The following is a 138,859-nucleotide window of genomic DNA, read 5'->3' on the forward strand; positions in this document are numbered from 1 at the left end:
GTACATTAGAGTCTCCAGTTTGCGAAATCGAGGCCTCACAGATCCTCAATTGGCAGCTTCATTAAATAGTACCCACAAAACACCAGTGTCTACGTCTACAGTGAAGAGGCGACTCTGGGATGCTGGCCTTCAGGGCAGAGTGGCAAAGAAAAAGCCATATCTGGCTAATAAAAGAAAAAGATTAATATGGGCAAAGGAACACAGACATTGGACAGAGGAAGATTGGAAAAAAGTGTTATGGACAGATGAATCAAAGTTTGAGGTGTTTGGATCACACAGACGAACATTTGTGAGACGCAGAACAACTGAAAAGATGCTGGAAGAGTGCCTGACACCATCTGTCAAACATGTTGGAGGTAATGTGATGGTCTGGGGTTGCTTTGGTGCTGGTAAAGTGGGAGATTTGAACAAGGTAAAAGGGATTTTGAATAAGGAAGGCTATCACTCCATTTTGCAACACCATGTCATACCCTGTGGACAGCGCTTGATTGGAGCCAATTTCATCCTGCAACAGGACAATGACCCAAAGCACACCTCCAAATTATGCACAAACTATTTAGAGAAGAAGCAGGCAGCTGGTATTTTATCAGTAATGGAGTGGCCAGCGCAGTCACCAGATCTCAACCCCATTGTAAGGAATGCCACCTGATCTTCCCTAATCAGCCTCACCTGCCTCCCATCACCACGCCCCCTTCAGTCTTACTTAAGCACTTCACCAGCACGTCTCAGTCGCGAAGTATTGTTGACTCATGCCACATACCAAGCGTTTCTCTCTCCTGTTTGATCTCCCGTGTTCTGACCCTTGTTCGCTCCCTAGACTTCGTCTCCTGCCTAGCCCTTCTGTGCCTCCCGGATTCTGCTCTCCCGTTACGACCCTGGACCGTCCCGACCACCCCAAGAGAACGTTACCACTGCTAAGCGTTATGCTAGCGATTTATTGGGCATTCTCCATGTATGTGAATTATGTAAATAAAAGCGACCTACTTCCGCATTTGGATTCTTCTCCGCCTGGTCAATTCGTAACACCCATTGAGCTGTTCTGGGAGCAGCTTGACCGTATGGTACGAAAAAAGTGCCCATTAACCCAATCAAACTTGTGGGAGCGGCTTCTGGAAGCATGGATTGAAATTTCTCCAGATTACCTCAGCAACAGCTAGAATTATAATAATAATAAAAGTATGAGATTTCAGGGAAAACACAAATTTGTCTAGGTGACCCCAAACTTTTGAACGGTAGTGTATATGGGAAGAGTACTGTTAAGACAAGAATCATGTAGTCTATTAGCCCGATGAAGGACAGATATACATGTATTTGCTGAGTGATTATTTCTTTTAAACAGTTAATAGAGGAAGAAGAAGGAAATGGAAGAATCATCATTATCATCACAAGGTAAAAGGTGGAGGACCATGGAAGAGCCATCAGAGTGTCAGTTAAACACCTCATACACACATGAATGAAACACAGCCTGTGTGTTGAATAATATTCTCCATCAATTTATAGATAATTCTGGTTTAGTGGCAATATGATCAGAATAAAAATGCAGTTCTGACTACAGAATGGAGTGATTTACACTGAGCTCCATGTTGTCAGTGTAAACCATGTAAATCAGATCAGGAGATTAAAGTCTGAGGTGGTGGTGCTGAATCCTGGAGAATGAAGAAAGACACATATGATGATAAAATTGAACTTGGATCATGAGTCAAAAAATGTTCCTTTTCATTCTCTGTTGTCTAAATTTCTAACAGTTCTGGGATATTTAAGAACACTGTGTGAAATATACATAGATAAAAATATATAATTATAGTAGAATAATTCAATAGTCCTTTATGTTTCCTTTCTAATCAGTCACACGTGACTCCAGCAGCCTCCTGTCTGAGGATCAGTTCATGTGTTCTGTCTGTCTGGATGTGTTCACTGATCCAGTCACCACTCCATGTGGACACAACTTCTGTAAGACCTGCCTTACACAATACTGGGACAACAGTCCAAACTGTATATGTCCACTATGTAAAGAGAAATTTACCAAGAGACCTGAACTCAAGATTAATACAACACTGAGAGAGGTTGTGGATCACTTCATGAAGAAAAAAAGTCTTGATAAACCTGATGTTTTTTGTGACACCTGCACTGGAGTGAAGTTGAAGGCTGTAAAATCCTGTCTGCACTGTGGTCTGACATTTTGTAAGTCTCATCTAGAGCCCCATAATAATGTTCCAAAACTTAAGAAACACAAACTAATAAACCCTGTGGAGAATGTGAATGACTACATATGTCAGAAACATGACAAACCCCTGGAGCTGTTCTGTAGAGAAGACGAGATGTGTGTGTGTCAGTTCTGCACTGAGACAGACCACAAGACACACAACACTGTTACCATAGAGGAGGAGAGTGGAGAGAAAAGGGTGAGAAACTAACACTGGATAAAATCAATATTAAACACAACACATGTATACAAAAGAAATATAAAAAACAGAGCACCATTAAAATATAAAACAAATATTCTTTGTTTGCCTCCCCGTCTACAGATACAGCTAAGGAAGACACAGTTAAAGGTCCAGCAGATGATCCAAGAGAGACTGACGAAGATGGAAGAGATCAAACACTCAGTAGAGCTCCGAAAGGTGTGATCAACCACCTACTTCATATCTATTACAAACACATGTTTTTAAGAACTATGAAAACTGAAACTAAGTTTCACATGAGTTTTGTTTGATTGATTAACCCTGGTGCTGGCCTACAAAGCAAAGAATGGTCCAGCTCCTCCTTACTTGATGGCCATGGTAAAACCCAGATGCATACCTAGAGCCCTCCGCGCCTCAAGTATGTCTCGTCTTGACCCTCCATCATCCAGGACACATGGGAGACAAGCATCCAGACTTTTCTCTGTCCTGGCTCCAAGGTGGTGGAATGAACTTCCCTTGTGTGTCCGAACATCGGAGTCACTTGCTGTCTTCAGACGCCGACTGAAGACCCACCTCTTTCAAGTGCACTTTGCATAATTATGCTTTGTCTATTGTACTTTATCGTCTCTTTCCTCAGGTATTGTGCATAATTGGGTTATAGGAATTGTTTACTGTCTTTTTCCTCAGGGGATGTGTATATTCAGGTATAATTGTTAGGTATCATTTGACTTTCGTCTAGTGGTTTTTCCAGCTTAGAGTACCTTGTGTTCAGGACTATCTATTCTACCTTGGAGATTCCAAGCAACTACATAGCACTTTTGTAAGTCGCTCTGGATAAGAGCGTCTGCTAAATGCCATAAATGTAAATGTAAATGTAAATGATTAAAGCTTCTTTTCATAAAATGTCTTCTTCCATCAGAAAAGCACAGAGAGAGAGATTGCAGACAGCATTGAGGTCTTCACTGCTCTGATGCGCTCCATTGAGAGAAGCCAGGCTGAGCTGCTTCAGGTGATGGAGGAGAAGCAGAAAGCAGCAGAGAGGCAGGCTGAAGGACTCATTAAAGACCTGGAGCAGGAGATCACTGAACTAAAGAGGAGAGACAGTGAGCTGGAGCAGCTCTCCCACACTGAGGACCACATCCACCTCCTACAGGTCAGTGTTCCTCTCTCTGCCCAGAGACAACACAGCACATCACAGGACAACCCTCCCCATGCTGAGGGGTTTCTCCTCTCTCCTGCTGTACTGTAGATCTACCCAACCATGAACAGCCCTCCACACACCAAGAACTGGACTGACATCAGTATCGACACTGATGTGAATGTGGAGACTGTAAGGAAAGTTCTTTCTCAGCTTCAGAAGATTCTGAATATGAAACTCAGTGAAACCCTGCATACTAAGTTGAAACAAAAAGGTGAGAAGCGTTCCTATTAAATATATTTTTCCAGGCACTAGTCTCTAACACAAGAAATCTGTGGCCAACAGATATAATGCAATGTGAATGTAGCTTGTACAGTATTACAAGCCATATTATTCACTCCTGATTTTTGGTCTAGATTAAATATAATTCTATAAGTGACATATGAAAATATGAAAAAATATGAAAGTCATATGAAAAAGTTTGGGCACCCCTATTAATCTTAATCATTTTTACTTATCAAAATTTTTGGTTTTTGCAACAGCTATTTCAGTTTGATATATCTAATAACTGATAGACACTGTAATATTTCAGGATTGAAATTAGGTTTATTGTACTAACAGAAAATGTGCAATATGCATTAAAACAAAATTTGACAGATGCAAAAGTATGGATATGTATGATTTGAATACTCATTTTTACTGACTTACTGAAGCACTAAATTGGTTTAGTAACCTCATCAAGACCTGCAGCATCATCTTGCTGCAGACGGTGTCACTGTGCATCGGTCAACAATACAGCGCACTTTGCACAAGGAGAAGCTGTATGGGAGAGTGATGCGAAATAAGCTGGAGGTTTGCAAAAGCACATTTGGACAAGCCAGTTTTATTTTGGAAGAAGGTCCTGTGGACTGATGAAACAAAGATTAAGTTGTTTGGTCATACATAAAGGTGTTATGCATGACGGCAAAAAAACAGCATTCCAAAAAAACACTTGCTACCCACTGTAACATTTGGTGGAGGTTCCATCATGCTTTGGGGCTGTGTGGTCAATGCCGGCACCGGGAATCTTGTTAAAGTTGAGGGTCACATGAATTCCACTCAGTATCAGCAGATTCTTGAGAATAATGTTCAAGAATCAGTGATGAAGTTGAAGTTACGCCGGGGATGGATATATCAGCAAGACATTGATCTAAAACACCGTTCCAAATCTACTCAGGCATTCATGTAGAGGAAAAATTACAATGTTCTGAAATGGCCATCCCAGTCCCCAGACCCGAATATCATTGAACATCTGTGGGATGATTTGAAGCGGGCTGTCCATGCTCTGCGACCATCAAACTTAACTGAACTGGAATTGTTTTGTAAAGAGGAATGGTCAAAAATACCTTCATCCAGTATCCTGGAACTCATTAACACCTACAGGAAGCTGTTATTTTTGCAAAAGGAGGATCTACTAAATATTAATGTCACTTTTCTGTTGAGGTGCCCATACTTTTGCACCTGTCAAATTTTGTTTTAATGCATATTGCACATTTTATGTTAGTACAGTAAACCTCATTTCAATCCTGAAATATTACAGTGTCTATCAGTTATTAGATATATCAAACTGAAATGGCTGTTGCAAAAACCCAAATTTTGATAACTAAAAATGATTAAGATTAATAGGGGTGCCCAAACTTTTTCATATGACTGTATGATCTGTCTCCTGAAATTACAAGAATGTGCACGTCACCTGTATCACCAGCAACAAACATCATATTTGTGCAAAGCCTCATACTATAAAACAGGCTAATTAGATATGCTGATAGCTCATCACAATTTACCCTGGAGGTCAGGAACCAGTTAGTCATCTGTACATGATCAGGTTGAGAAGGTAAACACAGATTCTGCTCCTGCTAGTGTCAGACATACTGTGGTCACGGCTGTTCCTCTCCTCCATTGTCGCTTTAATTTTATTTCAGTCTCTTTCAAGTTGCATGAATTGCTTATGAATACGATTACAGACCATATCTCATTTGAAGTGACTCAAATCTCATTTGAACAGATTAGATTTATGTCTCTATACTCCCTCCACTTACTCCCTGTGAATATAACCTAATAGGTTATATAGAATTACAAAATAGTGAAAACAGTATTATTCAAAATTATTAACACTCTTCCTAAAATTCAGTCAGCACAGAATTGAAGAGGAGTCAACGGTGTGCAGGTACAGTGTGATTTCAAATTTTTTTTTCTTTAATTTTATAAATAATACAGATTATCCTAACATTACTGAAACTCATGTAACCATATACTGTAAATCTGTATTATAAATGTGTGACGGGCAGGGTGAGCGAAATAAAATGGAAGCGATCACGCCAAGTCTCAGGGAAAATTAATGGTTTAATAGAGAATGTGCGCAAACAAAAAACCCGTAACATGATCCAAATTAAGGATATAATAACCAGCGGTCACCTGGTACAAAGACAAGACATATATAGACAAACAAACGACCCTCAGGTGAGACGGATCACGGGCTCCGCCCACCTGAGGGACCGCCCACAACAACAGGACAGCTGCGGCTGTATACGAAGGCGACCAGTAGGGGGCCCGCCGTACCGTGACAAATGTTTGCTTCAGTATATTTATTTACATTTACAGCATTTGGCAGAGACTCTTATCCAGAATGACTTCTATTTATCAAGTAGTAATAAATATTAAAAAAAATAAGAAAACAGTGGCACCAGAAGTGGAGAAAATCTACTTCAACTGACAGTAAATTAAGTAGTTAAATAGCAGATTACTTGGTTTTAAAATGACCTATGTTAGATTACAAGTTACTTTATTAGTTTCATTCAGTAGCTGCTGACAACGACAAAGTGACAGTCAGGTTTGCCAATACTTTACTAGAAGTAACTCACTACATAACGTTTTACTGACATCACTGGAAATAGGAATGGAGTCCTGGGTCAGTGAATAAATGATAAATTCCACGATTCACCTATAATGTGTTCTTCCTTTAACAATGATGAAATCATGTTGTTAATTAACCAATGACACCTGTAAACGAAGCAGTCTGAGTGTGATTCTTCAATATTACCTCTTTAAAATGAATCACTACTTTCAAAGAGGATATACTCATAATACTCAGTGCATATTTTGGTCTTCTACAAACCCTGTTATATATTTTATATCAGTAGGATATACTGTATAATGTGGTTGTTATTATGTAGTTCATGATTATGTACATTTAACATACTGTATGTTTCTCTAAGTGGATGTGACTCTGGATCCTGATACAGCTCATCCCAAACTCATCCTGTCTGATGATGGAAAACAAGTGACACATGGAGACACAAAACAGAATCTCCCTGACAACCCAAAGAGATTTGATAAGTTTGCCATTGTCCTGGGAAAGGAGGGGTTCTCATCAGGGAGATTTTACTATGAGGTTCAGGTCAAGGGGAAGAGTGAGTGGGATGTAGGAGTGGCCAGAGAGTCTGTTAACAGGAAGGGGAAGTTAATACTAAAACCTTACGATGGATGCTGGGCTGTGATTCTGAGGAATGAGAATGATTATAGAGCTTGTGCTGGTCCTGATATCCCCCTCACCCTGAGAGAGAAGCTCCAGACAGTGGGGGTGTTTGTGGATTATGAGGAGGGTCTGGTCTCCTTTTATGATGTGGAAGCCAGGTCTCATATCTACTCTTACACTGGTCAGTCCTTCACTGAGAAACTCTACCCTTACTTCAGTCCTTGTACCAATGATGGAGGTAAAAACTCAGCTCCATTGATCATCTCCCGTTTATTTAAGGCTAAATGAATGTTTGCAATCTATTACAAAAAAATTACAATAATAAACTTTTTCTTCTGGTTCTAATCATGAAACTCATGACAGAAGAGTAATTTTAATCTGAAATTGTACAGGGGACACACTCTTCTATTTTTAACATGTATAACTAAATGGACATGGGTGTCCTTACCTTATTCTTGTCATAAATAGAATATAATTTAATAGTCTTTATTGTTGCTGAAGAAACCATGTTAAAAACAGTGTTACAGCAGTGAAATTGGATAAAAATAAAAATATAAACGCTGTGCTGTCCGCTCTAAACACGTCATGTCCCGCTAGCGCAATGCAAGCATCAGGTGTGTTTTTTTCCAGCCAAGACTCCGTGAATATGAGTGCACAATAATCCAATTCGTGGGTGGTGCTCTTCAGTCATAGTTCGTCCATTTTGTTATAAAGCAACCGTATAGACTACAAATAGACTTGGAATGGATGGTTTAAATGGCTTAGCTTTTAGCTTAGCCACTATCCCTCCTCTCTTTCCCTTCTTTTGTTTTCTATCATGCCGCTGTATGCGTCATTTCAGTGGTGGAAGAGTGATGCTGGTTCCTTCCGGAAAGCTTCGTATCTCTGGTGGGATAAAGTTCCAGAAATTGTCATTTGGGTGGTAAATGATGTTGTATGCAGCAGCTAGCAGATGTGTTCTACTATACTGTCGCCCCGAAGTTAGAAAAAAAAGTAAACAAAGAAGAAAAAAAGTGAAATAACTGCCGTTTGAGGAGCTTCGAGCCGCAGCAGTTACCTGTGCCGCCGTCTTGATAATTACAATAATAATCTAAATAATAATTAAAGTTAACTAATGTTGCATTTTTGTTGCACAGAATTAAATTTTAATCATATGGTCCGGTCATGACACATTTGACCTCACAAGTTTACATCAAACATATCAGCCATCTTCTCTGTACAGACAACAGAGTTTAAGGGTCACCAAAGGTCAAGAACTGTAAACCTCTTGAATCAACTTTAATCTTTCTCTTTTAGTTTGATGCCACACTGTGTAAAATGAGACACATACACAAATAGTGACTGTTATGATGTGGAACTTGCACTTTAATTCTCAATGATCACACTTTGTTTTATTTGTTTATTTTTGCAGACTGTGTTAATAAAGAACAATATAGAAAAGATCAAATCTGAGTCAGTCTGTCTTGATCGATCTGTGTGTCTCACTGTCTTTCTGTCCATCCATCCATCAATAGACAAACACAGGCTGACTGGTATGCTGACCCATATTACCACTATTAATGACTTATCTGGTCAACACAGAAAAACACAAGATCATGACATCACATTTTACTTCTGGCACCAAACGTTTCCATCAGAATGTTGAAAACGGAACCTGAACTCATCTGACCTGGATGTGGTTTTATACTCCTCTGTGCTCCACCGTAAGATGGAGAGTGAGTAATGGTAAAGGAGAGTGAGTCATGGTAAAGGAGAGTGAGTCATGGTAAAGGAGAGTGAGTAATGGTAAAGGAGAGTGAGTAATGGTAAAGGAGAGTAAGTTATGGTAAATGAAAGCTCACCTCACATTACAATAATGGCAGTGTAATAAGTAATTGGTAATTGGTGGTGTTCATGTTATAAGGCAACTGCAGTAATGTATTTTATTAATCATGGCCCACGTAGAGTACATCATGTTACTTTTAATTTACAAATATTAGACTGAAAGCAGGACTGTGTTTCACTGTGTAATTCAAAGAGAATCTTTTATTACCATGTTCACTTCTAGCTGGTCATTCAAACATTTATAATAGGCTACATGAATCAACTTTTGGTTATCAAAATCAAACTTTGTTAATTATGAGATTCAAGTGAAGTGGGTGAATGCTAAGTAAAACACTCACCTGGTGCTGATACATAGGTACAGAGACACACAAACAGGGTCAGTGAGACAGTATCATAATACTGCAGCGTAGTTCTCTCGGTTACATTGGCGACACCCATTCAGTGCCATATGTAACGGTTAGGGCGCAGCCTTAGCTGGTGGCCACCAGAGGGAGGCAACGAGTCAGCAAACAATCAGGAGCTCGTTAGCCTGATTCCCCTCAAGTGGATCAACTCCTAATAATCAGCTTCCAAAGGCTTGGAGTACCGGACCTTGCAAGTTTGTTATGGTCTCCCTGTTTCGTCAGACGTCTTGTTTGGACGTGACGGGGAGGTTTTGTCTTAAGTTCGAGTCCTTGTTCAGTTGCTTCCTCCCTCCACCTAGTGAGAAAAACCTAGGAAGCAGCTTGCAAGGGTTCACAATCCCCGTTTACCTCGACCGTCGTGACCCCACAGCCCCGTTACACTTTGATAATTTTTGTTTTATACATTTCATAGTTTCTGCACACTTTGTTTTACTTTGTGTAAACTAGAACGTTTATTCCTTGTCAGCACAAAGCAGGGGCGGACTGGGGAGGAAAATTGGCCCGGGAGTTCCTGACAGACTGGCCCACTATATGTAAAAAATAAAGGGAACACTTCGTGTTCAGATAGGACGCAACACTGATTGTGAATCAATTTCAACTGCTCTTGTGCAAATGGAACAGACAACAGGTATATATATATATATATATATATATATATATATATATATATATATATATATATATATATATATATATACATATATATATATGTGTGTGTGTGTGTGTGTGTGTGTGTGTGTGTGTGTGTGTGTGTGTGTGTGTGTGTGTGTATACTGTATATGAATCTATGCATGGCACGTAGTGTATATGACTGCGTTTATTGTCATATGGACAATATTAATTCCAGCAATAATATGATTACAAAGCAACATAGTGGCTTTTAAATAGTCCATCATAAGACCACCAAACAAGTTGTTTTACACAAAGTGCATCCTAAAGAACAACCTACAACTCTAACGTGGGTATTTCTTCCTCTTACCTATTTGTGGTGGTTAGTTTTAATCTAAGAATTTCAATAGCTTTAAAAAAAACAGTGCGCAGTTCTCTGGAACCTTTAAGACCGCCACTTGCGTCCGTGTTAACCGTGTTAAGGACATTTTGTACATGGTGCCTTAGACGTTGCAGAGGCGACAGCAGTACATTTAAAATAACATGTTATCTACAATTTAAACTGCTGTATGTTTTCATAGTCCGGCCTGGATTTTCTGGGACAAGTAGTTTTTTTCTGATCTCCGCTGCATACCGTCAGCCCGCCCAGTCCGCGGCCCGGTCCAACTCGTTCATGTGTTTACAGGATCAGTCCGCGGCCGCGCTGAGCAGGTTAGTCTGACTGGAGCGGGGGAGGTAATAACACCGTTTAACAGCAGCGTGACTACGGGCCGGGGCCGCAATGGGGCAGTGGCTCCTCCACGGGCTGAGTTAGACCAGCGGCCCGGCGGCCCACCGGCCCACTAACCCATCGGCCCACCGGGGAAATCCCCGGTAGCAATGTATGCCAGTCCGCCCCTGGCACAAAGAACAAAAGAACAGTGAAGTGACCTCATGCGAAGTGAAAGTAAAACTGAACCATTTAGAAACTTAACATTGAAGCAACAACATTACAGGACATGAAGTAGCTGTAAGAAGACGAGAAACGGGACGTTACAGCATTCTAAAAATCAGTAAAGAGGAAAGTAAAGGTAAGTAGTTCTACACCGTGTTGTAGCTCATCATTCAGATGTTTTCTGGCGGAGTGAACTACAGGTGTAATAAGACCAAAGAATATCATGGATATTATTAGAAGGGAACCGTGTAGACAGCTGAAATACTGATGACACTGATCGGAGTTTCCTGAAAACTGTCAATTTCCGCAAATAACGAACAAGCTAACGAATGACGTGCGAAAATGTCTGAATTCTGCCATATATGTTGCCATATGATCTGCGTGATCCGCAATGTACCGACTAAGATTACAGTTCAGTACTCCCTTCAACCAAGAACTGAAGAGTACTATAGCAAGCGAAAACTGATCCATCGATTTCACGTTGTCAAATATACAATAGCTATTGTCTACACAATAGTTAAGGTTTGAAAAACAATATTACCAATTCGAAATCGGAGTTGCTGAGCAAAATTTTCTACGTTAATACAAGTTACAAATCCATTAAAACCAACAACCTGCGAAGGAAAGAAGAGCTTTTGTTACACGCGCTCGCAGACAAAAGTAAAAATGAGGAAGAATTAACAATGGCAATCACATTTATGTTTGTTGATCTTTATTACAAAGTTTTATAGGTAGCTACAACTGGTTTTCCAGTCTAATGATAAATATCATCTCAGGAGTTCTGGTGCATTTTAATTACATATGGGACATTGCAGAATTAGAGGACATTTGCCGTCCCTCCTCTTGATATTTAAAATATTTAAATCCAAAATAAATTTGTTCACAGAACCTGCCAATTAAACTATCGTAAAGCAAAATATAATAATTCGCTGGAAAAGGTTGGCAGAATTTTAATTACATGTATCTAATGTATCTCTTAATCATAATTTTTGATTCTAACATTTTCGAGTATTTATTGTGCCGTAAATTTGAGTCCCTCAATGTGCACGCAACCTTGATACCAAAACCATTGTTGTTGATGAAGGGTCAATATATTATGTTAAATTGCAAACAGGACATAGGCCCTATAATCCAACTATTTGAAAAAAGGTGAGTGTCCTTTTTAAGTAGGAGGAAGGACAGGTACAGGTCATCACTGCTGATTGTGATGTGCTTACGGGAGCTGCCTCGTGGAAACCCCCTAGTGGCGGTAGATGGACTAACCCTGGAGCTAGCCCTGACAAAAATAGCTACATTTCACAATTAAGCTTTGCTTATAAGATAAATGCTATAGTAGCACCCATTCGTAACACTGTTGCTTTATTAAGGTAACATGGTTATTATCATAGTTAACTGGGTATGTTTGGTTAAATTATAAAAATGAATTTATTTGTATAATTTACCTATTTTAAATAAATTGGCAGTATTGACATATTTCTTGGTTAAACTGTTGTGATTGTTTGCAATAGATAGGCCTAATATGAGAATTTCTAATGGATTTCTACTGAGATCTGGCGTTCCAGTGTTACTGAGAAGCCGCTGCTCTGCTGTGCCAGATGTGATGCTGATGAGAACAGGAGACAGGAGGACCTACAACAACAGAGAAAAGTGGAGGAAAGATATAGAAACAGGGAAGAAAAGGCAGAATGATCTAAAGAGCAGCGTGCCAAGAGGAAGAAGTAGAGAGACTCCTCATAAGGAGTAAAAACACCTCTCAACGTGGGATCTCAAGATCAGAGGGGAAGTTAGGGTGCAGTTTAGTGTAAGCACATTGTGAGGTCATTTTGAATGAAATAATCCTTAGAACAACTTAATGATATGCACAAGGTATTTGAGCATATATTTCAAAGTAGATGTCACAGGGGAGACACCCACTCTCTTGTGCACACAACCCAGCCACGCCCACATCTCAGCCACGCCCACATCTCCACCACACCTACACCCCAACCACACCCATACTCAGCCACTCCCTCGTTCACAGTCTCCCACCTACTGACACTCCCCACACACCTGAAGATGGAAACGACACACTGCGCAATTGCTACACCAGTTCCACTTCGTTTAAGAGCTTTGTGCATGTGCATGTTTGCACACTAAGAGACTAATTCAGTGTGTGAGTCTAATGTTCTCAACTTGACTGTGGTAAAGATAGTTAATATGTTCCACTGCCACCCTCACCCACTGCTTCTGACATAATGACGCCTCTGGCGTTACAGTAGGTACTGGAATTATTCAAGAAACTGTATGTCCCTGTAAAATTTCTGATCATTTAGGCATTGAAATTTTGTCAAATACATATTATTAGTCTTACCTGAAATCATACGACCTTTCAGTGTAAAATGACTTACAGTGTAAACTGAATCACAAAGGATTTACTGAAAAATATTTTAAAATATACATTTTGCAAATATACATCTGTTTTGTATTTGTAACAGGGTGGTGTAAGTACATGCACATAGCAAATTAAACATATGAAGGGGACAAAGTACCATTGATGCTTGAGCTTAACAAATCGTATTTCTTAAATATTCAACATAACAAATAGAATATATTTTTAAAGAATATGCCAAAATGTCCTTTAATTATGTCCCATATAAGTATTTGATAAAATATATATGGGAAGAGTACTGTTAAGACAAGAAGCATGTAGTCCTATTAGCCCAGTGTAGGACAGATATACATGTATTTGCTGAGTGTTGATTTCTTTTAAACAGTTAACAGAGGAAGAAGGAAATGGAAGAAGCATCATCACAAGGTAAAAGGGGGAGGAGCATGAAAGAACCATCAGAGTGTCAGTTACACACCTCATACACACATGAATGAAACACAGCCTGTGTGTTGAAGAATATTCTCCATCAATTTATAGCTTACCTGGTTTAGTGGCAATATGATCAGAATAAAAATGCAGTACTGACTACAGAATGGAGTGATTTACACTCTGAGCTCCATGTTGTCAGTGTTAACCATGTTAAGATTCAGATCAGGAGATTAAAGTCTGAGATGCTAAATCCTGGAGAATGAAGGAAGACACATGAGGATAAAATTGAACTTGGATCATGAGTCAAAATGTTCCTTTTCATTCTCTGTTGTCTAAATTTCTAACAGTTCTGGGGTATTTAAGAACAATGTGTGAAATATACATAGATAAAAATATATAATTATAGTAGAATAATTCAATAGTCCTTTATGTTTCCTTTCTAATCAGTCACACGTGACTCCAGCAGCCTCCTGTCTGAGGAGCGGTTCATGTGTTCTGTCTGTCTGGATGAGTTCACTGATCCAGTCACCACTCCATGTGGACACAACTTCTGTAAGACCTGCCTCACACAATACTGGGACAACAGTCCACACTGTATATGTCCACTATGCAAAGAGAAATTTACCAAGAGACCTGAACTCAAGATTAATACAACACTGAGAGAGGTTGTGGATCACTTCATGAAGAAAAAAGGTCTTGATAAACCTGATGTTTTTTGTGACGCCTGCACTGGAGTGAAGTTGAAGGCTGTAAAATCCTGTCTGCACTGTGGTCTGACATTTTGTAAGTCTCATCTAGAGCCCCATAATAATGTTCCAAAACTTAAGAAACACAAACTAATAAACCCTGTGGAGAATGTGGATGACTACATATGTCAGAAACATGAGAGACCCCTGGAGCTGTTCTGTAGAGAAGACGAGATGTGTGTGTGTCAGTTCTGCACTGAGACAGACCACAAGACACACAACACTGTTACCATAGAGGAGGAGAGTGGAGAGAAAAGGGTGAGAAACTAACACTGGATAACATCAACATTAAACACGTATATAAAAGAAATATAAAAAACAGAGCACCATTAAAATATAAAACAAACATTCTTTGTTTTCCTCCCCGTCTACAGACACAGCTGAGGAAGACACAGTCAGAGGTCCAGCAGATGATCCAAGAGAGACTGAAGAAGATGGAAGAGATCAAACACTCAGTAGAGCTCAGAAAGGTGTGAACTACCACCTACTTCATGTCTATTACAAACACATGTTGTTTTTAAGACCTATGAAAACTGAAACTAAATTTCACATTAGCTTTGATTGATTAAAGCTTCTCTTTAATCAAAATTTCTTCTTCCATTAGAAAAGCACAGAGAGAGAGATTGCAGACAGCATTGAGGTCTTCACTGCTCTGGTGCGCTCCATTGAGAGAAGCCAGGCTGAGCTGCTTCAGGTGATGGAGGAGAAGCAGAAAGCAGCAGAGAGGCAGGCTGAAGGACTCATTAAAGACCTGGAGCAGGAGATCACTGAACTAAAGAGGAGAGACAGTGAGCTGGAGCAGCTCTCCCACACTGAGGACCACATCCACCTCCTACAGGTCAGTGTTCCTCTCTCTGCTCAGAGACAACACAGCACATCACAGGACAACCCTCCCCATGCTGAGGGGTTTCTCCTCTCTCCTGCTGTACTGTAGATCTACCCAACCATGAACAGCCCTCCACACACCAAGAACTGGACTGACATCAGTATTGACACTGATGTGAATGTGGAGACTGTGAGGAAAGTTCTCTCTCAGCTTCAGAAGACTCTGAATACAAAACTCAGCGAAACACTGAATACTAAGTTGAAACAAGCAGGTGAAAAGCTTCCCTATAAAAAATATTTTCCAGGTACTCTAACAAGCAATGTTGGGAACGTTACTTAAAAAAAAGTAATTAGTTATAGTTACTCACTACTTGTTCAAAAAAGTAACTGAGTTAGTAACTGAATTACTCTATAATAACAGTAACTCGTTACCAGGGAAAGTAACCATTTGCGTTACAGGTAAAAAGAAAGGTTATATGCCAATGAATAAGGATTTTTTTGAAAAAGCAGTTTTCACAGTCAGTTGAAATGAGTAGATCAGAAAGGTGTTTAACTTTTGATATTTATTGTACATCAACCAGTGCAGGATAAAATCCTTTAAAATCCCAAATCTTTGTGTAAAAAAATAAAATAAAAAAAGCAAAAGTAAACAGTTACACTATATAAAGTGCATTTACATCTATCAAATTAAATTAAATTCTCTCAACCTGAGACAACTGGTTTGTTCACAACAGAAGTAAACTTAAACAATAAAACCTCTATTCTTAAATAAATCAAATACCCAGTCTGGTAGACATTCAGGAACTTCAAGTATTTTCTTAAATAATGTTTATATCGCCTTGAAAATGCTAAATTTTCTTCGGCTTGCACCTGACGTCATTTCGGTCTCTTCTCCGTTTGTGTCGTGTCACTGGCGTGCTTCGGCGCGCGTGTAAAAACACTGGCTCTGATTGGCTACCATAACGCTGCCTTAGTCAACCGCTTACTGACTTGTTAAGTTAAACAGGTGTTACACCGAGAACTGTGACCTATCGAGATATGTTACTCCTCACTAGCCTGGGCAGCGGTCCGCTCGGATTACTGTTAGTATATCAATATATAGTAACGCACCGCTTTTAATGACCAGTAACGTAAACGGCGTTGTAACGAGAGGAAAAGTAACTAATTATATTATCCCGTTACTGACAAAATGACGCCGTTACCTAACGCCGTTATTTTTAACGGCGTTATTCGCAACACTGCTAACAAGAAATCTGTGGCCAATAGCTATAATGAAATATAAGCTACATTCACATTATAAATCTCATTGTTCACTACTGACGTTTTTTTTTTCAAATCAGATTTGACTATGTTGCTTGTTCATATTCATACTTGTAATCTGCATCTATCTGTCTCCTGAAACTTCATGAATGTGCACAAGTCACCTGCATCACCAGCAACAAACATCATATTTGTGTAAAGCCTTGTAGTATAAAAACAGTGTCAGGAACAGCACATGATACCCGTGTGATGCGGTTCACCTGTCGCTCATCGCCCCTCCCCTTTGCTACTATTTAAGCTTCCTCCTCTCTCTTCCGGGTTGCGAAGTATTGTTGCCATGCCACATACCAAGCGTTTTCTCAGTGTTACTGCTCTCCCGTGTACCGACCTCTGCTCTCCTCCGAGACCTCGTCCCCTGCCTAGTCCCTTTGTACCTCCTGGCTTCTGTCTCATCGGCGTGACCCTGGACTGTCCTGACTACGATCACATCACTCCTGCACTACACCCCCTGAACAGAGTTACTCGCCTGTTTGATCACTCCGTAATTGCTATTTCAATAAAAGCGGCTATTATCCGCACTTGGATCCTTGTCTGCCTGATCAGTACGTTACATAATACTTCGCCTTATACAACGGATCCAGCGGATGTACCTGCACTCCTGGCTCAGCAAGGACATACCATCGCCGTACTCCAAGGAGAGGTTCGACAGCTTATCGTGGCTATGAACGTCCAGGCCATCCAGTCAGTTCAATATCAGGCTGCTGTAGCCGCCGCTCCGCCCGTCTTTCCTCCCTGTATTCCTGTAGCAGTACCGGAGCGGTATGACGGCTCTCCGGAACGTTGTCAGAACTTTTTAATGCAATGCTCCTTGTACTTCGAGCATCACCCTGCCCAGTTCCCTACCGAGAAGCACAGGATAGACTTCGTATTGACGCATCTCACTGGAGAGGCCGGTGCCTGGGGAACCGCCCTGTGGAACAGCAAAGACCAGTCTCTCGACTCTGAGGAGCAGTTCTCTGCGTTGTTCAAGTCGGTGTTCGACCACCCGGCAGCAGGTAGAGACGTGGGCACCCTGTTGTGCGAAATTCGTCAAGAGCAACGTAGCGCAGCGGATTACGCTCGAGAGTTCCGTACCCTGGCTGCCGGTAGCGGGTGGAGCGAACCAGCCCTAAAAACCGTGTTCCGTAAAGGATTAAGACAGGACTTACAAGTAGAGCTCGCCTGTCGCAGTGAAGAGCAGTCGCTGTCGGACTTCATTCAAACAGCTGTGAACGTCAACAAGCTGTTACTCGCCCACCGTCAGACGTCTTGTGGGAATCCACCCTCCTTCGCGTCGTATCGACAAGTCCTGCCATTGCCTAACACCCCAGGAGAGGGTTCGGAGCCTATGCAATTAGGCAGGACCCCGCTGTCCTCGCACGAAAGGTCTCGGCGTCTTCAGGAGAACCTCTGCCTGTACTGCGGTGAGAGCGGCCACTTCCGTGTTCGTTGCCCAGTTCGCCCAGCTCGCGCTGGAGAGGAGAGCCCCACCAGCAGACACATAAGCAACCCCGTTTTCTGCTTAGATCGTCACAATCAACTGAATGTGCCTGTGCAAGTCATCTGGGGTGGCATGTCCACTCACCTGTCAGCACTCGTAGACTCCGGGGCTGCAGGAAATATCCTAGATGTTGACATGGCCCGCCGATTACGTATTCCCACTACGTCAGTCAGTCCTCCCTTACGAGTTAACGCGCTGAATGGCCAACCTATAGGTGAGGGATTGATTACCCAGTGTACGGTGCCTATCACACTCCAGATAGGTCTGTTTCATACCGAGACTGTTCAGTTCCTGCTCCTGCCGTCGCCCCGTGATCCTGTAGTTCTCGGCTTTCCCTGGCTGTCTCTACATAACCCGGGTATCTCCTGGAAAACTAGAGAAATCGCGAAATGGGGTTCTCACTGCTTCAAGCATTGCATATACTTACCTCTCCGGTCTTCGTCCATAGAAAGCCCCGATTCCCCTCTCGAAACTGCCGTTCCTGCTCAGTACCGGAATTACGCAGACGTCTTCTGTAAAGAAAGCGCAAGTCACCTGCCACCACACAGACCGGGGGACTGTGCTATTGATCTGCTGCCCGGCTCCCCACTCCCGCGCAAAACGAAACCATACGCTTTGTCCCGTCCTGAAGATTCGGCAATGGAAAAGTATATAGACGAGGCCCTTCAGAAGGGGTTTATCCGTCCCTCTACATCACCCGTAGCTGCAGGGTTCTTCTTTGTAGAGAAGAAGGATGGAGGGCTGCGTCCCTGTATAGACTATCGCTCCTTAAACGCTGTCACCTCCAAGTTCGTGTACCCCCTTCCGTTCATCTCTGCATCGCAAGAACGCCTCAGGGAGGCGCGTGTGTTCACCAAGTTGGACTTGCGGAGTGCATATAACCTGATTCGCATTCGTGAGGGGGACGAATGGAAAACTGCGTTTGTGACTGCCCGAGGCCACTACGAGTATCTCGTCATGCCGTATGGGCTTGCCAATAGCCCGTCTGTCTTCCAGGCTTTCATGGATGACATATTCCGTGACTTGATAGGGAAGTTTGTCATAGTTTACATAGACGACATCCTAATATATTCCACCTCCGTCGCGGACCATGTCCGACATGTCACTGCAGTGCTAGCCCGTCTACGGCAGCATCGCCTCTACGCCAAAGCGGAGAAATGCGAGTTTCATCGGACTTCCGTGACCTTCCTCGGTTGCACTCTATCCCCTGGGCAGATCTCCATGAACCTGGACAAGGTGTCGGCTGTCACGCAATGGCCTGTGCCTCGGACGAGAAAGGAACTACAGCGTTTCATCGGGTTTGCCAACTTCTATCGCCGCTTCATCAGGGGTTTTGGTTCGCTGGCCACTCCGCTCACCAACCTCCTTCGGGGTGGGCGGCATCTGCGGCTGGACTGGACACCCGAGGCTGATCGGGCGTTTTCGTTGCTTAAGGGGGCGTTCACCTCGGCGCCTATTCTGCATCTCCCTGATCCCCAAGTCCCTTTTGTGGTGGAGGTCGATGCCTCGGCGGTGGGTGTGGGAGCTATTCTCTCCCAACGCCAAGGAAACCCCCCTAAGTTGGTCCCTTGTGCCTTCTACTCCAAGAAACTACAACCGGCCGAACAAAACTACGACGTTGGTAACCGAGAACTTCTAGCGATAAAACTCGCTTTAGAGCAGTGGAGACACTGGTTAGAGGGGGCTGAACATCCGTTTGTCATCTACACAGACCATAAAAATCTGGAATACCTGAAGGAAGCCAAACGACTGAATCCCCGACAAGCCAGATGGGCATTGTTCTTCTCCCGGTTTCGATTCTCCGTTTCCTACCGGCCTGGTTCAAAGAACACTAAAGCAGATGCCCTGTCACGTATACATGAAAAGGATCCCACGGACAAAATACCGGAGTATGTACTGCCTCGCACCTGTTTCCTGGCTGCTGTTCGTTGGAACCTGCAAGGCGAATTGGAAAACGCTCTACACAGTGATCCCAGCCCTGACGACTGCCCAGAAGGAAAGCAGTATGTTCCTGTGTCGCTGAGAGGGCGCTTCCTACAGCTTGCACACGATACCGCAGGTACTGGTCACCCCGGAATCACACGCACTACACATCTCCTGTCACGGCGGTATTGGTGGGCGTCCCTGAAAGACGACGTGCGGGACTATATATTGGCGTGTAGCGTATGCGCTAAGAGTCGCACTCCTCGAACACTCCCTGTAGGGAAACTGTTACCGCTCTCGATTCCACGCCGTCCCTGGTCACACATAGCGATGGACTTTATCACTGACCTGCCCAAGTCCGAGGGGAATACAGTCGTTTTAGTCGTAGTTGACAGATTCTCAAAAATGTGTCGCTTGATTCCCTTTCCAGGGCTGCCCACTGCCATGGAAACAGCCCAAGCCGTTTTTACGTTCGTTTTCCGCGTCTTCGGGTTACCAGAAGATATTGTCTCAGATCGCGGAGTCCAATTCACCTCACAGTTGTGGAGACAGTTCTGCAAATTACTCGGGGTCGTAGTGAGCCTTACCTCCGGGTATCACCCTCAGTCTAACGGAGAAGTGGAAAGAGTGAATCAGGAAATAGGGGGATTCCTAAGGCGATACTGTGTCTCTCAATCCAGCTGGAGCAAGTACTTACCCTGGGCTGAATATGCCCGTAATTCACTTATGCATTCTTCCACCAAGATGACCCCATTCCAATGTGTATATGGCTATCAACCTGCTTTCTTTCCGTGGGACAATACGCCATCAGACGTCCCGGCGTTGGACGACTGGTTCAAGAACAGCGCGCGAACATGGGAGCGGGCCCACGTACACCTACGCCGTGCCTTGCATACTCGGAGGCTCCATGCTGACCGTCGCCGCCTGCCCACTCTGGTCTACCACCCAGGTCAGAGAGTGTGGTAGTCCACCCGTAACCTGAACCTGCGACAGAATTGTAAGAAGCTCAGCTCGAAGTACATCGGGCCCTTCAAGGTCCTGAGTTGAGTCAATGCAGTGTCCTATAAATTGCAGCTCCCTCCTCAGTATCGCATACATCCTGTCTTTCATGTTTCACTGCTTAAGCCTGTGTTTTACAGCCCCATGTCTGCTGCCACGCCGCTCGCCAAGCCACCAGAGCCGCTGGAGCTCGACGGTCGCCCTGCCTACCTCATTCAGGACATCCTGGAGTCCCGTCGACGTCGGGGTGGGCTTCAGTATCTCATTGAGTGGGAGGGCTATGGTCCCGAGGAACGGGCGTGGGTCCCCGCGCGGGATGTGCTAGACCCTCCTCTCATCGCTGAATTCCACGCTGCTCATCCTAACTTCCCTGCTCCCAGGCGTCGTGGCCGGCCCCCGTCTAACCGATCTGTTGCGGCTGGAGCCGCTCGTCAGAGGGGGGGTACTGTCAGGAACAGCACATGATACCCGTGTGATGCGGTTCACCTGTCGCTCATCGCCCCTCCCCTTTGCTACTATTTAAGCTTCCTCCTCTCTCTTCCGGGTTGCGAAGTATTGTTGCCATGCCACATACCAAGCGTTTTCTCAGTGTTACTGCTCTCCCGTGTACCGACCTCTGCTCTCCTCCGAGACCTCGTCCCCTGCCTAGTCCCTTTGTACCTCCTGGCTTCTGTCTCATCGGCGTGACCCTGGACTGTCCTGACTACGATCACATCACTCCTGCACTACACCCCCTGAACAGAGTTACTCGCCTGTTTGATCACTCCGTAATTGCTATTTCAATAAAAGCGGCTATTATCCGCACTTGGATCCTTGTCTGCCTGATCAGTACGTTACAAACAGGCTAATTGGACATTCTAATAGTTCATGTATACATCATAATTTGCTCTGGAGACCAACAACCAGTTAGTCAGCTGTACATGGTCACTTCAAGAAGGTAAATACAGCTAGCTTCTGCTAGTTTCACAGATACTGTGGTCACGGCTGTTACTCTCCCGCATTATTGTACTGATTTCATTTCATTCTCATTCAAGTCGCACAGCCACAAATCAGATCACATTTAGAAGTGATTCAAATCTCATTTGAAAAGATCAGATTTATGTGTCTACATTGCCTGACAAATCTAATTTGTGTCACAGTAATGAAAAAATCACTTTAGGTTTGTTAATGTGCACATAGCATATTCATATAGAATTACAGAATATTGAAAATGTTTCAGTCCATGCTATAAAATCATTTCTTTAAAAAAATTCTTCCTAAAATTCAGTTGGCACAGAATTGAAGAGGAGTCAACAGTATGCAGGTACAGTGTGATTTCTATTTTTCTCTTTTCATTTGAATAATCTATATTATACAGATTATCCTAACACTACTGCAACTCATACAACCATATACATTTGTATTAATTATGGTTGACTGTAAAGGACACAGAGTTGTTGGATTAGTTAATCTGCTCTATAGTTTGCTACCAATCCTGCTTGTCAGTTTTATGCACCCAGAGATTTTCACCAACCTTAACTTCTCTTGTCTGTGTGACGCGGGGACAGAGGTAGCAGGAGGCAGAGGTTGTAAGCAAAAGGCTTGATTATCCATGGTTAGAATAACTGAAACCCACTTAGGCCACTTGGCAGAACAAACACAAAGGAATACTCAAAATGATGAAACGTAGAAGAGAGTCCACAGGTGAACAGCGGTCCCAGTACAGAGCAGGCTATCCCACGTAGCGAGGCGAAGGTGCAGGTTGATTGTGCAGCACTGGACAGCGCGACCTGTGGGGTTTTATGAGACCCAAACCTAATCAGTTACAGGTGTTAGTATTCGGATGATTGTGATGAAGGGAGTGTCCCGGAATTAGAGGGTGTGCGCTGTATTGAAGTGGGCCTGCGTGATTGTGAAGGAGTGAATGTGCCCGCCCGCTGCGGAGCAAGGAGGCAGAGACAAACGCTGAGGAGAGCGAGATTTATGGGGGAATTCCATAATCGAAGTCATACAAACAGGCAGGGATCATAACGGGAGAGCCATCCAAGTGGGACAAATACAGGGGCATGACTAACAGGTAGAACGCAGACTACAAGGCAGGGAAACAAGAACTGAGTGGAACACAATGGAGATGGAAAACACCAAAACAGCGATGAACCATTAAACCGAATCGAACCACAATCGAACAACAATCCACAATAGAACAAACCATGAGAGAACAAATAACCGACAAGGGGCTAGGGAAACACAGGGACTATACAGTTGTGATCAAATTTATTCAACCCCCACTGAAATAAAGTGTTTTGGCCAGTTTGACATTGATTTTGATCATTTCAGTCATCTTATTTACAATTATATCAAAGAGGCACTTATAAATTAGACAAACATAACATAATATTTATGATGGAATAACCACAAATGTCTTTACTGTGCTCACATCATTATCAGTTTTATTCAACCCCCTAGTGACATTATTTTTTAGTACTTAGTACAACATCCTTTTCCAGTTATGACAGCTTTCAAGCGTGAAGCATAGCTTGACACAAGTGTCTTGCAGCGACCTATGGGTATCTTAGCCCATTCTTCATGGGCAAAAGCCTCCAGTTCAGTCACATTCTTAGGCTTGCGCACTGCAACTGCCTTCTTTAGGTCCCACCAGAGGTTCTCAATTGGATTTAAGTCTGGTGATTGCGATGGCCACTCTAGAATGTTCCAGCCTTTCATGTTCAACCATGCTCTAGTGGACTTGGATGTGTGCTTCGGATCATTGTCCTGTTGGAAGGTCCAACGTCTCCCAAGCCGCAGGTTTGTGACTGACTCCATCACATTTTCCTCCAAGATCTCCTGGTACTGAAGGGAATTCATGGTACCCTGCACACGTTGAAGCTTTCCTGTACCATTAGAAGCAAAACAGCCCCAAAGCATAATTGACCCCCCGCCATGCTTCACAGTAGGCAAGGTGTTCTTTTGTTCATAAGCCTGGTTCTTCCTTCTCCAAACATAGCGCTGGTCCATTGTCCCAAACAGTTCTAATTTAGTTTCATCTGACCACAGTACACTGTCCCAAAACCTTTGTGGCTTGTCCACATGACTTTTGGCATACTGCAGTCGACTTTTCTTGTTCTTTGGAGTCAGCAAGGGGGTGCGTCTGGGCGTTCTGGCATGGAGGTCTTCGTTATGCAGTGCGCGCCTTATTGTCTGAGCTGAAACTTCAGTGCCCACATCTGACAGGTCTTTTTTCAGTTCCTTAGCAGTCACGCAGGGATTTTTCTCCACATTACGCTTCAGGTAGCGCACAGCAGTCGCGGTCAGGATCTTCTTTCTGCCACGACCAGGTAACGTTTCCACTGTGCCCTTTAACTTGAACTTGCGAATGATACTTCCGATAGTGTCTCTTGGAATATTTAACAACTTCGCAATATTTTTATATCCATTGCCATTCTTGTGAAGAGCAATAACCTCTTCTCTTGTCTTCTGGGACCATTCTCTTGCCTTCATCATGCTTGGAAACACACCAGTAGATGTCTAGAAGGAGCTGAGTATCACAGTCCTTTTAAATCTGCCTAATTGGTGCTTATCATGCTTGATTGCTGCTCGTTGACATCCACAGATGTTTTCAATACCTGATGGAAAACACTGGAATGAACCTCTGTTCTTAGGAGTGGTAGTCGTAAAGGGGTTGAATAATTGTGTCAATGAAGAAATCACAAAAAGGCCATTTAATACTTTATGACAAAAAAAATTGATGCTATCTTAGTTGCATTTAGTTCTTTAACAAGTCCTTGTAAGATTTCATTATGAACACAATTACAAATGTGCACTGAATTCCATAAAACCCTTCGCAGCATTGGGGGTTGAATAAATTTGATCACAACTGTATATGGAACTAACAAGACACAGGTGATCACACTGACAACACGGGCGTGGTAGACAGACGGAAACCAGGGCAACAGACAAGCAGGGCGGGACTAACGGGCAAGGAACAACACAGACACGTGGAACAGGGACACCGGAGAGACAGCTAAGAGAGGGGGGCGTAGCCCTACGTGACAATATACAGCAGGGGTCAGCAACCTTTGAGACATGGAGTGCCATCTTTAACATGTCTAGTCAATGAGTGTGCCACTATCAAGAAATAAAATAATTGGAGCGGGGGGGTAGCGAGTTTAAATTGTTGGGGGAGGGGGTGTTAAATGGACACAAATTAAGTATTCTACGCGTGCCATAGGTTGCCGACCCCTGATATACTGTGTGTGTGTGTGTGTGTGTGTGTGTGTGTGTGTGTGTATGTATATATATAACAATAAAAGTGGCACCAGAAGTGGGGAAATTCAACATACAACTGACTGTTAAATGTATGAAAGCATATTACATAGAGCTGAATAGCAGATACCTCAACACCCATCACTGTAGGTGAATGATTAGATTTATGAAATAGGGACGGAGACCTGGATCAGTGAATAAATGATCATTGCCAGGATTCACTTACGATGTGTTGTTTCTTTAACTGAAATAGCACCTGTAAATGATGCAATCTGTGAGTGATAGTTAAACATTCCTTCTTTAAAATTTATCTCTATTTTCGGATACACTCATAATAAAGTGTTTACTCAGCGAATATTTTGGTCTTCTACAAACCCTGTTATATATTCTGCTATATGCTAGTGCCCAATGGAGGAAGGTTTCCTGTTTGAGTCTTGGTCCTCCCGAGGTTTCTTCCTAATCCCCACCACCATAGGGAGTTTTTCCTTGCCACTGTCACCTCTGGCTTGCTCATTAGGGATCTGGACCCATACGATTGTAAAGCTGCTTTGTGACAATGTGTTGTAAAAAGCGCTATATAAATAAATTTGACTGACTGATATATTTTTATCAAAGTAGTTAATCAGTAGGATCTACTAGATAATGGGGTGTTATGTAGTTTATTATTATGTACATTTAACATTCTGTATGTTTCTCTCAGTGGATGTGACTCTGGATCCTGATACAGCTCATCCCAAACTCATACTGTCTGATGATGGAAAACAAGTGACACATGGAGACACAAAACGGAATCTCCCTGACAACCCAAAGAGATTTCATGATTGTGCCATTGTCCTGGGAAAGGAGGGGTTCTCATCAGGGAGATTTTACTATGAGGTTCAGGTCAAGGGGAAGATTGAGTGGGATGTAGGAGTGGCCAGAGAGTCTGTTAACAGGAAGGGCAAGATTACACTGAATCCTCAGAATGGATTCTGGACTGTGATTCTGAGGAAGGAGAATCAATATGAGGCTTGTGCTGGTCCCCCTGTCCCCCTCACCCTGAGAGAGAAGCCCCAGACAGTGGGGGTGTTTGTGGATTATGAGGAGGGTCTGGTCTTCTTTTATGATGTGGAGGCCAGGTCTCATATCTACGCTTACACTGGTCAGTCCTTCACTGAGAAACTCTACCCTTATTTCAGCCCAAGTCTAAATTATGCGGGTAAAAACTCAGTTCCATTGATCATCTCCTGTATATTTAAGACTGAATTGCTCTGAATTTGCCCTCCTAAATCTATGAAAATACAATAATTAAAAAAAACTTTTTCCTTCCCTTTTTAGTGGCAAAGAGTATTGTCATCTGAAATGGTATTTGTTTTTAAAAATAAACCAGCACAAATTAAATGTGTAAATGTAGTGGGAAAGGACTATTCACAGTTCCTCTTGCAGTCTCACCTTTGACTGACCCCAACAACATCCTACTTAGATGACCTATTATCACTTCCAAAACCCGCACACTGGGCCCTCAGGACTGAGGAAACCCTTCTTATCAGACTCACCAGGGCCTTGGTATGAGGAATTATGGCTTCCACCCATACCAAGGGTCCCAGTATATGGCCTTTGTGGTTTAGCTTGGTGTATTTCTAACCATAAAGCATTGCCTTTGGAACTCGTAAACAGATCTATATCCAAGAATGCCAAAACTGACCATGATTCTTATAACCTAATATTCCAAGTGTAATGCTTTGCGCCTTGCAGAGCTTGGAGTTGGACACAAACACTGAGGAGAGCGAGATTTATTAAAGGGAATTCCATATTTGAGAATGTTACAGGAGGCATGGGTCATAACGGGTAGGTAGTCCGAACGAGAAAGATAAACAGACATGATAACACAAGAACAAAACAAGGAACTAAGGGCAGGAACTAAGCGAGCAAACTCACCAAACGACCACAAAAGTTACAAGGGCATGAATGAACAAAATACTAAGAGCACAAGGATTGCAAACTGATCAATGACACAAAGCAACCGATGCCAGACTAGGGGAACATAGGGACTATAAATACACAGAACTAACAAGACACAGGTGGAGACACTGATGACACGGGTGTGGCAGACACAAGGAAACCAACAGACAAAAGAATACAGAATCATCAGATCATAAAAATAAAGAATACAGGATCATCAGATCATAAAAATAAAGAATACAGGATCATCAGATCATGGAGCCCAGAAGTATTCAGTGTCTGGAACATAACTAGCTAATCATACAGTAATCTGTACTTGTAGCAAACTACGTAGCTAACTAGCTCAGTGATCATCAGCTCTGACCTTAATGATCAGCCTTCCCGGAGAGTTCAGTACCAACCCACGCTTGTTGCAGATCATTTTTTGCAGTGTTCAGATTTGCAGTTATGTTGAGTATGAGATAGATTAGGTTAATATTAATGACTTAATGCTGTTTACCATGTTTGCAGTATTAGCAAAACAGTGCGCGTAAAATAAATGTACCATTGTTTGGTGTACCATCATTGACGGAGATTGATTAAGGTACATTTCCCTGTATCAAGAAAGGTTTTTAAAGCGTTTTTGATGTCCCCCACCCACTTCTGATCCCTGCAAATCCACAAGTCAGTTTTACAACATGTCCACCGAGATATACTGTATTTTGCAAAAGTCGGGGCGGACAGATTTGAAGTTCTTGTACATTTTCTGTGAGTAAATTTTTAACATTCATGCTCTCACATCTACAACTTCTCACATCAAAAATGCAAGTGCAACTTTGTTGTACAAGTTCAAGTTCTCAGATTTAAAATACAAGTACAAATTTTGTTTTACAAGTTCTCAAATCAGGTCCTGTAACCTCGCAAGTTTTGCAACATTTTTACCTCCATAATATTCCTCCAATTTAATTTGCTATATTCATCGTAGCTTTTGTACTATTTAACATTGGTTTAAATGGTCTGCAGGAGTTCTCCGTTTCATAGCTACCTTCAGTTGGTCTGTTTCTTCCTCTGATTCTGTTAATAACTTGTTAACTCGCTGTACCTCTCAAGTTTTTGACCTTATACTGGACATTCTATGCATTATAATACTAAATGATTGATATCTGTAATCAATAAAATTTGCATTTGTTCACTAAGCTAATCACTGTGGAAAATATATTTTAACCAACGGTATTAGGCCACTGCACAGACTGAATTTCACCTTCAGGTAATGAGACTGATATAACATTATTTCACCTGTTCCCGTTATCAAAAACATATCTCCCTGAATGTTCAGGGTGATGCCACTTATAATTATTCATAATAGTCAGTATTGCTACATAAACATCAACAAGGAAAAGAGGGAGTGAGACACCAGACCAGAAATAGAGAATCTCCATGTCACGCCCAGCTCCACCCCCCCTCTTGTCAATCTTTCTTTTGGTCCCTCGAAGGTCTGTTCAGCTTTTCCCTAGCACACCTGTGTCAATCTTAAGGCCCGCAGGCCAAATGTGGTCCACCACATTATTTTATGTGGCCCACGAAAGCTTAAAAAACCTAATTGTCCAAAAAAAAAAAATCAAATACGTGCAGTGACCAAAAACTACATTTCCCACAATTATATTACCCACAAAGTGATGGCAACTCAACACTGCAGTGTTTCCATATCAGTCCGGGTCCGTACACTAGAAACAATCCAACCGAGCAGAAGTATTGGCGGGCAAATCCAAAAGGGAAAACGGAGAATAGCTAAACCAGGTCAAACCAGATAATCAGAATAGAATAATAACGCTAGGTATGCTTTCAGGAATGTCGGCAATACTTCAAAACAAGGGTTGTATAGGGAGGTCTTATATTGGAAATAGCTAATGGGCGACAGGTGTCTAATAATCCGGGGAGGCAGATCTCTGCCATTGTGGTCGGGCATGCTGGGAAGTCGAGTTCCTGGAGTTGGAGGCCGTGACACAAAGTAAATGTGATATTTTGATGTTATTTTTCTTTATTCACTTGGACAGTTTGATCATTGATTGATGGAGTAATGTGGGATTCATAACCTAACAAATTAAAAGGATTTATGTTTAATAACAACAAGCAAACATATTTTTACATCTATGCAAATATATGTAATATTTGTAACTTGAATACGTAATAAATTCAGAGTTATTTAACATTAAGTAGTAGTTACATTTATAAGTGGGCAATGATTACATTGATGTGGCCCACGGTGAAAATGAGTTTGACACCCCTGCCCTAGCACTTCCTTGTTTGTTTCCCCATGTGGTAGTGTTTTTCCATGCCTGTCTACCAATCTGTATCTTTGCCCTCTGATTATCTGTTCTACCTGTACCTAGTCTATTTCCCTAGTTAGTTTGTGTATTTAAACCCTGTCCTTTTTCTTGTTCAGTGTGTCGTGGAAATTTCCTAATAAATGGATGAGGACTCAGACGTGGTTAAATGATTAATTTATTACAAAAATATAAATATATATAAATTGGACCAAGACAGATACAAGACAGACACAGACATGAGAGTCTCATTCAAGCATGACAACTCTGAAGGCAGGGGGGCGCTCCCCCTGCTTATATACGATCTTAAACACATTTCAGCAGTTCTAACAGCAGGTTATCTTTAGCACAGCATGTTCCAAAACATAGGCGTCCAGCAGGCTACTTTGTCTCACATGTGTGTATCTCCTAATATGGACTTCCCTAGAGTTAGCGGAAGAGTTAGCGGTTGAACACAGAGAAAGCTAAATGACCCAAGACTAGTAGCCTAGTGACTACCAGTTAACAGAGTGCTCTTACCCTCAGCACTCTCCCTGACCTGGGTCACAGTATAGCACACATGCACAATATGAACTAAACATGGTTACACTGAATCACACTACTTCATTATTGTAGTCCTTCTGTTTAGCCAGAATGGACATGTACTAAATCATAAAGTTCATAATGATCTCTTATAATAACTAAACATGATCTAATCAATGATAATTAGTCAATAATCAATAATTTCTCTCACAAGTGCAAGTTATTGTATTTGTCTTTTTAGGAATCTGAACTCTGTGGATCCCTGTCTTTATATTGCTTCTGGTTATTCCCTGCTGGTTCTGTAAATTATGTTTCCATATTATTTATCCCCATCCTTCTGTTCATTTTCCTTTGCTAGTCTTTTCAGTTCTGTATGTTAATATGGTAGTGATGGGCATGTGAAGCCTCATGAAGCACTGAGGTTTTGTATGTATTTTAGAACTATTTAATCTGGTGAAATGAGTGACAACCAGGAACACACTGGTTGTAATCCCAGAATAGCCTGGTGACAAATTGAGAGACAGTTAGCAGCTTGGAAAGACAGCAACTGGGGCGGCAGGGTCAGATCAAGTGGCGACAGGCCTGTAATTTGACAGTTTGGAAGCAGTTTGATGATGTCTGTAAGATGCATAAAGCGTTCACAAGAGGAGATGTAGAGCAACAACTGCAGATGACAACAATTATCATTGTTGTCTTGCCAAAGAGAGGTTTGGCATGGAGGAGGAGAGGCCTGCTCAGACAGCATACACTATGAACCAGAGGGCATATAGATCCATAAGATCTGGCAGAAGTTGAAGTCCCTCAAGAGGCAGCATATGGAGGCCAGCAAGGAGCAGTGCCCCATTCTGGCAGAGCGGGATATCTTGAGGAAGAGACTGATAACTGCGCAGAACAGAAGGACACCGAAGGTATAGGAAAGTGAGGGCCAGGAAGCATGCTTTGTTTATAGCTGATCAGTTTGGTTTCACCAAGCCACTTCTAGGACAGAAGCGAGATGGCAAACTGGTCAGCCTGAAGGAGGAATTAGATTGACACATTCAAAACATGTACAGTGACCCCAACAGGGAGGAGAAGCTGGGCCTGTGTAACATCCTTATAGACTCACCCCCTCCCACAAGGGACTTTGACAACAAGAAACCACTTCTGAAGGAAATCCAGGAGATTGTGAGCCTGGTGACAAATTGAGAGACAGTTAGCAGCTTGGAAAGACAGCAACTGGGGCGGCAGGGTCAGATCAAGTGGCGACAGGCCTGTAATTTGACAGTTTGGAAGCAGTTTGATGATGTCTGTAAGATGCATAAAGCGTTCACAAGAGGAGATGTAGAGCAACAACTGCAGATGACAACAATTATCATTGTTGTCTTGCCAAAGAGAGGTTTGGCATGGAGGAGGAGAGGCCTGCTCAGACAGCATACACTATGAACCAGAGGGCATATAGATCCATAAGATCTGGCAGAAGTTGAAGTCCCTCAAGAGGCAGCATATGGAGGCCAGCAAGGAGCAGTGCCCCATTCTGGCAGAGCGGGATATCTTGAGGAAGAGACTGATAACTGCGCAGAACAGAAGGACACCGAAGGTATAGGAAAGTGAGGGCCAGGAAGCATGCTTCGTTTATAGCTGATCAGTTTGGTTTCACCAAGCCACTTCTAGGACAGAAGCGAGATGGCAAACTGGTCAGCCTGAAGGAGGAATTAGATTGACACATTCAAAACATGTACAGTGACCCCAACAGGGAGGAGAAGCTGGGCCTGTGTAACATCCTTATAGACTCACCCCCTCCCACAAGGGACTTTGACAACAAGAAACCACTTCTGAAGGAAATCCAGGAGATTGTGAGGAAGGTAGGGTCCCTTACAAGGTTTATAAGAACTGCCCATAAGAACAGTCACCAATCAGGGCCTTTGTGGATGACCTGACGGCCATTACAGAGTCTGTACCAGGAAGCAGATGGATCCTGAAAGGCCTGGAAAGACTTATTCAGTGGGCTTCAAACCAGGCAATTCCAGATCTCTGGTGGAGAAGAGGTGAAAGGTCTCTGACTGGTTCCATTTTAACATAGAAGGGCTACAGATCCCAACCATCTCTCAGAAGTCAATGAAGAGCTTTGGGAAGGTGTTCGACATTGTCAGGTCCTGCACTCCGCTATCTCACCACCAGAGGTCCACCTCCCCAGAATTCTAGACAGCTCAGCTGTTTTTCATCAGAATGATTGACATGTATACTTAAACCCACCTAGCCCTCATGCACACTGCAAAGTATTGCCATTCCTTCTGTGTTTGCATACTGAGTGTATATTCTGATTGTTTCTAGTGTATGATCTCTGCTTTGTTCCACCGACCTTGCCTTTGCCTAGCCCTTCTGTTAACTCTGTACTGTTTTGGATATTCAGATTTTGAACTCTGCTATTGTATTACTACGTTTTTTTCTGGATTTGCCCTCCTTTATTAAAACTTGCCCATGGATCCAAATCAACCTCGTGATTCTGCCTCGTTACAGAATACTTCACCCACTATGGATCCAGCAGGTTTGTTTACACTCCTGGAGGCCGTTCAATCTCAGGGCAGGATGTTGGGTGGTCACGACCAACTCCTCCACCAACTGAGCATAACAATAGAGGCAGTGACTCAGGCCATTCAAGGACTAACCGTGCCTGCTGCTCCCACTCCCGCACCAGAACGGTACCGACCCCATGGCACAGACCTATGCTGTTTTTGAAAAGTATTTTAAAGAGGTGTTTGAAGAGAGTTCGATCATTCTTGTACAGCAGAGGACCCGGGGTAGTAACTGTTGTAGTTAAATAAAGGAAGTTCTTCGGCTTCCGAACATTCCCTGAAATTTTGTACTCTTTTGGCTGCCACGGGTTGGGACGAAAAGGCCCTACTTACCATCTACCGTAGGAGTTTGAACGACTCAGTGAAATCAAAATTGCAGTGTAAGGATGACTATCTCTCCCTCGGAGAGTTGATTCGCTTGTCATTTAAGCTGGATAACCTCATTCGATCCCGAAGGAATACCAAGAGGTCAGTTCGTCCAACACCTGTCCCCACGACTTCCCCATCTTAACCAGAGCCCATGGAAATAGGACACGCACGTCTAACACCAGTGGAACGACAACGTCGTATCCGGGAGAATCTCTGTTTGTACTGTGGAGAGGCCAGACATTTCAAGTGCGAGTGCCCGGCTATATCCAGAGATCGACCTACGCTGTGGGTGAGTGCATGTGTCTCTGTCAGTGCATGCGCTGTTTGATGCAAGGAAGTTTACAGTACCAGTGAAGCTAACCTTGTGTTTTGCACCATGTCTTGTTTCAGCCCTAGTATCCCTACTCTCATGTGCCCTGTTCCAATGCACATAAAAGGGATTGATGGTCTTCCCGTCGGATCGGGGGAGATCACAGAGCGCACCGTACCGCTTACGACCATGGTAGGTGCTTTACACAGCGAATCCCTCACGTTCTACATTATTGACTCACCTCAACACCCCATCGTTCTGGGCTATCCATGGCTACACCAACACAACCCCATGGTCTCATGGAGAACAGGTGAGCTAACCCGCTGGAGTGAATATTGTCACACACACTGCTTAGCGCACGCTATTCGCGCTACCAGTATTGAAAGTCCACAAGTCAATGCATCGGAGTTGCTCCCTGAGATCTATCGAGAATTCACCGATGATTTCAGTAAAGCCCAGGCCGCTACTCTTCCCCCTCATCGCCCATGGGATTGTGCTATTGATCTTATCCTGGGTACCACGCTGCCTAGAAGTAGGGTTATTCGGGTTATATTGTTAGAACGCCCTTCAGTGTCCCCAGCTGCTGCTAGGTTTTTTTGTTAGCAAGAAGGATGGGGTATTGCCACCCTGCATCAATTTTTGTGGGCTTAACACTATTACAATTAAGAATCACTATACCCTGCCGTTAGTTCAATCAGCCATAGAACAGCTTCAGAAGGCTACAATATATACCAGACTAAGATAAGAGATAAGATAATCCTTTATTAATCCCTCAGCGGGGAAATTTGCAGACCTCAGAAGTGGTTATAATTTAATTTGGTGAAGGCATTAATATGGAATGAACGCACTCAAAATGCATTCAGGGTTTTAAAACAAAGGTTTGTCACCGTGCCTATCCTGAAACACCCTGATCCCACCCTGCCGTTTCTAGTAGAGGTCGATGCATCGGAAACTGCTGTGGGTGCGGTTCTCTCCCAACATCATGGCTCTCCTCCTAAAATACTTCACTGCGTGTTCTACTCCTGTAAACTCATGCCTACTGAGAAACATTATGACGTGGGTAACAAGGAACTGTTGGCTATTAAGTCAGCTTTGGAGGCATGGAGGCATTGGCTAGAGGGCACTGTTCACCCTTTTGTCATCTTAACCGACCACAAGAATCTGGAGTATATAAAAGCAGAGACGGCTGAATGTTAGGCAAGCAAAGTGAAATTGAAGCACGTAAAAAATAATGCCCACTGTCACCTTCCGTCCTGGTACTAAGAATTCAAAGGCAGATGCCCTCTCATGGATTCACAAGGCAAGCAATGCTCCTGAGGTCCTGAAGCCCATTCTCTCACCCTCCGTTGTGGTGTCCCCTATCCAATGGGACCTGGACCTGCAGATCATACCGGCTCAAGCCATGGATCCACCTCCGGCAGGCTGCCCTCGGGGTAAAGTATATGTTCCCTTCACCTTGCGTGCAGAGCTCATGCAGTGGGTCCATATGCCCCCCCAGCTCAGGTCACCCTGGTGTACAAAACTCTCTAGGCCTGCTCAGGTAGAAGTACTGGTGGCCCGAGATGACCCAGGATGTCACCAGCTTTGTGGAGGGGTGTGATGTATGTGCTCAGAGCAAAACTCCCAGACAGCTGCCAGCTGGACTACCTGTTACACTTGTCAGTAGATTTTGTTACAGACTTGCCACGCTCACAGTGCAATATATGTATTTTGGTAGTCATGGATCGTTTCTCTAAAGGAATGCGGGCTCATAACCCTACCTAAACTTCCTACTGCTATGGAGACTGCTGAAGCAATATTCAATCAGGTTTTTAGACGTTTTGGGATTCCTGATGACATAGTGTCCGATAGGGGCTCGAAATATATATCTTGTGTTTGGCAAGATGCTTAATGTGTCTGTCAGTTTAACTTCAGGTTATCACTGCCAGAGCAATGGAAAAGTCGAACATCTGAATCAGGAGTTGGGTAGGTTCTTGCGTTCTTATTGTAGTGACAAACAGGAGGACTGGAGTCATTTCCTTCCCTGGGCAGAATACGCACAGAATTCTCTCTCACACTCCTCGACTGGAATGACCTCATTCCAGTGTGTTTTAGGATTCCAACCCATGTTGTTTCCCTGGTCGGGAGAACCATTGGATGTCCCCGCCATTGATGACTGGTTCCACCACAGCGCACAGGTTTGGGAGGAAGCTCATGTGCACCTCCAGCATGTCATCAGGAGGCAAAAGTTTCAGGCAGACCGACAGCGGTGCGACTGCCCAACCTACTCACCTTGCCAAGTGGTGTGGCTATCGACGAAGGACCTCCGTCTTAAGACCCATTGCAGGAAGCTCAACCCACGATACATGGGCCCTTTCAAGATCATACGCCAGGTCAATGCGGTGTCCTACAGGTTGCAGCTCCCTCCCCATTATCGCATATGCCCTACGTTCCATGTGTCTCTGTTAAAACCTGCTCTGCCATCCAGTTTGTCTCATGCCCCTCAGCCTGAAACCCCAGCTCCTCTGGATATCGACGGCTCTCTGGCTCTCTACCTAGTTTACACACTACTGGACTCTCGTCGCCGGGGTGGTATGATACAGTACTTGATGGATTGGGAGGGGTAACCGCATGCTTGTGTTGCGCTCGTAACTATTACAGAAGAGATCCCAGTTGTTGTGACTGAGAATTTCCAAGACACTGGCTAAGGTCAGTTGATCATTCTGGGCTTCCAGGCAAATTTAAAATATGGATATACCAGCACAACATTTTGCCAAAGATATTGTGGCCCCCTTGTTAGTATTTGCAGGTATTTCTTGTTTGGTTTTGTCTATTTAAACCCTGTTTTTGGTCTTTTGCATGGCTGTTCATTATTGTTTGTTCTACAGCCTTGTTGTCCATAAGTTGTTTCTGTTTGATTACTTAGTCTTGTTCTTGTATTATCATTAGGGGTGTGACGAGATCTCGTGTCATGAGGTCTCGCGAGACGTAACTCAGCGAGATTTCTCGTTCCATTAAAAATCTGTCTCGCGGGATTTGTGATCCAGCAAGCAGCCAGAATAGCGTCGGAAAATACAGGTATTACTATTGAAGATGCCCCCGCCACTTTCAAATCATTTGTTTGGCAGCATTTTGGGTACCCGGCGGAAATGATAAATGGCAAGAGAGTGACTGATAAGACACGGACCATATGCAAACATTGTATGAAAATGTCGTACACTGCGGCTAATACGAGCACGATGCAGAGACATTTAAAGCACCACCACAGCTCAGTACTCAATCAACATGTCTCACTTGGAACAGAGGTAGCAGGGACTGAAAGGCACGCTTTGGCAAGATGAGACAGTAAAGGATATCGGGAGCAGTGTGGACATGCTAATATTCTTAAAAATGAACATGACGGTGTAGTTGCAGCAAATTCAGTGACATACTTGGTCAGGCTCTGTTTGCACCATTTGCACTCTGTATTGACAGAGAAGAACTTTTTGTTTTGCACATAATACAGAGACTCCCCGCTTAACGACGGGTCTGGTTAACGACGGATCAGAGTTAAGACCAGCATTTTATTTTATTTCACGCAGTGTGCGGAGGAGCAGTGGCAGCACAATGGAGTGTTGTGTACGATAAGCTGAGGCAGCGCAGCCTCCACCGCAGCCATCTCGGCAACGCGGTCACTTTTTCTCACGCTGTACGCACGAGAACATTGTTAGTTTTTTTCTATACTGTATTTACGATCAAAGCGTATCTAAATCTAGGGTCATGCGTAACGACGAAAACTGCTTTACGACGGACTTTTCAGTTTCTAACCCCGTCGTTATGCGGGGACTCACTGTAATATTGTTTGCGGTTGAAAAAAGGAGAAATATTTAATTTATTTTAACTTTTATGAAATTAAGTTTATTAAAAGTTCATGCTTACATAATGCATGTTAAGAGTTATAATAAAACATTTCAAAATGCATGTGTAACTCAGTTAAATAAAAGTCTGTTGTTGTCCAGTCATATAAGTTGTCATTTTAGTGTTCTTAATATCTCGTTTCGTCTCGTTCTTGTGAACCCAATATAGTGTCTCGTCTCGTCTCGTGAGCTGAGTGTATCGTCACACCCCTAATTATCATGTTTAATTCATTATCGGATCTGACCCTGGACTTTCTTTACAACCCTTCTTATTGAATGCTCTTTAATAAATATTGCTCCTCCCAGTGTTTGTGTCCACCTGATCACTCCATGATGCCTACAGCGTTACATACAGGGACTCAAAAGACCCGAAGAGTATTGCTGAAGACAGGAAGAAAGTGGAGTGCCCAGGCTGCTGTGCTGGATATTGAGTCACGACTGCATCATAAAGAGCAGGATTGGGCCTTGCCGAGTCACCTCGGCACTCCATGATGCCTACAGCGTTACATACAGGGACTCAAAAGACCCGAAGAGTATTGCTGAAGACAGGAAGAAAGTGGAGTGCCCAGGCTGCTGTGCTGGATATTGAGTCACGACTGCATCATAAAGAGCAGGATTGGGCCTTGCCGAGTCACCTCAATACAAGGGGAGTAAGGGGAAGAATAGACAAAGAAAGATCCAGGTGGAGGTGAGGGCAGCAGTGGAGGAAGGAAGATCATGCAGGGTTTTTTTTTCAAGTAACAAGTTAAGGGATTACAATTGCAATTATAATTAGATTACTGTTATTTTCCCATAAGCAGGCTATGTTACTGCATTACTAAACCGTGATTTTGTTTGAGAGTGTCTCATGAGAATCACGTTTGAGACTTGGAACATCAAATAATAGCTACATGTGTAGATCACAAGAGAGAACATGGAGCGTGGGAGAGAGCAGGACCATGCAGCATTTAATTATTGGAAGTACCGACATTACTTTGAGTTTGACTCAGTAAAAAGTGACAAAAACATTAGGCTAGCGCCCCCTATTTGCTATCTACACAGAAAACTATCTACAGTGGAAAAACTCTACCTCAAATCTAAGCAAGCACCTAGCAAGCCGGCACATGAATGTGAAACTCATTGAGAAACACCCGGATCCCCCACTGACCTGACCACTGCAGCTACCACATCCAATGCCACTGGGCAACCTTCCGACAGCCCCTCTTCTGCTAAACAGATAAATACAGACTTGTGAGTGACAAGACTTAGAGCCGCTGAACTGAAGAAGCTCACCGGAGGCTATATTGTCAAAGATATGTTGTTCATTTCCACTCTAGACTCTGAATCATTCCGACGCATCGTCGACACAATACCGACCAAAAACAATGTAAAACCTCCACATAGAAAGTCATTTGCAGAATACCTTGAGAGACACTATGACATAGTTTGAAGGCTAATTTGAAGGCTGCACTTGGGGAGGTAGACTTTGTTTCCACCACTGCTGACATCTGGACGGTGAATAATAAATGTTTTATGAAAAGTTTCATTTGATTACATTTTATATGATTGAATATGCAGAAAGAACCGAATTAGGCTGAAAGGTCTGTTGCTTTATAGCATATTCAGGTTGAGCATCATGTTTTTGAAAAGTAACAAAGTAAAGTAATTATTGAAGTAACCTACTTCTTTTGAAAATAAGTACTCAGTAAAGAAACTAGATTACTTTCTTGGAGAAGTAAGCAGTAACTAATTACTATTTCACAGTAACTTTATCAACAAAGGTCAAGTGTATAGCATACATTTCCAAGCACCATGTGCTTAGGATGGAAACCAGGGACGGACTGGCCATCGGGCATACCGGGCATTTTCCCGGTGGGCCGACGTGCTATTTGGGCCGACAGTCCCAAATCCTGCGCATTTTTTTAAATCTATTTATATATTGGTCTGACCGGCCCATAAAACAAGTAGATCAGTGGGCCGATTCAGATGGAGGCTGGCTGATTGACACTTGTCTGGCGAATCACATTAACACACCTTTCGCGATGCTCCTGCTGCCTGCATAATGCATTTGGCAAAAAAAAGTCAGCGCGAGAGTTTACCGGTCCTTAAACACGCTGGTATGCAGCCCATTGGTTATTTTCTTTACTGACACAGAGCTGCACCAATCATATCATCAAACACCCCCTCCTCCATGCGCCGGTGCGTAGTGCAATCTAACGTTGATTAACATAACGTATGTGAGTATCTGAGATGGAGAAAAAGCGCAAAGGAGGTGCAGAGAAACTACGACAAAAAAGAAGCTTGAACTTCAAGTTAACGCTGCCAAATGTATAAAAATTACTCAAATGTTTGCCACAGCAGGGCCTTCATCAGCTCCCGTGGCTGATGACAGTGGTGGCGGTGGCCAGTGGACAGAAACATGTACTGAACATGCGGTAAGCCTGACTCCTTTCAGAGCAGCTATAAAATGAGTAGGGTTAAGCAACCAAACCCTTTGCCAAATCTGATAAATTGATAAAACATCAATAAAATCATTTTGGCTAATGTTCTATGGCCGAGTTAGTTTGTATTGTAAATGCAAAAGGTAAAATAAGTGAATAACGTCCTTACCTCTATTATAAGACTTTGTGTACACTGACTGTATGAGAAAATAAGCCTATTTTAGTACTTTTATGTCTTCCATTCTGAACTAAATAGTCTTAAATGTGAGAACACTTTTAAAACCTCCATTCACCAACAAAAACAGTACTAAGTCACTCAGCAGGCAGCATTCTATTTTCATTATTATACTATTAATATTTGTGGGTGAGTAGTAGGCTAGGCTAAGGCTATGCTTGGTAGGAAGGGGAAATGTTTGGTAGCTTTTATGGAGGTGTTTAGGGACAATGTACAGAAATTAAAGGAAATTACACTTTTTAAAATGGTAATTTTGTTTATTGCCTGTGCCATATGCCAATGCTGCTGTGTGCCTCTTCACAAATCTTCATAAATCCAGTATTTCTAGGTGTATTTTTAAAGCCACCATTCAATTAAACTGAGTTACTGGGCAGTTTTCTGATTTTGTTATTAGGCCATTGATTGTTTAACTTGTAAGCCTAGGTTTAGCTACTTTTTCGCCTGGATGTGTTTGGGGGCATTTAGCCTAGCTGGCTAAAGAAAATGTAGGCTCTAATTGAAGAAAATCTTATTTTTTACAATGACAATTTTTTTTGCCAGTATTATGCCAATGCAGCTGTGTGTCTGTTTTTCTGATAAAACAACAATAATTAATTCCTTATGTTGAGATAAAAAAAAACATACATTCATTCTTTTGACTGGGTAAGTTCACAATTTATTGAGTACTACTCTTGGAAGAGTTAGCATCTGATCCTTTATTTTTCATCTCTATTCTTTCTTTCTCTTGTCTTCCTCCCTGAAACACATAGGCACACCCAGTTGGATGAATGCTGCATTCATTACTGTGATGGAGTGGTTCAATATGCATTTTCATACTGTTAATAAACAAAACTTTTTGAAAGTATTTAATGATTTAAAAATTATTTAATTTCACTCTCACTAATTCCTGTAAACTCATGGCATGGCTTAGGGTACATGGTTTTAAAGAGTGTAAACTGTTGGTATACACATTCAAAAAACTGAAAAGTGTGAAAAGCGTTATCGAGTGTGAGTGGGCCGGTCTGGTCCAAAAATGCCAGGGCCGATTTTTTGTCCCAGTCCGCCCCTGATGGAAACAATCCTTAAAGTAAACTCATAAGACATAAAGGTCTTAATATGGTGTAAACTGTCAAAAATCTAGTCACGAAATTGAACTGGTGATACATTCCTCATATTGAACTGACTATATGTTTAGTAATTAGTTGCCTGATACTCTTTTGACATGTGACCTCATTCAGTGTTGTTACATAAGGCATCCTGTATGATGGGAAATAGTGACTAGCCTATTACAACAAAAACAAAAAAAATACACTTTACATACAAAATAATGGTTTTGAAGTTAGGTTATTAGTTTGGAACACAATTTCACTATAAGAGTCCAATATAGATAGTTAGCATGTTGCCTTAACAATGCCTGTTCCGATGATCATCTGATCTCCATCTGGCAATGTAATAAGTAATTGGTAATTTGTAGTGTTAATGTATGGAAATTGCAATAATGCATTTTAATAATTATGGCCCATGGATCATGTTACTTTTCATTAACTTACAAACTCTCCATTGCAACATGTTTCAGTGTGTCATTCACAGAGAATATTTTCTCATTACATTCACTTCCAGCTGGTCATTCAAAATTTATAAGTATATGAATCAATGCTTACAAACACTTTTACTTTAATATTGTGTGATTCAAGTAATCTAGGCGAAGTGCTCTTAAGTAAATCACTGACTGACCTGGTGTTGATACAGAGGTACGGAGACACACTAGCAGAAATGAGATTCTAAACTGGAATGTTTATGCCTTGCCCGCACAAACAACAAATGAACAGTGAAGCGTCATCATGCGAAGTGAAAGAAAAAGTAAAAAATAAAGTTTAGGAGCTTCAAATGGACTCGGCAACATTACTGGACAGGAAGTACCTCTGGGAAGACGATAAACGCAGACATTACTTCTACAAGTCAAAGAGGAAAGTAAAGGTAAGGAGCTCTACTTCAGCGTGTTGTAGCTCATCATGTATTCTGGCGGAGTGAACTACAGGTGTAAAAAGACCAAAACATATCATAGACATTATAAGAAAAGCACAATGTAGACAGCTAAAATACTGACGACACTGGCCAAGGATGAGATCCTTGAAATCTCAATTTCCGCAAATAACAAACAAACCAACAAATAACTTGAGAAAATGAAGCAAATAGTATTGCGAGCGAATATTGATCCATCGATTTTAGAATGTCAAAGATACAATTGCTAAGGTTTAAACCTTAAAACAATATTATACCAATTATAAATCTGAGTAGCTAAGCAAAATGTGCTACGATTCTACAAGTAACGAATCCGTTAAGAAGGAAAAGAAGCGCTTTTGTTACGAAGTAAAACGTTTTTGTTGACAGAAGAAAAAATGAATAATTAAGGGTCTACGGAGGTGCAAAAGCATTACACATTTCCATAGATGTTCAAAAGTCGCAAAATACAAGTCCAAGTTAAGTCACGAGTCTTTGTTTTACATTTAACGCTGCTCTTCGATTTTCTGCCCGCTATAAACGGATGTTGTGGTATGTCGCGAGAACAAATAATCGAAACAAACCTAAGGAATAAGTGCAAAATAAACACACAAAGAAAGTATTTTTCTATAACTTTCGCACACGAGTCAAGTCTGAAGTCTTTTTCTAGTGTGAAAAAGTGTGACTTCGACTCGAATCGCTCACTCGAGTGCCCATCTCTGCAATAATATCCGGTTCCAAAATGAAAACTATAACAGTAGTCGTTATTTCAAATCACTAGAGCTTTATTCTTAAGCAAATATATCTTTGGGGATCTTACAGCACAGCGCAATGTGCTCCTCTAGCTGGTACTAAGTTCTGAAAACTAACAGTCTGAACAGTTACTTATACAGTATGTCTGTTACTAGGGTGACCAAACGTCCGTATTTCCCGGGACATGTCCGTATTTCACGTCCTGTCCCGGGATATTTTTTACAACTGTGGAAATGTCCTGGTTTTTAAATTACGTTAATCGGGCCATTAATTCTACAGGCACTAGGACCCTGAGCACGGCGCTGTATGACACGGAATCCCTGAGCCTCATCAGTTGAGCCTCATCATACTCAACTGGCGGAGAACCAACAACTTACGTTCGCCACCCCCCCCCCCCCCCCCCCCCCCCCGCTCGACAACTTACGTTCGCCACAACTTACGTTCGCCCCCCCCCCCCCCCCCCCCCCCGGTTTTCCCAAACAAAAATATCTGTTACTCCACCCAAACATGAGCCACTTGCTGCTTTTTCTAATACCATATATGGAGTCTTTTTCAAGATTCTAAGAAATTGCACATCTAAATTGCATATTGTAGTAAGCCTATAGTTGATGTGTTGGAGTTATCGCGAGAACGAGATGAACGATAATGGCGATCAGAAGTTACGTGCACATGTGTTAATAAAATAAGCATAAAACAGGAACTAAAGACTGTTTATTTTAAGCAACACGACATTTGGCGACGAGGACCCGATCTGCCAGGAACCCACAGGCAAAGTAGGAGTACCAGGCATACCGATAAATCTGAAAAAAAAAAGAAAATGTCGGATAACGAGCTACAGCAAGGAGTAGCACGAGCTGCGTCAGGACCCGGCTACGCTCAACTGGTTCCGCCCGTCCCACTGAACCTGGGTGCGTCTGATTTATTTACCGAGTATAACCTATGGAAGGACACTTATAGTTTTTTCGAAGTTGCCAGTGGAACTATTAATGCGCAGGATTTGGTAAGGAGAGCCACTCTTTTGCATTGCATAGGAGCGCCTACGCAGAGAATTTTTGCTAATCTACCTGGAGATAAAGGTACATATGCACAGACTGTTGCTGCTCTAGACACATATTTTACTCCACGAAAGAACGTCGTCTTAGAAAGACACAAGTTTAGACAGAGAGCTCAGTGCCCCGATGAGTCAATATATGCTTTTGTGAATGCATTAAGAGAACTAGCGAAGTCGTGTGATTTTGGCACGCTGGAGAACGACATGCTAAGGGATCAGATAGTGGAAAATGTGTCATAAAAAATTGCGACACAAATTGTTGCAGGAGGAGGGGCTGAGTTTAGATAAAGCATTGTCAACTGCAAGAGCTTTTGAAGCATCACAGACGGAATCCAGTTTTTTTTTCACAGAGAGTGTTGCTCACAGAGCTAGTGACAACCAGGTTCATTTTACTCGGAAAGGTGCACGTTCTGACCGCGGACGGAAACCCAGAACTGGTCGAGGAGGAAAGAGCAGCCAAGAGCAAGCCAACAGCGACACCCAGTGTTACAGATGTGGAATGAACACTCACACAGCAGATGAATGTGGAGCCAAGTCAGCGACCTGTCTTTACTGTCAGAAAACGGGACATTACGCACGTATGTGTTTTAAGAAGAAAAAGAAAATACAGCCAGAAAACAACGGTGACAAAAGTAAAGACAGATATAAGGATAAAGAAAAGACAAAGTCAGGAAAACCTGCGAGAGCATTACTACAGGAGGATTCAGATTCTGATTAATGGACAATGGCTGAAAATGGTCATAGATACAGGAAGTGGAAGAAACTTTATAGGACAAGACCTGTATAAAAGAACAATGTCCACTAGAACAAAGCTGAAACCAAAAAAAAAAAATTTATGCCTATGCTCAAACAACTCCACTTAAATGTGTTGGATACTTTGAAGCAGAAATGATGTGGAAAGACAAAGTAGTTAAAGATTACATATATGTGATAGAAGGAAATGTAGAAGCACTGCTGGGTAGAAAAACAAGCTTTGAATTAAAGATATTTTAACACTGGAGAAAAAATTAACACAGTAGGGTATACAGATAGATTTGAGGAACTTGTTAAAGAGTACCCTCTGATCTTCAAAGGACTAGGTCAGATTAAAGGTTACAGTCACAAGGTCACAGTGGATGCCAAAATCCCACCTGTAGCACAGGGTTTAAGGAGAGTCCCTTATCCCATGCTGGAAGCTGTAAACCAGGAGCTAGACAGGATGCTTGATCAAGGTATCATAGAAGAAGTGAATGAAGGATCAGAATGGATTTCTAATATCCTGATTGTACCTAAGAAAGATACAAAAGAAGTGAGGCTATGCGTAGACCTTAGAGAAGTGAATAAAGCCATGATCAGGGAAAGGCATCCAGTGCCAACCGTGGACAGCATCTTACAAGCAGTGCAGGGAGCAAAAGTGTTTGCTAAACTGGATGCACGAAAAGGGTTTTGGCAGTGTGACTTGGCCCCAGAATCCAGACCTCTAACGACATTCATCACACACAGAGAGTGCTATCGCTTTAGAAAAGTTCCGTTTGGATTATCGAGCGCACCTGAAGCCTATCAGAAGGCTATGGAGTCAATGTTATGTGGAATGCCTGGCACTGTCTGTTATATGGATGACGTTGTGATCTTCGGTGAGAATGAAGAGCAGCTTGAACAGAGACTGAGACAAGTCTTTCAACGATTCAAGGACAGAGGTTTAACCCTCAATAGAAACAAGTGTATCTTCGGTCTACAACAAATTGAGATACTTGGGCATGTGATCACTGCAGAAGGAATTAAACCCGACCTGAGAAAGCCATCCGCAAAGCACCAAGACCTGAAAATGTCCAGTTACTCCGCTCATTCCTAGGCACCTGTGGATTTCTTATGAAGTTTATACCAAATTATGCAAACTTATCAGAACCACTACGGAAGCTGACTAGAAAAGGACAAGCATGGGACTGGACAAGTGAAACAGAGAGATCATTCAAAGCAATGAAAGAAGCTCTGGTAAGTGAGCCATGTCTGGCTTACTTTAAACTAAATGCTCCTACAGTAGTCATTAGTGATGCGAGTTCAGTAGGACTAGGTGCAGTTTTATTACAGACCCAATCAGATGGACAGAACAAGCCAGTAGCATACGCAAGTCGTTCACTGACCCCAACAAAACGTCGCTATTCTCAGATAGAACGTGAGGCTTTGGGATGTGTATGGCCTGTGGAACATTTTAGAACGTACTTATGGGGGGCCAAGTTTACTTTACAAACAGACCACAAACCCCTCATTTATATGTTTAACCCAGAGAAAGCAACGCTGTTACCACCACGAATACAGAGACTTAGCTTGAGACTACAACCATATGATTACAAGATAGAGCATATTGGCAGAAAGTCTAATGTAGCAGATTCACTCTCACGACTCCCTTTACGAGAGACAAAGTACAATGAGTACATGGACACTTATGTGGACAGAGTGTTGTCAGTGACAATGAATGAGGTACAAGCCATGAATCTTGAGGACATCAAACAGAAAATGACAGAGGATGACGCTCTGAAACAACTAAAGACAATTGTGGAGACGGGAAAATGGCCGAATCCTGTTCCAGAGGAACTTCAGCCTTACAACAGATGTGCTGGAGAGTTGTGCACATATGATGGACTTGTGCTGAGGGGACACAGAATAATACTACCAAAAACAATGATAAAACAAGCACATATGATTGCACATGAGACTCACCAAGGGGTGGTCCGCACAAAACAATACCTAAGAAGCAAATTCTACTGGCCCAATATGGACCTAGATGTAGAAAGACTAATTAGAATCTGCTCCACCTGTGTGCTTAACCAACAACAACATGAAGATCAACCTCTTCAACCACTAGAGCTACCACCAAGACCATGGACCAAGATATGTATTGATCTAGTGGGTCCTATCCAAAACAAGTATGTGCTAACTGTGATAGACTACTTTACGTCCTTTCCAGAGGCCGTAGTTATTTCAGATATCTCTTCAGCCACTGTGATCACAGAGCTGACAAAAATATTTGCTAGGTTTGGTTATCTGTTAGAGGCTGTTACTGACAATGGAAGGCAATTTGTAGGACAGCGTTTTGAGTTATTTCTTAAGTCAAGTGGCATTAAGCACATCAGAGCATCACCGTATTACCCAAAGAGCAACGGAAAAATTGAGAGATTTCACAGATACTTGAAGAAAGCCTTCAGAGCAACCAAGTGTGAAGGAAAAACATGGCAAGAGGAACTTCCAAAGATCCTAATGGCATATCGCTCTACACCACACAGAGCATCAGGAGAAACACCAGCCATGCTCCTGTTTGGATGAGACATCCGCACGAAGTGTCCTATCCTGGAGAAGAAAAGAGAAAATCCAAAAGAAGAGAAGCAGATGTCAGAATCCATCACGATAAATATAAAACTAAAATGAAACAGTGTGCTGACCAGACCAACAGGGCAAAGGAACACAATTTTTAAAGTTGGTGACGTAGTCTACATTGCCAGTCTGGAGAATGGAAAGTTGGATCCCACGTACAAAGACATTTGCTATGTACTACTGAGAAACACAGCAGACAACTCTTTTGAACTGGTCAACACAGAGGATGGATCAAAGTAAAGTAATCCGAAATGTCAAACATCTTCGACATACACCTGTGGTAGTGGACTTTGACATTTTTGAACATCCTTTGGCACACCACACTCAAACTAACAATGACGCCTATTGCTGAGACTGCTCCAGTAGGAGAGACCCCACCTGAAACTGAACCAGCTGTTCCTGAGGTCATTACTACCAGGAAGGGCCGTGTTATTAGAAAGCCCATCAGATATAGAGAGACGTAAAAAAAATAATAGTAATAATGTCTTGTTTGATTGGAGATTTTTGGAACAATATGATGTGTTGAGATGTATAAGAAAATATGTTTGTAAGTTACAGATAGACTTTTGTTCTACACAAGGAAGGAATATGTAGTATAGTTGATGTTTTGGAGTTATCGCGAGAACGAGATGAACGATAATGGCGATCAGAAGTTACGTGCACATGTGTTAATAAAATAAGCATAAAACAGGAACCAAAGATTATTTTAAGCAACACGACACATATGCTTCTAATTGAAGAATACAATATTATGCATATATTCCAAGTCACGACCTTAACACATATGTTGCAAATCATCATCTATAACAGAACATCCTGTGCTTTTGCTATGGTTTATAGGTATATCTCACACTCCGCAAACTTTTGTTCAGTTTTTGAAATAGGTATTAAGGTGGGTAAACGGTCAAATATCACTATGACTGTTCACTGGTGAATATTTAGCACTACTCACTGGTGAATATTGAGTGTACCATAACATCATTGAAACAACAAAATGTGGGAAGTGTAGGCTAATGGCAATAACATTTATGTTTGCTGATTTTTATTATAAATTTTATTATAAGGACAACGGGTTTTCCAGTCGAAAGTTACATATCTTAGAAGCTCTAGTGCATTTTACTTAGATACACATCGCGGTGTAAATGAAGGTGACAGTGGCAAAAAACAGCAACAGATATACATTTTTGATCAAATACAGCAAGAGTACTGTTAATGCAAGAAGCATGTAGTCCTACATATGGCAGATATACCTTAAATGTGGCAGATATTACCTTAATATGACAGATGTAATGTGATTTCTTTTCAAGAGTTAAAAGAGAAAGAAGGAAATGGAAGAATCGTCATCACCACCATATAAAGGGCGGAACATGGATGAACCACCTGCATGTAAGTTACACACCTCACACACACATGAATAAAACACAGCCTTTGTGTTAAAGAATATTCTCCATCAATTTTAAGCTGAACTGTAAAAAGGTTCTATAACGATATGATCATAAAACTAGTACTGACTACAGAATGGAGTGAATTACACTCTGAGCTCCATGTTAAGATTCAGATCAGGAGATTAAAGTCTGAGATGGTGGTGCTGAATTATGGAGACTGAAGGAATGTGTCTCAAATCATGAATCAAAAAATGTATCTTTTTATTCTCCATTGTCAAATTCTGACAGTTCTGGGGTATTTAGGAATCAAGTGTGAAATTCACATACATTTAAATATAAATGTAGAATAATTCATGCATCTTTTCAGTCAAATGTGACTCCAGCAGCCTCCTGTCTGAGGATCAGTTCATGTGTTCTGTCTGTCTGGATGAGTTCACTGATCCAGTCACCACTCCATGTGGACACAACTTCTGTAAGACCTGCCTTACACAATACTGGGACAACAGTCCACACTGTCATTGTCCATTATGTAAGGAGACATTCACCAAGAGACCTGAACTCAAGATTAATACAACACTGAGAGAGGTTGTAGATCACTTCATGAAGAAAAAAGGTCTAGATAAACCTGCTGTTCTTTGTGATGTCTGCACTGGAATGAAGTTGAAGGCTGTAAAATCCTGTCTGAATTGTGGTCTGACATTTTGTAAGTCTCATTTAGAGCTCCATTATAATGTTCCAAAACTTATGAAACACAAACTAATAAACCCTGTGGAGAACGTGGAGGACTACATATGCCAGAAACATGAGAGACCCCTGGAGCTGTTCTGTAGAGAAGACGAGATGTGTGTGTGTCAGTTCTGCACTGAGACAGACCACAAAACACACAAAACTGTTACCATAGAGGAGGAGAGTGGAGAGAAGAGGGTGAGAGACACTAACACTGGATAACATCAACATTTTATATATATATATATATATATATATATATATATATATATATATATATATATATATATATATATATATATATATAATGTATGTATGTATATATGTATATATATGTGTGTATGTATATATATATGTATATGTATGTATGTGTGTGTGTGTGTATATATATATATGTGTGTGTGTGTGTGTGTGTGTGTGTGTGTGTGTGTGTGTGTATATGTATACACACACACACACACATATATATATATATATATGTAGCATGGTCAGCAATAATACTCAGGTAGGCTATGGCGTTGTCTCGATGATCAATTGGTATTAATGGGCCCAAAGTGTGTCAGGAAAATATCCCCCACACCATTGCACCACCACCACCAGCCTGAACCGTTGATACAAGGCAGGATGGATCCATGCTTTCATGTTAAATTCTGACCCTACCATGCAAATGTGGACTCATCAGACCAGAACGTTTTTCCAGTCTTCTATTGTCCAATTTTAGTGAGCCTGTGCAAATTGTAACCTCAGTGTCCTGTTCTTAGCTAACAGGATCGGCACCCGGTGTGCTCTTTTGCTGCTGTAGCCCATCCGCCTCAAAGTTTGACATGTTGTACACTTAAAGATGCTCTTCTGCATACCTCAGTTGGAACGACTGGTTATTTGAGTTACTGTTGCCATTCTATCAGTTCAAACCAGTCTGGCCATTCTCCTCTGACCTCTGGCATCAACAAGGCATCTGCGCCCACAGAACTGCTGCTCACTGGATATTTTCTCTTTTTCCGACCATTCTCTGTAAACCCTAGAGATGGTTGTGCATGAAAATCCCAGTAGATCAGCAGTTTCTGAAATATTCAGACCAGCCCATCTGGCACCTATAACCATGCCATGTTCAAAGTCACAAAAATCACCTTTATTCCCCCTTCTGATGCTCGGTTTGAACTGCAGCAGATCATCTTGGCCTAAATGCATTGAGTTGCTGCCATGTGATTGGCTGATTCCATATTTGCGTTAGTGAGCAGTTGGACAGGTGTACCTAATAAAGTGGCGAGCGAGTGTGTGTGTGTGTGTGTCATATATATATATAATAAAAATATATAAAATATAAATATATAAAATATAAATATATAAATATTTAAAAAACCAATGAAACTCAGGGCACCATTAAAATACAGACACAGCTGGGGAAGACACAGTCAGAGATCCAGCAGATGATCCAAGAGAGACTGAAGAACATGGAGGAGATTAAACACTCAGTAGAGCTCAGAAAGGTGTGAACTACCACATACGTCATATTTATTACAAACAAATATTTAAATACAGTTTTGTAGAATTTGAAAGCTAAAGATGAATGCAACTAAATTTCAGATGACCTCTGTTTGACTACAACTTCTTATTATTTTAAAATGTATTCTTCCATTAGAAAATCACAGAGAGAGAAATTGCAGACAGTATTGAAGTCTTCACTGCTATGGTGCGCTCCATTGAGAGAAGCCAGGCTGAGCTGCTTCAGGTGATGGAGGAGAAGCAGAAAGCAGCAGACAGGCAGGCTGAAGGACTCATTAAAGACCTGGAGCAGGAGATCACTGAACTAAAGAGGAGAGACAGTGAGCTGGAGCAGCTCTCCCACACTGAGGACCACATCCACCTCCTACAGGTCAGTGTTCCTCTCTCTGCTCAGAGACAACACAGCACATCACAGGACAACCCTCCCCATGCTGAGGGGTTTCTCCTCTCTCCTGCTGTACTGTAGATCTACCCAACCATGAACAGCCCTCCACACACCAAGAACTGGACTGACATCAGTATCAACACTGATGTGAATGTGGAGACTGTGAGGAAAGTTCTCTCTCAGCTTCAGGAAAAACTCAGTGAAACACTGAATACTAAGTTGAAACAAGCAGGTGAGAAGTGTTCCTAATAAACACATTTGTCTCTAATCTGTGGTCAAAAGCTATAATGAAATATAAGCTACATTCACATTACAAGTCACATTGTTCACTCCTGATTTGTTTTGCTCAGATCAGATTTGCATAATTATTGATTGTTCATATTCAAAATTGGAAGTATCTGTGATGTGACCACATCTGTCTCCTGAAACTACATAAATGTGCATAAAAGTCCCCTCCATCACCAGCAACAAACATCATATTTGTGTAAAGTCAGGGCCGGTTTTAGCTATGGGCAATGTGGGCGACTGCCCAGGGCGCAATCTATTTGAGGGCGCACGATCGCTGTAAAAAAAAAAAAACACTCAAATCAAAACTCGGAGGTTAGGTAGAGGGTTAGAAAATTCTTCTTTCCAGATTACAGTGTATTAGTGTTACAGGATTGGCTTTTAGTTGGCTACAGTCTTATATCACCAACAGGCAACAATTTATATCACTAGGCTCCAACAGATCTTCCACTACACTTGTTGCTCTGTTCTTGGACCCCTTTTATTAATTCTCTACATTTCCCCCTTAGGCATTATCATCTGGAAACATGGCCTTAATTTCCATTGCTATGCAGTTGATATTCAGATCTACATCAGTACTGCTTCCCCTCAGACACTGAGTGCTTGCATCTCTGATCTTAAACTCTGGCTGCACCAAAACGACCTCAAACTCAATGCGCATAAAACTGAGGTCTTAGTGGTAGGCTCAAAATCACCACTTCTGGATATCACATCAATATTGATGGTGCTTCCATTAAGCCTTCTCATACTATCAAGAACCTTGGTTGTCTATTTAACTCAACACTTAGTTTTGAAGCTCATATAAAATTTGTAACTAAAACAGCGTTGCTCTACCTGCACAATATTGCTCGCCTTCGCCCCATCCTCAGTGATGACCAAAAATGTTATACCTCAGTGATACCAAAATGCTTGTTCATGCCTTGATCTGTTCACGTCTCAATTAGCTACTGCAATTCCCTCTTCTTTGGTGTTCCAGCTAAACTTTTACACCACCTTCAGTACATCCAGAACTCTGCACCTCAAGTCCTCACATCTACTAAGTGCTCTGCGCACATCACACCCGTCCTTCAGCAGTTACATCGGTTACCTGTCACTTGCAGGATCAACTTTTAAATTCTGATTCTTACATTGAAGGCTCTTAATGGTCTTGCCCCTGCATATCTCACTGAACTCATCAAGGTTTATCGTCCCTCTCGCACCCTTAGATCCTCTCACTCCATTTTCTGATTGTCCCACGCACTAAGCTTGCTTCCTTGGGCAGTAGATCTTTCAGTGCTTCTGCCCCAAAGCTCTGGAACTCTCTGTCTCAATCTCTTCGTAACTGTTCTACTCTGTCTTCTTTAAAAAACCAACTTAAAACTTTCCTCTTTACCTCTCATTATTCTTCCTAAGTGGGTGTCCCTTCATATGTGATGTTAAGTCTCCTTGGGTTTGTGAAAGGCACTATATAAATGTATCCTATTATTATTATTATTATTACTATTAGATTAAACGAAAAAAATGTCATTCGTGTCATTAATTTGAACATGGCCAAATACTAGGGGTGTGACGAGATCTCGTGTCATGAGATCTTGCGAGACGTAACTCAGCGAGATTTCTCGTCGCATTAAAAATCTCTCTCGTGGGATTTGTGATCCAGCAAGCAGCCAGAATGTCGGAAAATACAGGTATTACTATTGAAGATGCCCCCACCACTTTCAAATCGTATGTTTGGCAGCATTTTGGGTACCCGGTGGAAATGATAAATGGCAAGAGAGTGACTGATAAGACACGGACCATATTCAAACATTGTATGAAAATAATGCCGTACACCGCGACTAATACGAGCAGGATGCAGAGGCATTTACAGCAGCACCACAGCTCAGTACTCACATCAACATATCTCACTTGAACAGAGGTAGCAGGGACAGAACGGCGCTTTGGCAAGTTGAGACAGCAAAGGATATCGGGAGCAGTGTGGGGATGCTAATATTCTTAAAAATGAACATGGCAGTGTAGTTGCAGCAAATTCAGTGACATACTTGGCTCTGTTTGCTCTTTGTATTGACAAATAATAACTTTTTATTTCGCGCGGGGTGCGGAGGAGCAGTGGCAGCACAGTGGAGTGGAGTGTTGTGTACGATAAGCTGAGGCAGCACAGCCTCCACCGCAGCCATCTCGGCAACGCGATCACGCTTTCTCGCGCTGTACGCATGCACGAGAATATGGTTTGTTTTTTTTCTATACTGTATTTACGATCAAAGACTATCTAAATCTAGGGTCACGCTTAATGACGAAAACTGCTTAACGACAGACTTTTCAGTCTCTAACCTCGTTGTTAAGCGGGGACTCATTGTAATATTGTTTGTGCTTGAAAAAAGGAGAAATATTAAATTATTTTATTTTATTTTTATTTCAATTTGTATAGGAAGAAGTTTATTAAAGTTCATGCTTGCATCTTGCATGTTAAGAGTTATAATAAAACATTTCAAAATGCATGTGTAACTCAGTTAAATAAATGTCTGTTGTCCAGTCATATGTCATTTTAGTGTTCTTAAAATCTTGTCTCGTCTCATTCTCGTGAGCTGAGTGTATCGTCACACCCCTACCAAATACTGTAGATTTTGTCATTTTACAGGTCTGTGAAAAGTCCCTTTTGAATTCATGCCCCTTTCACATTTTTGTCTCTTAATACATTAATAAATATCACTTTTTCCTTGTAAACAGTGAGCACAGAACTGAAGAGGTGTCAACAGTATGCAGGTACAGTGATATTTCTAGATTTTAATAATGATTATCTGTATTTTGCACAATATCCTAACATTACTGCAACTCATGCAACCACATACATCTATATTAATTGTGGTTAACTGTAAAGGACTACTATGTGTATCTGCTCTATAGCTGTATACCTATGCTATTTTCCTGTCCAGAGTTTGGATAGTTATTTTGGAAAGGGTTTTTCGTTACTCACTGCTGTGGTTGAAGAGCCAGCTACTTCTCCTGGCATCCTCAGTTCATTTGTTGCTTTTCCCCCCTGTTGAGTATTCCGCAATCTTTTGTTTTCTCCCCGTTTTTCCCCGTGCGTTGTTTCACGGTGGTATGTTGGTTTAGTGCTTTTCCTGCAGTCCTTTTCATGAAGGTCTTAGTTCTTTATTTTTGTGGTTAAGAGTTTGGGCTTCACTAGTTATAAATAGAGGTGGGCAGATTGATCCAAATATCGATAATATCGATACCAATGATCAATACTCAAGCTTTTTTTTCTCTCCCACACACACTGACTGCTGCGCACGTGGATTCATCACATTCTCCTCTCTCTGTAAGCCCCCCACCTCTCTCGTCTTTTGTTGTTGTACTGTCACGTGGCTCAGCGGCACCAGCCAAACAGCCATGCAGGTAGGCTCAGCCTGGCCCGCCCAGCGCTCTCCTCAGGTCGACACTCGAGTTTTGTTACTGTTACATTCTTTCTAAACAAAAATGTTGATTTTTTTTTTGTTGTCGCGTAAATATTTGCCGAAATTGTATCCTAGGTCTTCTGGATCCTTCGGATTTATGAAGCTTAAATATTTTAAAGTATTGCTATCTATATCAGTGATACTGGCCCTGCATTTACATTTTATCAGATTAATACAAAATTCCAGGTATCACCCACCTCTACAGTCATGGCCAAACGTTTTGAGAATGATACAAATATTAATTTTTACAAAGTCTACTGCTTCAGTTTTTATAATGGCAATTTGCATATACTCCAGAATTTTATAAAGAGTGATCAGCTTAACAGCAATTAATTGCAAAGTCAATATTTGCCTAGAAAATGAACTTTATCCCCCAAAACACATTTCAACTTCATTGCAGCCCTGCCTTAAAAGGACCAGCTAACATCGTTTCAGTTATTGCTCCATTAACACAGGTGTGGGTGTTGATGAGGACAGGGCTATCAATCAATCAATCAATCAAATTTTATTTATACAGCGCTTTTTACAAAAGTTGTTATCACAAAGCAGCTTTACAAGTGCCGAGTCCTAGCCCCCAGTGAGCAAGCCAAAGGCGACAGTGGCAAGGAAAAACTCCCTAGTTTTTTTGCATGAGGAAGAAACCTTGAGAGGAACCAAGACTCAGGGGGGGACCCATCCTCCTCTGGCTGACACCGGTCACCATGACAACAACAACAATTTAGAAAATATAAATTGTAATATAGAAAAGGAAAAAGATGTAATAATGTCCATCTTGGTTTAGGCATCCGGTTAGGAGGTGGCTGGCCCAGGATGGATCGCTTGTCTCTCCTCATCTCATTATTCCTCAAGCAGGCGGGTAGCCATGTGGAAAAAATCTAACAGGGAAAATTTGCTTTGTATGAGGACATATATAGGACAGGTGAAATTATAAACATTACTGGAGTGTGGCAGCAACTCCAGCATTAAGTTAAATTATTACAGCCTAGCTAAAAAAAGGCAGAACCAGAAAGGTAACATAGACTTGGGGGCATTCTGAGACAATGGCATCCATCCACTGCACTGTCAACAAAATTGAGTGACCATGAGCAGTGACAGGATGATAGCACCAGCGCCCCAGTCTACCATAAAACCCTTCACCTATGAACCCCTGGATCTTTACCTTTATCTAAGGGGGGATATTAATTATCAAACGCTAAAAAAAAACGAAATAAGTGGGTTTTCAACCTAGACTTAAAGATTGTGACTGTGTCAGAGTCCCGGACACATTTTGGAAGGTTGTTCCAAAGCTGGGGGGCCTTACAAGAAAAGGCTCTTCCCCTTGCTGTTACCTTATTAATTTTTGGAACTAATAAAAGACCAGCACCCTGTGATCTTAGTGGACGTTCATAATAGGAAATAAGTTCCTGGAGGTATTCAGGAGCAAGCCCGTGCAGTGCTTTATAGGTTAATAAAATAATTTTAAAATCAATACGGAATTTAACTGGGAGCCAATGCAGGGCTGATAGGACTGGTCTGATATGCTGAAATTTTCTGGTTCTGGTCAGAACTCTGGCTGTGGCATTTTGAACTATTTGAAGTTTATTTAGATTCCTATTTGAACATCCTGACAGTAGTGAGTTACAGTAATCTAATCTGGAGCTAACAAAGGCGTGCATTAAATTTTCTGCATCATCCTGTGATAATGCATTTCTTAACTTGGCAATGTTGCGGAGATGTAGAAAAGCTATCCTAGTAGTATTATCTATGTATTTATCAAATGATAGGTCGGAGTCGAGTATGACGCCTAGGTTTTTGGCTACTGTGCCAGGTGTAATGGGGTAGCCTGCAAGATTAAGCATTAGATCTGGAATTTTCTGTCTTGATGCCTTAGGGCCCAGGAGGAGAACTTCTGTTTTGTCCTCATTAAGTTGGAGGAAGTTTAGAGACATCCAGCATTTAATATCTCTTACACAGGCCTCAATTTTTCCTAAACTGATTTTGTCATCAGGTTTGGCTGATATGTAAAGTTGAGTGTCATCTGCATAGCAGTGAAAATTGACACCAACTGTGCCCAATGGTAGCATATATAATGTAAATAATAGTGGTCCTAAAATGGAGCCTTGTGGGACCCCATATTTAACTTTTGTACATTTGGATGGAATATTATTGAGCTCTACAAACTGATAGCGATTTGTTAAATAAGAGTAAAACCATGAAAGGGCTGTGCCTGAGACTCCAACCCAGCATTCTGATCCTATGATCAATTGTGTCAAAAGCTGCACTAAGATCAAGAAGCACTAACAGTGATACACAGCCTTGATCTGAAGCAAGGAGGAGATAATTTGTTACTTTGACTAATGCTGTTTCAGTACTGTGATGGGGCCTAAAGCCAGATTGGAACTTTTCAAATATGTGATTCTTATGCAGATATAGGCATAATTGCTGGGCAACAGCTTTTTCTATGATAAAATTATGTGTTCGAAATGAGTCTATAATTAGATAGCATAGTCGGATCAAGATTTGATTTCTTGATCAGAGGTTTAATAACTGCTAATTTACATGATTTGGGCATGTGACCTATTGTAAAGGATGAGTTAACTATAGTTAGAAGAGGTTCAGTAACATCTAGTAATACCTCTTTTAATAACTTTGAGGGAACCGAGTCTAGTGTGCAGGTAGTACAATTTAAGGAAGAAATTATTTTCTCTAATTCTGATTGTGGGAGTGGATGAAAAGCATCAAGTTTTTCTCCCAGTATGCAATTTAAATCGATATCAACCAAACCAGATGACATACCAGTTGTATTGCTAATAAAAGGTTTTATATTTTGTCTAATATTTTCCATTTTATTATCAAAGAAATCTATAAATACATTACTAGTGAGGTTTACTGGAATCTGAGGTTCTGCGTCTGCTTGATTTTTTGTAAGTTTAGAAATAGTATTGAAAATAAATCTAGGATTGTTTTTATTTTTCTCTATCAGTGAGGCTAAAGTATGCTTTAATGAGTGCCCGTTTGTATTCAACAATGCTATCCTTCCAGGCACAGTGGAATACTTCCAACTTAGTAGATCGCCATTTCTGCTCTAAAGATCAATCTGTCATGATTAAGTAAGAATGACACCCCTGGACACTTTAAAAGGAGGCTGGTGCTTGGCATCATTGTTTCTCTTCTGTTAACCATGGTTATCTCTAAAGAAACACGTGCAGTCATCATTGCACTGCACAAACATGGCCTAACAGGGAAGAGTATCGCAGCTAGAAAGATTGCACCTCAGTCAACAATCTATTGCATCATCAAGAACTTCAAGGAGAGAGGTTCCATTGTTGCCAAAAAAGCTCCAAGGCGCCCAAGAAAGACCAGCAAGCGACAGGACCGTCTCTTAAAAGTGGTTCAGCTGCGGGATCGGGCTACCAGCAGTGCAGAGCTTGCTCAGGAATGGCAGCAGGCAGGTGTGAGTGCATCTGCACGCACTGTGAGTCGGAGACTCTTGAAGCAAGGCCTGGTCTCAAGGAGGGCAGCAAAGAAGCCACTTCTCTCCAGAAAAAACATCAGTGACAAACTGATATTCTGCAAAAGGTACAGGGATTGGACTGCTGAGGACTGGGGTAAAGTCATTTTCTCTGATGAATCCCCTTTCCGATTGTTTGGGACATCTGGAAAACAGCTTGTTCGGAGAAGACGAGGTGAGCGCTACCACCAGTCTTGTCTCATGCCAACTGTAAAGCATCCTGAAACCATTCATGTGTGGGGTTGCTTCTCAGCCAAGGGAATCGGCTCTCACAGTCTTGCCTAAAAACACAGCCATGAATAAAGAATGGTAGCAGAATGTCCTCCGAGAGCAACTTCTCCCAACCATCCAAGAGCAGTTTGGTGATCAACAATGCCTTTTCCAGCATGACTGAGCACCTTGCCATAAAGCAAATGTGATAACTAAATGGCTCAGGAAACAAAACATAGAGATTTTGGGTCCATGGCCTGGAAACTCCCCAGATCTTAATCCCATGGAGAACTTGTGGTCAATCATCAAGAGACGGTTGGACAAACAAAAACCTACACATTCTGACAAAATGCAAGCATTGATTGTGCAAGAATGGACTGCTGTCAGTCAGGATTTGGTCCAGAAGTTGATTGAGAGCATGCCACGGAGAATTGCAGAGGTCCTGAAGAAGAAGGGTCAACACTGCAAATATTGACAAATATTGGCTGCATTAACTCATTCTAACTGTCAATAAAAGCTTTTGTTACTCATAATATGATTGCAATTATATTTCTGTATGTGACAAAAATATCTGACAAACACATAAAAACCAGAGGGCAGCAGATCATGTGAAAATATATTTGTGTCATTCTCAAAACTTTTGGCCATGACTGTAGTTATAAAAACACTCAGTCAATTTATGTCTGAATACCGCACAGTTTGAATACCAAATTGTGTGTAATACCTGCACATTATGTAATCTGTGAATAAAACTTCAATATTTTCCTTTTTAATGGATCATTAGTTTAAGAGGATACACTCCATAATAAAGTGTTTGCTCAGTGTATATTTTAGTCTTCTACAGACCCTGTTATATATTGTAATCAATAGGATCTACTGTATATTGAGGGTCTTGTTGTGTAGCTTATAATCATGTACATTTTACATTCTGTATGTTTCTCTCAGAGGATGTAAATCTGGATCCTGATACAGCTCATCCCAAACTCATACTGTCAGATGATGGAAAACAAGTGACACATGGAGACACAAAACAGAATCTCCCTGACAACCCAAAGAGATTTTATATGTATCTCATTGTCCTGGGAAAGGAGGGGTTCTCATCAGGGAGATTTTACTATGAGGTTCAGGTCAAGGGGAAGACTGAGTGGGATGTAGGAGTGGCCAGAGAGTCTGTTAACAGGAAGGGGGATATTACACTGAGTCCTCAGGATGGATTCTGGACTGTGATTCTGAGGAATGAGAATCAGTATAAGGCTTGTGCTGGTCCCTCTGTCCCCCTCACCCTGAGAGAGAAGCCCCAGACAGTGGGGGTGTTTGTGGATTATGAGGAGGGTCTGGTCTCCTTTTATGATGTGGAGGCCAGGTCTCATATCTACTCTTACACTGGTCAGTCTTCAGCCTTCACTGAGAAACTCTACCCTTACTTCAGTCCTTGTAGCAATGATGGAGGTAAAAACTCAGCTCCAATGATCATCTCATGTATGTTTAAGACTGAATGAATGTTTGCCATCTTAAATCATCTATGTCTAATGTCTAGCTCCAATTTTCTGCCAAATCCGTTCCTGGTTTTCTGTAGTTTTCCACTGCATGCAGTTATGGTGTTGAACTAGTCACACCCCATGGTTACCGCTCCTTCTCTTCTAGCTTTTCAGCTGTTGCCCTAATGGTAGTAATAGATTTGGTATATATTCTTTGACTATCATCATTCTGGTCAGCGGGGGTCATTGTTGGATTCAGTGTTGTGAACTATGTCCTTGTGCAGCTTTGATTATTTGAAGTTCTTATGTACATAGTCATGTGTCCCTTTTGTACCTTTTTGTAAGTGTCTGATGTATGTTCTATTTGAATTCTAATAGAGATTGAACATAGGTAGAAGTTACTTACTGTCAAGTTGTCACTTATTCTTTTATGTGTTTCCTTACTCAACTCCTCTAGCAAGCGTTCATGGCTAATCTATCTGTTCCTGAGTCAGAGAGCCTCTCCCTATTGAGTACTGGGTCAATCTTAGTGAGGATAAATGTTTAGCCTGTTATTTAAGTTATTTAATAAGGTGATGTTATGTGTTTTGTTGTGGTTCTCCATACCCAATTACCTGTCTGATAACAGGAAGGGGGAGATTACACTGAGTCCTCAGGATAGATTCTGGTCTGTGATTCTGAGGAATGAGAATCAGTATGCAGCTTGTGCTGGTCCTGGTGTCCCCCTCACCCTGAGAGAGAAGCTCCAGACAGTGGGGGTGTTTGTGGATTATGAGGAGGGTCTGGTCTCCTTTTATGATGTGGAGGCCAGGTCTCATATCTACTCTTACACTGGTCAGTTCTTCACTGAGAAACTCTACCCATTATTCTGTCCTTGTGACAATTATGGAGGTAAAAACTCGACTCCACTGATTATCTCCTATACAAGTTTGAATGACATCTTAAATCTATGAAATTGCAATATAAAAAAAGCACAATTATTCCAATCATAAAATATTTTTTTCCTACTGTTTCCAGTGGCAAAAGCATGACAACAGCGTACTAAAATCTGAGATTGTATTTAGTTTTAAAACAAACCAGCACAAAATAAACATATAACCAGCAACAAGGAAAAGAGGAAGTGAGACACAAATACATGAATGGAGAGTCTTTAGTGTACATGGCAACACAAAACAAAGCACTGTGGTGAGCAGAATAAACAAGGAAGAAAGACTCAGTAGTACAGTAGTTTATATTTAATTTAACATTAAATATTACTTCAGCCAGCACCATTTCCATTGCACTTGATATTCTGATCATGACAATTTACCTCTGACAGGTTTACTGTTTTTATTTAATCAGTGCAAATTTGCATTAATATGACATCATTTAGGACTCAGAACCTTTGTGTCTTACAAGTTTAGGTTTAAAAGCTATTTATCTTATAAATATATTTTGGGACATACTGTGTGTTCTCTACTCCATCATATCAAACACCGCAGCATTCTTCTCTGTACAGACAGCTGAGCTGTTAATTTCAGAGTTTAAGCTTCACCAAAGGCCATGAAGTGTAAACCTTCTTGAATAAACTTGAATCTTTTTGTTTGTGGCCACAACCATAACAATGAGACAACACACAGTGTTATTGTTATGATATGGGAATTGCTCTTGAATTAATATTAATGTATTAATATGACTTAATACTCAGAAATCAGTCATCATTTTTTTGCACTCTGTCTTAACATAATAAAAAACAAGATTGGAAAGATGAAATCTGAAATTCAGTCTCTCTGTATGTATCTTTCCATCCATCCATCAACAGATCAATTAACACTTTGTCCGATTTTTCCATCAGAATATTGTTATACTCCTTTGTGCTCTGCTACAGTATATCTGGTTCTTCACTAATGTACCTGGAGGGTGTTTATCATGGGTGATGGTCATACAATCAAAATAAAAATAAAAATCCATTATCTGATTCTGACATTTTGCACACCAGTGTTCAATAAAGATGTTTTTTGCTTGGTTATGACCTGCCTGTTTGGCTGCGTGAGTCTTAGCATTGACCTTTGATATGTCATCAGGTTTACTGGTGATGTTTTCTTGCACATTCTTCTTGGTGAACATTTCTGTGGCAGCCAGGGAGTTGTGAAGTGTCACCTCCAAACTGGAGGGTGAGTAATGGCAAAGGACTGGGTGGATTGGCATATAGGATTCACCTGTGTCTGAGACTGCTGGATGTATATGTGTCAGAGCTTTTTCTTGTCCTGTTTTTAAACCGAAGCTAATGATGATGCGACATTGTGTCACGTAGGGCAACGCCCCCTCTCGTAGCTGTCACTCTGGGTTCCCTCATGTCAGTGTTCCCTGCCTGTTTGTCCCGCCCTGCTCATTTGTTGCGTTTATTCCTTGTTTGTTGCCACGCCCCAGTGTCATTGCCATCACCTGTCCCTAGTTAGTCTCTATGTATAAAGTCCTAGTATTTCCCCAGTCCAGTATCCGTGATTTTGTCTACTTTGTGCCTTGTTCCAACCTGTTCGTTGTGAGTATTGTTTCCGCTGCCAGTATTCCTGCCTGTTCCCTGTTTCCCCGTCGTGTTTAGTACTCTGTCCGATTATGTCTGTTCGTATTTCATGTCTGGACTGCCTGCCCGTTGTGACCCATGTCTGCTATTTCGACTCTGCCTCTGGAATTTCCTTTAATAAATTTCGCTCTCCTCAGCGTTTGTGTCCGCCTCCCTGTTCTGCGCTACACAGAACGTTACATAATCACGGATCTTACAAGGACACAGCGAGGGAGCGAGACTCTGGTGAGTTTAATCGCTGCGATGAGATGTTGGCTGGTTCGGCTCTCCGATATCGCAGCGTGAACGAACCAGAGACAGAAATTCCCCTGGCGCTGTGGGAACACGAAAGTCTCGACGCGCACCAACGAAAGCTCAGTCACTTTCGGTTTCGACTGGCTTTCGCGTCGAGTCTCCTGTTGAGCGCTACGTGTCTGCCCGGCTTGATCACTATAGGGAGGAGAAACCTGTAGTACAAGTCGCGAGCAGACGGATTGAGTGCACAGACTGGCGTTTGCTTAACCCTCGGTTGGCTCTCGATGGCTTCCGCGAGCTCCCGACGCCTCAGAGGAGGCGGAGCCGTCGCAGAGAGAGCCACAGAGGGGCTTCTGTGTCTGTGTATTCTTCCAGGCTCTCCCAGGGCCCTGAGGAAGAGGACCCACCGCCTCTGATCCCGCCGGCTATTCCACACGACACCCCCAAGTATTTTTTGGGGGGGAGTACTGGCCACGTCGGCTTGGCGGTCCCGCCCCCCCCGATGATGTCAGTATGGTGGTCCCGCCCCCCGATGACGTCAGCATGGCGGTCCCGCCCCCCCAAGGACGTCGGCTTGGCGGTCACGCCCCCCGAGGACGTCGGCTTGGCGGTCACGCCCCCCGAGGACGTCGGCTTGGCGGTCACGCCCCCCGAGGACGTCGGCTTGGCGGTCACGCCCCCCGAGGACGTCGGGCTTGGCGGATACGCCCCCCGAGGACGTCGGCTTGGCGGCTCCGCTCCCCGAGGACGTCGGCTTGGCGGCTCCGCCCCCCGAGCGCTTCTCCTCACCTCAGGTTCCAGTTCCCGCTGCCCGTCGGCAGTCCACGCCTCAGGTTCCTGTCCCCGCTGCCCGTCGGCAGTCCACGCCTCAGGTTCCTGTCCCCGCTGCCCGCCAGCGGACCCTGCCTGTTCCCGCTGCCCGCCAGCGGACCCTGCCTGTTCCTGCTGCCCGCCAGCAGACGCTGCCTGTTCCCGCTGCCCGTCTGCCGGCTCCTGTTCCCGCTGCCCGTCTGCCGGCTCCTGTTCCCGCTGCCCGTCTGCCGGCTCCTGTGCCCACCGCCCGGCCGTGCCTGTGCCCGCTGCCCGCCGCCCGGCCGCGCCTGTAAACCCAGAGACTGTGCTGCCCTCTATTGGGCCTGGACTTTGTGTGCCCCCTGCTCTGCCCTGTACTCCTGTCTTGTTGCCTGTGTTCCCCTTGCTCCCTTGTTCTGTCCCTGGTTTTGTGTTGGTCCCAGTCCCTATGTGTGTACCTGTTCGTGTCCTTGTGCCCGTTCCTGTGTCGGTGCCTAGTGGTGTCCTCTCTGTCCCCGTTCCCGTGTCTGTTCCCCAAATCGTGACCCACTTTGTTCCTGTCCCAGTCTCTGTCGTCCAAGCCGTGTTTGCCTCAGTGTTTACCTCTGCCCTGTCCCCTGGCCCCGCTCCAGTATCTGTCCCCGGTCCTGTCCTGTCCAGCCCTGCTCCTGTGCCTCGCCCTGGCCCTATCCGGTCTCCCTGTGTCCCGTGTCATGCCGTGTCCCGGCCCAGCTCTTGGCCTGTCTCCCTGTCTCCGGTCCCTGCCGTGTCCCAGGTCCCTCGTCCTGTTTTGTCTGGTCCTGTCCCTCCGGTCTGTCCTGTGTCCGTTGTCCCTGTCCTGTCTGCCCTTGCGTGCCCCGGAGTGGCACGCTTTGAGGGGGGGTTCTGTCACGTAGGGCAACGCCCCCTCTCGTAGCTGTCACTCTGGGTTCCCTCATGTCCCTGTTCCCTGCCTGTTTGTCCCGCCCTGCTCGTTTGTTGCGTTTATTCCTTGTTTGTTGCCACACCCCAGTGTCATTGCCATCACCTGTTCCTAGTTAGTCTCTATGTATAAAGTCCTAGTATTTCCCCAGTCCAGTATCCGTGATTTTGTCTACTTTGTGCCTTGTGCTTTGTTCCAACCTGTTCGTTGTGAGTATTGTTTCCGCTGCCAGTATTCCTGCCTGTTCCCTGTTTCCCCGTCGTGTTGAGTACTCGCTTCCTTTCCGTCTTCCTCCGTTGTCACGGTAAGCCGCATCAGGTGTGGAAGGTGAAGAACGGACGGCCCCTGCAAACAGTCTTAAAGGGGCAGACTCACAATAGATACAGGCATAGCAGATAATGACACAATACACAATATGACGGAGGTCAGAACACCCCCACCCACAAAAATAAACTTCCCACGGGACAGCTACCTAGCAACGAGAAAAAGCATCCGCCACTATGTTGTGTTCCCCTTTCTTGTGTCGTATGGAGATGTTAAAACTCTGAACAATAATGCACCAACGCATCAGTCTCTGGTTTGTATTCCGCATCCGATCCAAAAAAACCAAAGGGTTGTGATCGGTGTATACCACAATAGGTAGAGAGCTACCTCCCAAGTAAACCTCAAAATGTTGCAAGGCCAACAACAGTGCTAGGGCCTCCTTTTCAATTGTGCTGTATGCCATTTGGTGTTTTAAGAACTTTTTTGAGAAAAAGCACACGGGATGGTCCAACTGGTCACTCCTCAGAAATCTTCGCAGCTCTCTTCGAGAGGTAGGTGCGGGAAAATTTGTAATACTGAGAACCTTGGCGTCCAGGGGTCTCACCTGGCCTTGACCTACAAGCTTACCTAGGTAAGACACCACACCTTTTCCAAAATCACATTTGTCCAAATTCAATACAAGATTAGCATGGTGTAAACGAGCAAAGAGACTGTAAAACCTCTAGATGCCGTTTTCAACCAAATAAGCAGTCTCCTGCTTCAAAGTCTCTCGTTTTGTGGGGTTTACCCGGTACGGATGCTGTTTAATAGGGGTATGATCCCCTACATCTACATCATGCTCTAACACAGAAGTGCAACCTAGTTTGTCAGAAAACAACGTGGGGTATTTTCCAATAAGTGCCTGAATAGCCGAACGAGGTAAAGAGGGCAAATGTTGTAGCTTCTCATCCAGGTTGCGTAAAGCCTTGGAGTTAGGGAGACGAGCACAAGAAAGACTATATCTGCCTATGTGGAGTCCGTCGAACTCAGGAACATACTCAGTAGTCTTAACGTTAGACACAAGCTGAATCGGCACAACAGCTTTTGTACCGCAGGAAGGCTCAGACTGACGGGACACATAAGGCTTTAACAAATTTATGTGACACACTCTGGTTTGACGTTGACGATCCGGGGTAGCCAACACGTACGTGGTTTCACCTTCTTTTCTTATGACCTCATAGGGTCCCGCAAATCTCGCATTCATAGATGACCCCACCACTGGCAACAATGCCAGGACCATGTCTCCTGGAGAGAAGGACCGAACCACTGCTTTCGCATCAAATGTTTTTTTCATAGTAGCTTGAGTAGTTTCTAAAACGTTTGGCCGTCTCATGAGCCAACCACATGCGTGTCCTCAAAGACTGCACGTACTCGAGGACCGGCTTCAAATCGAGCGGACGGTTAGGGGTCAACCATTGCTCATACAAGGCCTTTAATGGTCCCCGCACGACATAAGTTCAGACGGACTGTACCCTAATGATTCCTGAACCGCATCCCGAATTGCAAACAACATCAGAGGTACTCCCTCATCCCAATTTGGTCCAGCCTCTGAACAGTACGTACGTAACATATTTTTGAAGGTTTGATGAAACCTCTCAGGAGCTCCTTGGCTCTCAGGATGATAAGCACTGGACATGCTATGCTTAATCTTCAACTCTTTCATCACTTGTGCAAACAAAGTGGACGTAAAATTCGATCCTTGATCTGACTGTACAGTCTTAGGTAAACCAAACGTACAGAACTTAATCAAAGCTTTCAGAACTGTTTTTGCTTTCAAATTTCGAATCGGGATTGCTTCAGGAAATCTCGTGGCTGCACACATCAGAGTTAACAAATGAATGAATCCACTACGAGTTTTAGGGAGAGGACCTACACAATCAATAATAATGTGATCGAACGGTTCTCCCGTTATAGTGATGGGCTGCAATGGTGCAGGGGGAATAATCTGGTTAGGTTTTCCAACAGTTTGACAAGCGTGACACGAATGACAATATTTAACCACGTCAGATCGTACTCCCGGCCAAAAAAAATACCGTAACACTCGAACGGTTTTCCGAACTCCTAAATGTCCAGCGCATGGGTGATCATGAGCTAAACCCAGGACTTGTGGCCGTAAATCAACTGGAACCACGATTTGACAAACAGTGGCCGTTTTCTCCGTGGTACCAGGGGGAGACCACTGCCTCATCAACACGTCATGAGACATGACAGTGAGAAGGAAATGTATCGTCGTTAGAATTCGCGTTGTTAATGGTATCAAAACACCCTGCTAATGAAGGATCTGCTCGTTGGGCTGCGAGCAGTTGAGCGCGATCAACAGACGGAAGGGGAAAAGAACAGCCGTAGCACTATGCAAAGACTTGACATCGCTCTGAACATCTTGTGCTTGCGAAGTAACAGACAGAGGATCGCCTTTCGCCATAAACGAGTCCCCCAACTCAAGTACATCATTAAATTTTTTTCTCTGAGCACGAGTCATCACACACACTGGGAAGATTGTTGCTTCCTCAGGACCAACAGTCTCCACCTCTGGAGGACTGTCCACAACTTTGGGAACAGGAAAAACAGCACCAGCTGCCAAATCATTCCCCATGATCAAGGAAACCCCGCTAATCGGCAGCTCTGAACAAATTGCAATCCGAGCAGGACCCGTATATAAATCAGTGCACAAAAACACGCTATGCAATTGAAGCCTCCGTACACCCAATTCCACTCCTTGAACTAAAACATCACTTCCACAGTATGTATCAGCAGAAAGCGGTAACACGCTATCCAACAATATAGACACAGCTGCTCCAGTGTCTCTGAGCCCAGTTATAGGCTGCTTTTTGTCTGACCCGTTAAATGCAACAGACCCAGAAAACATAAAGGGCTGGAAAGTAGGTTCGATCTCAGCTCTCTTTTCAGATGACACAACACTGACAGCACTCACCGTCTTTGCTGCCCTACCAGCTTTTTGTTGCAACTTCGGACAGTTAGTGATGATATGTCCAATCTCATGACAGTAAAAACAGTCACGTTTGTCCACCGAGGGTACAGTAGTCGTTGCTGGGGAAGAATTCGATGTCTTCCATGCTCGCACTGGAACACGATTCCGAGAAACGGAGGAGTTAAACACGGTCTTGTGTGTTCAAATTAATTCATCTGCCAACACGGCAGCGGTAGCCAAACTACCTGCCTTCTGCTCATTTTGGTAGACTACCACCTTCTCACACTTCTTAAACTCATCTACCAGGATAAATTCTTTTTGCTGCTCAAACGTAGTGGTGTCGCTAGCTGCACACCACTTCTCAAACAAGACAGACTTCTCCCTTGCAAATTCTACATATGTTTGGTTGTCCTTTTTCTCAAGGTGTCTAAATTTCTGTCGGTATGCTTCGGGAACTAACTCATATGCCCGTAGGACAGTAGCTTTAACCGTATCATAATCAACGCTCGACTCAGGATCAAGGGAAGAGCATACTTCCTGAGCCGTGCCAACCAATTTACATTGCACCATGAAAGCCCAGTGGTCTTTTGGCCATTTCAAGGTGGTGGCAACACGTTCAAATAAAGGAAAATAAGCATCTACTTTTGACTCTGTAAAAGTAGATATCATACCAATTTGCCGACACATATCAAAATCTATTTCGACAGAAGTAGAGCGTACTGGAATAACTGGTGTAGAGGATGTGCGAGGCACCGGAATCGGCGCATTACTTGAGAAGGGCTTTGCAAAGATAGTTTCTGAGGGAGAGGTACGGGGCGTACAGATTCCATACTCAGCCTCTTTAACGCAATCTCTTTATCAGCCTCTATTTGTAATGCCCGTACCCGCAGCAACTCCTTTTCACGTTCCTGCCTCACTATTTCCAACTCCAACTCCTTCAGCTTAATTTCCATGAGGGGATATGCCCTAGGGGAGCAAACCGCTCCAGGATCTTTGCGGTGTCCAACCGGTGAGCCCTAGACGGCCTCGGCCATCAGCGAGCGCACAGTCGGACAAGCTGCAACAGCCAGATCGATGCTCCTTTCTGGCAATATCCCATTCTCAACAAGGCGAGCCTCTAATACCTCCTTAATTTCCCTCTTCGGGGCAGAACGAGGCACCATTATATCGAAGAAATCTGCAATCTGTAATAAATCCACTTTCCGACACTTATCAAACTGCTCAATGGACGGTTAAATGGTAAATTCCAACAAGTCAAACTCAGCCATGACGTCAGAATCACTAGTACCCCAAACAGCCACCACAACAACCACAGCACAACCACCCCCACCCACAAAAAGAAACCCCCAACCAGACAGAAAAGGACAACAAAAGGAGGACGAGCCCCCAATTCTGTTACGTACCCCGTCTAGGTGGGGACTAGTAACAGAGAAAATGATAGTGATGAACCGGTATATGATAACCTGTGATGGCTAAATGTCCAAAAACACCCACAGAGAGAGACCAAATTGAATAGTTGAAAGATGTTTTATGTAGTATGTAAATATATGAGATGTATATTGAATGACATGAATAATAACACCAGGTAAACTTCAGGGTGACCCCCACTGAAAACGGAAACGAACAACAAAAGAAAACCCACTCTAACACAGAGACTACTAATTAACCCTTCTCAAACAAACATGAAGCAAAAACACAATGTCTCTCCTAACTCCCTGATTAGCCAAACACACAGAACCAAATGATTACTGGTGCAATATATATATATATATATATATATATATATATATATATATATATATATATATATATATATATATACATACATACACACACACACAGATATATACAAATGTAGACAGCAACTAGAACGAACCAACAATCGAATTATCAAATCTCAGAATCAGCACAAAACCGAGGCGTAGCCTGCTTCGTCCATGCCCAAATCCACCTTTTATGCTTCCTTTCCGTCTTCCTCTGTCGTCACGGTAAGCCGCATCAGGTGTGGAAGGTGAAGAACGGATGGCCCCTGTAAACAGTCTTAAAGGAGCAGACTCACAATAGATACAGGCATAGCAGATAATGACAAAATGCACAATACACAATATGACGGAGGTCATAACACATGATAACCCATTCAATGAAGTTTTCTGCATACTGTTCTTGAGCTAATCTGAAGGCCACATGACATTTGTATGTCAGTAGTGATTGACTCTGCAGAAAGTTGGCGACCTTTTCACACTATGCGCTTCAGCTTATGTGGCCTACCACTTTGTGGTTGAATTGCTGTCATTCCCAAACACTTGCATTTTCTTATAATACAACTGAGAGTTGACTAGAATATTTAGGAACAAGGAAATTTCACGACTGGATTTGTCTCACAGGGAGCATCTCATCACAGTTCCATGTTGGAATTCACTGCGCACCTCAGAGCGACCTATTCTTTCACAAATGTTTGTAAAAACAATCTGCATGCCTAGAAGCTTCATTTTATACACCTGTGGCCATGGAGATGATTGGAACACCGGATACCAATAATTTGGATGGGTGAGCGAATAATTATATGTTATTATTTGTCTTGTATGTTTATTATTGAACAGGTATATATAGACAGCCCCGTCGACAGGGGGGGAGAACCGGGTCTGTTGTCCCGGGCCCCGAGGCCAGGGGGGCCGATCAAAGAGCCCAACAATTTATTTTTATTTAAAGTCTATAATTTTAAATATAATCTTGAAATCTTTCATTAATATAAAATTCTGTACTCAAAATAAGCTCAATGGCTAAAATGTATATGTTTTTTACCTATCTGCATATTTTCCATTAAGTGCATACACCCCCGCCTCCCACTGAAAATGGTTTGATCCAGCACCAACTGTAGCCGGCTGACAGCGGGAAATACAGTGGTGGATAGTTAAAAATGGGGAGTAAACAAAAATCTGGAGTGCAGAAAAGAAAGGAAAAAAGGAAAGGGATGAGGATTACAGAGGTGAAAGAGATCGCATTGAGATTTTTAAACAGAGGGCATGAAGGGACAGCAGGGCTTGACAGTGTGTCCAAAGATGACGGTAAGTAAATAATAAGCGCTGATGTTGTAGCGTGGTAAAGTTTAAGATGAATAAGTTTGTTGGGAAGATACTCATAAATAATCCCTGACTGTCTGAAACAGCTCAGACTAGCAGCACAGTCGAGAAAGCTACAGAAGAGGCAGGGAATGATGACAGGGAGAGAGAGTGTAGCCAGCCCAGAGCGATGTCGGAGGAGGGGGAGGCTCCCAGACCTGACTCAGGGCAGCGCGGTAGGTTACCGTAACAGCGTCAGTCAGCTGTCAGAAACAGCTTTGATGTGTGGCTATATTATATACTATATGACCTAACAAGGAAATTCAAAGCGAGCAGTGTAGGGAGTAAAGGCAAAGAGAAGAGACCAGGGAGAGTGAGATTACAGCCACTGAACACGTAGAGCAGACGAGAGTGAGAGAGACTAAGGAAAAAAGTGGGAGCGATGATGATGATGGAGCAACAACAGGAGGAAGGGAGAGTGCATCACAAGTTGTCATAGACTTTAACGATCCTGGCTTATGGCCAGCTGTAATGTCTGACTCTGACAGGGTAACTGCAGTGCGTGTTCTAGCAACACGAGCATTTTTATCAGAGGTGGCAAAAGACTTGCCCACAGATGTGGAGAGTAGGAGTTTCCCTAACTATTTGTGTTATGCAATGTCCCCTAATGGCAGGAAAAAAATTGAAAGGGATTGGGTCATATACAGCAGCTCAAAAAAAGCTCTTTTTTGTTATGTTTATTATTTTCTTTTGAACAAGTAAAAGGCAAAAAGTCAACAAGTGCACTAAATTCCACTGATGGGATGAAAATTTGCACTTTAAAATATAGGAAGCTGTATGAAAGATTCCCAGAACAGTTATTGGAAATGGAAGAACCTACAACACTCTGTCCTGTAGGCCTCGGGCATTGACAATAAACAGCAACAACTTGTGGAGACTGAAATAGAAAATAACAAAGCCTTACTAAAACGTCTGTTAGATGTAACTCTTTATTTAGCCTCTAGAAATTTACCATTTAGAGGGAGTACAACTGTACTTGACAAACCTGATAATGGGCATTTTTTAGGCTTGATTGAGCTGTTGTCACAATATGACACCATTCTGAACAATCATTTACAGAATATCAGAGAGTACAGGGAACAGGGGAAAAGGGTACAGGCTCATTACCTTTAACCTGAAAGCCAAAATGAATTTATTGAGGTCTGTGCTTAGCGTGTTCTAAACACTATTCTAACAGAAAGACAGAATGCAGCTTACTTTTCTTTAATATGTGATGCCATACTTGATGTCTCCAATTTGGAGCAAAATATGCTACTTCTTAGGTATGTTAGTTCAACTGCTTCAGGAGGAGGATGGGAAATAAATGAACATTTTCTAAAATTTAGAGGCCTTTCAAATAAGACTGGGGAAGAAGTTGCAAAAATGATTGAAGACACTCAGGGAATACAGAATAGATTTAGCTGACTGTAGAGGTCAGTGTTATGACAATGGGGCCAATATGGCAGGAAAAGTGAAGGGTGTACAAGTCCACATAAAAAAGAAAAACCCTCTGGCCACATTCTCACCCTGTGCATCTCACACACTATATCTGGTAGGAGTCTATGCAGCCCAGGCATGTCCAGAAATAAATATTTTCTTTGGATTTGTGAATGAACTGTATAAACTTTTTAGTGGCAGCCCTCAGCGATGGGCAATTTTGATGAAAGTTTTACATTGTTCTTTGCACAGTTTATCAGATACACGCTGGAGTGCACGCATAGAGGCAGTACGCCCTGTGGCAAAGCATTTAACTGATGTCCTTAAAGCATTGGAAGCACTTATCACACAAGGCAACCTAACTAGTGAAACAAAAGCTCAGGCACAGGGTTTAAAGACCTACTTTGAGTCTTTTAACGCAGTGGTGCTCCTAACATTTTGGATAAAGGTCTTAGGGTGCTTAGAGGACAGAAATCTTGCCAGTCAGTCTTCGTCCATTACCCTTGATACACAAGTTGCCAATATAAAAGAACTTGAAAAAGAGATGGCTTGTATACGTGCGTCCTGGGACAGTTTGTTGAGAGAGGCCACCGTTGTTGCGACTGCTATAGGCATTGAGCCAAAGCTTAAAACAAAACAGAGAAAGAAGAAACGTTTTTTTGATGACATGGAGGAAGAGAACAGTAAGGAGTACCCAGAAAACTACTTTAGAGATAAAGTGTTTTATGTTACAGTAGACAGTGTGGTGGCCCAGCTTAGTGTGATATTTACATCAGTCAAAAACATTTGTGATGAGTTTTCTGTACTGTGGAATTTTCAAGAAATGTCCAATGATTGCATCAATGCATCATGTGCAAAACTCTCACAAAAATACACAAAAGACTTCTCAGATTCTCTTGCAGACCAAGTTTGTCATTTAAAGAAAATATGCAACATTTAAAAATGACCTTGGACCTCTTGACCTGCTTAATGCAATTTATAGAATGGGGCTGCAGAGCATTTATATTGACTTGTGTGTTTTGCTATGCATTTTTTTGTGCTTACCTGTAACTGTAGCTGGAGGAGAGCATCCATTTAGCAAAATGAAGCTAATAAACTACCTGCGCTCCACAATGTCTCAGGACAGGCTGAATGGTTTGGCCATGCTTTCCATTGAACATGAGATGGCCCAAGGACTAGACTTCAGTGAACTGATTAACAAATTTGCCATTAAAAAAGTTAGGCGCATGGCATTTTAGTGTCTTTAATTTATTGTTAATTGCATTTAGGTTGTTGTTTGCACTTATATTGTTGTATGTTGTTGAACATGGTTTCCTTTGTCTTGTTCTATTTTTTGTCTTGTTGAATAAGGCATTCACCCTACAATTAATTGTCTTACTGTCTTATTTTATTTAAAAAATGATGTAAGCCGAAGAAAGGGGGGGGGGACAAATTTCTTGTCCCAGGCCCCGGCAAGACTGTCAACGGGCCTGATTATGGTGAGTCTGAATTCTTATTATCACGTATAAATTTTTCCCCATCAAGGATAAATGGATAACACAGGAACATTCGCAAACAAAAGATCCTGGCTAGATATCGGCAATGTATCTCTAACCAAGAAAACCGAGAAATCTATGTGTCCCGGTACGGATGTCCCCTGCTGGCCGCCTCAAAAAGAACACTCTTACAAAATAACCAACTGCAACCAAACCTAACACGAGGAGTGGGAGAAGCAAGATCTTCGATTGCAGGCCACCACTCAACAACCAGGACAAATCCTCACCTCTGGAGCTAGAAACGCTGCTACTCCAAGTTAAAATATCTTCGCTACTACACTTTTCTGCATACCGCCAATTACCGTCTGTTATGTGCAAAGTCATGCAGCCCTTCCCAGCCATACAACAGTAGCCTACTGTATATGATATACGACAACATGGCAAAATATTTTGACTTTCATTTTCATAATCAATGACATGGGCTTGTCATTCTGATACTTTTGGGACATGAGCTGAGGATTTTGAGGAAGTGACCGGCTGCTGGTAAATCCACTGTGTGGTGCTGTTTGTATGGTTTTGAGAAATGCACTTACTATTGTGCAAATCTTCACTGCAATTCATGCAACAAAGCAACTGACAAAATGTAATAAACAAGGCCCAGTTGAGTAAGTTACTTTTCATTAATTTACAAACTTTCCATTGAAAAGCAGCACGACATTTAGCTGTGTCGTAGAATCTTCTCGCTATATTCACCTCCAGCTAGTAATTCAGACATATGTATAAGTACATTAAAAAATGGCTAACTTTATTATGAGGTCAAGTAATCTGGGTGAAGTCCTCTTAAGTAAAACACTCACCCGTTGCTGATACACAATACAGAGACACACTAGCAGTGTCAGTGAGACTGTAAGAAGAAAGAATCATGGAAAATAGACAACATAGTTATATGAGGAACTTGGAAGACTGGATGACTAAATTCTGTAGTATGCGCAAGATAGATCCGTGATTGGTGCAGAAAAATATTTTGCACAAGTGGCACATGATTTGGGTGGAGTGACCAAGGTACAAGTAGGCCTACCTGTTTTAACTGTAAATTGTCAGATCTCGTTCCCTTAGGAGCACACTGTGTTGTGTAGAGATCTCTGAAGATCATCGCATGCGAATAAAAACTAGTTTGAACTGTTGAACGAGTCTGACTGATTTCCTCTCTACACATCAAATTAACATGCGAAGTGAACGACACTTCAACACTTGCCAGCACAAAGAACAAATGAACAGACAAGTGCCATGCTAAGTAAAAGTAAAATTTAAGAACTTCAAATTGACACGGCAGCATTATTGGACACGTTAGCTCTGAGAAGACGAGAAACGGGACAGTACAGCCTTCTAGGAAAGTAAAGGTAAGTAGTTCTACATCAGCACATGTTGTAGCTCATCGTTCAGATGTTTTACCACTGGCTGAGTGAACTGTAAAGATAAACGGTAAAGCAATTTCATAGACATTTAAAGGTACCGTGTAACAAACTAACTAGAATAACTAAATTCAGCTACATATGTTGCCGTATGTGAACTGCAATCTACCAACGGTTATTAAATGAAGTCTTCGTTCGGTACGCCCTTCAACTCGGGAAGGAGAGTATGCCTACTATTGCGAGCGAAAACTGATCCGTATTCACAATGTCCTAAGCAGTGTTCTCAAGTCTCACGCATTGAGCGTGTGACACACGCATTTGACCGTCTTCACATGCCACACTTCCGATTTCACACGGCGAAAAAAAAAATCTAGTTGATTTATCTCTGATCCATATCTATGTCGCCCTCCACTGGCGATCGATCGCGATATACAACTTACGTTCGCCACCGACTCTCACACTCTGAAATGAATTCTAAAATTGAGAGCCCTGGTCCTAAGGTTTAAAAACTTTAAAAATCGATTCGAAATCCGAGTAGCTGAGACACATTTTTACGTTACAAGACATAATAAATGTCCGGGCGGAAATGTTCGGATGGTGAAGTCGCAATATTATTATTATTATGACCAGTGTTGGGAACGTTACTTTAAAAAAGTAATTAGTTATAGTTACTCACTACTTGTTCAAAAAAGTAACTGAGTTAGTAACTGAATTACTCTATAATAAAAGTAACTCGTTACCAGAGAAAGTAACTATTTGCGTTACAGTTAAAAAAAGTTATATGCCAATGAATAAGGATTTTTTTTTTTTGAAAAAGCAGTTTTTACAGTCAGTTGAAATGAGTAGATTAGAAAGGTGTTTAACTTTTGATATTTATTGCACATCCACAGACCAGTGCAGGATAAAATCCTTTAAAATCCCAAATCTTTGTTAAAAAAAATAAAAAATAGTAAACAGTTACACTATATAAAGTGCATTTACATCTATTAAATAAAATTAAATTCTCTCAATCTGAAACAACTGTTTGTTCACAACAGAAGTAAACTTAATACAACCTCTATTCTTAATTAAATAATTCAAATACCCAGTCTGGTAGACATTCAGGAACTTCAAGTATTTTCTTAAATGTTTATATCGCCACCTTGAAAATGCTCATTTTTCTTCGGCTTGCTCCTGACTCGCCATTTCTGCCTCTTCTCCGTTTGTGTCGGCACGTGTGTAAAAACACTGGCTCTGATTGGCTACCATAACGCTGCCTTAGACAATCGCTTACTGACTTGTTAAGTTAAACAGGTGTTACACCGAGAACCGTGATCTATCGAGATCTGTTACTCCTCACTAGCCTGGGCAGCGGTCCGCTCGGATTACTGTTAGTATATCAATATATAGTAACGTACCGCTTTTAATGACCAGTAACGTCAACGGCGTTGTAACGACAGGAAAAGTAATTAATTATATTATCCCGTTACTGACAAAATGACGCCGTTACCTAACGCCGTTATTTTTAACGGCGTTATTCGCAACACTGATTATGACGTCTCCATCAGTCCCTCAAAAGTCAAAGAACAATACACACTATTATACCACAGTTAGTTCCGACCCTACAATGTGATTGGCTGAGAGGCGATCTAGGAGTGCCGATATTACATGTTATAGCACTGTAACCGAAGCTCTCCATGTATTACTCCGCCACATACAGGTAACCTAGCAACGAAGCGGCGTTTACAAGCCAAACAGCGCAACTACAAACAAGTATCAAAAGTATCAAAATGAATTACACGGATTTAATTAAATCTATTGGCTTCGAAACAATTTGTTTCGATCTGAAACTGGAGGATGAAGCTATAAATGACCAGCCTGATTCCTCCAATGAGCCAAGGTTTGTCATGCTTACAAATAATGATTTGGATGAGCTGGAAATGCAGAAAAACGAAATTAATACCGTAAAACAAACGTCCTGGGCTCTTAACGTATTTACATCCTGGTTAAAGAGCAACAACACTGCAGTCGATTTTAGTATTATCAACAAAAATGAAATGAATCAGCTTTTACGACGTTTTTATGGATCCGTCAGAAACGTGAAGGGAGAGTTATATGGCATCAGCAGCTTCGTTGGTTTAGAGCTGGACTGAACAGATACCTGAACGAACCTCCAATCAGCCGTGGATGGTCAATAATTGTACTTTATTTTTAATAAATACAACTTTATCAACAGTTGTTTTTGTGTATATTTACCTCTATAATATTTATTGGGTAAGGCTGTTCCAGTGTTGTGTAAGTTTAGCAGCGAGCCATTGAATGGAACTATTTTAACTGGCGGAGTGTTTTTAACCTAACAGGTCATATTTTCTCGTCCTCTTTTACTCAAAATCTTTCAATAAACAGCGATAATGGAACTGTGGTATAATCGCAATAATACACTCGAGGTTCGTGCTATAACGGGTAATATCGGCACTGCTGTGCTGATCTACGGCACTCGGCCTGCGGCCTCGTGCCTACGACCGCAGCACAGCAGTGCCGATATTACCCGTTATAGCACTCCCTCTCGTGTATTATTGCGTCAGTGTCGAGTTGGACCGGTGGTTTTAAATAGGAGAAGATACGTGAGCAGGTCAGCACATAGGACACAGGTGGCAGTGATGATGGGGTTATGTTAATAAATGGGTGATTAGGAGCGAGGAAGGAGTGATTGTGTGTGGCCGTCCCTCTGTGACAAATACACATTTTTGATTAAATATTTATGGCAAGAGTACTGTAAGGCATGTAGTACTAACCTTATATATAGCAGATATACATGTATTTGCTGAGTGGTGTGATTTCTTTTAAACATTTATTAGAGAAAGAAGGAAATGGAAGAATCGTCATCACTACAAGGTAGAAGGTGGAACATGGATGAACCACCTGAGTGTAAGTCACACACCACGTACACACATGAATGAAACACAGCCTGTGTGTTCAGGAATATTCTCCATCACTGTAAATTGGTTCAGTAACACTATGAACAAAATACAACTGCTGTACTGACTACAAAATGGAGTGATTTACACCCTGAGCTCCATGTTGTCAGTGTAAACCAGGTTAAGATTCAGATCAGGAGATTAAAGTCTGAGGTGGTGGTGCTGAATCCTGGAGAACGAAGAAGGACACACATGATTATCAAACTGAACTCAGATCAGGAGTCAAATGTAACTTGTTTATTCCCCATTGTCTACAATTTTGACAGTTCTGGAGTATTTAGGAACCATATGTGAAATTCACATACATTAGAATAATTGAATACTTCATGCATCTTTTCAGTCACACGTGACTCCAGCAGCCTCCAGTCTGAGGAGCAGTTCACGTGTTCTATCTGTCTGGATGTGTTCACTGATCCAGTCACCACTCCATGTGGACACAACTTCTGTAGGACCTGCCTTACACAATACTGGGACAACAGTCCAAACTGTATATGTCCACTATGTAAAGAGAAATTTACCAAGAGACCTAAACTCAAGATTAATACAACACTGAGAGAGGTTGTGGATCACTTCAAGAAGAAAAAAGATCTTGATAAACCTGATATTTTTTGTGACACCTGCACTGGAGTGAAGTTGAAGGCTGTAAACTCTTGTCTGGATTGTGGTCTGACATTTTGTAAGTCTCATCTAGAGCCCCATAATAATGTTCCAAAACTTAAGAAACACAAACTAATAAACCCTGTTGAGAACGTGGAGAACTACATATGTCAGAAACATGAGAGACCCCTGGAGCTGTTCTGTAGAGAAGACGAAATGTGTGTGTGTCAGTTCTGCACTGAGGGAGACCACAGGACTCACAACACTGTTACCATAGAGAAGGAGAGTGGAGAGAAAAGGGTGAGACACTAATACTGGATAATATCAATATTAAACACAACACAGATTTATAAAAGGAATATAAAAAACATGAATGAATCATAGGGCACCATTAAAATATATAACAATTTTTCTTTGTTTTCCTGTCTGACTCCAGACACAGCTGGGGAAGACACAGTTGAAGGTCCAGCAGATGATCCAAGAGAGACTGAAGAAGATGGAAGAGATCAAACACTCAGTAGAGCTCCGAAAGGTGTGAACTACCACCTACTTCATATCTATTACAAACAAGCAGAGGTGGGTAGGAACGCGTTACATTTACTCCGTTACATTTACTCAAGTAGCTTTTTGGACAAAAATGTACTTGTAGGAGAAGTTTTAATGTGAAATACTTCTACTTTTACTTGAGTAAATATGTGGTGAGAAAAACGCGACTTTTACTCCGTTACAATCGGATTTGCGCCGCACGCTACCGTAACTTTAGTTTTGTAAATAATTCGTCTTTTCAGTGAGAAGTAGGGGTGGGCGGATCGATATTTATATCGATACAAAGGTGAGGATTGGTATCGGATCGATACCACGGCGAAAATATCGATTCTTTTGCTGCAGTTTAGAGGTCTGTGTGGGACTGCTTTTTAAATCCCGCTCCCGCTTGTTTTAATCCCACTCTCGCCAAAAAATCGCTTGTTTTAATCCCGCTCCCGCACGCACCTGCTTGTTTTAGTCCCGCTCCCGCCCGCACCGGCCAAAAAATTGCTTGTTTTTAATCCCGCACCCGCCCGCCACATACACATTTCTGTCGCCCCCGCCCGCAATCCTAATATGAATTAAATTAATTAGATTTAGTACTTGAAATTTTATGTATTTATTAAAACAGCAATATAGCGATGGATTGCGCTGTCCCATTTCTTACCACAGTCCAAACACATGCCGTCAGGTGACGTACACCAACACTTTCTGATATCAATCACAACAAGCCGATTTCCCTCTCCATTAATTACAATGGAATATGACTTCCATACATCAGACATCAGACCTGTAGTTGGCTTAATTGTGGTGTATTCGCCTGTTTTAATTGAATTTTCCACATCTGAAACTGGTTGACCGTCTACAGCAGGGGTCGGCAACCTATGGCACGCGTGCCACCATTGGCACAAGGCATAATCACTGGCACGCGACACGCTGGACCAGCATCAGCAAAAATATATATAATTTAATATAAATTATTATATTAATGGATTATAATTTCAAGTAAAAAGTATCGCCCCCCCAACGGTTTGGAAGTATCGGTATCGGTATCGGCGATACTGACCAGTATCGTATCGGTATCGTATCGATACCAAAATTCTGAGTATCGCCCACCCCTAGTGAGAAGACTGACTAACGTCTCGTCACCCGAGTACGAGTGACCAATCAAATGAAGCCGGTCAATCACGTGATCACATACGCAAACTTTCTCCACCGTAGCAAGAAAGTGACAGAAAGTGACAAGATCACTTTTAGTGAGATTTAAACACAAATTAAGTATTATATCGCGATCGATCGATCGCCAGTGGTTGGCGCCAGAGCGAACTAGTAACTCATTGAATCATAGATGTGGATCAGAGGTAAATAAACTGGATTTTTTTTGGTGTGAGAAATCGGATGTGTGGCGTGTAAGCGTGTGAAGATGGTCAAATGCGTGTGTCTCACGCTCAATGCGCGAGAGTTTGCAACCTTGGCGCTGCCAATTGTGTCTGCAAACGTGTGGACATTTCAGCCTACAAGAACTCAACATCAAATATGAGGAAACACAATGCGAGAAGTTTGCTGTATGTATAATGCTATATCTCTCAGGCATAACGTTTGTATGATGTAATTATTAAATGTAGCGCAGTGCAATACTAAAAACCAGTTCTCACACTGATTGTACACACTAGCAATATAGGATGATTAAGTCTGCTATAAATTGATTCAGTTGGTGTGAAGTTGTAGCTACACATATTGGCTGACAGTCTCATCAGTTAGTGCCTTTGTGGAACACATTAAAGTTACACAGGCCTAATAATTAGGAACAAACAAAAATACATATTATTTATAATAAATAATTTATATATATAATATTTATTTATAATAAATTATTTTTATTATTAAAAGTCATTATTTCCCGTAATTCAGTTTCTCATGATGTAATTTACTGACACGAGACAGTACTCATGCATTTACTCACTACTTGAGTAGCTTTTAATCAAAGTACTTTTTTACTTTTACTCAAGTAAATTTTTGGGATGCATACTTTTACTTTTACCTGAGTAACATTTGGTTCAAGTAACTGTACTTTTACTTGAGTAAAATTGTTGAATACTCTACCCACCTCTGCAAACAAGAGTTAATCAGAATTTTGAAAGCCGTATGTTTTTCAAAGTTGAAGTTTTTTTTTCTATTAATTTCTTCTTCCATTAGAAAAGCACAGAGAGAGAGATTGCAGACAGCATTGAGGTCTTCACTGCTCTGGTGCGCTCCATTGAGAGAAGCCAGGCTGAGCTGCTTCAGATGATGGAGGAGAAGCAGAAAGCAGCAGAGAGGCAGGCTGAAGGACTCATTAAAGACCTGGAGCAGGAGATCACTGAACTAAAGAGGAGAGACAGTGAGCTGGAGCAGCTCTCCCACACTGAGGACCACATCCACCTCCTACAGGTCAGTGTTCCTCTCTCTGCTCAGAGACAACACAGCACATCACAGGACAACCCTCCCCATGCTGAGGGGTTTCTCCTCTCTCCTGCTGTACTGTAGATCTACCCAACCCTGAACAGCCCTCCTCACACCAAGAACTGGACTGACATCAGTATTGACATCCGTCTGAGTGTAGTGAATATAAGAAGAGTTTTGTCCCATCTGCAGAAGACGCTGAATGATAGAATTAATAAAAAACTGAATGAAAAGCTGAGAGATACAGGTGAGAAACCTTTACATTTGACATTTACCAGTCATAGGTCTGTAACAGAATAAATATTTTTGTTTTAGCCAAAATCAAAAAAAGTTAGAGAGTCCGGCAGTGTTAGGCATGATAATTTATTTCTCATTCATATAGCATAGCCATGACTCAGCTACTAATAGGGTTACAGATCACATACAAAAAAGTAACTCAAATTTCATTTGAAAGGATCAGATTTATGTGTGAACACTGCCTGAAAAATCTTTATTAGTGTCACAATAAGGAAAAAATAAAATACTATTTATACACAATGTTTGCATCAATATATATTACATTTGTACTTATGTACATATTACATTTGTACATGTAGCCTACATATAATGTACATTTTATTACATTATAAAGAACAATAAAACGTGAAAAAGTGGTGAAATCCAACATATGCCACCCCTGTCACTGTAGGGTGAAAAAATACATATATATTAATGAAATATGGATGGAGACCTGGGGTCAGGGGATAAATGATTAATTCCAGGATTCACATAGGGTGTGTTCTTCCTCTAACAATGATGAAATTATGTTCCTAGTTCCCCAATAGCACCTGTAAATTATGCAGTCTGTGAGCGATACTTCAATATTTCCCTTTTTAAATGTGTAATTATTTTCTAAGATGATACAGTCATTATAAAATGTTTACTCTGTGTATATTTTTGTCTCCTACAAACCCTGTTATATATTTTAATCAGTAGGATATATATTTATGTAGTTTATTATTATGTATGTATAACATTCTGTATGTTTCTCTCAGTGGATGTGACTCTGGATCCTGATACAGCTAATCACTACCTCATCCTGTCTGATGATGGAAAACAAGTAAAATGTGGAGAAACAAAACAGAATCTCCCTGACAACCCAAAAAGATTTGACCTATATCCCAATGTCATGGGAAAGGAGGGGTTCTCATCAGGGAGATTTTACTATGAGGTTCAGGTCAAGGGGAAGACTGACTGGGGAGTAGGATTGGCCAGAGAGTCTGTTAACAGGAAGGGGGAGAATACACTGAGTCCTCAGAATGGGTTCTGGAGTTTGATTCTGAGGAATGAGAATCAGTATAAGGCTTGTGATTGTCCCCGTGTCCCCCTCACCCTGAGACAGAAGCTCCAGACAGTGGGGGTGTTTGTGGATTATGAGGAGGGTCTGGTCTCCTTTTATGATGTAGAGGCCAGGTCTCATATCTACTCTTACACTGGTCAGTCCTTCATTGAGAAACTCTACCCATTCTTCAGTCCTTGTACCAATGATGGAGGTAAAAACTCAGCACCACTGGTCATCTCCCGTATATTTAAGGCTGAATGAATGTTTGCCATATTCAATCTACGATATTTGTCACATATGGCTCCTCCCTCCGCCCTTGTCTTGTGTCATTCGATCTAACCCCACCTTGTTTTTTGTTTCCATGGTTTCCCCACGCTGCTATCCGTTCGCTCCAGCTGTGTCTTGCTGTGTTCGCAGTCTCTGTGTATTTAGTTTGCTCCTTCCAAGCCTTCATTGTCGGTCGTCGTCCGTATCTCCCTTGTGTTTCCCTGCCCATTTACCCCGCATTCTATCTCACTCGTTTAGGTTACCTAGTTTTCCTGGTCCACGTCATATTCTTTGTTTGGTTAGTCTGTCATTACCTTTACTCTACTTCTCTTGGTCCTATGTTCCAGTTCAGTTCGTGTTTGCTGTTCACTTCTCTCGTCGTTTGTATTGCTTAACGTTGTTAGTTCTCGTTTATTAGTATTTCTCCGTGTCTTGTCTTTGCCCCCTGTTTAGTTTTAAAAGAAAACCAGCTGAAATAAAATATGTAAACATGAATGAACATGTAAACAGCAACAAGGAATGACAGAGTGAGACGCGACAGTAGGAATGGATGGTCTTTAATCTCCATGGCAACACAAAACAACGAAGCACTGTGTTGACCAGAAAAAAGGAAGAATGACTCAGTAGTACAGTAGTGTCAGTAGTACAATAGTGTCAGTAGTACAGTAGTGCTGACCAGAAAAAAGGAAGAATGACTCAGTAGTACAGTATAGTCAGTACTACAGTAGTGTCAGTAGTCCAGTCAGTAGTACAGTAGTGATGTCAGTAGTACAGTAGTGTCAGTAGTACAGTAGTGCTGTCTGTAGTACTGTAGTGTCAGTAGTACAGTAGTGCTGTCTGTAGTACAGTAGTGTCAGTAGTACAGTAGTGATGTCAGTAGTACAGTAGTGTCAGCTGTAGTAGTCGAGGTGTAGTGATTCATCAGAGTAGCTGTAACACACTCAGTACATCCATAGTTCACAGGAAGGAGCAGCAGTGTGCAGCTCTGGACGAGTGTTGCTGTGACTTTAAAGAGAAGAAGAAGAAACAAAGGAGAAAAACAAGACACAGGGAGAAACAGACAGGAGATTGGGAGTGAGACAGGTGTGTGTGTGTGTGTGTGTGTGTGTGTGTGTGTGTGTGTGTGTGTGTGTGTGTGTGTGTGTGTGTGTGTGCGTGTGTGTGCATGTGCGTGTGTGTGTGTGTGACTAAATGTCCTTACATTATTCTTGTTTTAACTAATTGTTAATGTTCACATCTAATGTTGGGAAATTTTTGTTGTGTATAATACAACTTAATATTAATCATATAATCTGATCATAGTCTGACTGGTGTGTGTGCCAGCAAAATCCTCAGGTAGGGTGTCTGGTGCATTGTGATATATACATTTTGTCAATGGTTATCAGTTACTCTTTTGTTCTTCACTATACAGACAACATAGCTGTTAATTTCAGAGTTTAAGGGTCACCAAAGGTAAAGAACTGTAAACCCTCTTGAATCAACTTTAATCTTTTTGAGACCACAATGTGAACATTGAGACAACATACAAAGGTAGTAGCTGTTATAAGATAAGATAAACCTTTATTAGTCCCGCAATGGGGAAATTCACAATGATTTGGGATTAGTTCTTTTAATTCTCAATGATCAGTCATCGGTTTTGTTTCTTGGGTTTTTTTAAACCTGTCAACATAATAAAGAACAATATAGGAAAGATCAAATCTGAATGTGACTCACTCTTTCTCTCTGTACCTATCAGTCCATCCATCCACCAACATATAAATAGACAGACCCTTGCTGGCCCATATTACCACTATTACAGTTTTTCTCGATTGTTTACACACTAATACTGGTAAATGAGACACAATGACCACAACATGTAACTATTGCTCCAACCCCCTGAACCAATTCTACTAAACTACAAGCACAATTCCTGCTTTACACTCAAATTGCAGTTCTAAAACACACTTTTTTCAAAACACTACACGCAATTTCCTGCATTTGGCATAATTTTCTTGAAGAAAATCTCTTGTTTTCACAAGGAACACACTGTTATTCAAATTTCTAAAGTTAATTGTCCTACTATGCACACTGACTCATCACATCGGCAAAAACCTGTCACACATGTTTACAACCAGCAATCGGAGCTTTAGCATAAAATGGCAAAAGGTGAGCTCTTCTGTTTTGGAGCAATGGATGCCAACAGTGGAAACAGAGGCAGAGCCAGAGGAGTGAGAGTAAGAGGAGGAGGACGGGGAGGACGAGGAAGGCCAAGGACTGTAATCTCTGATGAGATCCCAACCACTTTGGTTGACCATGTGGTCAACCATGGTCTAACAATGAGGGAGGCTTGGCAAAGAGTACAGCCAAATTTGAGTAGGTACACTGTAGCATCAATCGGACTTTCCGTAATGAGAACAGGTAAGAAATCAACTCTAGTAGGAAACTGCAGTACTACATATCAATACAGTACTCAATGAGTACAGTATTGCCTGTGGACTGTTCTGTAGGACTGTAAATATAAAGTATGTTTCAAGTATTTGGGAAATGTATTCCTACTTTGTATTCCTACACAGTATTTACAGTATTTTACTATTTGTATTGCAGAACTGAAAGGTTACCAACACGAGGTGGACGGAAACGTCTTTTGTCTCCTGAACAGGAAGGAGATTCAGGGTCCCCTGGACGAGGCTGCCCTAGAGGACGTTCCGCCCATAGCCATTGATTACGATGGTACCCCCGTCTACACAATTCGGGAAATTCTAGACTCCAAACGCTGTGGTAACATTCTGCATTATCTAATAGACTGGGAAGGATTCGGCCAGGAGGAGCAACGATGGGTGCCGGCTAAGGATGTCTGGCATAAAGGGATGATAGTGTCTGTGTTGCTTCATGTTTCCAGCGTCACAATAGTTAAGTGTTACAATGCGACACGTAACCATGAAACATTACCATGAAATATGTATCACTGGTGAAGCGCTCATTAAGCGCATCTTAATGAAACATAATCAGCAAGCAATGGTAATAAGAAACATTGACCCACAATGAAACACAGAACCTAAATACAGAACAAAATGAATCATGAACACACAACAGACAACTGACAGACAATGAGGGCATGGCTATACTAACAGGAACAAACCAAAATGATGACAAGCCAAACATAAAGAGCAGGGGCTTAAATGGACATGTTAACAAAATAGAGAGGTGGGGGCGGAGATGGGAATGCAAATATGGCAGTGTTGGTTCAGCACTGGTCTAATATAATCTTTCTTGCTTTCTTACCATTTTTTGCAAACTAAGAAAAGAAAGCCGGTCAGGTGTCACTGTTATCTGATAACTGGTAAATAGCTGGGTGCTGAATGCTGACTGCAGCACAAACGCGTGTACAATCAACACAGGAAGTGAGGAGCTATGTGAATGACGTTTGCTGACCTAAACGTTCTGACAGTGGTCATTGGATGCTCATCCAGTCTGCAGTACTGTAGCATGAAGACTTTCAGTACCTTTTGTTGATGTGGTTATATTTAATTAAATAACTATTCTTAAGGAAAATCTGTGTTGTATGAAATACATTATTCCAGCATGAAATTAATGTGGTCCAGAAAATTAAAGAACTACTCTTCCTGCTCACTGTCCTCATCTATGTGAACACTCCCTACCACACACCCTGCTCACTGTCCTCATCTATGTGAACACTCCCTACCGCACACCCTGCTCACTGTCCTCATCTATGTGAACACTCCCTACCACACACCCTACTCACTGTCCTCATCTGTGTGAACACTCCCTACCACACACCCTGCTATCCTTGTTTCAATATGTGGTTATCATTTGACTGTTTGAAGATTTCTTGTTTGGGGTATTGATTAGGAATGTAAGATAAAGCTTCCTACACTTCTGGCATCCCTCAACTCATATTGTATATCATATGTCACAGCACAGAGTAAAGGCTGAGTATACTCAATATAGTACATTCACTAAACAGGCTGAATATGCTCAACAAACAGGCAGAGTATACTTATTAAAGCATTGCTTATGGTACTTAGTTACCAAATTATTCACTAAAATCACAAGGAGTTGTAGGAGTTAAATTACATTGTAATTATGTGCCAACATCTGTGTTATTGTAAATAATGCTAGCCTTTTTGTCTGTGATGTTTGTCTAACCTGGTATGGGGATGTTCTGCATACAGTGAAGCTGAATCACATATACATATAGCAAAGGTCAAATCTAAGTCTCCTTGATTATTATTATATCTGTAGTAATTTACATTTATTGATGAAGTATTTTATCATTTGAGACATTTTTACCATCATATATTTTCCCACATTACTCCTGCTAAGTGATGACTCGTCATACTGAAGTAGATTATTATCTGAAACTATAAATCAGGGTGCCACCTCTTGGCTGGTAGATATTTTGCCTGTGATCTTCATTTGAGGCAAGACACAATATACCTGGTAAGAAATGTAACTTTTTATGCAATAAAATGTATAGCAATAACATTTTCTTAAATTATCATATAATCTCTCAATGACTACTTTAAAATGTTTAAGTACTAATTGTTTAAACTCCACACCAATGTATCACAATGTAACCATAAATAATGTTCATTACAATAGCAGATTTTATTATTATTATTTTCTTATTATTTTCTTATAATTCTTGTGTTCTGTATGAGGACAGTGTGGTCTTGTTTCTTGCTAAAAACAAATAAAGAAGTTTAAATAGTAGGCAATGGCAGAATCGCCACAACCGAGAGAAAGCAGAAAGAACAGTGTGAACACACCGTTTGAGGCTAAGTGGACCCAATCAACCCAGATCAGATGGATCTCTGTGTAAACTATGTTGTCCTGCTCCCACAAGACAGGATGCCCTTGGCCCTGTATATCCAGTCAAACCAGATTAACGGTTACAGGGTGGAGTGCTTTAAACGGTGCTTAAAAGGTTCAGTGGTATGTTATTTATTGCAGTAGATCAATGTCACAATTAAATTCTTGACATACAGAATGTAAACTGAATTTTCAAAATTTTTACATTTTTACATTGATAATTTTTTTATTTCCATCAACTTTGTCCTATGTACAGAAGAATGGTAGTCAGGAAGCTGATCGTACGGTCTTTAGATTATATTTGCAAAGTGTAAACATAAAAAGAACTAAGAAAATAACTGTTGAACAATTAAATACTTATAAGTATTCCTCACATTTTTTGTTCTAATCTTATCAAACACAGTTACACATGATTCCAGAAATCACCTGTCTGAGAAGCAGGTCCAGTGTTCCATCTGTCTGGATGCGTTAACTGATCCCGTCTCAACTCCATGTGGACACAACTTCTGCAAGACCTGCCTTACAGACTACTGGGATAACAGTCAACATTTTCATTGTCCATTATGTAAAGAGAAATTCAATAAGAGACCTGAACTCAAGATTAATACAACACTGAGAGAGGTTGTGGATCAATTCAAGAAGAAAAGTGGCCTCAATAAACCTGATGTTCTTTGTGACACCTGCACTGGAGTGAAGATGAAGGCTGTAAAATCCTGTCTGGATTGTGGTCTGACATTTTGTAAATCTCATCTAGAGCCCCATAATAACGTCACAAAACTTAAGAAACACAAACTAATAAACCCTGTGAAGAATCTGGAGGATTACATATGTCAGAAACATGAGAGACCCCTGGAGATGTTCTGTAAAAATGACAAGATGTGTGTGTGTCAGTTTTGCATTGAGACAGACCACAAGACTCACAGGACAGTTCCCGTAGAACACGAGAGTGGACAGAAAAAGGTGAGAAAACTGACTGAAATCAACCTTAAACACTCTTATGTAAAAATGTTAATATCCCACAAATGATTCTAATTAAATAATTAAATGTTTGTACTGAAAGATGTACTTGTAACCAAGGCTGTATCTAAATGTAGACGGGTGAAGTGGCGGCATTTTATTGAAACCTGTTTCAATACTGATGTCGCGGACATAGCGCCCGTGCTGGGCCCGAGTGCTCCTCGTACGCGTCACTGCCGCCCTCTAGTGGTTCATTGTTTTATGACGTCAGAACAGGATTGTAATCGCGGGGCTCACTGCGCATTCCGTCACGCGCAATGAAATATCACTTTTTCAGTTGCAATGAATACACCAGCCAATATGGAAAGATGAGCAACAACGTTTATTTATTTATATTTATTCCAGGGTTTCCACATAAACCTTTTGTCTTGCGATTAATACTCCCAAGAACTCTTTCAAATATAAAACCAATTTTTCTATCCTTTTTTTTTTTTTTTTTTACATTTTTGATGTTTGCTTATAGCAAATCTTGAGGTTAGATTTTACCCTTAGATTTTACCCTACCGGTCGCCCCCGGTTACAGCGGCAGCGGTCCTGTTTTTGGTCACGTGATGTTCGTCCCTCAGGTGGGCGGGACCCGTGATCCGTCTCACCTGAGGGTAGTTTGTTCGTCTATATATGTCTTGTCTTTGTACCAGTTGACTGCTGGTTATTATTTCCTTCATTCGGAACAATGCACGGGTTTTTGGTTTGCACACTTTCTATTAAACCATCCTATTTCCCTGAGACTTGGCGTGATCGCTTCCTTTTTAAGTTGCTCACCCTGCCCGTTACAGGCATCATCAGGACTAGAGCGTAATTACACATCATCAACCAATCTGACTCCAGTGAGCAAGAGTAATAAAACTAATTGAATGTTAAAAAAATACATTTATATATTCTTTCTTCCCATAGACACAACTGTGGAAGACACAGTCAGAAGTACAGCAGATGATCCAAGAGAGACTGAAGAAGATTGACCAGATCAAACACTCAGTAGCGCTCAGAAAGGTGGGTCAAAACCTTCATATCTACTACAAGTTGTTCTAATGTGATTTAACAGAAATATAGATTTAACACTTTGTTTCATTCAAGTATTCTTCTTCCATTAGAAAGGCACAGAGAGAGAGATTGCAGACAATGCTGAGATCTTCACTGCTCTGGTGCGCTCCATTGAGAGAAGCCAGGCTGAGCTGCTTCAGGTGATGGAGGAGAAGCAGAAAGCAGCAGAGAGGCAGGCTGAAGGACTCATTAAAGCCCTGGAGCAGGAGATCACTGAACTAAAGAGGAGAGACGGTGAGCTGGAGCAGCTCTCCCACACTGAGGACCACATCCACCTCCTACAGGTCAGTGTTCCTTTCTCTGCTCAGAGACAACACAGCACATCACAGGACAACCCTCCCCATGCTGAGGGGTTTCTCCTCTCTTCTGCTGTACTGTAGATCTACCCAACTGTATGCAACCCTCCACAAACCAAAAACTGGACTGACATCAGTATTGACATCCGTCTGAGCATAGAGAATGTGAGAAGAGTTTTGTCCTATCTGCAGAAGACGCTGAATGATAGAATTAGCAAAAGACTGAATGAAAAACTGAGAGACACAGGTGAGAAACTTTTACATTTGACATTTACCAGGCATAGGTCTGTAACAGAAAAAATATTTTGTTTGATCCAAAGTAGAAAAGAAATTATTACTTTATGAAATTACTTATTATTGAGATGTTTTATCTGTTAAGTCGCTTCACTGGAGTCCAAAATTAAAGCGGTTTCTTTTAAATATTTTTTATGGAAATTAGTCTCCACAGAGCTGGACATGATTGAACAGTATGCAGGTACAGTGTGACTTCTGGTCTTTTCTCTCTTTATTTTGTTAAATTGTATTGAGTTAGATTTTTACAGCATTAAAATGTAGAGATCTGCACTACACTACTGCAGCAAATGTGTCTTCTGTGCATTCATATCACTGTTTCTCTCAGTGGATGTGATTCTGGATCCTGACACTGCTAACCGCTACCTCGTCCTGTCTGAAGATGGGAAAATAGTGACATGTGGAGACACAAAACAGAATCTCCCTGACAACCCAAAGAGATTTGACATGTATGCCATTGTCCTGGGAAAGGAGGGGTTTTCATCAGGGAGATTTTACTATGAGGTTCAGGTCAAGGGGAAGACTGAGTGGGATGTAGGAGTGGCCAGTGAGTCTGTTAACAGGAAGGGGCAGATTACACTGACCCCTCCGAATGGGTACTGGACCGTATGTCTGAGGAACGGGATCGAGTTTAAAGCTTGTGCTGATTTCTCTGTCCCCCTCAACCTGAGGGAAAAGCCCCATGTTTTGGGCGTGTTTGTGGATTATGAGGAGGGTCTGGTCTCCTTTTATGATGTGGAGGCCAGGTCTCATATCTACTCTTTCACTGGTCAGTCCTTCACTGAGAAACTCTACCCATTTTTTTGTCCCTGTTATAATTATAAAGGCAAAAACTCAGCTCCATTCATCATATTACCTGTGTCATCTCGTCTGTAATGACTAAATGAAATTTAATGAATATATTCAACAATCTATGGCAAAGAAGGAACAGATTTTTGACAAGTGCATATCATTAGTGTGACATCAATTCATTTAAGTCCTTATTTTAAAATAACTGTAGGGATTTGGGAATATTTTACAATTATTACATATTTAGTTTTTATCCATTAATATGTCTAATTTTGCAGTTTTATAAATAATTAAGTTAAGAGTAACTTAAATTTCAGTTAAAATTAAAACTTCCTTGAAGCTTGTCTGTAATTATCTAATTATATTCATTATATTCTTTTGGATTTTAAAAGTAAAAGAAAACCTTCGACAATCCAGTGAAATTGTCGGTCTACGTCAGGCTAACTCCAGGACTGCTCATTACATGATTACACTCATGCTTGAAACTCTTAAGGCAGATTGTAATTTGCCTAAAAGTTCTGAGGAATCGAAGACTTCTGAACTGTTTTCCTTCCTGTATTTTCTGTACTGGATGCTGATTTATTACATATATGTTACAATAACAATATTTTATGAATAATAAAACTCCCAACATGATTCTTTAAACTGTGTAAAGTCCAGCAGGTGGCACTAATCACTCGCTCTGTCCCTCTCTCAGGTGTGTGTGTGTGTGTGTGTGTGTGTGTGTGGCTCGCTCGTTGGTATGTCAACACATTCTACTTTTGTCATTTATCAGCTCCTGTTTTTCCCCTTTCACCACACAGCTGCCTTCTCAGGATCTTTTATCACGTTGACCTTTTTGTAACTAAAACATCACCATGTTCTGAGTACTTGCTTAAACTTTTAAACAGATGAATAACTGTATCATTTTAAATGAATGTATTTCATTAGCTACATGTAACCAAATAGTACCAAAGACATATTTAATTTCTGCATACATGGCTACATTGCAAAGTAGAACATAATACATATTCTGCATATTTTACTAATGAGCTGTGTCTGCACAATTGGTTTTCTAAAAATATTTAAGCAATTGCAGGTGTTTTTATGTTAACATCCACCTCACGAGCTTTGCAAACTCTCTCAGTATGTGCCTGTCATTTTCTTTGCTGAAAGGAAGACAGTTATTCAATCCACTCAGAAACCAGGCAATATTTCACCCATGAATATACAAAGGAAGGGAGGTCCTGATGTGAATTTGTTAAATCAATCTTAAATTTGGAGTGACTATAATAATGGGCTTACTGGGCCTTTTGACTGGATTCTGGCTTTACACTCCAGAGGAAATTGAATATGTATTCTTCCCTCTGACAAAGTGTTTCTGGGTTATGAAGAGAATCTGATGTTATGTAGAACTCAGGTCTAGCATTTCCTCTTTATTTAATGTGTTTATTTCTATCCTATTCAAATAATAAAGGTAAAAAAAATCAGTTCCACTGATGTTGTCCAACTGATCTTTCTAACTGCAATTCTCTGTAAATGGATAAAGGGATAATGAAGGTACATTTATGGTGGGTAAGACCTAACCTTTGGTCACATGAGTCACCAAGTTCTGCCTGACCTTAGCGATTTTTTAGGATGACTCGGATGATATTCTGAGCCACGTGATAGCCATCCAACAGAAGGCAGTTCATGTTACTGCTTTTAAACATTCATGTCAAGTGCTAAAGTAACAATGTATTTTTGTTCAAGATATAGTTTGCGGGAAAAGTAAACGTGAGACAAGAGTTCTGCAAGGAGTATAATAAAAAAATAATCAACATAAAGTACGTATTTTGTATAGTCTACCTATTCATTCTTGCGGGCTTTTATTTTGAAAGCTGCACCAGTTCAGTGTTTCTGTTTTCACGGATCGAAGATGCGACAAACCAAACATTGAGACTGACAGCCGCGATCCGAGGCGAGTGTGCTTAGCCAAGGAACGTTATGGCTTCATTAGCATCCAGCAGTCGTCTTTATCTCCTGGACAGTAAAGAGTTTGTAGTTAAACTTGTCCTAGTTTTATACAGCTTCATGTAGATTATGAAGTGCAGTTATAGCCAGCTAGCTAGCTAGAGAGCTAAATGCCTTTGTTCCGACAAGCATGTGAATAACGCTACTGTCTGCAGGACAGTTAGACAGCTGCGAATATTATCGACCAATTTTTAGACGCATAAAGCCTAACTATTTATCTATTAAATAATTTAAATATTATTTAAATGTTTAAAAACTACATGAAGACTTTTGTTTTTCATCTCTGCAGGTTGCAATGGAGCCGCGTCAGGCACCAGACGGTTCATGGCAGGACCCGGACAGCCGGGAAGTGCTTATTATGAGTGTGGAGGAGACCCACGGAGACGAGGGTAGGGGGGAGAGTGCAGGCACGGAGGACTACGGCTGTCGGATTTGTGGCTACAAAGCGTCCGACGTCTGCGGTCTGAGCCAGCATCTACACTCCAGCCATCCCGTCACCACCCTGCCTGGGCCGAGCTCGCTAAACGATGAGGGACACGACAGAGGACAGGAGGGTGTTGTCCAGGTTATATGTGTGGACCCAAGCTCAGAAAGACAAAGCAGCCCTCCAACTGGAAAGGCAGGTGTTGTTTGTTTTTCGCACTGAAAAGTTGTTGTAAAGATAAGTATATGGTAATAATCAATTTACTGAATCTTCTCTTTGCCTTCTGCTTTGAATAAAGGTCCAGGTAATAAAGGCAATTAAATGAATACAGAAATTGATTTCTTCTTTGTTTTGTGCATACAGCTCTTTCATGGAGCTCCTTTAGTGTGTTGACATTCATTAATAAAATGTAATAATCACTTCAAGATGTTTTAACTCTCAGGTAAACACATCATCTTTAATTTATAGTTCATGATCACATGCACATAAACTGGTATAAAAATCACAATTAAAGTGGTTACCAGTCAAGTTGGCAAATCATATTTTGGCTTCTGGTTGATTTAAATACCTGAATTAATGAATCCCTGCAAACCAAAATCCTATTACTTTACTTTTATGATGGTGCCTCTAGAGTACTCCTTTTGTTTGCAACTAAGCCTGATGGTTTAATGCATGTAGTTTCAGCACCACACATTCAATCTGTCAGTGAACATATCCACATTGTTTCCTTTGCTTTCCACAGTCGGTGCCCTCCGAGGGGGCCACACTTTCCTCATCCAAACACTCAGAGATGAGCAGAACAGCATGTGCTGCAGAGAACCAGGTACCAGAGCGGAAAGATGCTGTGGTAAACAGAACCACTGCCGAGGTCACCAAAAGCACATCCCCCGTCTCCATTCTGCCTCGGAGGAAGGCCTCATCCTCTTCAGGGTCTACCAAAGGAAACCAAAGTGAGGACTCTGCCTCGTTTGGCTCAGCCGGCCTCAACCGGACGCCGCTGGTGTGTCTGCCGCTGGTGTCCGAGGGGCTGAAGCTGGTGTGGGTGCGCTCGGAGCAGACGCGCGAGCTGGACGGCGTTGCGGAGCTGGTGGAAGCCTTCAACGCCTTCCCGTACCCCACGGAGCAGGAGGCCGGGGCCCTCGCCCGCCGCTGCTCGCTGTCGCCGGACCGCGTCAAGGTGTGGTTCATGATGCAGCGCGTGCGCTACGGCATCAGCTGGGCCGACGCCGACATCCACCAGACCCGCCTGCGTCTGCGCCGCATGTGCAGAGGCCCCACCGCCGAGGGCCTCGAGGACGATGGCGGCGAAGACGAGACGCGGGACTCTTCGCCGCACAAGAGAACACGTGGGCAGGAGGCGCCGCATCAGGGTTTTAGACGGGCAGCCGCCAGGGACGCCTATTCAGAGCAGACGCGTCACGCAGCGGACCGTGGCAAGGGCTTATTTCAGCACTGTGCCAGTGACTACAGCATCAGTGCTTTTCTACAGCACGGTACCAGTAATCAGTACACCAACGGTTTGGAACAGCATTTTGAGTACAGACCAGAAGCTCTTCACACCAGCGCTTTCAAGCACTCGTCCCCACACAGAATCCCTCCTCAGGCCCACTGTGACACGAACCACTCGCCTCCTGGCGGAGCTGAGCTCCAGAGTCCCGACGTGTACATGTGCCCACCGCAGCCTGATGCCCACGGCCACCACGGCAGCACGGCGCAGTACACGGCCCTGACGTACCCGCCCAGGCCGGAGCCCTGCCGTGCCCCCGCCACCCCACTGCGGAAGAAGTCTAAAGCTCAGCTCATGTTGCTCCGACGCAGTTTCGTCCACAGGAACTGGCCCACGGAGGCCGAGGTCCAGCGCCTGCAGCGCGTGACCGGCCTCGGCCGCCACGAGATCCGCAAATGGTTCGCCGACAGCCGTTACCAGCTTCGCAGGAGCGGCCGGGGTTGGTTAGCTGGGGAGGGAAGGCGGAGTCGACCACAGCAGCTCCTGGGTAGGTTACGAAGGCGATTGGAAGGCGGCAGCCTGTATGAAGCCAGCGACACTATTGGCTCGGGGGCGGGACTTGAGTTTGAACTGGAAGGTAAGCAGGGCCCCCTAGTGGAGGGGGTCAGTATGTCAGATCCAGGGAAAGAGGGAGAGGGTGAAGGCCTGGAGTTTGGCCATAGTCACACGTCCGTTAAACACGAACAACAGGAGATTGACGTAGACCTTTCAGTAGGCCCTTCCCCCTCTCCCTCCTCCTCCTCTCCCTCTCCATCCTTCCTGCAAGGCCACGCCCCCAGCGCCGGGCCTGAGCCCTACCTCCGCAAGAAGACCAAGGAGCAGCTGGAAGTGCTCAGACAGAGCTTCCTACGCTGCCAGTGGCCCAGCAGCGATGACTACACAGTCCTCCAGAGGAAGTCGGGCCTGACGCGGACGGAGATCGTGCAGTGGTTCGGGGACACACGCTACCACATCAAACACTCCAACATGCGCTGGATGAGCTCGGAGAACAGGGAGCGCATAATCGCGGGCCTCACAAAGCAGCAGAGGAGAGGTGGGCGGACCGGCCGGAGCAGGGCGGGTCCTGAGGGAGTAGAGGAGAGGGGGCGGGGTGGACGGAGCAGGGCGGGTCCTGAGGGAGTAGAGGAGAGGGGGCGGGGTGGACGGAGCAGGGCGGGTCCTGAGGGAGTAGACGCTGGTTTCAGTCTGGTGGTGTCCCAATCCAGTAATGGGACAGGAGAGGGTGAGATCAGGACATGGGATGGCTTATACACGCCAAGTTCTTCAGGACTGGCAGGTGGTGACCTTTGACCCAAGGGTAATTGTAATGTTAGATATGATGTATGAGTGTTTAGATTAACAGAAAAGTAGGGTCTGGACTCTACATGACTGCCATAAGGTATATAATGAATCTTTCTTAAAGTTTTCTCTGTCTCATGTCTAGTGTTTATTACCACTGATGCATTTATACAATCTGGTGCTGCATACAAACCCTTAATACAATATATAAATATATATAATGTATTTCATTTTGCCAATACAACTTAGGTTATCTTTATGACCACAAAAAAGAAATTCAAAACCATTTGCTTAGCCCAGGCACTGGAGAGCCCCGTGATCTTTGTTTATATGTAGTGTTTTGGTGTTCTCATTGAGGTAATAATGGAGTTAAGAATTAAGTTTATGTTTATGTTTGCATAGACAATACGAATTAAGTTTGTCATTCGATGCACTTCAGTTTTTGCTTCTTTTTATGAAGGTTTGTTTCTTTTTGAAATTTTAAAATTGCATGAATGTGGCTAAGATTTCCCATCCACGGTACTGTTAAAGCTTTGCTTTAAAAAAGAAGAAATTATATTTATTTTAAAAATGTTATTAGAATTATTTATTGTGTTAAAATTGTGTTCCTTTTTTTAAATAATTTTGGCTGAGTCGTGTTTTGTTGGCTTTGTGTTTTTACTCTTAGGACCATAATTACACAAAAAGCTTGAATTTTACATTTTGTATTCTATGCATTTGATTGATATTATGGACATGATTACAAAAAACCCTTTTTGTTTGTGAAGATTTTTGTACTTGTTTCTAGAAAATGCTTTCTTTTGGTTACAATGCAATTTCCCCTTGGTTACAATGACATTTTAACTCAAACTGCTAAACAATTTTTAAATAAACAAATGAAATAGATAATACGGTAATCATACATACAATTTAAATTTTTGTCTGTATTTCCATTGTTGCATGGAAGAGATTTCCTGGATACCAAATAAGGTTGGTTTTGGACTGCATTTTACTGAGATGTCCATCATATTTTTCTGTAGTTTGTGACAAACCTGTTAAGCAGGTCTGTCAGACTGATACTGAAATACAGATTGAAGAATACTGAATCCTTAAAATAAGTTGTATTCACAAAGCAAGAGCTGTTGATTTCCTCATAAAAACAGTCAGTTCCAGTAATCTTTCTGCATGGTATCATGCTGAACTTGCAAGAGGTCCGCCCCCTGAATTATTCGGCGAATCACAGTGGCTGAAGTGATCAACATGTGACCCGCTGCTTGAAGTAAAGTGGAGATCATTCTGAGGGTCTCTCTGTCAATACAAATAATATCAGAAAATAATATATTCAGTTTTTAATATATATTTCAATCATCTGGTTAGTTGATAAATACATTTGATCGACAGAATGAACTGATTCTGCATGTGAACTCAGAGCTCTTTAGAACCAAAGATAAAATAAATGTAATCATGTAGAAGTCACGGACAACCCTACCGTTCAAGAGACGAACAGGCTTCCTAAGGTTCTCACCTGAGCACTTTCTTGGGCCCCAGGCACTGGAAGTCGGCACCGATGGAGTACAGTCCCTTGAACTTGGCCTTCACGCTCAGGGAGCCAAATGTGTCCTTTGGGTTCAGACGGTAAAGGTCAAAGGTCACCTGGGCGATGTCACGACCAGTTCGGGGCTTGCAGTCAGCTGGTTTGATGGAACCGCTTCTCTGACCTAACTGCAAATAATACATTTGTATTTTAAATGTATACACACACACAAACAACATGCACTATAGTAAAAATAATAAGAAAACTGGCATACACACACACACAGACAGTACTGAAACATGCACACCTTTGAAGACCCACACACTCGCACGCGTACCTACAGGATGGGGTCTCCAGGCCTGCCCCGGCTCCATGCCCATGAGCACCGTGTTGTCTGGCATTGCCATGAGGAACTCTTCTGAATCCACCTCGGTGCCGTCCTCCTCACACACCAGAGACACCGGGCTAGGGATCTGCAGAGCGTGAGCTGCCTAGCCAACACACACCCAATCATGTAAGAGCACTTGTGCACACCATACCAAACTGGGCACACCTAAATGACGCACGTATGAATCAGATTCAGATTTATTCTACTCATAATTTTACTCTTTAAGTTTTCTTTACTTTTAGGGTAGGTCACTACACTATTTTAAAATGCACACTAGCTAAAAATGCACTTGAAAACATGTCTTGTCAGCACTGTGGTCCCTTATTGGTCACTTGTGAATTGACACTCACCTTCTCTTGCAGCTCCTGTAAGGATGCAGCAGTAACTCCCTTCCTGATCTCTCGGTTCCAGGAGCACACCCTGAACGGCCTCTGAGGAGGAGACCATACCCGCCGGGACACAGACCTGGACGGGGTTTGGGGACAGACGGCACATTAACTGTGGAAAAGATCTGATGAAAACTCGTGAGAAAGTTTGAACGTTCTGTGGTCAAAGTGTCCATCTTGTACTGAACTTTTGTTGAAAGCTATTAAACCAAACCAGTTGGATCAAGACTGACATTTGAAAAAAACATTTTATAAAACACAGCATGAAAAATGCAGTAGATTAACATGTGATCTTGAATAAATTGATACATTATAACCGATATTTCATCTTAACTTGAAATAGTTATATATTGGCATGAGGACAGAGCCCAGACTATTCACTGATTTAGAAAAACTAATATAATCCGTAACAGTATAGGAATCACGCATGTATGTCCGGAGCATGTATGTACAAACATGGTAAATTTATTTACGGAATGAAGTAAAAGCAAAAACATAAAACTCACTTAATCAGTGAAGATGTTGTTTCCATTCTGGTGAGCTCAGTGATCCAAGATTATTTTGACTTTCTAAAGACTACCTATATGTTATATATTCTCTTATACTAGGTATCAAGAGAAGTGGTGAATCTGTAGCAAAGTAGCTGTGTGTTGTTGGGCCTGCCCCAAGGCCTGTTCCATGTCTCTTGACTTTGGTCTGAAATGAGTGATTCAGTTATAGATGTCAGAGAGTAAAGTCCAGCAGGCTGTCTGATAATGCACGGGGTGGAGGTTCAAATTCCCTGTCAACATAAACTGGATATAAACATACAGTACACTGAGCCCAAAACAACTGTATGCCGTTGAAATATAGTCCCTGTTTTTTCATTAGACATTCATTTTGAAAACGACAGATGGATCATTTAAAAGTCAAATTTATATTTCTATTTTAGCACTAAAATATATAAAGAAGCTTTTTACACATTCAGGAATATTCAGTAGCGTAACTACTTTAAACTACATTTAAAATTACGCTATTTGAGTAATAGCCTATGAGTAAATTATGTGGATTTAAGTGCACATTTCTGCCACTCGACACGAAGTACACAAACGTACACACGGAGTGCGCACGTAGGCCTGTAGTTATTGGAACACGGAAGAAGTATGACGTTTTACCGGAAGTAGTTCCTAGTTGTTTGCCGCGGCGCGAAAAGGGCGTTTGGTGTTAACGTTAAAATACAACAGCTAGGCAATCTAGAATATTTTTTAATTTTAGCACTTCGATCTTTAATTTTAATAAATAATTCATGCGTTTATATAACTATAGCTGGACACGCTTAGAATAAATATTTGGCACAGAATCATAGTTAGGTTAGCTAGAAGTCGCGAAATGAATAACGGTAAGTCAACCTTTCAAATTAATAACTGATTTAAGAAGCCAGATATTTAGATAGCTATGTTTATTAACACATCCCTAGTAATTAGATCAATTGTCCAACTCCAATACCATACGTCTAGATAGCAAACTGGCATAGTTAGTTACTGTGTTAAGATGGTTAAATGTCCAGTCAATTTCAGTTAATAAGATTACATGGTTGGCTATTTAATAGCCCACCAGGTACTCCGATGTGCTGGGCAGCTTCAATAACCACATTTCGATCTGTGTCTGATTGTGTCCGGTCAGGTGAAACTGTACCTGTCGCCTCCCTTCGTCTGTTGGCCCCGCCCCTAAGACTGGTCTCCGCGGCCATGTGGAAGGTGATGCAGCAGCGTGACGCGATGCACTACGGGAAGCTGGAGGAGTTCGTGACATCAGTATCGGAGACGGTACCTGGACTGCTGAGTTACAGACATCAGGCAAAGCTGGTCGTGGGTCTGCAGGCGCGGGTGAGGACGAGGCCCGGTTTTGTCTTTTCCTGTCCTGTCTGTACCACACAATCAAGTCCAGTAGTTGAATGGTCTTGTAACTTGAGTCTACTATGATTTGAATCATAACCTGATTGCTTGGCTACTTTTGGAGTTCCATGATCTGGACTTAGGAATTTGCTAATCGTTCTCTAGTTCAAGTTTTTATATGGATTTTGAAAACGAAGCTGATGTTGAGTGTTATGTCTTTAGCTGATCCTGGAACAGCTCGGTGCATCACAGTCTCCTGACCCTGAGTTAATTCTGTCTCACTTAAAGAGACTACGTGCTCCCACCCTGCCTGTAGGAAAAGTGAGTCTCTAGTTTCACCGTTTGTCTCTCTGAGTTCTAATAGTTTTTGATGGTTCTCAGCCAGTAAATTCTGTTTTCCATCTGTTCCAGGGGAAGGATCAGAAAGTCCAGATGGCTGTGAAGAATTTCCACAGCCTGGTTCAGACTTTGCTTAAGAACCCAGAGGAAAGAAGACGATTCTTCCAGGTGAGAGAATTCTTACAGTAGTTCCCTGCGTTGCCTGTATGTCAGGACAAATCAGTAGGCTTGAATAAGACTATGCTAAATCTGTAGATTCAGTTCCTTTGATCTTTCCTTACACTCGCGCACACAATCTCATCTACACACGTGCTCGCTTTAATCTGTTTGCAGGAGGACTTCGACTCTCAGTACGGGCCTCATTACGAGACCGCTCTGGAGAAGCTGCTGTGGGAGTTCCTCACCAGACTGGACCAGCTCCTGCCTGTCCCAGACCTCACCGAGGTCGGCTGCCTTCAGTCTGGCTAACTGACCATTGATTCATACATCTTAAACCAGTTTTAAAGGCCAAATTTGTGCAATGCATTATTGAGTTAATACTGGTGTGTGTGTGTGTATATATATATATATATATATATATATATATATATATATATATATATATGCACCGTTCTGCAGTTCAGTTCTGGGAAAACATCCATCATACTGACCTAAGACTCATTTTCCCCAACGTCAAGCCAGACCGTAACCGGCAGGGATCAGTCATCAATCAATATATAAAAAGACATTGCCCATCAGAGTTCTAACTGTAAACAATTACAGAACAGTCTGACATTTTTTATATATCTAAGAACCCAGACGTGAAGGGCTAAGCTAAATGTACACTTGACTTTTTGCACTAATGCTGCATCAGTGTGGTGCTACAGTGAGTGTTCTGCACTCTGCTTCAGTTGGTGGTGTCTTGTGCGTGTTTCAGACTGCGTCGTGGCTCGCTGGCGCCCCTGCAGTCCTGGAAGAGTGTGCGCGTGCTGCGTCTCAGCCACAGCTCCTCAGGACTCTGCTGAAGCACGAGAGATGCTTGGGCCACCTGGACCCAGCTGGTGAGCGCAGTGAGGACATGAGTGATTTGTCTCAGGTCAAAACGTTTGTGTAGAACAAAATGACGCGGTGCCTTTTCTGATTGTATTTTTTTCTCTGTTTCTCTTTGTCTGTGTCTTCCCACAACACCATTTTCCCTGTTGTCGTTTGCATCACGCGGGTGGTTGCACCCTCAGCATCTATTCCCTCGTCCACCGGAGATTCCATTTTATCTTCCCTTTCCTTACCTCCTTCTGGCAGAGTACAACACCCATCCCACCAATCAGGATCTACAACAGCAGCAAACTGGGTCCCGAGCCCTGGTCTATCAACACAGAGATCGAAAATTGGGCAGAGGAGAGAAACTAGACCACCAATCGCACCTGTTATTGGCTCGATATCTGGGGAAGACCTCCCACAAAGCACTCCAGCCAATGACAACACAGTATCCATTTTGGAACAGGACACCCCCAGGAAAGAATTGTGTGGAGACAGGAAAAGAAGAGATGGGCTCGATGACACCTGTAAGGCTTCCAAGGCAACACCAGGCGGCAGCTCACCGGGAGACAGTGGCCCGCCTTCTAACCTTGCTTCCTGTATGAAGTGTGAGCTTCGCGTCGTCGTCACACGACTGGATATCCGAGATGTCACTCAACCCGTGCTGTTGAACGCCTCGGTCGGTGAGGAACAGGCTACAAAGTCTCCAAGAGACCAAGCCATCAACGGTGTGTCCAGAGGAAGAAATGGTAACAGCGTGACCCGGAAAAGGAAGCTCAGTAACATGTTGACCCCCCAGAAGCACCTGAGCAGTGTGACTGATCAGCAGTAAGGGGAACTTCTCTTAAGTGTTTTCTGCATTAGATGATGACTGAGAAGAATAAATAAAGAACCATTTAATACAAATGTTAGTAGTGTTCTGTGATGTTTAACATTGTGTTGTGTCCCAAGTAACATTAACTGCCTATTGTATCCCCCCCATGTAGAACCTCTGCTGTCTCTCCTATCATACCTCTTGTAACTAAGGAAGTCCAAGTAAGGATGGCTAGTTCAGGTAACTAAGAATCCACAGCAGTTCTCCCACCACTAGATTAAGATTTTACTAAGTCGGAAAACTCGAAGTTGATTTGTGTGAATGACACAATGTGATCTCTGTCTAAAATCTACCTAATGGTATCTTGTCGTGGAGAATGCTTCCCCATTTAACTCCTGTCCATCTTTCTTTCAATTTATCAATATAGAAAAATCTATTCATTTTACAACTCGTTTGTTTCATCTGTAAATAGCAAGATGAGCATAATACTCCTGGTAAGGTGGTATAAATGATTTAGGTTACTAGTTTCTTTCCTGTTTATGATCCATTTCAGTTGGTATAGGATCAGAGATTTTGTTACCATCATTTCCCAGTTGAAACTAAATCTGTCGATTCATTAAGCATAGTCACATCTTCACATTGCTTTTCCTGATTTTAACCTCATTATATTTTAGCAAAATCGTCTACAGCTCATTTATAAAGAGCTCAAGAACTGAGTTCATGTTTTTCACAATTACACAAAACTGCAAAAATCAAATTAAAGCCATGTATATTTCTCAATGTTCTACATAGCTACTATTGATCAATCTTATCATATTCCTTCAGAAAGGAACTCTTCTCGAAATCAAACCACTGATGACATTATTATTGATTCAGAAGATGAAGCTATTCAGAATGTGAAAGGAAGGGTAAGTCTTGTATTAATATTTTACTACAGTGCTTTATACAACACAGACAGCTAGTGTGTTCACATCTGTCATGACATTCATTTTCTTGCAGCTATTTAAGAAGTGTTACTCCAAGACCAAGAACAACACGTACGTTCCCACCCTGCGGGAGTTCTGGCGTCGTCCATTCTACCGTGACCTGGTGTCTCCAGGGAACGGGAGCAGATGAGATCATGTGATGGACGTTCATGTTATCGCCTTAGGATTCAGGGTCGTAGGCAGGTGTGCCATCCCTGATACAGTCTTTTATTTCTTTAAATCTGGTGCTGGTCAGTGAGCAGGAAGCATAAATGAAACTTTTATATAAACTTTAAAAGTTTTGATTTTAAACAGAAATTATGGAATTGTCCTTTTTGCACTTGTTACATACTATATATTTGTAGTCAGTACAGCTAAATACAGGTCTTTTACTTTATAATAAACATTTTGTTTGTTTTCCAAACATTGCATACAAGAGCAGGTCTATTTTTCTATGGTCTTTTATTTTCTTTATATGGTGTTTATTTTATTTACTCTAAATATATTGTATACTACCTAGAATGTACATGATTTTATATATTAAAAATGCCTGTTTTGTGTTACAGGTGTGTGTGATCTAATCAATGTACATTCTGTAGTTAGAAATGTATTTTTATTGTGCAGCAGTTCTCAGAATTACATCTTTGACAAAAGAATCCATTAAAAATGTGAAAAGGTTAAGTTTAGTCTTAGAGAGATTAATCAGTCAACTAAAGTTTTTATCCGTATCGGTAATTACAGAAGATATGATTACTGCATGTGGGTGGTTCCTGATTCTTTATCAAGCCAAATTAGCATTTCTTTTCCTTCTGTGTACAAACTCTTACAGTCTGCAGTTTATGCCACCTGTGACAGTGATCGTCTCTCCAGTGATGTACGAGGCGTCCTCAGAACACAGGAAAGCAATCGTTCCCCCAATGTCCTCTGGTGTTCCTAGTCTATACGAGAGGGTATTGCAAAGAATGTTGGTCAGGCAGGATGTTGCATAAAGTTAAGTTCTTAAATACATTACTAGAACAGAATTAAACATGAATTTCTAATCAATCAATCGCAAACTAGTGCTCAACCAAAGTGCTCAAAGTTTGAACTCCAAATCCAGGTGCCTCTACCTTTTAATGCTGATTCGCTTCATAAGCTCATTTGTTGCTTCCTCATTCTGCCACAACTGTAAGACAACAATGGTTCCAGGAAAAAAAAAATGCAAATGTGGTGATGTAGTAGCACAAGGAGTTCTGCATCTTAGAAATTAAAACGCCATTCCCGTGTCTGACTGGGTGTGTGATAATCAAGATGAACGACATATGAAATGTGAAAGTCAGCGGAAGGATCCTCACAGCAGAACTGAAGCGTGTCTTGATGATTCCCGGAGCCACGCAGTTGACTCGGATGTTACTTTGAGCGAGTTCGGGAGCGAGAGCTTGCGTTAGGCCCAACAGGGCAGTCTTACTCACGCTGTACGGACCCAGCCCCTAACGAAAGGCACATAGTCACCAATATGAAACTGCAAAACGAATCTTTGGTCATTTAGCCAGTGGTGTGACACCTACTTAGCTTATCCTTTTGAAAAATATAGAACTTAATAGTAATAATCTTTATTTGTATAGTACCTTTCATACATACATGCAACTCACAGACCTTTATATTCCAGCTCTGGTCTTGTGCTCACCTGCATTGGCTGGTACCCTGCTACCGAGGACACAATCACCACTGAGCCACCCCTAAAACGGAGATGACCGGAGAATGTCACCCTTGCTGTTTAAAATCTCTGAGCGCTTTATGATTTCAGGATGTTCCCTCACCCTCTCTTCTCCATGTGAGGGACTACTTGTTTGGTCAGTAGGAACGTGGCTTTCACATTCACGTCTAATATCTGAGGAACACAAGCAGAAGATGTGAATAAGACCAACCGTCAAACCAGCAGCGAAGCTTGGGCCCAGGTCAAATCGAGGGTGGCCCACCAGCAGCTGAGTTTGACCTTTGTTTGTGAATTATGTTTATGGTCTATGTTTTTCAAATCTACAAGAGCTTTGAGTTGCACCTTGCTCCAGACTTCGTCTGTGGATTCTAAGATGTTTCCAAAGAAAGGGTTCACAGCCGCATTAGAGACCAGGATGTCAATACCCCCACACTGCTCCACAGCCTGGGGAGAAAGGGTATGGTCAATTTCTTCTCCGAATATTAAAACGTGTAACATCACCACCACCTACTTATTTTAGAGAATGAACATGCAGACTCACCATCTTGACCAGCCTCTCTCTCTCCTCCGTATTCCCCACGTTACAGGTGGTACCAGTCACTTCAATGTTGTCGTTGCGTAACAGTGACACAGCTTTGTCCACGTTGCCTTGCCGACGGCTGCTCACAATAACGTGAGCTCCCCTCTTACCCAGTGCCTGTGCCGCAGCAAAGCCAATCCTGAAAATCACGTCATTACGTTACGTTGCTGTTTCTCAGCTCAGGCCGACCCATTAATACATCTGCTACTGTTACAGAGCCATAAATCATCTACTGTGTGTACAAATCATCTACAGTAGTATAGTGAGCTCCTAAGTGACATCGTAAGGAGAAGTTTTGTACCCATCTGTGGATGCAGTAACTATAGCAACTTTTCCAGAGAGGCTGCAGTGAGACATCGTTCTTGCAGCACTGATGGGACTGGTGATAAGGGTTTTAGTTACAGCTCTCAACATTACCTAGAAATAAATCACAGAAAGTCAATATTTTAATGTGTTATGAGAATTACCTGTGATGTCTTTCATGACTTTAATTAAGTTAATTATTTTAATCCATATGCGTGACTTTTTATTCAGCTCTCAATAAAATTATCATAATATTACTATTCAACTCAGGATCTGAAAATGTGTCAGACTTACTACCGTGTTCAGATGAAGACCTAGCAGTCAGCAGTCTAGACGTACTTGTCAGTATATTTAATGTGTAATAAAGGTACAAAGCTGAAGTAATCATACTAACTAAACGTTATAGGTTTTTTTCTATAGATATGTTTAATGAACCATGATCAGTAATTTATTCTGTTTTAATAATTACTGATAAACTCCTTCGGTGATCTAGACTGGCCAGTAGGGGATAGGTTATGTGGGTTAAAGGTCGCCAAAAAGCATTACTCTATAGTTCCTGCAGCTTTGCATATGTAATCATGTGCACTAGTAATCAAAGCAGCATCTATTTTGTATATTTATGCACTCAAACTGAAGACGATGTTAAAACTATGCATGTATTGGCATTTTCGGTAATGCAGAGCCTTGACTTAAATGTCGCCTACTTGGCACGTAAAAGGCTGGATCTGAAGAAATTCAACTAATATAACCGATTTCGTCGCCTACTTTCTATTTAACGGTACACGCATAACTTACCTTAACTCCCGTGGCAGCTTTCTGAAGTGTCGAGTGCGCTTTGACTTATTGAACAGCGGTCGACCATGTTTGCGGATGTTGTACTCAACGCCCAACAGCTGATTGGCTACCAGTCGCTTTGTGCGCTCCCTATTGGTTATCATTGTTGTGAAACGTTCTAGGGCCGTTTCGAATCAGCAACGCCGTTAAACGGTTAACGTTAACGGACTGATTGGACGGTCAGCTAGTTATGAGCGAGAAGCAGTTACAATTTCAGTTAATAAGATTACATGGTTGGCTATTTAATAGCACACCAGGTACTCCGATGTGCTGGGCAGCTTCAATAACCACATTTCGATCTGTGTCTGTGTCCGGTCAGGTGAAACTGTACCTGTCGCCTCCCTTCGTCTGTTGGCCCCGCCCCTAAGACTGGTCTCCGCGGCCATGTGGAAGGTGATGCAGCAGCGTGACGCGATGCACTACGGGAAGCTGGAGGAGTTCGTGACATCAGTATCGGAGACGGTACCTGGACTGCTGAGTTACAGACATCAGGCAAAGCTGGTCGTGGGTCTGCAGGCGCAGGTGAGGACGAGGCCCGGTTTTGTCTTTTCCTGTCCTGTCTGTACCACACAATCAAGTCCAGTAGTTGAATGGTCTTGTGACTTGAGTCTACTATGATTTGAATCATAACCTGATTGCTTGGCTACTTTTGGAGTTCCATGATCTAGACTTAGGAATTTGCTAATCTTTCTCAAGTTCAAGTTTTTATATGGATTTTAAAAACGAAGCTGATGTTGGGTGTTATATCTTTAGCTGATCCTGGAGCAGCTCGGTGCATCACAGTCTCCTGACCCTGAGTTAATTCTGTCTCATCTAAAGAGACTATGTGCTCCCACCCTGCCTGTAGGAAAAGTGAGTCTCTAGTTTCTCTGTTTTGTCTCTCTGAGTTCTAATCGTTTTTGATGGTTCTCAGCCAGTAAATTCTGTTTTCCATCAGTTCCAGGGGAAGGATCAGAAAGTGCAGATGGCTGTGAAGAACTTCCACAGCCTGGTTCAGACTCTGCTTAAGAACCCAGAGGAAAGAATACGATTCTTCCAGGTGAAAGAATTCTTACAGTAGTTCCCTGCGTTGCCTGTATGTCAGGACAAATCAGTAGGCTTGAATAAGACTATGCTAAATCTGTAGATTCAGTTCCTTTGATCTTTCCTTACACTCGCGCACACAATCTCATCTACACACGTGCTCGCTTTAATCTGGTTGCAGGAGGACTTCGACTCTCAGTACGGGCCTCATTACGAGACCGCTCTGGAGAAGCTGCTGTGGGAGTTCCTCACCAGACTGGACCAGCTCCTGCCTGTCCCAGACCTCACCGAGGTCGGCTGCCTTCAGTCTGGCTGACTGACCATTGATTCATACATCTTAAACCAGTTTTAAAGGCCAAATTTGTGCAATGCATTATTGAGTTGATACTGGTATATATATAGTCACCAATCAATATATAAAAAGACATTGCCCATCAGAGTTCTAACTGTAAACAGTTACAGAACAGTCTGACATTTTTTATATATCTAAGAACCCAGACGTGAAGGGCTAAGCTAAATGTACACTTGACTTTTTGCACTAATGCTGCATCAGTGTGGTGCTACAGTGAGTGTTCTGCACTCTGCTTCAGTTGGTGGTGTCTTGTGCGTGTTTCAGACTGCGTCGTGGCTCGCTGGCGCCCCTGCAGTCCTGGAAGAGTGTGCGCGTGCTGCGTCTCAGCCACAGCTCCTCAGGACTCTGCTGAAGCACGAGAGATGCTTGGGCCACCTGGACCCAGCTGGTGAGCGCAGTGAGGACATGAGTGATTTGTCTCAGGTCAAAACATTTGTGTAGAACAAAATGACGCGGTGCCTTTTCTGATTGTATTTTTTTCTCTGTTTCTCTTTGTCTGTGTCTTCCCACAACACCATTTTCCCTGTTGTCGTTTGCATCACGCGGGTGGTTGCACCCTCAGCATCTATTCCCTCGTCCACCGGAGATTCCATTTTATCTTCCCTTTCCTTACCTCCTTCTGGCAGAGTACAACACCCATCCCACCAATCAGGATCTACAACAGCAGCAAACTGGGTCCCGAGTCCTGGCCTATCAACACAGAGATCGAAAATTGGGCAGAGGAGAGAAACTAGACCACCAATCGCACCTGTTATTGGCTCGATATCTGGTGAAGACCTCCCACAAAGCACTCCAGCCAATGACAACACAGTATCTATTTTGGAACAGGACACCACCAGGAAAGAATTGTGTGGAGACAGAAAAAGAAGAGATGGGCTCGATGACCCCTGTAAGGCTTCCAAGGCAACACCAGGCGGCAGCTCACCGGGAGACAGTGGCCCGCCTTCTAACCTTTCTTCCTGTATGAAGTGTGAGCTTCGAGTCGTCGTCACACGACTGGATATCAGAGATGTCACTCAACCCGTGCTGTTGAACGCCTCGGTCAGTGAGGAACAGGCTACAAAGTCTCCAAGAGACCAAGCCATCAACGGTGTGTCCAGAGGAAGAAATGGTAACAGAGTGACCCGGAAAAGGAAGCTCAGTAACATGTTGACTCTCCAGAAGCACCTGAGCAGTGTGACCGATCAGCAGTAAGGGGAACTTCTCTTAAGTGTTTTCTGCATTAGATGATAACTGAGATAACAATAAATAAAGAACCGTTTAATACAAATGTTAGTAGTGTTCTGTGATATTTAACATTGTGTTGTGTCCCAAGTAACATTAACTGCCTATTGTATCCCCCCCATGTAGAACCTCTGCTGTCTCTCCTATCATACCTCTTGTAACTAAGGAAGTCCAAGTAAGGATGGCTAGTTCAGGTAACTAAGAATCCACAGCAGTTCTCCCACCACTAGATTAAGATTTTACTAAGTCGGAAAACTCGAAGTTGATTTGAGTGAATGACACAGTGTGATCTCTGTCTAAAATCTACCTAATGGCATCTTGTATCTTGACATGGAGAATGCTCCCCCGTTTAACTCCTGTCAATCTTTCTTTCAATTTATCAATATAGAAAAATCTATTCATTTTACAACTCGTTTGTTTCATCGTTAAATAGCGAGATGAGCATAATACTCCTGGTAAGGTGGTATAAATGATTTAGGTTACTAGTTTGTTTCTGTTTATGATCTGTTTCAGTTGGTGTAGGGTCAAAGATTTTGTTACCATCATTTCCCAGTTGAAACTAAATCTGTCGATTCATTAAGCAGTCACATCTTCACATTGCTTTTCCTGATTTTAACCTCATATTATATTTTAGCAAAATCGTCTACAGTTCATTTATAAAGAGCTCAAGAACTGAGTTCATGTTTTTCACAATTACACAAAACTGCAAAAATCAAATTAAAGCCATGTATATTTCTCAATGTTCTACATAGCTACTATTGATCAATCTTATATTCCTTCTGAAAGAGACTCTTCTCGAAATCAAGCCACTGATGACATTATTATTGATTCAGAAGATGAAGCTATTCAGAATGTGAAAGGAAGGGTAAGTCTTATATTAATATTTTACTACAGTGCTTTATACAACACAGACAGCTAGTGTGTTCACATCCGTGATGACATTCATTTTCTTGCAGCTATTTAAGAAGTGTTACTCCAAGACCAAGAACAACACGTACGTTCCCACCCTGCGGGAGTTCTGGCGTCGTCCATTCTACCGTGACCTGGTGTCTCCAGGGAACGGGAGCAGATGAGATCATGTGATGGACGTTCATGTTATCGCCTTAGGATTCAGGGTCGTAGGCAGGTGTGCCATCCCTGATACAGTCTTTTATTTCTTTATATCTGGTGCTGGTCAGTGAGCAGGAAGCATAAATGAAACTTTTATATAAACTTTAAAAGTTTTGATTTTAAACAAAAATTATGGAATTGTCCTTTTTGCACTTTGTTACATATTATAGATTTATAGTCAGTACAGCTAAATACAGGTATTTTACTTTATAATAAACATTGTTTGTTTTCCAAACATTGCATACAAGAGCAGGTCTATTTTTCTATGGTCTTTTAGTTATTTTATATGTTTTTTATTTTATTTACTCTAAATGTTGTATACTACCTAGAATGTACGTGATTTTATATATTAAAAATGCCTGTTTTGTGTTACAGGTGTGTGTGATCTAATCAATGTACATTCTGTAGTTAGAAATGTATTTTTATTGTGCAGCAGTTCTCAGAATTACATCTTTGACAAAAGAATCCATTAAAAATGTGAAAAGGTTAAGTTTAGTCTTAGAGAGATTAATCAGTCAACTAAAGTTTTTATCCGTATCGGTAATTACAGAAGATATGATTACTGCATGTGGGTGGTTCCTGATTCTTTATCAAGCCAAATTAGCATTTCTTTTCCTTCTGTGTACAAACTCTTACAGTCTGCAGTTTACGCCACCTGTGACCGTGATCGTCTCTCCAGTGATGTACGAGGCGTCCTCAGAACACAGGAAAGCAATCGTTCCCCCAATGTCCTCTGGTGTTCCTAGTCTATACGAGAGGGTATTGCAAAGAATGTTGATGTCAGGCAGGATGTTGCATAAAGTTGAGTTCTTAAATACATTACTACAACAGAATTAAACATGAATTCCAAATCAATCATTTGCAAACTAGCCACATAATTCTGTCTTTTAAAAATGATTTCCTCCAAACCCAAATGTTCCAGTTGCAACCAAACACAGTGCTCAAAGTTTGAACTCCAAATCCAGGTGCCTCTACCTTTTAATGCTGAGTCGCTTCATAAAATCATTTATTATTTCTTCATTCTGCCACAACTGTAAGACAACAATGGTTCCAGAAAAAAAAACGCAAATGTGGTGATGTAGTAGCACAAGGAGTTCTGCATCTTAGAAATTAAAACGCCATTCCCGTGTCTGACTAGGGGGTGTGTGATAATCAAGATGAACGAGATATGAAATGTGAAAGTCAGCGGAAGGATCCTCACAACAGAACTGAAGCGTGTCTTGATGATTCCCGGAGCCACGCCGTTGACTCGGATGTTACTTTGAGCGAGTTCGGGAGCGAGAGCTTGCGTTAGGCCCAACAGGGCAGTCTTACTCACGTTGTACGCACCCAGCCCCTAACGAAAGGCACATAAATCACTAACATGAAACTGCAAAACAAATATTTGGTCATTTAGCCAGTGGTGTGACATCTATTTAGCTTATCCTTTTGAAAAATATAGAACTTAATAGTAATAATCTTTATTTGTATAGTACCTTTCATACATACATGCAACTCACAGACCTTTATATTCCAGCTCTGGTCTTGTGCTCACCTGGATTGGCTGGTACCCTGCTACCGAGGACACAATCACCACTGAGCCACCCCTAAAACGGAGATGACCGGAGAATGTCACCCTTGCTGTTTAAAATCTTTTACTCTGAGCGCTTTATGATTTCAGAATGTTCCCTCACCCTCTCTTCTCCATGTGAGGGACTACTTGTTTGGTCAGTAGGAACGTGGCTTTCACATTCACGTCTAATATCTGAGGAACACAAGCAGAAGATGTGAATAAGACCAACCGTCAAACCAGCAGCAAAGCTTGGGCCCAGGACAAATCGAGGGTGGCCCACCAGCAGCTGAGTTTGACCTTTGTTTGTGAATTATGTTTATGGTCTATGTTTTTCAAATCTACAAGAGCTTTGAGCTGCACCTTGCTCCAGATTTCGTCTGTGGATTCTAAGATGTTTCCAAAGAGGTTCACAGCCGCATTAGCGACGAGGATGTCAATACCCCCACACTGCTCCACAGCCTGGGGAGAAAGGGTATGGTCAATTCTCCGAATATTAAAACGTGTAACATCTCCACCACCTACTTATTTTGGAGAATGAACATGCGGACTCACCATCTTGACCAGCTTCTCTCTCTCCTCCGTATTCCCCACGTTACAGGTGGTACCAGTCACTTCAATGTTGTCGTTGCGTAACAGTGACACAGCTTTGTCCACGTTGCCTTGCCGACGGCTGCTCACGATAACGTGAGCTCCCCTCTTACCCAGTGCCTGTGCCGCAGCAAAGCCAATCCTGAAAATCAGGTCATGAACCATGATCAGTAACTTATTCTGTTTTAATAATTGCTGATAAACTCATTCGGTGATCTAGACTGGCCAGTAGGGGATAGGTTATGTGGGTTAAAGGTCGCCACAAAAGCATTACTCTATGGGGTAATCAACTATATTTTACCGCGGTCCAAATTTGGCAGATAGCTGTGGTCCGGGGCGGCGGGGGTGGCGAACGTGATTTGTTGTGCGGGGGGTGTGCGGGGGGTGTGGCGGCGAACGTAACACTCGTGACGGAGTGTTTTGTCAATAGACCTGAAATAAATGCTCCGATTTAAAATGAATTCTCCCGTCAAAATTAAAAAATATCCAGTTAATCAGGAATGAGATTGGGTCCGGACAGGACTGCGTTCGGGTCCGGATCTGGACCGCCAGTTGGTGACCTCTGTCTATAGTTCCAGCAGCTTTGCAGATGTAACTGCTCTAGTAAACATAGCAGCATCTATTTTGTATATTTATGCACTCAAACTGATGACGATGTTACAACGATGCATGTATTGGCATTGTTGGTAATGCAGAGCCTTGACTTAAATACAAACGCCTTGTCGCCTACTTAGCACGTAAAAGGTTGGATCTGAAGAAATTCAACTAATATAACCGATTTCGTCGCCTACTTTCTATTCAACGGTACACACATAACTTACCTTAACTCTTGTGGCAGCTTTCTGAAGTGTCAAGTGCGCTTTGCTGACTTATTGAACAGCGGTGGGCCATGTTTGCGGATGTTGTACTCAACCCCCAACAGCTGATTGGGTAACAGTCGCTTTGTGCACTCCCCATTGGTTACTATTGTAGTGAAACGTAATTAATATTCGTGATATTTAAATAGCGTTCCTAATAGTGATGGGAATATCGGCTCTTTTTAGGGATCCGGATCTTTTGGCTCAGCTCCTCATAGAGTCGGTAATACATCTGCTACTGTTACAGAGAGCCATAAATCATCTACTGTGTGTACAAATCATCTACAGTAGTATAGTGAGCTCCTAAGTGACATCGTAAGGAGAAGTTTTGTACCCATCTGTGGATGCAGTAACTATAGCAACTTTTCCAGAGAGGCTGCAGTGAGACATCGTTCTTGCAGCACTGATGGGACTGGTGATAAGGGTTTTAGTTACAGCTCTCAACATTATCTAGAAATAAATCACAGAAAGTCAATATTTTATGTTATGAGAATGATCCGTGATGTCTTTCATGTGTCACGGTGACAGTCCCGGACCCTTCCCTGTGGGCGTGCCGCTACGTTGTCTGCGTGTCGCTATGTCCATGTTTGTACTTCCGTGGGTGTGGGTTGTTCGTGAGCGTGTTCGTAGTCGCACCTGTGCCTTGTCTCGTGATCACGAGGGTTTGTGTTAATCACCTATTTAATGTGCGTTCGCGCAGTGTCTTGTGCTCGTCTTTGTCTAAAGTTTCGTGTCAGCGTGAGTGTGTGTGTATACTGCTGGCGCTCCGCCCGGAGCTTACACGTCTGTCAATAAACGTTGGATGTTCGCCGTAAACGTCGTGGTGTCTGCCTCCTACACCCGCCGTTACATCATGACTAAAATTAAGTTAATTATTTAAATCCATGGGCGTGACTTTTTATTCAGCTCTCAAGAGCTCAACAAATTATTGCTCTCCAATAAAATGATCATAATATTGCTATTCAACTCAGGATCTGAAAATGTGTCAGACTTACTACCGTGTTCAGATGAAGACCTAGCAGTCAGCAGTCTAGACGTGCTTGTCAGTATATTTAATGTGATGTGTAATAAAGGTACAAAGCTGAAGCAACCACACTAACTAAACGTTATAGGGTTTTTCTATAGATGTTTCATGAACCATGATCAGTAACTTATTCTGTTTTAATAATTGCTGATAAACTCATTCGGTGATCTAGACTGGCCAGTAGGGGATAGGTTATGTGGGTTAAAGGTCGCCACAAAAGCATTACTCTATGGGGTAATCAACTATATTTTACCGCGGTCCAAATTTGGCAGATAGCTGTGGTCCGGGGCGGCGGGGGTGGCGAACGTGATTTGTTGTGCGGGGGGTGTGCGGGGGGTGTGGCGGCGAACGTAACACTCGTGACGGAGTGTTTTGTCAATAGACCTGAAATAAATGCTCCGATTTAAAATGAATTCTCCCGTCAAAATTAAAAAATATCCAGTTAATCAGGAATGAGATTGGGTCCGGACAGGACTGCGTTCGGGTCCGGATCTGGACCGCCAGTTGGTGACCTCTGTCTATAGTTCCAGCAGCTTTGCAGATGTAACTGCTCTAGTAAACATAGCAGCATCTATTTTGTATATTTATGCACTCAAACTGATGACGATGTTACAACGATGCATGTATTGGCATTGTTGGTAATGCAGAGCCTTGACTTAAATACAAACGCCTTGTCGCCTACTTAGCACGTAAAAGGTTGGATCTGAAGAAATTCAACTAATATAACCGATTTCGTCGCCTACTTTCTATTCAACGGTACACACATAACTTACCTTAACTCTTGTGGCAGCTTTCTGAAGTGTCAAGTGCGCTTTGCTGACTTATTGAACAGCGGTGGGCCATGTTTGCGGATGTTGTACTCAACCCCCAACAGCTGATTGGGTAACAGTCGCTTTGTGCACTCCCCATTGGTTACTATTGTAGTGAAACGTAATTAATATTCGTGATATTTAAATAGCGTTCCTAATAGTGATGGGAATATCGGCTCTTTTTAGGGATCCGGATCTTTTGGCTCAGCTCCTCATAGAGTCGGCTCTTTCGGCTCCCAAATGACTCCTTATTTGAGCGGGTGGCGAACGTAATTTGTTGACGGAGGGGTGGCGAACGTACTTTGTTGACGGGGGGGGGGGGGGGGGGGGGGGTCTTGGAGGGGAACCAGCTCTCGTTGTTCACTTAAGAGCCGGCTCTTTGAACCGGTTCGTTCGCGACCGACACATCACTAGTTCCTAACGTTCTAGGGCCGTTTCGAATCAGAAACGCCGTTAAACGGTTAACGTTAACGGACTGGTTGGACGGTCAGCTAGTTATGAGCGAGAAGCAGTTACAGCTCTTAAAACTGTAGTACGCTTCGCGAGGTTTGGTTTTTATTTTTGTGTGCATAAGAAAAGGTTGTTATTCCAAACATTGGTAATATTTAAATTCTGCTTTACCTAAAATGTAACGTACATGACAGATTTTATAGGGTTAGGGTTGTTAGGGTTAAGGTTTAGTAAAAGAGTCTAGGGTCTCTTGCAAAAGAAGTTGTTAACTAATATTAGTTATAAGATTAGATAACCAGGTAGATCAATCAATCAATCAAAGTTTATTTGTATAGCGCTTTTCACAACACATGTTGTCACAAAGCGCCTTACAGGATTTAAAAGGTTAACAATACTACGGCTCCAGAACCCTAATGAGCAAGCCAAGGGCGACAGTGGCGAGGAAAAACTCCCTAAGATAGTGGGGAATAGGAAGAAACCTCGGGAGAACCAAGACTCAAAAGGGGAACCCATCCTCCATTGGGCGGCCCGTTAACACACAGATTACACAAAATACAGACAAATACACAAGTCACACACAAATCACACAATCAGACTAAGTAAAGGTAAAAATGAAAGTTCTGGGTTATGATATTGTCACTGTAAATGTCTGTTGATGAACGCCAGGCTTTCATTCCGTGTCGGAGCAGCGATGCTGGTATTGTAGGCTCCGACTGCAATGTTACTCTCCAGGTGAACCTCGGAGAAAAGATACGAGATGTAGTAAATATGTAACAGATTAATCAAAGGCCAAACTAAACAGATGAGTCTTTAATCGAGTTTTAAACATTGAGACTGTGTCTGAGTCCCGAATAGAGGCAGGAAGATTATTCCACAATTGTGGAGCTTTAAAAGAAAAGGCTCTTCCACCTGCTGTGATCTTTTTGATCCTAGGAACAGTTAATAACCCTGCGTCCTGCGAGCGAAGTGAACGCGCTGGGTTATATTGTTCAATAAGTTCACTAAGATAGTCTGGAGCTAAGCCATGCAGCGTTTTATATGTTAATAAAAGTATTTTATAGTCAATACGGAATCTAATTGGCAGCCAGTGTAATGACGATAGTACGGGACTAATGTGATCAAACTTTTTAGTTTTTGTTAAAACTCGTGCTGCTGCGTTCTGAACCAGCTGGAGTTTGTTTATCGATTTACCAGAACATCCAGCTAGGAGACTGTTGCAATAATCTAAAGGAGAGGATATGAATGCATGGATTAGTTTTTCTGCATCACTAATATTTAATATGTTTCTAATTTTGGCAATGTTGCGCAAGTGAAAGAACGCTACCCTAGTTATATTATTAATATGTGTATCGAACGAGAGATCTGGGTCTATTGTGACGCCCAAGTTCTTTACCTCTGCGCTGGGGGTTATAGTAAAAGAATGTAGATTCAATGCTGCATTATGTATCTTGTCTCTCGCAGCCCTAGACCCAACTATTATCAATTCTGTTTTATCGGCATTTAGTGCTAGAAAGTTACACGCCATCCAATGTTTTATCTCTTCTACACATTTCTCAATCTTACTGTTTGCGCCTAAATCATCGGGTTTTGCCGATAAATACAGCTGAGTGTCGTCTGCGTAGGAATGGAAACTGATGTCATGCTTATGCATAATTTCGCCTAAGGGTAACATGTACAGTGTGAATAGAAGTGGTCCTAGGACTGTCCCTTGTGGGACACCATATTTAACCTGCACAGATTTAGAGGTTTTATTATTAACACTTACACATTGGAAGCGGTCAGTTAAATATGATCTAAACCAGGAGAGTGCGACTCCTTTAATACCTACTGTGTTTTCTAGTCTATCCAGCAAAATGTTGTGGTCTACAGTATCAAAAGCTGCACTAAGATCCAACAGTATAAGGAACGAGACGAGCCCATTATCGGCCGATATTAGTAGATCATTCACTACCCTGAGTAAAGCTGTTTCAGTGCTGTGGTTTGGTCTAAATCCTGATTGGAACTTTTCATGGATACTATTTGATTGGAGATAGTGGTTTAACTGATAGGAAACTGCTTTTTCTAAAATTTTAGAGATAAATGGGAGATTAGAAATGGGTCTATAGTTGGCTAAAATCTGCGGATCGAGATTCTGTTTTTTAATCAAGGGTCTAATTACGGCGCATTTTAATTGTTTGGGCATGTAACCTAGGTTAAGGGAGGAGTTAATCATATTAAGTAAGGGCCCTGCAGTGGCTGGGAGTAGGTCTTTAAATAGACGGGTTGGAACTGGGTCAAATGTACATGATGTAGGCTTAGACGAATTAATCAGTGTTGTGAGCTCTTTTTGCGATATGGGATTGAAGATATTTAGCTCAGTAATATTTTTGGATGCATAGTTACTAATAGCTGAACTACTGGGGTTGGATTGGAGGTTAGGCTGCGATGTATTATGACTCTGTAGTCGGATATTATCTATTTTATTATTGAAAAAGTTTAAAAATTCATCGCTAGTGTGTGTAAGTGCTGTGTTAGAACTAGTGTCGTTGATATTTCTATATGTATATATGTATATGATGAATAAACAGTGTAGTATCATTAAAAAGGTTATTAATCAAATGGATATTATTTTTTCCTCTCTATAGACATGCCAAGAGGCCGTATTACCCTAAACTCAGAGTCTGTGGCGGAGGGTAATTTATTACTTATTATTATTACAGATTATGTCATTATTAAAAGCAATAAACAAATATATCCTATTTATTTATTTATGGAATTTAGGTGGTAATAGAATTGCACTGCAAGAAATACAACTTCAAAATACAGAAGGTAAACAATGCTTGGAACCTAACAAATCAATGTGTTTACAGAAAGTAGCCCTTCTTTGGAAATGAAGCAAACTAATTATAAAGACCCACGTTCAGGCTTTTTTTAAACAAAATTATACTTTGTTTTCTGGCACTGGCAGTTAACACTGAGGCCGTGATCACTCTGAGCAAGCGTACATTCATAGTACTCACCTTGACTAGTGCTGTCACCATACTCTCTCTCCTGGGTGGCCTGGTCATAACTGGTGAGTGGGAAATTTGTGTTTCAGAGTCATTTTTAAAGCAAATTAATACACTGTCTTATAAACCTCATGGGTGGCAAACAGAAGTTATGCGTTTCCTGCTGTTTATCAGGTTTATTGTATTGTCATATTGAATAATCTTCAAAACTACATTTTCCTTCTTTCAACAGCATATAAATTAACTGAAATTAGTAATCTGCTTAATTCAGGTGAATATTACTCTTCATTATATGATAAACCTATATGTACATTCATACAATCTGTTACATTCAGGCATACACAATGTAGATTAATTTTCTCTATCTGCCTGGGTATCTAAAATATATAAAGGATATGCGTGAATGTGTTCCAGAAGAATAATTTTATGCCAGTTCAGCACTGGTTTAAAGACGTATTGCTCTTTTCAGGACTAACAAAAGCTCAGAAGGAGTTTCCAAGTCTGTCAAGTACGTATTTACAGTAGAGATTTGTTTGTTTATTTATTTGTTGTAATCAACATTCTTATATATGCTATGCAGCGGTCCTTTGTCATATTCACTCGAGTGTTTTTCTGCTTAACTGAAACGTTTCAAGGGGGACAGGCGTGACGCAATTGCAAATTTAGTGAGATTTATTGAATACAACAAGAGACAGACTAGACTGACAAGACTACAAAAGGCACAGGGGAATTTACTTAATAAAACCAATAACAAAGAGATGGCAAAACAGAATAACAAAGCAACAGAACTACTCTTAACTAATATGAAGAACACATACACATAGCCGTATCACAGGACTAGAAACCAAGGAGGATGAAACGAACATAAGGCTCAGGGTTGTATACTCTGGAACGGCTACGAACATAAACACAAAGCACAGGGCTGTAGACAGTAACATATGAGAGACCCAACCGAAAGACAACGACACCGAGGGGAAAAACAACCGAATACTAGGGGACCGAACAAGGAAGCTAAACAGAGAAGACACATAAGGGTAGGCAAAGCAGAGAGAGGGCAAGGAATACTTACGAAACATACACAAACCACAATGACCGACACGGGAGTGAAACAGGGGGTTTTTATACACAGAGACAAGACGGTGAAACAAGACTCAGGTGTACGAGACTGATGACGAGGGCGTGACAGACAGAGGGAGGAACGAATGGGAGCGGGGAGCTAGGCGGGCCCAGGGAGGAGGGAGGGGCTGGACGTGACATTAACCTTTGTGACTGCTGAATGATGCGGTTGAACTTGTATCATGTGTGTCCTCAGGCAAAGAAGGCATTATTCCAGACGAAGGTAAGAAAATGGTCGTTTTCAGCTAGAAAACAGCTTTCAACAATTAGTATTATTAAATGTTTCAATAATAATAATAATAATAATTAATGTGGCTAACTCCCCAACATTTTAATGTTTTCAAAGAAATTAACGTTTTCAGAAGGAATAATCCTGGAATGTGCCCTGGAATCTTTGTATAGTGCTAAGGTATGCCCTGGTGCCACACTCATCATTTGCAGTGATTTTCTCTGCTTTTTTTACAGTGTGGAGATGGATTGTGGCAGTTAAAGGTACAATTGCAACTCATATACAGCTCATGTATGCCCCATGTATATCACAAGACTTATATATCTCACACAATGCATTAGGACATGCACAAATGCTTCAGAATATTCTGAGTATTTGATTGGAGTTGAAATAAATATCTGTGCTGTAAGTAGGGGGTCACCACTATTTTGTTATAAATTTACATAGTGTAACCTTTCATTTCAAGAATCATGCAAGACATGCTGCCGTGAACAGAATAGCCACATGGCCAATAGCATACTGCAAGACCAGCCAGAGCAGTTGGTGTACAACAACTGTTCCTGAAGTCATAACAGCCAGGGAAGCTGGTACAACAACTGTTTTTGAAGAGATCGTGATTTTGCTCCTGTGCTCATGGATTTCTGTGTGTTTGTCAACAGCTGATATGACCTTTAATGCTAAATCAGCCAACTCGCTCCTCAGAGTGAGCAACAATGGCAAACGTCTCTACCAAGCCTCCCCGGGCAGCGCGCCCCTCCCCCTGACGGCGGAGACCTACCTGACGTGCATCTGTGTCTCATCAAAGGTCTCCTTGAACACAAGGGCCTATTTTGAAGTTGAAGTGATGCGAACCATGTCGTGGACTTTGGGGTTACGCGCGCAGTCCTTCGATGCAGATAACAACCATGATTCTGATCCTGCTAGTGGCATCTGGACAATTGCTTCAGCAGATGGTAAAATAGTAATTAACGATGGTGAGGCCATCCCAACACCTCACGCCACTCCCCGTAGGCTGGGACTGTACCTCGACTACAAACGAGGTCAGCTGTCCTTCTACGACACGGCCACTAGACTTCACTTACATACCTATCTGGCCTCCTTCAGAGAAAAGCTTCTTTTTTATGCAGCTGTGCATGTTGGGATTGAAGAGAACCATTATCCATTAATGTCTTTTTCTTAATCTTATTTATATGATGTATACACCTGATAGCATTATTAAAGCTACTTTAAATAAAAGGTACTGTTGATTAAATTGTATGAATAGTGTAATATAGTGTTTTTAGCACTGTGGGCTAGTTTAAACAACCATTTGGGGGGAAAACAGTACATGCTTCCAGAGCTTCAGAACTGTCACAAACACACAGGGTGCAGAGATTTTAAGGACAGAATTCTGACATATATATATCAGGCACAATTATCTTCTGCCAATCAGAAACACAGAGATCAAACTACAGCATATTACAAGTGCCAGCCACATCTAAAATGAAGGTATTTCCATAGGGAATGTTAGTGCTAACAGAGGGATTGAGGTAGTCAAGAACATTATACTGTGATATTTACCAATAAATAGTAGGCCTATTATTTACTGGTGGTGGGGTAATGACCCATTATGGCAGCTTCAGTAATTGGTTAATTCGTTTGCTCGTTTTGGTAGTGTATTTACTGGGGTCAGAAATCTCTTACCCGTGAAAAATAAATAAATAAGCAGAAATGACCAAAATGGCTTTTTTAGTGGAGTTACTTGCTACCAACATTTAGCATACTCAAATGGTTTCCCATGAGATGTACTACAACTAACACAGTGCAATTAAGTTGCTATGGTCTAAGTAAGTGGAATTCATAAGGACCTCCAAGGTGTATGGTTATACAACCCTCTTTTCTAATAGGTTCTCCAGCCTTCACAAACAAGTTAAGACAGTGTGAAATATAAGAAAGCGTATTCTAAAAATGGTACGTGGCAGAAACTAGTCCAGAAACACAAGAGCATACATGTATGCATACAGATACATATATTAATACTTATACATCAACAATGTGTAACATACCTAAATCTTTATATATATATATATATATATATATATATATGTATATATATATATATATATATATATATATATATATATATATATATATATATATATAAACATTTATTTATTTATTTATTTATATAATATATAATGTTTTTAGGTAAATTGTCATTGTTCATGGAGTTGTCCGTTAGGGGGCAAACTTTCATTCGGTAAGAGAAGAGAGGAGCGAGCGTTTGCTTTCGCGACTGTAATTCAAAACCGAGTCCCCCGTATGTATCCTATAGAAGGCCAGGGTAGGGCTAAGCGAGAACCGTAGCAAATTAAGCACAAAAAATAGCAGTCGCCCCAGCCACGCTGTTTCCAGGAATATGTTTTCTTTCCTCATCACTTTTGGTAGTTTAAGCACAGCAACGTGACGGTAAGATCTCAGTTTTCTTTATCTTGGACTCATTTTTAGCAGGGTATTCGAGGTTATAACGCCTGTCTTTGTGCTGAAAATTAAATGCACGTTATTCAGGGATATTATAGTAGAGCCTAAACGCTGGTGAAACATCTTTAAATCTGATTACAATGTTAATGTTCCCTGTTGAAATTTCCACTGGTTTGATATCCATCTGATATCAACGTAATAGCCTATGTTGTAATGGGGTTTCTGGGGTAGAAAACGAAACGTGGCTGCACAGCGTCAAAACCCCAAGGAGAATAATTCCATGATCAGGCTAAATATTAATTAATTCTTCGTTATTTTATTGACATATTGTCCTACAAAAGGAGAGGGTCTTGTGCCTTAATCAGTCTAGCTATGAGATTACCATTTTATCGTTAAACGACTAAGAAATTACTAAAAAGAATATGTATCTTTTACGACTTTTGTCATGAAATAATGTAATTTAAGCGATTTCTCGAATATGGCCGCAGAGTGAAACTGTTATTATCGTGATATTACTAATATGAGATCGTTAAATGTTTTGGGGAAATTCAATTGGCTGACAGCACACGCTTTAGAGTTGTGGTTTAGAGATTGTTCCTTTTAGCTCTGCTTTGCCCTCCCTGGTTAGACTGGTTTTTTGTTAATTACAGAAGCTCATCTGGAGATCCTGACAAAGTCAATATTATGAGCATGGGGTGGAGCCTGAACAAATTATGACAAAAGCTGAAAATTATTTAAACACCAGTAGACCTAACAATATTTCAATTCACCAGGTTCACGGTGGGAGAGGACACAATGCATGACCATGCACAGGAGGCTGAGAAAACCCACTCTGATGTGAAGACGACTCTGTTGGATGTGAGAAAAAGTCGATTTTAGACAACTTGCCATTGGGACATCTGAATCAAACCTCTGAGGCCTGCATTCTGTGCTCATGGGTCACACTCTTCAGAGCTGAACGGGACAACGCTTCGAGGAGGAATCAGCACACGCCCCGCCTGAGCATTACCCCGCACAGCTGGTGGCAGTCATGTCCCTCTCTGTGAGTGTGCGTGCATGTTTCTGATCCAACTTCCTTAAAGATGCGGCAGTGTGGCACGTAGGCTGTGATATTTAAGAGTCATCACTGCGAATCCTGCGTTGTCCAGACCAGTAGTGCTAAAGGCCCTCTGGGACAATGGAGGAGGGGCATTTGGGGCTCAGCTTGTCCCAGAGTAGTTAGTCCCCCAGGAGGGAGATAGAGAGAGGGAGGGAGAGAGAGAGAGGGGGGGTAAAGGCTGAGCGCATGACAAAAGAGCCTGAAACTGAGGGACAGATGTTGAACCCCTCCCCCGCCCGTTTTTCATCTCTCTTTTTCCTCTGTCTTTCCTCATCCTTCATTTACTCATGCTTTTCTAGGACAACCACACGTTATGTGGCCACACTTTACTGTTAAGCTCCTTATGGTTAGGTATTGGTTCCCTTCCAATATAAAAAGTGCTTACTGTACATGTAACAAGATAACTAGATTACCTTAGTCACTGCTAGTAGCACTTACCAAACCACTACATGTGTATCTCTCACCTGGATGATTCAATGACAGGTGGTTCCACATCACTGAGCAGCCATGAGCTATCTCCTCGATCAGCTAGACGATCATGTCAGGGAAGAGTGTATGTTAGTGGGAGGGTTTACATATGCTAATTCTGTCCCAGAAATTCTCTGGAATTTTTAATGCGACGTTTTAAAAAAAGAGCATGTATGTATCATCTGAACAACGTTGCTATCTTTGCTGTCATGAGTTGTTTTAAAATGCCCCCTTTACTGGCTGTGCCCTGTGTGGTGGAGATGGTCTCCTGCTATTCCATCTGTTTCACAAACTGTTTTGAGTGCTTGGTCCTGTCTTCCAGCTGTCTGATTTTGTCAGATTCCCTGTCAGTTTATTGTTATGCAAACAAGATAACAAGGCCATTTTTAATCTAATGGATCCTTGTTTACACACTCTGCCACACTAAAGATAACATAAAGTATACTGTAATATTGGTTTGTGGTATATTTTTTAAATTGTTTTGCCTTGATTTGATTGTTATTGCAATTACGATATATGGACTCTTGGTTTTTAGGCCTGGAAAATATAATGAATTGGAAATGTAACTCAAGGGACGTTTGCAGCTTTTTAAAATACGAGTGTGCTGAACTTAACCTTGATGGAATGGAATTATGAGAGGCACGTGTAGTATGTGGGTGGGTGCTGACACCACCTTAACCCCCACCGTCTACCACGAGCTCCATTTATAACGTCTCTGTTCTGCTTCTTTAAAGCTTTATGTTCTTGGTCTTTGATTCTTTCTTTCTGTTCCCATCTCTGTCTCTCAGACGGTGCTAGCGAAGGCTCTGTTTGACAATGCTGCCGAGAGTCCGGAGGAACTGGCCTTCCGTAAGGGCGACATCCTGATGGTTCTGGAGCAGGAGCAGGAAGGTGGACCTGGATGGTGGCTCTGCTCTCTTCACGGGCGCCAGGGTATCGCCCCTGCCAACCGCCTACGCCTCCTGCAGACCGCGCCGGCCCCCGTCCTGGGCCCTGAGACCCGCCGGGCTCCGAGCGTGGATTCGGTTTATCTTTCGCCTGGGCACCAGACACGCACCAACGGGCTGTGTGTGGAAGACTCGGATGGGGTGTATCTGTCTCCCCCGAGTTTGGGGGATGGAGTGTACCAGAGCCCTGGGCCAGCAGCCCCGGGCAGGCAGGGGGAGCTCCGGCAGGCTGAGGCCAGGCGCCCACGCTCCCACTCCAGCTCGGGCCCCAGACTGCGACCCGATTGGCCGGAGGTGGGGTCAGAGGGGCGCCCGAGGTCACCCTCTCTCAGAGGCCGTGGAGGAGAAGCGGGCTCGGCCTACCAGACCCCTGCCTCTCCTGTGCCTCTAGCAGCACGGTTCAGATCTCAGGGTGCTTTAGTCTCAGAATCAGTGTACCTGTCTCCCAGTACGATGGTTAGACCGGTAGGGGAGGCAGCTGGAGAGGCTGCGTATCTCAGCCCGAGAGAAACGGGCGTCTCGGGACACCCAGACGTCTGCTACCTGGTTCCTCGGCCAGCTGCGGCGGCATTACCAGGTGAGGACGTATATCAGAGCCCAGTGAGCGGTGCCCCAGGTGCGGGACAGTGTGCTCCAGTGACTGTTGCTCGGCTTCAGGACACGGCCGCCGTCAGCCAAGCCAAAACGGGACCGGAAAGCATGGGGATTTTCCAGACCGCATCGGGACCAGGCAGGACTCCTCAAACGGAGCGCAAACTACCCTCTGGACCTGCAGTGGTACAGCCCACCCCAGCACAAAGTCTAAAACAGGCACCTGTCACTACCAGGGTGTGTCCTAGACCCCAGGGTCCTTGTGCCACCCCTCCCATGGGGCGGGAGAAGATCTCCCAGGCCGCAGCGAGGGGTTCCCCTCTTCTTGTGCGGGCGAGGAAGCCTGGGGTGCCGGGGTCACCGAACTTTGCCCGTAAGCCCCCACCACCCGCGCCCCCAGTTAGAAGTGTGACCCAGAAGGATTTAACCCCACCCATGACAACGTCGCCGGGCATGAAACCCGCTCTTCAGGAAAACCCTGTATCCCCACAGGCCAAGCGAGTGCAGGAGCATCAACGACAGACAAGTAAAGAGGGGGAAGAGAGGGAAGAGAGGGAAGAGAGGAGTAAGGAGGCAGAGATGGCGATGAGTGTTACTGAAAAGGAATGTGCAGAGAATGGAAACTTAGATGATCAGGTAAGAACAAATGATGTAGATGGTCTGCTTTATACTTTTTGGGTAGGGCCAGTTTTAGTGGGGGGGGGGGGGGGGGGGGGGGTTGTTGGGGAATACAGAATCACTATACCAGTAATACATCATGTTATGTTTACACTACCATGATTGAATTGTAAGCTGAATGATTCAATTAAATTAAAAAGAAGAATACAGAAACAGTTAATATCTCTGAATAAGATGGCGGTGTGATGAAGGCCAGTGAGAAAAAGCCAGATCTTCCCACTGAACAACAATCTATGTTTGTGTGCACATGGTTTGCAGATAGGCCTTATACAAATAAGCAACCTAAATAAGTTCCACGTAGTAATGGAGTTTAGTGAATGCCACTTCCAGTCTGGCATTGCTTTATTTCCTCATATGCTACGAGAGTGAACTCTCGACACATAATCTGCTTAGATCTCTGTTTACTTCAGTGTGATGGCAACACCTAAAAAAGAAACTGATTTGAAATATATCTCTTTCAGGTGTATGATACTCCCCCTACCAACAGATGGCAGCACCCAGATCCTGTGGCATCTGTTGAGGAGGACGAGAGTATCTATAACACCCCACGTGCTGTCCCCTTACACACTGACGAGCAGTCAGAGGTAGACATTCATCAACATGACACACTCCATCTGACCCCTTCTAAGTTTACCAGCTTTCCTCATCCCTTGTTCATTCCATCCCTCCTTATCTTTTGCAGTCATCGCACCATTTGCTGACGGTTCCTTAAAATCTCTCTCCCCCGCTCTCTTTCCTTCCCTCTCTCTCTCTTTCTGTTTCTCATTCCTTCTTTTAAGGGCCACACCTGTTTTTCACTGCTGTGAGCTAATCCCATCTGCCTGTCACCCTTCTCTCGTTCAGCTGGTCACACCCGTCTATCTCTGGAGGACTGTGTGGCCTGACACTCCCTCTCTCCCTCTGTCTCTCTCTCTGTGTCTCTCCCCCCTCTCCCCCCCCCCCCCTCTCTCTCTCTCTCTCTCCCTCTCTCCCTCTGTCTCTCCCTCTCTGTCTCTCCCCCTCTCTCTCTCTCCCCCTCTCTCTCTCTCTCTCTCTCTCTCTCTCTCTCTCTCTCTCTCTCTCTCTCACTGCTTCTCCACCCATACATGCTCTTCTTCTTTCCCTCTATTAATCATTACATTTACCTCAGATACGTCTTTGAGGTCACCCCTCCTTACCCGTCAACCCCAGAAGTTTAAACACATGATTACAGGCTGTAGACGTTTAATAACACACGACTCCTAATCCACAGAGTGGCCTCTTTTTTCTTTAATAAGACAGTGGAAAGGGTTCTCTTTCCCCGCGCTCTCATTTTAGACTGGCCACAAGCACTCTTGACAAGGGCACTGAAAGCAGGCGTCATCACAGTGCACGCACGTATAGGACTGTGAATAGGGGCCGAAGCACTATATGCACTCTTGTGTCAAGGGCTCACAATGGCGAAGAAATTGAACACAGACCAGTCTGTATGCACAGGCCACCACTGTTAAAAACAGAGAACACGTTCAACTCTAACAAAATGGCTCTTAAAACGAGGTCTTTGTCTAACCGGACAGCAGCCGAGAGCCACAGGGGTTTGTTAAAGAACAATTATCCACGCGTGTGAATAACACTTTCTCTCTCTTCCCTGTTTTCCTTCACATAGATTTATGATGTTCCCACGAACGCATTAAATCCAGCCTCAGACTTCCAGCAGGAAACATACAATGTCCCAGCACCCCTTGTGGTGAGTGGAGAAGTAGAAGAAGATGTCTACAGCATTCCCAGTCTTCCCGGTCTTCCCTTGGAACCTGGCGAGATAGCTGGATCCGTGGGGGAAGCAGGAGGAAATCCTGAGGTTTACTTCGTCCCTAGTCCTGGAAAGTCTGAATCAGTGTCCGAGGACGTCTCAGAAGTTGATGGTGGCATCTACGACATGCCCGCAATCACCCTGGATGTCCCCACCCGCCGCCTATCTGTGTCCAGCACTGGCTCTGGTGACGTCCAATGGAAAAGTTCCCTCTCAGCCCTCATCCAATCAGCACTGAGTGCTGCTTCAGTCGCCACTACCCCTTCCAGGGACCTGGCCACATTGCTGGCTGAGATAGTGTCTGTCTGGAAGGCGAATCAGGTTGGCGATGTCGCGCCCCCACTTCAGCAGATCTGGTCTAGGCTTGCGGACCTTCTCCCCGCCCTCTCGGTTTGTGGCTCCGCCCCTCCGGCCGACAGCCTGCTCTCTATGGTCCGCCGAGCTCTGGAGGACTCCGCCTCCCTCCTGCAGAGTCAGAGCAGGCCCCGCCTCCCCTCCCAGGAGTCTCTGTCGCGGAGGCCCCTTCCTGCCCTGCCGGTGGCCGAAGTCAAACCCATGGCGGGAGGGATGGGGTCGCGCAAGGGCAGTTGGATCCAGGAGCGGCCCCTGCCCCCTCCCCCGCCCGTGGCCTTCCCGTTGCCCCCGGCGCCAGCCTCTCTGCCCTCCGCTGCACAGGTGGCCGAGGACGAGGAGCACGGGAACGAGTACGCGGGCATCGGGCTGACCCCTGCGACTCCGCCCTCGTACCCTGCAGGGGACAGCGTAGGATACGTCAAGCTGCAGGTCAGAGACGTGACGTTACTGATGCGTCTTTCCTCCTTCTTACACCCTTAGTAGTCCTAACACTCCACACCTCTGTCTGACCCACAGAATCCATTTGGTTCATCTCTGTGTATTGCGTAGCCATAACGAACTCGTTAATTTTCCTTAATTGTGTGTCGGTTTTCTGCTTCTGCGTTTTGCTGCTGTGTGGTCTTGAGTTCTGATTCTGTGTCGTAATCCAGGGAAAACCTGAGCTGTGTCCTGACTCACTCACAGAGAATGGCACGTCACAGGTTATCTCCACCAATGACGCAAGAGTGAGCATCAGTACACACACACACACACACACACACACACACACACACACACACACACACACACACACACACACACACACACACACATACATACACACACACACACACACACACACACACACATACACACACACACACACACACACACACACACACACACACACACGCACACACATACACACACACACCAGCTGAATGTTGTGTGTTTGCACAACCTGCTTGTAGTTTATCCACAAGGTAGTACTTTGTGCTTTTGACCCCCCTCTTTTGTTTAGGGTTAGAAGCACATTGAAACATTTAATCCCTTCCTTGTTCCTTGCCAATAAAAAAACCAACTGTCGTTTCGCTCCTTGTTTGTTCTGCAGACGAGTCCCTCTCCTCCTCTGCCCATGTCCCTGTCTCTGGAGGACTCCGAGCTTCTCTCCTTTTACTCGTCCCAAAGCCTCTCGCATCTCTCCTGCCTGGCTGACGCCATCGACTCGCTGTTCACCAGCGTTCAGGGGAACCAGCCGCCGCGGATTTTTGTTTCCAGGGGGAAGAGTCTCATCGTGACCGCACACAAGCTGGTGTTCATTGGCGACACCCTCGCTCGCCTCCTCAGTTCTTCTGACCTCAGGGCGAAGGTAGGCCGTTCTGCGCTGCTGTTTGGTCACTTATCTTGATGCCAGATATCCAGTGTAGCAACACTCATATAGATAATGAATGGACTGTTATTGAAGTCTTGCTTGTCTAAAGTTTGCAGTTTGTTTAAGATCAACAATTGTCAACAATTGCAGCCATTGTTATAAGCAGACACACATATTTGTTTAATGACAAAAAGCTCAAGCTCGGAGCATTTGAACAGTTGATGTTGTGTGTTTGGGTGCGTATAGCTCTGTAAGAATAAAAAAACAACGTTGTGAGCAGAAACACTCGCACCTCACACAGGCATCGTCACTACCTCCACCTGTCTGTCTCTTCAGGTCACCACCTCCAGCGGACATCTCTGTCAGGCGCTTAAAGCCGTCGTTGTGGCAACCAAAGGGGCTGCTCAGAATTACCCATCAGTGCCAGCTACACAGGAAATGGTGGACAGAGTAGCTGACCTATCACAGCAAGCGGCTGGCTTCTCTGGGCTCCTTCAGCGACTAGCAGAAATTTCTTGATGTCTCTTTTCTTTGTTTCTGTTTTTTTTTAAGAGTTTCTTGACAGAATGCCTTATTTGTGAGTGTATTATAAATACATTTCTTTATTGGTTGTTTTCAAAGAGGTATCCTGATTGTATCACTGATTGTGTCTGTACCACGGTGATTGGTTGGTCTGTGCCTCAGGGTAGTTAGTGTGTGGGTTGTTTGTGTGTGTGCGTATGTGAGAATATGCAAGATTGGGTTCATATTTGACTTTATCTGTTTTTGGACATTTTTGCGTGACTTAATAACTTATTGATTTGTTTGGGTCTGAGGATGTGTAATATGCATTTATATTGGCTTTATTTAGTGCTTGTTCAATTTTGGTTGGGAAATGGTGATAATTCATGCCAGTCTGATAATCAATGGTTGTGTCAGGTCTGATTCCACGCTACAGTGGAAATGGTTTTTTTATTTTTATTTAACATGGCTTCAGTGTTATAGACGTCGTCCAAATTGTCACATGGAACAATTTAGGCTGCTGCCTTCCTTGTATAAATCACATTTATCCAGACAGCACAACCTTATCCACAACTGACAGGAATACGTTTATTTATGGACAGGCAAGAAGAGACTCATTCTTCAATTTAAAAAGGCAGAGTGTCCCAGTCATAAGAGAGACATTTTTTTGTGTCCTTTCCCATGACAGGGACAGAAACCTGTCGGACAGGTCTCCTCCCTTTCCCTCCTACCTTTCTCTCCTGCCTGTCTCTCATGCCCTCTCTCCATGTCCACTTCTCCTTCACCCGCGGTTTTCTTCTCACCCCCCCCATTTATACTAATTTCATCCCCCAGGTGCCAGTTCTGCATCTAAAGACAAAAGCATGCCAGAACGTGAAGGCACTTCAGGGAAGCAGCCATTCGCCATATTAACATAAAACACAACGTTAGTCAAACCATAATGTTCAAAAAGAGAACAAATATACTGGAAGTATCAACCCAAATCTTTTATGTGTATAGTTCCTTAATACAACACAGCAGATATACCCAATAATATCAACCAGTTAATATAAAAAAAATATATATGGGTGTGTACAAAAACATATTCATGACAGCTTTGAATTCTACACAAGCGTGTGTGCTACTTAACCGTTGCTGGTTTAAGGGCTTTGTATCTCCTTTCATCCGCAGGTCTAGACATGAACCTGCTGTTATAGATTTCATCTGTCTAGTTGTGCCCTGGTGGTTACACTGCTCTTAGCCTTGGAGTATATCTAGAAGTGAGTCACAGAATGCCAGGAAGGCTTAATTCATCGTTTTGCATTTCTCAATTTAACCTCGTTGTCTTTTTTTCTTTCACTCGTTCACTTTTTCTTCGTGTTGATCTAACTTTGCTACTAATCTTACCTCCAAACGTACTGACAGAAGTGGATAGAGGTTATGAAAGGGGAAGTCCTGCCCAGAATTTATTCCACCCATTGTGATTTCCTATTTAGCTCAAGACAAATGGAAATAGATTATACAGTCAACTGTCTGATATTAAATAACTGCAAAAACACACACAACTCTGAACATTATACGTCAGCTGGCATGCTTGGGGTAAAGGATCACTTCTGCTCATGTTTACATAGATAACACACCTGTAGTGCAGAATACACAAAAGTGTATAAAGCTGGAGCCAAGTCACATCAGTGTGGACTGTCTCACTGCGCCACCCAGTGGACCACATCAGTATTAACAACCAACATTTCGGTTGGGACGATTCTGAGCCCAAAAGCGTTAAATCGCTGGTTTTCTTATCTCTCCTTTTTATATGTTTATAATAATCTGTCTGCATCATTCTCTCCTGAATAATGTCCATTTTAAGTCTTTACCAACCTGAAAAGCTTAAATACTATGAAAAAAGAAAAACATTGCAATGCTGTGATCTTATGGCCTTCATTGTGTTCATATTTATTTGTTTTGCTTTTTTAAATAATTGTATCAAATTTATGCAAGGGCTTAAAAAGATATATAAAAGATTCCAGGGAATAATTGCAGTGCACTGCGTTTAAGGTCGGTGTAAAAATCAGAGTGTAGTACACAAGAGACACAACAGGACATTTCAGAATTTCAGACACACATCAGCTGTTCAAGCAAAGTGCTTCTGAAGTTCGGGGCAGATGAAACCAGTTTGTGCGCGCATGCACACACGCACGCTTGCATTAACAATACAAACTGGAAAATGTCAATAAGATTTCAGACTGTTTAAGTATGTGTGAATTTGCTTCCTTTTTGTACCTGAATGTATCTGACTCTCAGTCGCTGTTATTTTACACCTTACTGGCTTTTTGGCAGCTCCAAGGGGAACGTCACGAGCCCTAATGTGTAGCTTGGCCTTCTTCTATTTGTCAATGCCAATTTCTTCAAAATACACATTTTATTATAATACGTTGGTTATCAGAGTATTGCTTTTTTCTTCTCTGCTTGCTTTGTTTTTCTCCAGGACAAGGTGTGTGAATGCTAAGCGTTTTAAATGACCTGCTCAGTTGCTGGTTTCATAGACCCAGCATGCGCCTGTAATTCAGGGTCCTCAGTCTGTAATGCTGCACATTCGTAATGCTGCAGCACTTTGGTCACAGATTATGTGTTTTAGGCAACACAGAAAGATGGCCGACGCTTCCTCAGACTGGCGTGTGTCTGCTCGACATGGACTGCAGTCATCTGTCCGATCCTTGTTAGGCCTACCAAGTCTGTACTTTTGACAGTTTGATGTATTGCAATTTTGATTATAAAGTAAGTTGTATTATTTTATGTTTTTGTTAATCACAGGAAAATATAGGCTGTTTTATAAGGTTAGAATCAACTAAAGTTATACTAAGTGCTTTTCTTTAAACTGTGAATGAATTGATTGAACTTTTTATATATGTTTGTGGTTTTGGGCCAATTCGAAAATATCCTGTGACCCTTGTTTAAATTGTGCAATCTTAGAAGATAGATAGGTCCATTTTTTAATGCATCCAGTATGTGTTTACTTCAGCAAAATAGTTTATAATAGGCATGATGTTTCTTTCACCGCTTGCTGAATATTTGTACAGTGACAGGTCACCATTCACCATTATCTTTTTTCATGGGCTGATTTGATTTTTCCTAATAGTTGAAAAGATTATCGCATCCACTTTACGCTATATCACATCCACTTTACGCTATATCACATCCACTTTACACTATATCACATCCACGTTACGCTATATCAAAACCACCTTATACTATAACACAGTTTTAATGGTCCGCATAATATGAAAGTACATTTTCCTATCAGTTCATTGAAACTGACTTTTAAGTATTCTCCAATGACCTTATCTATAAGGCATTTTGCCTTACACTGTTATTTACATAGCTAGCTACAAATGTTTTTACATTTCCTGGCATTCAGTCTGTTAATACGATGACTGTAATATCATTAATTTACCTGCACAATAAGTGGATTTGCAGAGCCAGACTGTTGTCATCAGTAAAAGTGAATCACTGGTCAAGTCAATCTAATTATATGCAGATATATACAGCTCAAGAAATCAAGGGACCTCTTAAATCACACATCAGAGCTCAATGAAGGAAAGATTCAAGTTGAAAATCTTCACTGTTAGAAACTGTACTTTGTTGAGAACTTGGGGGGGGGTGTCTTGCTGTTGCTATTGTCACATTCATTGGCACCAAAGCGGATGAAATTGATTCCGTTTAAATTGATAGATTGTAATTGATTATGCTTCTTAAATGGACAGATTGATATTCTGGAAGTTTGACTTGGTGATATCTCTGAAGTTTAACTAACTGGATTAAGTATTCCCATATTTCTAGCGATGTATTTGTAAGACAACACTGATCTTGCTACCTATTTGCCACAAAGTGGGTCCAGCAGCAACATGCAGCAAAATGGCTGAACATAAGTACATTACACTAAGTGTACTCTCAATGTTGGACTGAAAACTGGATTTAAAGAATGTTTTGGCCAAATGCAGGTGGAAAAACATTAAACCACTTAAAAGGGTAAGTGTGATAAAGCTGTTTCACAGGTATACACTGATAAGACAGCTTTAGGAGCCCTAAAAGAGAAAAGTTGTTGTGTACATGACGCAAAGTGTGAGAGGATATCACACCTATGAATGTTTTCCACCTCCTATGTCCTTGACCAAGAACCGCTCGAAAGAAAACGACCGTTTGGCGCGTTGGGGGAAAAAACAACCCAAGAACCCACTGCACTGCTCGACAGGAGAAACATGTGTTTTGTTCTCATATGACCACACTTCTGTCCTACTGTCAGCAGACAGCAGCAGGACAAATTACACGTTGTCCTGGACCACAGCCGCAGCAGATGAGCGGACAATCTCAATAAAGCATCAGGAACATCCGGCTGCAGGAGCATGATGGCCCACTGGCCTTTGGGCCTCTGCATCATCGCCAACGTCTCTGCAGTACGACGCCTTTGTGATTTGGACTGAGATGGATCAGAAACAGAACAGTAGGAAGCTTCACAGGAAGGGGGGGGGGCATTTCCGGAGGACACAAAGAGGGTTTTGACTCCTATGAGACCGGCGGTAAGAGCAGCTTGTGAAAAAGTAATTTACACTTGCGATTATCATGGTTTATCATTGGTTAGAGTGATACAGAATGAACAACAGACCCATTCATTCTCCGCATACTTGCATACTGTTGCTACGTTGTACATAATGCAGCCTTAAAGAATGCTGATAAAATCCCCATTTAGCACAACTCCGTTTCTGTCTAAATGCCAAGCTACATTCAGAGTGTGTTACTAACATGCACCATAAGCTACATTTTCATTCCAGTTTATGTTGGTTACACTTTTACAGACATTCTTTTTTGTTTTTGTTTTATTACAATTAATAAATATGCAAGAGCCAAGGAGCTGGCTGATTGGTCAGGTGGGCACACCTTTATCACCTGTTGTACCTGGTGCATGTGTTGTCTTCAGGCTGCGTCACACAGAACAGGTGGGGAATCGGTATCTTTTTGGCACTTCTTGGCCACTATAGTAATGGCTTCTTGGCCTCAAATCATTTAATGGCTAATGGTTACAGATGTGTCCACAGAAAATGTCAATGAATGATCTCAGCATTGTTGTCCTGCCCCGATACATCAGATCAATGTTTACAATGAAACAGTGTGTGGCTTTTTTTTTATCACATTGGTTTAAATCTTAGACATTGTCTCAGTGACTTTGGATCTGACTCTGAAGCTGACAACTCTTTAATTCGCATACATTTTGTTGCAAAGTTAGGACTGGTTAGAGTCACCAATCTGAAATACACTGGGTCCATTAATTTCTGAAGATTAACTGATTAAATGTAATGTTCTCACTGTCCTATTACTGTTATCTGTATGCAGACATGGTTAGGCCAAAGCAATACACGTGCTATAATACTGAATACACAAATGTGCTTAGAATTGCAGCTGTGTTTCATTTTATTTTATTTAAACCCACAACGCCACCCAGTGGACCATATCAACATTACAGTGCAGGCCAACATTTTTGTTAGGAGGAATCTGAGAACGGTATTTGGCAGGATTGTTGTCAAGTGTATAATTAACAGGTTATACCAAACAGGTGATAATGATCATAATTTTCCTATGTACGTTGAAGCATGGGCAAACATTGCTATTTGGGAGACATAAAATGGGATGAGGGACAGCCATACTGCTACAAAGATGAGATCATTTCACAGCTTAAATACACCATGGGAAGACCATAGCAACAAGTCACAAGGTAGTACAAAGTACCCGCTTCAGTACGACATCGTATCATCAGCAAGGTATCGCCCAGGCAGAGATTTCAAAGCAGTCTGGGGTTTCAAGATGGGCTGTAGGCCTACAAGCTCTTTTGAAGGTGGCCAAAGAATTTGTCTGTGTTGAGGGCCTTAGACGCTGTGATTGGAGATGTAAATTTAGTGGAGCAGATGAAAGGCACATCAGGCTTTGTTCTCTCTGAAATCAGATGGCCAGCATGACCATCAGCTCAAATCCACAGAAACCAGAGGAACCCAGATACACCCACTTACTGTTTGGCCAGAAATGGCCGTTATCTGCAGCCAAAAGGCCATACCATTTACATGGAAACAAAGCCAATCAACTCGACTATGCACGAAAACGTAGGAAGTGGGGAGTAGAAATATGTCAGTGATGGGTCACGATTCTACATATCTGACTAACAGGAGGGCTAGAAAGTGGTGCAATAATTAATTTTGATGTCCACCGGCAACAGTGAAGCATGGTGGATGTTCCGTGTGTTGAGAACCTGCCCCTTTTATTGTGCCTTTTAGTTTATATTTTTACAGTCTTGACAAATTGTGTGTAAGGATCACGTCGTTGACTAACGTAGCCGGGCCTTCTGTAGTGCTTGACGTGATGCCAGTTTCTTTCAAATACATGTTTTGTTTGAAATACAGCTGTTGAGAATGCGTCTTTGTATTGATCGCTTTGACTGTGTCGACGTGAATACTATAAAATGTTGGCTCCTTCCACGCTGCTCACATAGGCTATAGGCTACTGCCTTTGTCATGTAGGCTACATTGACGATCTTCCCCTAAAGTGTCATTTGTAATTCAGGGAATTTCCGCACAACTTTGCAAAAACTTCAACCGCTCGTTGCCTAATTTGAGTAGAGAAAAAGGCCTAGAACTCATTTGTATTACAAAGGCTTTTGCATGTAAACTACATTCGCACTTGACTTTTTACGCCTTTCTAATCCATCAGAAATATCTAATTTGCATTGGAACTAAAGTATCACACCCTAATCCTAAACTTGTGTTTCGCCACTATGCAGCAATTTGCGTTTTAATTTATTTTTTTTATTTTTGAACAACGCAACACGCAGGCCCGCACGAGGCCGTGGACGTCGTGCACAACTTCGTGTTTTTTTCCGGAGATTTCCGAAACGTGACGTATGCGCGTCGCGAGCGTTGCGGCGACAGCCCGAAGTTTGAGCGATCGAGCAGAGGGGGAAGCAAAATGGCGGAGCTCGAAGATGTTACGCTAGATGGGAAACCGCTTCACTCGCTCCGTGTGGCGGATTTAAAGACTGCCCTGGAACAGCGAGGCCTGGCCAAAAGCGGTCAGAAAAATGCGCTCATCAAGCGACTCAAGGGGGTGAGTTTGATCGAGCCGTTCGGCTGGAATCGCGGGCTACTATCAAGTTCACTCGGAGACGAGACCTGAGTGGCAGGCCAAGTACTGGTGCCTCGGAAGCGGGAATGCTCGTTTAGTTCGTGTGCACACTTTAAACCGCCAACTGCACAGCCGCCTTACTTGGTAGTTACCCGCTTCCCCGTAAGACTTGGAATTATATTTTAATTTCTTTGCAAAGCCTTCGCTTTTTTTATTTATTATTTTTTTGGTCGCGGAAAGGGGAGTCGGTCGGGTCGTGTGATCCTGAGGTTTGTGAGTTGACTTCGTGCTCGCGCCCTGTATGTTTGTAGTGGGGGGGCGCGCGTGTGGGGGGCGCGCAGGGTGGACGGGGGCGCGCCCGTCACTCCGGTCACTCCGCCGTGATGGACGAGTGGCTGACGTGTGGTGTGCTAAAACACCGATCAACTGGGTGAAAGTGATCAATTGCAAGTTTTAGATGCCCAGTTGAGTAGTGGTTGTAAAAAAAACATGGCTAATTAAATTGAGATGCACGCGGTGGACTTAAGTATGTATAATCCGGTTTGCACCCCATAGGGTAGTCGTGTAAACTACAGTGCACTGTCTTTTTAAAATTGAAATCAGTTTACACGCAAAAAGTGAACCAGTTTTTAGAAGTACTTGAATCCATTTGCCTTAAAACAAATTTTTTAGAACATATAAAAATATACATATTAAAGGTGCGTAGCCCGTTTCTATTCAGGTACCTATTTGCATCTCTTTTTGAATTTAAAATAGCATTCACAGTGAAAAAACAGAAAGCTATTGTCCCCGCAATCGCCGACGCATCTTGACAACGACTGGTGAACTGTGCACTTCGCACCAACCGTCTGACATCACGTGGAAACGTGATGAATAAAGACGCGTCGTCACTCCCACCGCGAGCCTATAAACGCGGCGTTAGTGTCCGCGCGCTTATAATGCACCGGCTCTTTACACTAGATCCACCATTATCTGTATTGCTTGACCAGAACTTCAATTTTTTATCATTGAAGACATGTCATTATCAAGAATGCAGCAGAGC

At 42.4% G+C, this 138,859-nt stretch overlaps 14 protein-coding genes across 23 annotated transcripts in view; 11 read left to right on the forward strand and 3 right to left on the reverse strand.

The window, feature by feature from the left end:
- Positions 1–1,231: 1,231 nt before the first annotated feature.
- On the forward strand, positions 1,232–8,381 carry LOC143497888 (E3 ubiquitin-protein ligase TRIM39-like). Its single transcript, XM_076993510.1, has 7 exons — positions 1,232–1,425; positions 1,846–2,402; positions 2,526–2,621; positions 3,322–3,555; positions 3,652–3,814; positions 5,711–5,746; positions 6,795–8,381. The coding sequence occupies exons 1-7, from the start codon at positions 1,362–1,364 to the stop codon at positions 7,340–7,342; spliced, it is 1,698 nt and encodes a 565-aa protein (XP_076849625.1). The 5' UTR covers positions 1,232–1,361; the 3' UTR covers positions 7,343–8,381.
- A 2,176-nt stretch (positions 8,382–10,557) lies between these two features.
- Positions 10,558–29,378, forward strand: LOC143497873 (E3 ubiquitin-protein ligase TRIM39-like). Its single transcript, XM_076993486.1, has 8 exons — positions 10,558–10,961; positions 13,579–13,619; positions 14,070–14,626; positions 14,743–14,838; positions 14,973–15,206; positions 15,303–15,465; positions 22,183–22,218; positions 25,858–29,378. The coding sequence occupies exons 2-8, from the start codon at positions 13,598–13,600 to the stop codon at positions 26,409–26,411; spliced, it is 1,662 nt and encodes a 553-aa protein (XP_076849601.1). The 5' UTR covers positions 10,558–10,961; positions 13,579–13,597; the 3' UTR covers positions 26,412–29,378.
- A 12,034-nt stretch (positions 29,379–41,412) lies between these two features.
- Positions 41,413–60,424, forward strand: LOC143497885 (E3 ubiquitin-protein ligase TRIM39-like). 4 transcript variants are annotated; one of them, XM_076993502.1, is made up of 8 exons: positions 41,416–41,640; positions 48,124–48,202; positions 48,569–49,125; positions 50,301–50,414; positions 50,567–50,800; positions 50,897–51,047; positions 53,807–53,842; positions 59,180–60,424. In XM_076993502.1, exons 2-8 carry the CDS (start codon positions 48,145–48,147, stop codon positions 59,731–59,733), a joined length of 1,704 nt encoding a protein of 567 aa, XP_076849617.1. In that variant the 5' UTR covers positions 41,416–41,640; positions 48,124–48,144; the 3' UTR covers positions 59,734–60,424. The 4 variants fall into 4 exon arrangements, with proteins under 4 accessions (XP_076849620.1, XP_076849617.1, XP_076849619.1 ...); XM_076993504.1 differs by having other exon boundaries at positions 41,417–41,640; positions 50,319–50,414; XM_076993503.1 differs by lacking the exon at positions 41,416–41,640 and adding an exon at positions 43,366–43,417.
- A 13,262-nt stretch (positions 60,425–73,686) lies between these two features.
- Positions 73,687–85,039, forward strand: LOC143497874 (E3 ubiquitin-protein ligase TRIM39-like). Of its 2 annotated transcripts, none has more exons than XM_076993488.1 (7): positions 73,687–74,865; positions 77,715–77,751; positions 78,175–78,731; positions 78,868–78,963; positions 81,153–81,386; positions 81,483–81,645; positions 82,433–85,039. In XM_076993488.1, the coding sequence occupies exons 2-7, from the start codon at positions 77,727–77,729 to the stop codon at positions 82,978–82,980; spliced, it is 1,623 nt and encodes a 540-aa protein (XP_076849603.1). In that variant the 5' UTR covers positions 73,687–74,865; positions 77,715–77,726; the 3' UTR covers positions 82,981–85,039. The 2 variants fall into 2 exon arrangements, with proteins under 2 accessions (XP_076849603.1, XP_076849602.1); XM_076993487.1 differs by having other exon boundaries at positions 73,688–74,865; positions 77,715–77,784; positions 82,433–85,038.
- Positions 85,040–87,402: 2,363 nt separating this feature from the next.
- On the forward strand, positions 87,403–92,034 carry LOC143497881 (E3 ubiquitin-protein ligase TRIM39-like). The gene is made up of 8 exons (XM_076993497.1): positions 87,403–87,804; positions 87,914–87,921; positions 88,163–88,758; positions 89,710–89,805; positions 89,907–90,140; positions 90,237–90,399; positions 90,592–90,627; positions 90,772–92,034. The coding sequence occupies exons 1-8, from the start codon at positions 87,704–87,706 to the stop codon at positions 91,317–91,319; spliced, it is 1,782 nt and encodes a 593-aa protein (XP_076849612.1). The 5' UTR covers positions 87,403–87,703; the 3' UTR covers positions 91,320–92,034.
- Positions 92,035–93,132: 1,098 nt separating this feature from the next.
- Positions 93,133–97,265, forward strand: LOC143497862 (zinc fingers and homeoboxes protein 1-like). Its single transcript, XM_076993470.1, has 3 exons — positions 93,133–93,171; positions 93,514–93,843; positions 94,391–97,265. Exons 2-3 carry the CDS (start codon positions 93,520–93,522, stop codon positions 96,443–96,445), a joined length of 2,379 nt encoding a protein of 792 aa, XP_076849585.1. The 5' UTR covers positions 93,133–93,171; positions 93,514–93,519; the 3' UTR covers positions 96,446–97,265.
- Positions 97,266–97,305: 40 nt separating this feature from the next.
- LOC143497870 (lipid transferase CIDEB-like) lies at positions 97,306–99,887 on the reverse strand. Of its 3 annotated transcripts, XM_076993481.1 has the most exons (6): positions 99,875–99,887; positions 99,227–99,416; positions 98,685–98,799; positions 98,288–98,437; positions 97,938–98,134; positions 97,308–97,720 (listed from the first exon to the last, which is right to left on the reverse strand). In XM_076993481.1, exons 2-6 carry the CDS (start codon positions 99,250–99,252, stop codon positions 97,576–97,578), a joined length of 633 nt encoding a protein of 210 aa, XP_076849596.1. In that variant the 5' UTR covers positions 99,253–99,416; positions 99,875–99,887; the 3' UTR covers positions 97,308–97,575. The 3 variants fall into 3 exon arrangements, with proteins under 3 accessions (XP_076849597.1, XP_076849596.1, XP_076849595.1); XM_076993482.1 differs by lacking the exon at positions 99,875–99,887 and having other exon boundaries at positions 97,306–97,720; positions 97,938–98,130; positions 98,284–98,437; positions 99,227–99,710; XM_076993480.1 differs by lacking the exon at positions 99,875–99,887 and having other exon boundaries at positions 99,227–99,710.
- On the forward strand, positions 99,853–104,197 carry LOC143497865 (uncharacterized). The gene is made up of 10 exons (XM_076993472.1): positions 99,853–100,098; positions 100,383–100,585; positions 100,817–100,915; positions 101,006–101,101; positions 101,267–101,377; positions 101,850–101,973; positions 102,148–102,775; positions 102,934–103,001; positions 103,587–103,669; positions 103,761–104,197. The coding sequence occupies exons 1-10, from the start codon at positions 100,089–100,091 to the stop codon at positions 103,875–103,877; spliced, it is 1,539 nt and encodes a 512-aa protein (XP_076849587.1). The 5' UTR covers positions 99,853–100,088; the 3' UTR covers positions 103,878–104,197.
- Positions 104,198–104,328: 131 nt separating this feature from the next.
- Positions 104,329–113,887, reverse strand: LOC143497867 (dehydrogenase/reductase SDR family member 4-like). 2 transcript variants are annotated; one of them, XM_076993476.1, is made up of 9 exons: positions 113,810–113,887; positions 106,304–106,419; positions 105,964–106,141; positions 105,765–105,866; positions 105,526–105,596; positions 105,393–105,444; positions 105,061–105,195; positions 104,836–104,891; positions 104,329–104,664 (listed from the first exon to the last, which is right to left on the reverse strand). In XM_076993476.1, exons 2-9 carry the CDS (start codon positions 106,414–106,416, stop codon positions 104,550–104,552), a joined length of 822 nt encoding a protein of 273 aa, XP_076849591.1. In that variant the 5' UTR covers positions 106,417–106,419; positions 113,810–113,887; the 3' UTR covers positions 104,329–104,549. The 2 variants fall into 2 exon arrangements, with proteins under 2 accessions (XP_076849591.1, XP_076849590.1); XM_076993475.1 differs by lacking the exon at positions 113,810–113,887 and adding an exon at positions 107,101–107,187.
- Positions 107,304–111,094, forward strand: LOC143497866 (uncharacterized). Of its 2 annotated transcripts, none has more exons than XM_076993473.1 (9): positions 107,304–107,661; positions 107,893–107,991; positions 108,077–108,178; positions 108,344–108,454; positions 108,779–108,902; positions 109,077–109,704; positions 109,865–109,932; positions 110,525–110,603; positions 110,695–111,094. In XM_076993473.1, exons 1-8 carry the CDS (start codon positions 107,524–107,526, stop codon positions 110,593–110,595), a joined length of 1,341 nt encoding a protein of 446 aa, XP_076849588.1. In that variant the 5' UTR covers positions 107,304–107,523; the 3' UTR covers positions 110,596–110,603; positions 110,695–111,094. The 2 variants fall into 2 exon arrangements, with proteins under 2 accessions (XP_076849588.1, XP_076849589.1); XM_076993474.1 differs by having other exon boundaries at positions 108,083–108,178.
- On the reverse strand, positions 111,254–115,781 carry LOC143497868 (dehydrogenase/reductase SDR family member 4-like). 2 transcript variants are annotated; one of them, XM_076993477.1, is made up of 9 exons: positions 115,643–115,780; positions 114,180–114,295; positions 112,953–113,130; positions 112,761–112,859; positions 112,522–112,592; positions 112,383–112,434; positions 112,050–112,184; positions 111,824–111,879; positions 111,254–111,595 (listed from the first exon to the last, which is right to left on the reverse strand). In XM_076993477.1, the coding sequence occupies exons 2-9, from the start codon at positions 114,290–114,292 to the stop codon at positions 111,481–111,483; spliced, it is 819 nt and encodes a 272-aa protein (XP_076849592.1). In that variant the 5' UTR covers positions 114,293–114,295; positions 115,643–115,780; the 3' UTR covers positions 111,254–111,480. The 2 variants fall into 2 exon arrangements, with proteins under 2 accessions (XP_076849592.1, XP_076849594.1); XM_076993479.1 differs by lacking the exon at positions 111,824–111,879 and having other exon boundaries at positions 115,643–115,781.
- Positions 115,782–116,124: 343 nt separating this feature from the next.
- Positions 116,125–121,676, forward strand: LOC143497892 (tripartite motif-containing protein 72-like). Its single transcript, XM_076993513.1, has 9 exons — positions 116,125–116,276; positions 118,753–118,800; positions 118,889–118,936; positions 119,076–119,180; positions 119,348–119,386; positions 119,585–119,623; positions 120,428–120,454; positions 120,697–120,723; positions 121,120–121,676. The coding sequence occupies exons 2-9, from the start codon at positions 118,755–118,757 to the stop codon at positions 121,638–121,640; spliced, it is 852 nt and encodes a 283-aa protein (XP_076849628.1). The 5' UTR covers positions 116,125–116,276; positions 118,753–118,754; the 3' UTR covers positions 121,641–121,676.
- Positions 121,677–122,742: 1,066 nt separating this feature from the next.
- LOC143497864 (breast cancer anti-estrogen resistance protein 1-like) lies at positions 122,743–133,407 on the forward strand. Its single transcript, XM_076993471.1, has 8 exons — positions 122,743–122,908; positions 123,694–123,962; positions 125,276–126,661; positions 127,165–127,287; positions 128,328–129,254; positions 129,476–129,550; positions 129,916–130,173; positions 130,513–133,407. The coding sequence occupies exons 2-8, from the start codon at positions 123,951–123,953 to the stop codon at positions 130,693–130,695; spliced, it is 2,964 nt and encodes a 987-aa protein (XP_076849586.1). The 5' UTR covers positions 122,743–122,908; positions 123,694–123,950; the 3' UTR covers positions 130,696–133,407.
- A 4,215-nt stretch (positions 133,408–137,622) lies between these two features.
- LOC143497857 (apoptotic chromatin condensation inducer in the nucleus-like) overlaps positions 137,623–138,859 on the forward strand; it is a 19,319-nt gene continuing 18,082 nt past the window's right edge. The window contains exon 1 of the mRNA XM_076993464.1: positions 137,623–137,799. Coding sequence (XP_076849579.1) covers positions 137,662–137,799 — 138 coding nt within the window. The 5' untranslated portion in view covers positions 137,623–137,661. The remainder of the gene's footprint in view (positions 137,800–138,859) is intronic.

Source organism: Brachyhypopomus gauderio, unplaced genomic scaffold, assembly GCF_052324685.1.
Source record: "Brachyhypopomus gauderio isolate BG-103 unplaced genomic scaffold, BGAUD_0.2 sc114, whole genome shotgun sequence".
Taxonomy (NCBI): domain Eukaryota; kingdom Metazoa; phylum Chordata; class Actinopteri; order Gymnotiformes; family Hypopomidae; genus Brachyhypopomus; species Brachyhypopomus gauderio.

What these genes read in the sequence shown, in the direction of transcription:
- LOC143497867 (XM_076993476.1), bottom strand. Translation starts at nt 106,416, where the DNA reads ATGTTGAGAGCTGTAACTAAAACCCTTATCACCAGTCCCATCAGTGCT. An exon ending in CCTCACATGGAGAAGAGAGG is followed by an intron (nt 105,445 to 105,525) that starts GTGAGGGAACAT and finishes TCTCCGTTTTAG; the next exon opens with GGGTGGCTCAGTGGTGATTG. An exon ending in AAGCGAATCAGCATTAAAAG is followed by an intron (nt 104,665 to 104,835) that starts GTAGAGGCACCT and finishes CCTCTCGTATAG; the next exon opens with ACTAGGAACACCAGAGGACA.
- LOC143497868 (XM_076993477.1), bottom strand. Translation starts at nt 114,292, where the DNA reads ATGTTGAGAGCTGTAACTAAAACCCTTATCACCAGTCCCATCAGTGCT. An exon ending in GTTACTGCATCCACAGATGG is followed by an intron (nt 113,131 to 114,179) that starts GTACAAAACTTC and finishes CCTGATTTTCAG; the next exon opens with GATTGGCTTTGCTGCGGCAC. An exon ending in CAGGGTACCAGCCAATCCAG is followed by an intron (nt 112,185 to 112,382) that starts GTGAGCACAAGA and finishes GCCTTTCGTTAG; the next exon opens with GGGCTGGGTGCGTACAACGT.
- LOC143497865 (XM_076993472.1), top strand. An exon ending in TCGTGGGTCTGCAGGCGCGG is followed by an intron (nt 100,586 to 100,816) that starts GTGAGGACGAGG and finishes TTATGTCTTTAG; the next exon opens with CTGATCCTGGAACAGCTCGG. An exon ending in TTCAGAATGTGAAAGGAAGG is followed by an intron (nt 103,670 to 103,760) that starts GTAAGTCTTGTA and finishes ATTTTCTTGCAG; the next exon opens with CTATTTAAGAAGTGTTACTC.
- LOC143497888 (XM_076993510.1), top strand. Translation starts at nt 1,362, where the DNA reads ATGGAAGAATCATCATTATCATCACAAGGTAAAAGGTGGAGGACCATG. An exon ending in CATGGAAGAGCCATCAGAGT is followed by an intron (nt 1,426 to 1,845) that starts GTCAGTTAAACA and finishes CTTTCTAATCAG; the next exon opens with TCACACGTGACTCCAGCAGC. An exon ending in ACCACATCCACCTCCTACAG is followed by an intron (nt 3,556 to 3,651) that starts GTCAGTGTTCCT and finishes GCTGTACTGTAG; the next exon opens with ATCTACCCAACCATGAACAG.
- LOC143497870 (XM_076993482.1), bottom strand. Translation starts at nt 99,252, where the DNA reads ATGGAAACAACATCTTCACTGATTAA. An exon ending in ACAACATCTTCACTGATTAA is followed by an intron (nt 98,800 to 99,226) that starts GTGAGTTTTATG and finishes AACCCCGTCCAG; the next exon opens with GTCTGTGTCCCGGCGGGTAT. An exon ending in GGGCCCAAGAAAGTGCTCAG is followed by an intron (nt 97,721 to 97,937) that starts GTGAGAACCTTA and finishes TTGTATTGACAG; the next exon opens with AGAGACCCTCAGAATGATCT.
- LOC143497881 (XM_076993497.1), top strand. Translation starts at nt 87,704, where the DNA reads ATGGCAGAATCGCCACAACCGAGAGAAAGCAGAAAGAACAGTGTGAAC. An exon ending in ACGAGAGTGGACAGAAAAAG is followed by an intron (nt 88,759 to 89,709) that starts GTGAGAAAACTG and finishes TTCTTCCCATAG; the next exon opens with ACACAACTGTGGAAGACACA. An exon ending in TGAAAAACTGAGAGACACAG is followed by an intron (nt 90,400 to 90,591) that starts GTGAGAAACTTT and finishes TATGGAAATTAG; the next exon opens with TCTCCACAGAGCTGGACATG.
- LOC143497873 (XM_076993486.1), top strand. Translation starts at nt 13,598, where the DNA reads ATGGAAGAAGCATCATCACAAG. An exon ending in AGGAGAGTGGAGAGAAAAGG is followed by an intron (nt 14,627 to 14,742) that starts GTGAGAAACTAA and finishes CCCCGTCTACAG; the next exon opens with ACACAGCTGAGGAAGACACA. An exon ending in ACTCAGTAGAGCTCAGAAAG is followed by an intron (nt 14,839 to 14,972) that starts GTGTGAACTACC and finishes TTCTTCCATTAG; the next exon opens with AAAAGCACAGAGAGAGAGAT.
- LOC143497862 (XM_076993470.1), top strand. Translation starts at nt 93,520, where the DNA reads ATGGAGCCGCGTCAGGCACCAGACGGTTCATGGCAGGACCCGGACAGC. An exon ending in GCAGCCCTCCAACTGGAAAG is followed by an intron (nt 93,844 to 94,390) that starts GCAGGTGTTGTT and finishes TGCTTTCCACAG; the next exon opens with TCGGTGCCCTCCGAGGGGGC.
- LOC143497866 (XM_076993473.1), top strand. Translation starts at nt 107,524, where the DNA reads ATGTGGAAGGTGATGCAGCAGCGTGACGCGATGCACTACGGGAAGCTG. An exon ending in CTGTCCCAGACCTCACCGAG is followed by an intron (nt 108,455 to 108,778) that starts GTCGGCTGCCTT and finishes TGCGTGTTTCAG; the next exon opens with ACTGCGTCGTGGCTCGCTGG. An exon ending in AGCAGTGTGACCGATCAGCA is followed by an intron (nt 109,705 to 109,864) that starts GTAAGGGGAACT and finishes CCCCCCATGTAG; the next exon opens with AACCTCTGCTGTCTCTCCTA.
- LOC143497892 (XM_076993513.1), top strand. Translation starts at nt 118,755, where the DNA reads ATGCCAAGAGGCCGTATTACCCTAAACTCAGAGTCTGTGGCGGAGG. An exon ending in CTCAGAGTCTGTGGCGGAGG is followed by an intron (nt 118,801 to 118,888) that starts GTAATTTATTAC and finishes TATGGAATTTAG; the next exon opens with GTGGTAATAGAATTGCACTG. An exon ending in GGAGTTTCCAAGTCTGTCAA is followed by an intron (nt 119,624 to 120,427) that starts GTACGTATTTAC and finishes GTGTGTCCTCAG; the next exon opens with GCAAAGAAGGCATTATTCCA.
- LOC143497864 (XM_076993471.1), top strand. An exon ending in ACACTGACGAGCAGTCAGAG is followed by an intron (nt 127,288 to 128,327) that starts GTAGACATTCAT and finishes TCCTTCACATAG; the next exon opens with ATTTATGATGTTCCCACGAA. An exon ending in TCTCCACCAATGACGCAAGA is followed by an intron (nt 129,551 to 129,915) that starts GTGAGCATCAGT and finishes TTTGTTCTGCAG; the next exon opens with ACGAGTCCCTCTCCTCCTCT.
- LOC143497885 (XM_076993502.1), top strand. Translation starts at nt 48,145, where the DNA reads ATGGAAGAATCGTCATCACCACCATATAAAGGGCGGAACATGGATGAA. An exon ending in CATGGATGAACCACCTGCAT is followed by an intron (nt 48,203 to 48,568) that starts GTAAGTTACACA and finishes GCATCTTTTCAG; the next exon opens with TCAAATGTGACTCCAGCAGC. An exon ending in TACTAAGTTGAAACAAGCAG is followed by an intron (nt 51,048 to 53,806) that starts GTGAGAAGTGTT and finishes CCTTGTAAACAG; the next exon opens with TGAGCACAGAACTGAAGAGG.
- LOC143497874 (XM_076993487.1), top strand. Translation starts at nt 77,727, where the DNA reads ATGGAAGAATCGTCATCACTACAAGGTAGAAGGTGGAACATGGATGAA. An exon ending in ACTCAGTAGAGCTCCGAAAG is followed by an intron (nt 78,964 to 81,152) that starts GTGTGAACTACC and finishes TTCTTCCATTAG; the next exon opens with AAAAGCACAGAGAGAGAGAT. An exon ending in ACCACATCCACCTCCTACAG is followed by an intron (nt 81,387 to 81,482) that starts GTCAGTGTTCCT and finishes GCTGTACTGTAG; the next exon opens with ATCTACCCAACCCTGAACAG.